The sequence below is a fragment of the Heloderma suspectum genome, chromosome 2, assembly GCF_057233095.1.
Source record: "Heloderma suspectum isolate Gila_16-S chromosome 2, 16-S_ref, whole genome shotgun sequence".
Classification (NCBI taxonomy): domain Eukaryota; kingdom Metazoa; phylum Chordata; class Lepidosauria; order Squamata; family Helodermatidae; genus Heloderma; species Heloderma suspectum.
The window spans coordinates 168,711,068-168,855,246 of NC_139459.1; the positions used below are offsets into that span (position 1 = coordinate 168,711,068).

The 144,179-nt window shown below is 46.9% G+C and overlaps 1 protein-coding gene across 1 annotated transcript; it reads right to left on the bottom strand.

The window, feature by feature from the left end:
• Positions 1–13,464: 13,464 nt before the first annotated feature.
• On the bottom strand, positions 13,465–111,234 carry LOC146353173 (A.superbus venom factor 1-like). Its single transcript, XM_084829703.1, is given in 35 exon segments — positions 13,465–13,606; positions 17,886–18,027; positions 21,507–21,590; positions 24,524–24,601; positions 27,292–27,381; positions 28,510–28,615; positions 29,120–29,200; positions 31,900–31,987; positions 36,139–36,181; positions 39,270–39,281; positions 40,213–40,366; positions 47,292–47,447; positions 49,426–49,595; positions 52,390–52,540; positions 55,217–55,312; positions 59,153–59,312; positions 67,980–68,203; positions 69,802–69,941; positions 70,084–70,169; positions 71,537–71,642; positions 73,261–73,461; positions 74,426–74,497; positions 74,648–74,777; positions 75,116–75,277; positions 76,965–77,159; positions 78,030–78,088; positions 87,511–87,658; positions 88,744–88,793; positions 88,796–88,889; positions 89,095–89,210; positions 96,176–96,259; positions 96,262–96,283; positions 96,424–96,526; positions 110,748–110,829; positions 111,201–111,234. Coding segments are annotated over 35 exon segments (3,861 nt in total).
• Between the last annotated feature and the right edge of the window lie 32,945 nt (positions 111,235–144,179).

Here is a 144,179-nt window from a genome sequence, read left to right on the forward strand (position 1 = left end):
CATCCACTTCCGCCACCCCGCGAAATTGCCCCGGAATGGATCCTACCTGCCACTGGCCGGGTCCGGTCCGCCCACAGCCATCCTGCGGAAGAAAATGGCGTCCGGCGTAGCAGATGCCATTTATGCCCCTTCACTTTGCCGTGATAGGCTACGTAAATATTTACGTAGCCTATCACGGCAAAGGGCAGGGACGCAAATGGCGTCCGCTATGCTTGACGCAATTTTCTGCACGACGGCAGCAAACGGACCGTAAAGATTTACGTAGCCTATCATGGCAAAGAGCAGGAACGCAAATGGCATCCGCTACACCGGATGCCATTTGCGTCCCAGCGGCTGGAAGTCCACCAGTGGCTGAAGCCGGCTGGCAGCTCCGCGGACTCGCTGTGGAGTGGAGCCAGCTGGCAAGGATTCTGGGGGGGGAGGGACGAATCACCTCCCACCTGTGGACCCCCTGCGGACACCAGGTAAGGGGCTTTTGTACATCCTTAGTCGCAGCAGGGCTACCAACTGAAGCTGGTAGAGGGCACTGTGTGCCATGGTGGCCACCGGAGCCTCCAGTGACAATGATAGATCCAGGAGTACCCCTAAGCTATGCACCTGCTCCTTTAGGGGGAGTGTGACCCCATCCAAAGCCAGTTGCGCTTCCCCCATGCAGACAGAGGAACCACCCACCAGCAGAGCTCAGTCCTGTTTGGATTGAACCTCCGTTTATTGACTTTCATCCTGTTTATTCCCGAGGCCAGGCACCAGTTCAGCACATCCACCGCCACACCTGCCTGAGATGAAAGGGTGGAGTTGCCTGTCATCAGAATATGGATGACAACGTGCTCCAAAATTCCAGATGGACCCACACAGCAGTTTCATGTAGATATTAAACAACATGGGGGTAAAAAAAGTAATAATTTGTACATAAACAAGTTGACTGAATAGTTCAACATTACTGAAAGCAGCCATAGGAGTCTGGAAAGCAGGTCATGTTCTGTATTTGGAGACAATGTTAACTGTGATGAAGCAGGAGCTCTGATACATATAAAAATGTAAAACATCAGTGTGTGTGATGCATTATTATGTAAGGGTGACCAAGTGACTGACTGGCTGAAGCATGATCAAGGGAAAATGCTTATGCATCTGGAAAAAAGTACTGAAGTCGGTCACACAGTTCTTCAGGTGAGCACTGCTGTGGGTATTGCTTTGCAAAGGGCTCAGTGGCAGAGCACATGCTTTGCAGGAAAAAGATCCCAGGCTCAATCTGTGTGTAACAGGGATGGAAAGAACGCATGCCTGAAACTCTGGACAGCTGCTGCCAGTCAGGTATATAATAATTATATACATATAATTCCTCTTTCACTAGAGTAACATTAAACTGTCACAGGAGGGCAGAAATGAACCCTTGGGAAGCATAGGATGGTCTGCTCCTGCTCTGCTCACTTTACCCCTGCAAAGATATTGCTACACTAGTGTAGATTTACCATCTTTGGGCTCCACCAGCTCTTGGAGATTTAGAAGCAATCCTATCCCTGCCCGGTGGGCATAATGTGGGGGTAGGATTGTGTGACAGCTTGCTTTGGAGCAAGCCTTGCCAAATGTTTGCCCCCAAGTAAGCATACAAACATGTTGCAACGGAATATCTTTGGGGACTGCCCAGGATCTATTTCTATCCAGATACCCTAGCCAGGAAAACAGTCCTCTTACTGGAAACCCGCTGATAACCAGCATTTCCCGATTAACTCTTTGGTGTTCAGAAGTCAATCTCATTTTTAAACTGCTACTTGACTGACATCTCTGTGCATTTTATATAGCATGTCATATTCTGGATATACTGTGTGTTACTTTTGTCTATATTCATTAAGATACATACAGAGAAGCAGCTGGACAATAATAGAACCTACTACTTTTCCTAATGTTTGAATAGGCAGCTGAATGTCTCCTATATCTTGGAACTTTAGTAGTGGAAGCCCCATGTGTTTGAAACATGAACCTGGGGGGTGTCTCCACTGTGAGGTTGCTGTGTTCAGCGGTCATTCGGGGCACATGACGTCATAGCCATCTCGCAGCCAACCTGGAGTTTCGTGCTGAAAAACCGGTTCTGAGACTACTTTTAGTCTGATAGTTTTCCTTAATTTGGCTTGTCTGTGCTTCTGTTGTGGTGTGCACCAACCTCCGCATTTACTCCAGCATGATTTCCCTGCCCAGGGGTGTGTCTTTCATCTGGCTGTGACCTCACTGACCCCAGTCAAAAGATGTTTCCCCAGTGTTTTCCCCGTCTGTGTTTCCCTGATGTTTCCACCATTTCAGGGTTGGCTGTCAGAGTTCTGAGCTACCTCATGGCACTTACTTCACCTTGCCTACCATTAAACTGCGGTGGCTATCCCCACAAAGTACAGGTGTGTTCTGGGCAGCCGCTAACATTTTTTGAAAAGTAACGCATTAAAGTGAAATAGCGCTTTTGTCAGGCAATACCTACACCCCCATCTCACTATTGCACAATTGCGGACATATTGCCCCCTACAGATTAACACTGTGTTAAGACATCATTTTCTATGTGAAGTTCAACCTGGGGGAAATTTGACAGCCGGCCTTAGTCTCGGGCTGCTTGTATGTTCCTATTCTACTCCACAGCCTGCACAGATATGTGATGAACCAAACCGGATGATACCGTATTTATTTGAAAAAAGAATCTCTCCTGACCATACAAGTTTAAATCCTCTTTAGGATTAGACTAGTTCCTCCAAAGAGCACTACACTGATATGATGGTGGCAGAGAAGCAAGTTTTCCTTGCTGCCATCACAGCCTCAGGGTAGCCACTAAAATTGACTCTAGTCCATATTCAGTCAGATTTGTCCCATTTTCATCCTTAATGAGAACCTAAGAAGTAATACACATTTTACAGTAGAAATGGGTTCATTCGTGTTAAAAAAACACAGTGCTCCTAGCTTGCAACGTTTGAAGCAGCTACCCATCTTTTGCCCCTCCATGCTAGGAGAGGGGAGCCACAATTTGCCTTGACCTCCCAGTGGACATGCACACCACTGTGTACACATGCTGATAAGCAAAACAACCAAAGAAAGAAAAGAAAAGAAAAGAAAAGAAAAGAAAAGAAAGACATGTAGCCGGTTTCAAACATTGCAGGTAGAAGCTAAAATGAAAGAGGCAGTCACATATACTACAAATACACAGTGTGGTAAAAGAAACCCAGTGTAGTGTGGAGGTTCGAGTATAAGACTAGAACAGAGGGGACCTGGGTTCAGACTCTCACTCAACCATTTTATTTATCTCTATATAAAGATAGATGATAGATAGATAGATAGATAGATAGATAGATAGATAGATCTTTAAATTTATCTTTATATGTCATGAATAGCCTTATTCCTTTGCTGGCATATGACTGCTCTTTTTTAATGTACATTTTATTAAAATCATGCAATCAATTAAATTAATTTAATTTGTTCACTTTAATAAAAAACATGTTTAAATGTATTATAATGCTCTACGTTGATTACTGTTGTTTTGCATTGTCCAGAGGGTGCCTCAAGTAGATCTCTGCTCCAGGTCCCACTACTACAACATGGGCTGCCTCCATGTTTTCTAAGCGGAGATGTATGTATGTGAAAAAAGGATGTAGTGAGACAGAAGTAAATAATTTCTAGAATACCAAACCAATGGGGCCTATTTAACTGGGAGGGGAAGGGGGGGGTGTACGCACACATGTGTGAAACTTATTTAAGCAGGATAAGGCCAAACAAGTGTCATGGCATTTAAATGGTTCAGAGGCCATTGACAGAATACCCCATTTTTAGCACCAGCCTGGGCCTTGTTCAAATAACCACTGTTGTTGTGGGGCCAAACTACATGTGACGTTATTCTCGTCCTTAGCCCTTCTGTGGTGACTGCTTAAAAAAATAAATAGCAGGGGCTCAGAAGGGGAGGGGAGACAAAGTCTATAGTGTGGGGGAGGGGTGCTTTTCCCCACCATGGTCCCGATCCAATGAGGCTATTCGGAGTGGGAGGAAAGCTGCCACTGGTGCCAAGGTGATGCCCATTCTGTCCCAGAGGGATGCTCCCTTACCTACTTCTTCAAGCAAGGGGCAACCTGGGGAGTTTCTCCACAACAACGGAAGGAGAAGCAAATGGAGGATTATCCGGATTTTCCTAGGAATCAGCTTTGGTGCGCTTTGGCCCACACAGGGCTCCACGAGCGAGTGCACCGCACCAGCATAAGTCGCTTCACAGAATGACTTACAGTATGGCACACATACTTCTGGTGGGGGGTTGGAGTGAACGTCATCTGACTGGCAGGGGCTGCTCAACCAATAAGAGAGGCTCTCCCCCGTTTCTCTTTCTATAAAATCCTGGGACGTTTCCTCCTGCGTCTCGACAAAAGCACTCTCCTCTCTCCCCTCCCACATTACTTCCTTACAGCATGAAACATTTCAGAAACAGTGCTGTAGATCCTTCTCCCTCCATTAAAGCTCCCAATGCTGCAATCGAGCGAGGCTCCCCTTTAACTACCCTCTTACCGCTGGCGAAGTGCTTCACAGCCTTTAGGAGACTTAACCCTGTGAATATGTGAAGCAGCCTGGCTCCAACCAGCCCTTTTTCTAATCCCCTTTCTCCTTTCCCCTGAAGCTCCCGATGCTGCAAAGGAGTGAAGCTGTGAATTAATTGCTTCCAAAAAGAAAGGAAGTAAACATCAAAGGCAAGCCTTATTGAACACAATGGGAGTTACTTCTGAGTAGACACTAATTGGTTTGTGCTGGAAAACACATGACAAGAAACACAGGGACAGGAAACACCCCTTGACCGGGGTCACCGTGCAAGGCACACCCCCGGGCAGGGCTAGCATAGCTGAGGTCAATGCTGGGGTTGGGGCACACAGCAACTATACCGCGGAGAACCCGACTTAAGGAAAAGAACTGGACTTAAAAGTAGTCTCAGGAAATCCATTTTCCAGGGTGGCTGCAGGATGGCCACGACCTCATGTGCCATGAACAACCTTGAAACAGCCAGCTTGCAGCAAATCGACTGTGGAGACACCCCGCAGGCCTCCACCAGCCATCCCAGGTGTTCCCTGGCTTGGCTGTGGAGCTGCCACAGAGCCCCCAGCTCTCCTCAGAGTTGCCTCCAAGCTGCTGTCCCCCTTTTCCCCTCTGAAGAGTCTTTTTCCTCAGGACTCCAACCCTCCTCAGATCATTATGGCTCCTCCTCCAGGACAAGGCGCAATTCCCTCCCTGAGGAGAACATCGCAACTCCTACTGTTGGGTGTGTGTGCACGCTGGAGTTTGGGTCGGGGGGAGGAGGATTTTAATCAGTGGGGTGGGGACTGAACGGCAGATTTGTTTGTCCTCTTGGGGCTATTTTCCCCCTGGTGTCTGACTACAATCGTTAATATTAAATAGGGCTATACCTTCCAACAGTCCATGGTACTTTTGATCTACATACAGTGCAATCCTATACATGTCTATCCAGAAGTAAGCCCCACTGAGTTCAACGGGGCTTACTTCCAGGTAACTGAGTACAGGATTGCACTTCTCTCCCAGCTTCCCTCAGGATCACAAAAAGGCAGCTATGTGGAGGCTCTGGTAATATGAAAATGTATTTACTTTTAATCTAAAGATTAATGTTTTAATTTAAACAACCATCTTCTTGGAAGGCAGATGATCAACCAGCTACCAATTCTTTAATATGCAATAGCCCTAATATTTCAATAATGATATAATCCTATTTTTTTCTACTTCCTGGACTTTTATTACTTCTGTTGCTGTACTTGTGTCCTCATTGTTGTCTTTGTTATATTATTATTCCCCCTGTATGTTTACAGTGGTGTGTTTTTTTTTAAAAACTCTGATTATTGTTACTCCTATGAAAATCAATACATTTTAATTAAACGTTGCTGCCTAGAAGGCCAGATGTGTTTACCTTGTTTTTCTAACTGAACAAAGTGAGGTTTGAGGCTTAACTAACCCATTCAGCATTTTGTTTGTTTTGTCAGGCGATAATTCTGTTGAATATTGAGACACTGGAATGACATTTGGCACACATTCAGGGCAAATTTTGCATTTCAAGTGCAAGAGACAAATACCAACTTGTCTCTTGCACCTCTTTTAAAATGGGAGGAGAGAAAAAAAAATGCAAACTATAATGTTCTTGAAGGCTGAGGTACTGGAATGAAAACTGGTGCACATATTCAGGACACCATTTTGTGTTTCATGTTCAAACCCATGAAGCTCTTGCACTCACTTGCAAGATATCCAGGAAAGATGTAAAACACATTGTAATGCTATTTGTTCCTTGAGTACTGAGAGATTATAATGAAACTTGATATTTACATTTACCACATGATTCTCTGTTTGAAGTTTGAACACCAGCTCCGATCTCACTCCGATCATATGGGGAGAGAGGAGGGGTTAGTAAAGAATACATTACAATGCAATTTCTGAACTGAGGCCTCTCGAACACTCTGCTTCATTTTATCAGTGATCCTTAAACTATGACTCTGGATGGGTATCTTACGGCTCAATCCTATCCGGATATTTGCCAGGCTCCGAAATTGAAGGCTGCCGACTATCTTATGCAGGGGGGTCCTCTCCTCCGTACCCCAGCTGCCCTGCATTTTGGCTAGATGGGTGATTTCACCCGTCTAGCCATGGCTTTGGGGAGGAGGAGGGAAGGAGCCTGGAGACCCAATAGGAAGCTGCGTAAAGCAGCTTCTGCAGTATCCTCCCTGCCCCCGGGACTGCCCCCTTTTCCCGTCTCCAAGGGGGAGGGGTGGGGAGCGTGGTTTCTGGGCTCCAAGGTTGGAGCCCTGGTTCTGACCTTGGATCCCAGCAACCGAACAATCCTGTGTCCCCCCAGACACTGTCTAGGGGCCATAGGATTGCTTTCTTAGTGCTATAGGAGGGCCTGGAAAGTGCCTTGAAATATTAAGCTATCATATGGGATGGATCTACTGCCCTTTGCCCATTGGAGGAAGAGGCAACAGGCAGCATTGATTCTGCCAGTATACTGCTCTCTGCCAGTATATGTGCGGTGTCTATGGGAAACAGGTTGTAGCCAGTCTCCTATCAGTACACCCTTAGTCACATCTCTGGTTAACATGCAGAAAATGTACAGAAATTGTAGAAGCCAGCTACCCATCCCAAACAGGTTTTCTTTCTAGCACTCTAGGCATTTGGGGATGCTTTGGTTTTTCAGAAAACAAAAGATGTCTTTAACAGTAGCATAAAGCACAGCAGAGTAATTAATTGAATGTATTTGTTCGTGGCACAAAGGCCATTACAAAATACAAAACTATATAAAATACAGCAATGCAGAATACAAAATACCAATAAAAGCAAACCAAACAGGGACACATCTTTACAAAAGGTCTGTAACAGGTCATCTCCTTTGCCATCCACTGCAGGCATCTTAAAAAAATTATGACAAATTTTCTGTGTTACTACTGCAAATGGAGCGACCTTGTTTATGATACAATTACTATAATCTGCCAAGAGGTCAAAAATAATGTCAGCTAGAGGCCATCCAGTGCTTATTTTTAAAAGATCCCCCAGAAAGTGAACCCTGGGTTCCTTTTATAGGGGACAATGTAACAAATAATGCACTACATCTTCTACTTCCCCGGTGCCACAAATACATAACCAGTGTACACAGGGGATCCCTTTATACTTCCACTCCAAGAAGTATCTACATTTGGTCCTGCTGCAGATGCAAAGAAATCGAGGAAAACAATAGAATGGGAAAGACTAGAGATCTTTTCAAGAAAATCGGAGATCTCAAGGGAACATTTTGTGCAAAGACGGGCATGATAAAGGACAAAGAAGGCAGGGACCTAACAGAAGCAGATGAGATTAAGAAGAGGTGGAAAGAATTCACAGAAGAACTATACAGGAAAGATCTGAATGTCCCTGATAGCCATGATAGTGCGCTCACTGAACTTGAGCTGGACATCCTAGAGAGTGAAGTCAAGTGGGCCTTAGGAAGCATTACTAACAACAAAGCTAGTGGAGATGACAGTATTCCAGCTGAGCTATTTAAAATCCTAAAAGACGATGCTGTTAAAGTGCTGCACTCAATACACCAACACATTTGGAACACTCAACAGTGGCCACAAGACTGGAAAAGGTCAGTTTACATTCCAATTCCAAAGAAGGCGAATGCCAAAGAGTGTTCAAACTACCGTACAATTGCGCTCATTTCACATGCCAGCAAGGTTATGCTCAAAATCCTACAAGCTAGGCTTCAGCAGTATGTGAACCGAGAACTACCAGAAGTACAAGCGGGGTTTCAAAAAGACAGAGGAACTAGAGATCAAATCGCCAACATTTGCTGGATCATGGAGAAAGCAAGAGAATTCCAGAAAAAATGTCTATTTCTGCTTCATTGACTACGCTAAAGCCTTCGATTGTGTGGATCGCAACAAACTGTGGCAAATTCTTAAAGAGATGGGAGTACCAGACCACCTTATCTGTCTCCTGAGAAACCTGTATGAGGGTCAAGAAGCAACAGTAAGAACCAGACATGGAACAACTGATTGGTTCAAAATTGGGAAAGGAGTATGACAAGGCTGTATATTGTCGCCCTGCTTATTTAACTTATATGCAGAGTACATCATGAGAAACACCAGGTTGGATGAATCACAGGTCGGAATTAAGATTGCCGGGAGAATTATCAACAACCTCAGATACGCAGACGATACCACCCTAATGGCAGAAAGTGAAGAGGATCTCAAGAGCCTCTTGTTGAGGGTGAGAGTGGAGAGTGCAAAAGCTGGTCGGAAACTCAACATTAAAAAAACTAAGATCATGGCATCTGGCCCCATCACTTCCTGGCATATAGAAGGGGAAGAAATGGAAGCAGTAACAGATTTTATTTTCTTGGGCTCCAAGATCACTGCAGACGGTGACTGTAGCCATGAAATTAAATGCTTGCTCCTTGGGAGGAAAGCTATGGCAAACCTAGACAGCATAGTAAGAAGCAGAGACATCACCTTGCTGACAAAGGTTCGTATAATCAAAGGTATGGTTTTCCCAGTAGTAATGTATGGCCGTGAGAGCTGGACTATAAGGAAGGCTGAGTGCCTAGGAATTGATGCTTTCGAATTGTGGTGCTGGAGAAGACTCTTACGAGTCCCCTGGACTGCAAGGAGGTCAGATCAGTCAATCCTAAAGGAAATCAACCCTGAGTGCTCCTTGGAAGGACAGATAATGAAGCTGAAGCTCCAATATTTTGGCCACCTAATGTGAAGAGAAAACTCCCTGGAAAAGACCCTGATGCTGGGAAAGATTGAAGGCAAAAGGAGAAGGGGACGGCAGAGGATGAGATGGCTAGATAGCATCACCAATGCAATGAATATGAACTTGAGCACACTCCGGGAGAGAGCGGAGGACAGGAAGGCCTGGTGTGCTATGGTCCATGGGGTCACGAAGAGTCGGATACAACTTAATGACTGAACAACAACAACAACAACAAATGTTCTTTTAAATTACTTACCAGCTTCTTGGAATGTAATACATGGTCAGTGAAAATGGATTTTTCACGCCCATTTGGTTGCTAAAAGACTGATATTACAATACTGGAAGGATAAAAGCCTACCACCTATAATGTGATGGACTGAAAACTTAACAACACTAGCAACATTTGAAAGAGTGGTATATAGGCGTCGCGAAGAGTCGGACACGACCTCAACAACAACAACAACAACAACAGCAACAACAACAACAACATATAGGCGTAACTTCCAGATGGACTTATATGTGGATATTTGGTCTGCTTTTACTGAAGTGTATGTGAAACCTATTTCCCCCCTTTTTCTCAAATACTGTAATGTTTGAAACTGAGGATTTTAGAATATGTTGTATTTTTTAATTTTGATCTTTTTTTTGGATTTGTTATGTTTTCGGTTTGTTTTGTTCTGTTAAAACTCACGATAAAAAAATTGGGAAAAAAAAGAAAAGAAAAAAAGAAAGCATTGTGCAACAATTCAGTCTATTTTTCCACAGGAGGGTTAAAAGTGGAAGCCCAAAAATAGTTAACCCCCCTGTAAAATTCCATGAATGAGGCTGGGTGATGTGGCAATAAAAGCCTCATATGGAAGCACCCTAAAATTACCGTTGCCCCAGAAATGTACGTTTACAAAACTAGCTTTAAAACATGACTTGAAAATCTAGCTTTAAAACATGACTTGAAAAATCAATTCCTTTACAAAAAGGAATTTTGTCTAAACTGATTGTTTGCTGCTTTTTGACATGTCAAGAATTCTTATTCTTATGAATTATTTTATACAGTGCCATCAGTGAACATGGAGCCTTGCGGCGTTTCTTAGGCAAAAAATAGACAGGTCCCTGGATATGGAAAAATTGCAATTAGTCAAGCTTTTGTTAATGAATTCGACTAACCCCTCTCCCATTAATTATTTACCATTAAAGAAGCTGTCATCACCAAAATAAGACTTTAAAATTCTGTACAAGCCACGTGAACCCCCAAATGAGCCCACATAGTTCAATCAATATGAAAAATAGGGCTGCAATTTTTAAAATGAGGGAATGGTTAGCACAACAGATTATTGCTTGTTTTTCAGATTCCAACATCACCTTTTGTTTTGATGTTTTTTTCCTAATCTCTAGAAATAATTATTTGCCAGGAATGAATTCCTACAAAAATGTTGCCCTCCCTGGAAAGGAATGTTATGGAATTTCAGGGATTGGTTTTAGGCATCAAGTATATTTCAGTCCATTTGGGTCATGTGGGGGGGGGGAGGCATTCTTCCGATTAACAGCAAACCACATCTGAACACAAGAAAACAAAACAATACATTAACACAAACTAACACAAGTAACAGAGTTTTTTGTTTGTTTCCTTATGAGGCAAATGATTATGTGTAGATTCCTGTGCATGAGTAAACGGCTTGAAGCCAGGTTGCCTGAAAGGCGTCCTAGGCCCCTTCCAACCCTATGATTCCTCCTTTATGGACCTATCCAGAGCCTGCATTATCATCCGAGGCCCTGCTACATGTCCCAGGTGAGGTTGGAGCAGGCTTGAGACAGCGCCTTTTGTGTAGCAGCACCTCAGTTGTGGAACTCCCTTCCCAGGGAGGTTTGGGTAGGGATGGCAGAGAATTCCACCACGGATCTCGGTGAGGCTGAATGCCAGTGCATTCGGCCCCCTGAAATCTGTGGTGCCACCCCCCCGCCCCCCCTGCGGATCCCCCCCGGGACGAGACTTACCTGGGGCGGATCTTCCGGGCAGCTGCGACGGCTGGTCTTCCGACTGGCTGCCGCCGCCGCCATTTGCAGTCTTGTCGGGTTTTTTTTTTTTTACAAGACATGATAGGCTACGTAAAGACTTACGTAGCCTATCACGTCTGGCTTAAAAAACAACAACAACGCGTACGCAAATGGCGGCGGCTATGGCCGCCGCCATTTGCGTTCCTTATTTTTGGCCGTCTTAGTCTATGTAAATATTTACGTAGACTAAGACGGCGAAAATAAGGGGAACGCAAATAGCGTAGCGAAGGTTAGGGAGACTACAGGGACACAAACGGTGGCGGCTACGGCTGCTGCTATTTGCGTCCCTGCTAGCCAGTGGCCGGATGTCCAGCTGCTGGCGGAGCTGGCCAGCGGCTCTGCGGAATCCCCGCGGAGCGGAGCCGGCCGGCCAGGATTCCGGGGGGGAGGCGTGGATTCCGGGGGGAGGGACAGAGCACCTCCCCCCCCAGCGGAACCCAGCGGAGCCAGGTAAGGGGAGTTTCGTACATCCCTAGGTTTGGGCAAAGTGAGGAGGCTGCCTCAGGTGGCAGAGACTGGGAGCCAGGCAGGGAGTGGCAGCAAAGTGTTGGCAGGGCAGAACAGTGTGTGCCATGCAACCTGCCCTGCATCGCTCTAAGCTAGCCTGCTGCTCCCAGGTGTGATGGAGGATGTTGTCCTATCCCCAGTGTCAAAGTATGACTCAGCTGCCAGTCTGATCAGATTTTGTTCATGGAATGGGAAGAAGATGCCATCTTGTCCCTGGCTTCAGGCAGAAAAATGTCTGGCGCTGGGCCTGGTGGCCAAATTTTATGAAAGACTGAAAGTTGTCTGGCATGATTTAACAGCCTCATTGGCTGATTAACTTTTCTGATAAAGCAATGCACCATATTTTCTGGTACCGTAAGTCCACTGCAATGTCCTTTGTATGTTTCCAGTACTTTGTTATGACCAACTTTGCTGCTATTAACATAAATATAATTAGTTCTTTATGCAGCAGGTTTTCGTTATGCTAGTTTGGGATCTATTGACACAGGCTGCTGCATTATTTTTTATATTTCTTCAAATATTTTTTCTCAGAAGCTGCTAGCTTTGGGGCATATTTAATATTTAAAGATGAAGATCTGAGAGGCACTGAGGGCCAAATCAAAGTTCCAATATGCTCTGTATGGAGCTGGATCCAATTTTGGATTCCAGTTGTTTAATCTAAGATATGTTTTCTTTCCGCAGGTATAGAAACCAATCATTATGTATAGCAGTGAAATAGCCTTTGCAGCCATAAGATTTTCAAATTGATTAGTGGCCTTGTAATACAAATAGCAATTATCGATGATTGGACTGACGATTGGATCTGAAGGGAGCATTAGAAAAATTACACACATTTATGGAGGGCAGGTCTATCAAGGGCCATTTGCCATGAGAGCAAAAACAAAAGGAAAAAGAGGCTTCCACCATCACAGGAAGTATCCATCTGAAGACCTGGCACTGGAGACAAACAATGGTGTGTGTGTGTTGCGTTCATGTCCCGCTTGCAGGCTTCCAGGAAACATTGGACTGGCTGTTGTTGGAAACAGGATGCTGGACTAGATGGATCTTTGTTCTTTTCCAGAATCTGGTATTCTAATTATTATACTGCCTATGGAAATGCACCCTGAGGGTAAAAGGTGAACTTAATCGCATGTAAGATAAATGATGCTAACATATCAGGACATCTAGCTAAAATAAGATGCCTACAATAAAATGTTAACTACAAATGAAGCTGAAATAAGACATGCGCTGACATCATTCGCAGTTAAAAAGCTTAATGGTGTCTGCAAGAGCCAACCTAAATGAAAAGGTCTTGTAGCCCTTCTAAAAGAGGCATGACCCGTGCTGGACTTGGACATCTTCACCCCTGAAGCAAAGAGTCTCAAAATGGCACTTGTCCTCTAGCCATTTTTATATCCAAGGCATATCTATCCTACAGGTTTAAGCTTGGTTGAATCATCAGTTCCTTTTCCTAGGGAACCTTAGGGATGATGGTGGTCGTGGTAGGCTGTTAGTTAATAATGTACACAAGACACCACAGAAATGAAATCAAGTCTTTGTTTATTATATAAACAATACAATGGGAAAATAGGACTAGCAACTATAGGAAGTTGAAACATTGGGAGGGAAGTTGTCTCCAGAACGATGGCTCACATCCACTTTCATGTGATTCCCTCACTGCAAATGGCACTTCCGGAGCTAGGTCTGACAGCCATCAATATCCATTGTATTGGAGAACCGAACAAGGTCATTGCAGAGGACTTGGTGTTCCTCCTCCTGGCATTCTTCCTTGTTCGGCCAGTTCTCGATCCAGGTGGTCTTGGTAATGAGGTAGTTGAGGCTGGAAACGTAAGAGGGGAGATTTAGCCCTTTAGATTCTTAGCTCCACAGGAAGCATGGTTAGCCTGGGTGCCAGGAAAAAGCCTATCGATTTCATCTGGTGTGCACACAAGTACACTGACTGTACTATCTCCCATGAGATTATGAAGCTGTAACCTGAAGGGAATAAGAGGTCCCACTAATTCAAGGTTAGGCACCTTGGCACTCCCCAGAAATTTTGGGCTACAATTCCTCCAGCCCCAGCCAGTGTGACAAAGGGCCAGGGATTATGGAAGTTGTAGTCCAAAACATCTGGCTGAGACCCACACCTGCTCTAATGGGTCTCAACCAGAGCATCTCGGGGTCAGCCAGCCAGCCACTGAGGCCAAGAGATGTTCCAGGTGTGTGATGCCTAAGGAAGCTGTTTGATCAAGCCAGCCTAACAATGTTTTAAAGTTCCCTCAAGGGATGGTGTGGTGAAGTCAAGGAACAATCTTCCCAGAAGAGGCAGGATAAGAAAGAGAAACACATTTCTTCGCTCTTCATATGGCAAAGATGTGAACATACGGTAAAGCTCACCTAGGTGGGTTAAAGCTTTATACATTCCTGGTGCTATGTGCGAGCAGCCATGGAGATGGGAACTACACCACTCTAGGTATGTTCAAAATGATCTCACCGTCATGGTTAGGCCAGCCCTGTCAATGTCCTTAGAAAATGTCTGCTGTAGTCTCACGTTTTCTATGGCATTCAAAAAATCTCTGGAGATGAAAAATGAGTGGCTCCTACTTTAGGGAGGTACATTGTTGTTCAGTCGTTAAGTCATGTCCGACTCTTCGTGACCCCATGTACCATAGCATGCCAGGCCTTCCTGTCCTGCGCTCTCTCCCAGAGTGTGCTCAAGTTCATATTCATTGCATCGGTGATGCTATCTAGCCATCTCATCCTCTGCCGTCCCCTTCTCCTTTTGCCTTCGATCTTTCCCAGCATCAGGGTCTTTTCCAGGGAGTTTTCTCTTCGCATTAGGTGGCCAAAATATTTCAGCTTCAGCTTCAGTATCTGTCCTTCCAAGGAGCACTCAGGGTTGATTTCCTTTAGGATTGACTGATTTGACCTCCTTGCAGTCCAGGGGACTCGTAAGAGTCTTCGCACCACAGTTCAAAGGCATCAATTCTTCGGCGCTCAGCCTTCCTTATTGTCCAGCTCTCACAGCCATACATTACTACAGGGAAAACCATAGCTTTGATTATATGGACCTTTGTCGGCAAGGTGATGTCTCTGCTTCTTCCTATGCTGTCTAGGTTTGCCATACCTTTCCTCCCAAGGAGCAAGCGTCTTTTAATTTCATGGCTACAGTCACCGTCTGTGGTGATCCTGGAGCCCAAGAAAGTAAAATCTGTCACTGCTTCCATTTCTTCCCATTCTATATGCCAGGAAGTGATGGGGCCAGATGCCATGATCTTAGTTTTTTTAATGTTGAGTTTCACACCAGCTTTTGCACTCTCCACTCTCACCCTCCACAAGAGGCTCTTTAGATCCTCTTTGCTTTCTGCCATTAGGGTGGTATCGTCTGCATATCTGAGGTTGTTGATAATTCTCCCAGCAATCTTAATTCCGACCTGTGATTCATCATCCAACCCAGCGTTTCTCATGATGTACTCTGCATATAAATTAAATAAGCAGGGTGACAATATGCAGCCTTGTCGTACTCCTTTCCCAATTTTGAACCAATCGGTTGTTCCATGTCCGGTTCTTACTGTGTTGCTTCTTGACCCTCATACAGGTTTCTCAGGAGACAGGTAAGGTGGTCTGGTACGCCCATCTCTTTAAGAATTTGCCACAGTTTGTTGCGATCCACACAATCGAAGGCTTTAGCGTAGTCAATGAAGCAGAAATAGACATTTTTTCTGGAATTCTCTTGCTTTCTCCATGATCCAGCAAATGTTGGCGATTTGATCTCTAGTTCCTCTGTCTTTTTGAAACCCCGCTTGTACTTCTGGTAGTTCTCGGTTCACATACTGCTGAAGCCTAGCTTGTAGGATTTTGAGCATAACCTTGCTGGCATGTGAAATGAGCGCAATTGTACGGTAGTTTGAACACTCTTTGGCATTGCCTTTCTTTGGAACTGGAATGTAAACTGACCTTTTTCAGTCTTGTGGCCACTGTTGAGTGTTCCAAATTTGTTGGCATATTGAGTGCAGCACTTTAACAGCATCATCTTTTAGGATTTTAAATAGCTCAGCTGGAATACTGTCATCTCCGCTAGCTTTGTTGTTAGTAATGCTTCCTAAGGCCCACTTGACTTCACTCTCTAGGATGTCCAGCTCAAGTTCAGTGACCACACTATCATGGCTATCAGGGACATTCAGATCTTTCCTGTATAGTTCTTCTGTGTATTCTTGCCACCTCTTCTTAATCTCATCTGCTTCTGTTAGGTCCCTGCCTTCTTTGTCCTTTATCATGCCCGTCTTTGCACAAAATGTTCCCTTGAGATCTCCGATTTTCTTGAAAAGATCTCCAGTCTTTCCCATTCTATTGTTTTCCTCCATTTCTTTGCATTGTTCATTTAAGACGGCCTTCTTGTCTCTCCTTGCTCTTCTCTGGAACTCTGCATTCAGTTGGATATATCTTCCCCTTTCTCCCTTGCTTTTCGCTTCCCTTCTTTCCTCATCTCCTTGTAAAGCCTCATCAGACAGCCACTTGGCTTTCTTGCATTTCTTTTTCTTTGGGATGGATTGAGTTGCTGCCTCCTGAACAATGTTACGGACCTCTGTCAATAGTTCCTCAGGCACTCTGTCTATCAGGTCTAATCCCTGAAATCTATTCCTCACCTCCACTGTATATTCATAAGGGATATGATTTAGGTCATACCTGAATGGTTTAGTGGTTTTCCCTATGTTCTTCAATTTAAGCCGAAATTTTGCAACAAGAAGCTCATGATCTGAGCCACATTCAGCTCCAGGTCTTGTTTTTATTGACTGTATAGAGCTTCTCCATCTTTGGCTGCAAAGGACATCATCAATCTGATTTCGATATTGACCATCTGGTGATGTCCATGTGTAGAATCGCCTCTTGTGCTGTTGGAAAAGAGTGTTTGCTATGATCAGCGTGTTCTTTTGACAAAACTCTATTAGCCTTTGTCCTGCTTCATTTTGTACACCAAGGCCATGCTTGCCTGTTATCCCGGTGATTTCTTGACTTCTTACTTTAGCATTCCAATCCCCTATGATGAAGAGGACATCTTTTTTTGGTGTTAGTTCTAGAAGGTGTTGTAGGTCTTCATAGAACCGATCAACCTCAGCTTCTTTGGCCTCAGTGGTTGGGGCATAGACTTGAATTACTGTGATGTTGAATGGTTTGCCTTGGATTCGTACTTAGATCATTCTATCATTTTTGAGATTGTACCCCAGTACTGCTTTTCCCACCCTTTTGTTGACTATGAGTGCTATTCCATTTCTTCTAAGGGATTCTTGCCCACAGTAGTAGATATGATGGTCACCTGAATTAAATTCACCCATGCTTGTCCATTTTAGTTTAGGTACATACAGTTGTACAGAATTTTAGTGGTAAGTCTGCTATAGAAGTTCACCCACTGCACTTTGGGCATATGTATCAAATAAGCCTCTGTAATGGCCCCAGGAGTGTAACCAAGTCACCTGTAGTTTTAGAGGGGCCTAGAGATCCATAATGCTTTGCTTAGGTTCATTATTAGTGCAATTCCCTTGCTAGTGGGCCTCTGAGCATGTGAGATGAGTCAAAGGTTGAAAGCGCGGCCTCAGCACATTCCATGCTAACGAAGGCTAGTCTCTTATCAGGGCCTAGGATGTGCCTGAGAAGTGAGGCTATGTTTATGCCGAGTTACAGGTGGTTGTGCTGGGAAAGTTCTGATTGTTTTCCCTCTGCACAAGTATTGTTAGCCTATGCTGGGAAAGTTGCAAATGAATGCTAATTAATGCTTGCTTCTGTCATGCTGCCTCACTGCTGACAGGTATGGTATAAAACCCGTTTTACCCCATGGCTCTGTGTTCAGAGAAGCTGTCTGATCCAACCATTGGGTACGCCTGTGTGCTGTAAGTACTCAATAAAGGCTCCTTGTAAGCAAACCTGGGTCTGGCTTATCATTATCTCGGCACCTCCAAACCTTAGCAGCTCACGGCCGGGGCCAGATCAAGCTCAGGGCAATATGTTCTTTTGGGGGCAGATACTCAGAACTGTGTTATCTGTAGTTTCATGTTTAGCCACTTTGTGGACCTTATAATGGAGAAAGTGATGTCTAAATCTAATGAATGAAATAAAATACGTACCCGCTTTTTGTGGGCCACATGTCAGTGTCAAGACCCCAGATCAGATAGTCCTTGTTCTCCTCCAGATGCAGAGATTCCCTGCATTTCACGGGACTGAAAAACACGCGGGTCTTGTTGCCTTGTGGATTTATGGAATCATCCCCTGGAGGAATCAAATAAAGTATTAAGAGATATTTGACGCAGGGCTGTGATCTTTAATTGGTTTAGGGCGCAATCCTATGCATGTTTAGAAAGAAAAAAGTACTACAACTCCCAACATGCCCCAGCCATTGTGCCCTTAACATGTAGTTACGTTGAAAAGCTTGAGGGTGTGTGTGTGGAATTTTAATCAGTGACAGTAGGATTGAAGGACAGATTTGTTTGTTTGTTCTTTTAGATGGCTTGCCCCTGGTTTCCTATTGTAATTTGGACTGTTAAAGATGGTCTTTCCTTCTAACAGTGTATACTAGCTTTGACTTATTAAACTGTCAGTTCTTAGGGTAGAAGGCAACTAAACTCCTACTTAGAGTAGACCCATTGAAATTAATAGGACCTCAGTTTATTTATTTAATTTATTTATTTATTCAATTTCTTAATCACCCATCTGGCCGGTCACCTGGCCACTCTGGGCAATGTACAATAATACAAACAGTTTAAAAACAATAAAATTACACATTAAAACATCATTTTCTAAAATTTCCCTAGCCCACCCCAAATGCCTGCCTGAACAACCAAGTTTGCAATGCATGGCGGAAGCTCATTAAAGAGGGGGCATAGCGGAGTTCCCTAGGGAGGGAGTTCCACAGAGTGGGGGCCACCACAGAGAAGGCCCTCTCCCTCATCCTCACCAGCCTAGCTGTCCTGGCTGATGGGAGAGAAAGAAGCCACGACTAACTGAAGTCCCATTCATTTCAATGGGTCTACTCTAAGTAGGACTTTAGTTGGATTCTACCCTTGGCGTTCCTTCAATATCTCAACCCCACCCCCCCAAAGCCACAATACCTATGTGGAGGTTTTGAGAGTATGCAAATGTCTTTACTTTTAATCTACTGATTCATGGATTGGAAGGCCAATGGTCAATCAACTAAGAGTGCCTGAATAATTGAATAATATAATAAATGTATTAAATAATATATTAATAAATATATTGATTAATATATTAATACATTGAAAGTTGCTGTCTAGAAAACCAAGTCCATTTATTTCTTTTACTAGCAGAGCAAAGTATGCCTTTGGCTTAACTAGCCCATTCAGCACTTACTTTGTTTGCCAATGATAACTGGATTCTGCCCACTGTATATGTATGGTCTTCTGAAAGAAGGATGTTGAATACATTCAGAGAAAATTCTGCAGACCAATTTCATATATCACCTTGATTCTTGAACTTGTTTGCAAATGGGAGGAGGGGAAATGCAAAATATATTTTAATGTGATGCTTTCCTTCAACATGGAGATATTGGATTACAAATTAATGCATACGTTCAGGACACCATTTGGTATTGCATATTCAGACCTGACTTTGATCCTTGCACCCTTTTTCAAGCAGTGATCGCCATTTTGAGGGGGGAAAATGGCAATCGTGAAATCTGCACACATCTAGAGTTCCGCAAAATGGCGCTGTGAATGGCCCATATATACAAGATTACAGGTGTAAATGGCCCATTTACACCTGTAATCTTGCATATATGAGCCATTCATGGCATCATTTTGCAGAAGTCTAGATTTGTGTATATTTTGCGATAGCCATTTTCCCCCTCAAAATGGCACTCGCAGCACTTGCGGATGGGTCCCTGGTGAGTGTGGGTGACTCGGTGAGCATAGGGCGGGGGGTTGAGTGCAGGCCCAGGGGTGCATGAGTAGGGGCAAGGGCTCAGTGGCACCCGGAGAACCTGGATAAGGGGCGCCTGTCCATCCCTATTAAAAATCCCTTGAACATGCTGGCCTGTCAGGGAGAGCAGTTGGATTCTGCCCACTGTAGATGTATGGTCTGAAAGAAGGATTGGGACTGCATGTCTTCTTGAACGTTCACATGGGTCTTGGCTGTTCATCTAATCAAGGACATGGGAGCCCTTGAGATGCCTATGGGATCAGTCAGCACTCAGCAGTACCAGATAGATGGCCCTTACCTCTGGCAAACAGAAGCTATGTGATGTTTCTTGGGAGACCACCTGCCTTGTGCTGTCTGACTGCAGTAGTGAGCTCCCTAGCCTGTAAGAGTGCATTTGTCATCACCTGGATCCAGGTTGTTTCTACTGCAACTCTAAGATAGTTCTCCCACACCTACCACTGGAGACAGGACTCACCTCCACAGGTGTGGGCAATAGTATATCTGACCCAAGAGAGGAACTAGGGCTGTTCTTGGTCACCATTAAGGTCTGGAAGCGTCTATGAAGCTACCATGAAACCTATGGACTGATTCACCCTCTATGCACCATGCATTGCTGCCAAGAGTGCATGCGAAGTCAACGCGGTGGAACCTTCCTGGCTCTGGCTCTGTCAAGCTCTCCTGCATGATCCTGGCTGATGCCTGCAGTACATCAGGTCTGGTTATACCGTTGCCAGAACCCCAGGCAGAAGAAGGCTGAGGGTAGCTGCAGAGAGCGTGGCAAGCTGCTTGCATCCCTGCCTGGGCCCTGTGGTGGGAGGTGTGGGGTTCAGTGTCTCTAAGTCAAGTCTCACCTTGACTTTAATGGTTCAGTCTGGGTGGAGAAGGAAGGGACCTGTTTAAGTCTTCCTCATCGGGTGCTGGGGATTGCCTGAGCCCAGTTGGAGTAGCAAGTTTGCTCCACCAATTGGATGTCTTTCTCAGGTATAGAGAACCTCATGCCTGCTGCCTAGATCTTGGGCAGGGGGGTTATCTCCCTCCCTCTGCAAAAAGGGTGCTGATCACTCCCCCCCCCTGATTTTTGCTCCTATCCCTAACTACGATGTGTTGGACTGGTGAGGGGAAAAATAAGTGTTTTTCCTCTACTTTTTATTGGGTGGGGGGTTAGCCAGCTGCTGAGCCCTACGGATCCCATCAAGGACCCTGTTATCAGGGATGGGCAAACATGCAATGTCTGAGCTCATTGGGGTTCTCAGTGTTCCTCCTCGAATCTCAATTTGCCTTGTTTCCATTCCCAAACTCAAATGTCTTTTTTTCTGATCGGGAAAATGCACCTTTTCAATCAGGAAAGATTCACATTTTTAAAAGTGTGCACCCAAAATGCACACTTTCCCCCCAATAGGCTTACGCATGAAACTGCAGATTTGGGAGTGGGGATGTTCATTTTTGGAAGTGTACACTTGCACAAGGGCACACCTTTAACCATGAACGCAAGCTCTGGGAATTGTGGAAAATTCCCAAGAACTACACTCGGGCTCACGTTCATGTTTGGAGTTACAAATGGGATGTGTTTGCATGACTTGCAAACACCAATGAAATTCTCGTACACCCCTACCTATTATATTGACACTAGGCAGGACCAGTCTAGGGAGGCAGGGTAGCCCCACCCCCTGGAGAGGATCAACGTGATTGGACCTTGCCTGTCATCCAGAGGGAGGGGCCAACCTGAAGATGCCAGAATGCTCTCTGGAAGATACAAGAGATCACTCCCTTCTTTTGTATTCAAGGCTTTTTTCCCCTCAGGAAGGAAACTTCACCTGCTTTTAAAACTTCCAGAACCTCCATGATGTATTTGTTGTAATTGTTTCCTTCAGCTGCTTGGATCAGTCGGGCTTTGTACACTTAAAATATAGAGAAAAGGTATTACTTAAGGTTGCATTCTTTCCCCCATAATGGTTCAACTCATTAACAAGCAGTGAGACTTAGATTGCAATCCTGTGCACACCCACCTGTGCATAAGCTCCACTGAAAAGAATGGGACCTACTTCTGGGTAGCAATAGACAGATTTGTCAGTCTAGGTCTCATCAACATTGTCCTTTTTTCTGCCTTGAGTGGCATTTTTGGGTAGAAAGGTGGAGTATAAATCAAATAAATACATAAATTTCGAGGTCAAGTTCATTCTGTTCCATTTCCACATGACCGTGCGATAATTACTTTTTAAAATTCTGCATGGAAATTCGAATGCATTTTTCGTAATGTGGCATTAATAGAAGCATTTCTTGTGCACATTTTTAAACATATGCATTTTTGGACACATCCACCCATTGACTAAAGTGTGTTTGAGCATGTTTTGGAAATGTGCGCATTTTTCAGATGTGTGCATGCGACTGAATGCATTTCGTTTTGTTTTGTTTTGCAGAATGTATCACAAGTAGGGATGTCAGAGAATTCCGCCATGGGTCTCGGTGGGGCTGAATGCCAGTGCATTCGGCCCCCCGAAATCCATGGCAGAATGGCCTGCCACCCCCCCACCCCCCGCGGATCCCCCCCCGGGATGAGACTTACCTGGGGCGGATGTTCCGGACAGCGGCGGCTCCAGCAGCGGCTTCGGCGGCGGCTGGTCTTCTGAACGGCTGCCACCGCCACCATTTGCAGCCTTGTCTTTTTTTCTTTTTTTTTTACATAGTAGTGATAGGCTACGTAAAGACTTACGTAGCCTATCACGGCTGGGTTAAAAAAAACCCCAAAAATGCATACGCAAATGGCGGCGGCTATGGCCGCCGCCATTTGCGTTCCTTATTTTTGGTTGACTTAGTCTATGTAAATATTTACGTAGACTAAGACAGTGAAAATAAAGGGGAACGCAAATAGCGCCTGCTACGCTATTTGTGTTCCCCTTTCTTTTCTTCATCTTAGTCTACGTAAATATTGATGTAGACTAAGACGGTGAAAAATAAGGAACGCAAATGGTGGCGGCCGTAGCTGCCGCCATTTTCATACGCGTTTTTTTGGGTTTTTTTACCCAGAGTCCTCCGCGGCCGGAAATCCGACTGCGGACGGCCCTGGCCTGGGCCTGGCCGGCTGCTCCGCGGAGCCGCCACGGAGCACAGCCAGCCATCGAGGATTCCGGGGGGGAGGACCGGATTGCCTCCCCCCCCGTCGAGGATTCCGGGGGGAGGGACGGAACGCCTCCCCCCCCCCATGAACAGAATCCACGAAAAGGTAAGTGACTTTCGTACATCCCTTATTACAAGTCTGGAAATGTTTAGATTTTTTTTTTACCGCAAATTGTTTTTGGGTGTAAATTGGGTAAATCTTGATGGAGCACATTTTCCATACATCTGTACTTCTGAGTAAACATGCATAGAATTGTGCTGTTAATAACGGGTGCTATTGAAGCCTCTGTCCATTACACAAGAAAAAAATCTCACTCTATCTTGGCACTCAAAAATCAAGAATCTGCTCATCGATATAGATCTAATTTTGGAATGTATGAGTTGTTGTGCAGCATCTGAAGTGCAACATATGCCAACAATCCACAGCACAGTCGCCACAGAAAAAGCCATTATGGATGAGTACGTGTAGCAACAGCTCGCCATGTGGACAGAAGTGGCCTTACCGTGAGGCAATGAAAGGCAGCCACCAAAGTGGCAGAGTTCGGATACTACGTATGAATCTGCACATAGCAGTTTTACTGTTATCATACTGCAATGATAACTATTGGTGCACATGACACCAACGGGCACCGATAGTTTTCACTGCAGTATGGTAACTAGGGATGCTGGAGAAATTTGCAATGGTTTAAAATGAGCTCGGATTTCTAAGTATCTGACCTGCGGAATCTGCTGTGGAGCAACTGCCTCAGGCCGTGCAGAGTCTGTGGACTTTTGGATGATTTTTTTACTTTCCCGAAACTTATGCAAATAAATCCGTAGAAAAATATGTACGTTTATGCTGAGGGAACATTGAATGGAATGGGGGACAATACACTAAACATTATGTACTGAGGTAAATTATGTTAATACTTACGTAAATACTTATGTAAATATTCCTGTATTTTTCCTAGGGATGGCGGAGAATTCTGCCACGGACTCCAGTGTGGCTGGATTCTTTTGAATCCGGCCCCCCAGAGTCCGTGGTGGAACGGAGCAATCCCCACCACCACCCTGCGAAGTCCCCACGGAACGGATCCTACCTGCCTCCAGTGGTCCGGATCCGGCCACTGCTGGCTGCTGCTCCGGTGTGCGGCCGTGAATGGCATCCTGTGTAGGGGATGCCATTTGCGTCGCTGCTTTAACAGTGATAGGCTACGTAAATATTTACGTAACCTATCACAGCTACAGCAGCAACGCAAATGGCGTCCCCAAGCAGGACGCCATTTGCGTCCACAGCAGCCCAGCTGCGGATCAGCCTGGCCGGCGGCTCCACAGACATGCCGCGGAGCAGAGCCAGCCGGGGAGGATTCCGGGGGGGGGGGAGGAACAGATCCCCTCCCCCCCGTCGAGGATTCCGGGGGGAGGACTGGATTGCCTCCCCTGCCCGCGGACCCCAGCGGAGCAAGGTAAATGGGGTTTCATACACCCCTAATTTTTCCGCATGACGAAAACAAAATTGTATCCGTCTGTGAGTGGATGATGGAACAAAAGGCGCCAGACCATCCGTGAAACACAGACACAGAGGATTGTACACAGTCTGTACATCCCTAAGATAACTGTATAACTGCTATGTGTAGATTCAGCCTAGGTGATGTTGATCATTAACAAGGTAAATGCCCTGGCTGGACAAACAGCTGTTTCCACATTTATAGGATTCCTCAATCTAAACTGCAGTTACCGAAATTCACTCCTGGCTTGCAGGCTGCCTCAGCTTGTTGCTGCACACTGATGGAATCCTTTTGCAAGTAGCAGTTTTCTTTAGGATAGAGAGAAAGAGAGAATGAGGACAGGGAACATCTCTCTGTGATACCTCAAAGCCCAAGGGTCTGCCATGTGGTGCAATGGGCACCTCTAATGGCATCTGCAATGGGGTCCTGAACGTGGTACCCTTGGACACCAACAAAACGTATTTTTATTTTCTCCAATTTTTAAATATATGTACATGGATTTATATATATCCATAGCAATCAATACATATGAAATGCATACAGCTATATACATAGGCTTTAACAAAAGTGGACCAAATATCCAAAGAAGTATCCATTTAAAGGTGGGGTCTATATGCCACCTGTTCATATATTGAAAGCACTGTAAGGTCCTCAATCCATTGTATTATAGGAGGTGAGTGTTTATCCTTCCAGTGTTGTAATATCAGTCCCTTAGCTGTCAAAAGGGTGCAGAGAATCCATTGACACTGCCCATTTGTTAATTTCCATGAAGCAGGTAAATAATTTAAAAGAATAATAAAAACTTTTGCAGTACAAAATTTATCTGTATAATAACCTCCTCCCCAAAAGAAGCAACTACAGTACATTGCCAAAACATATGTTTAAAAGAAGCATTAGCTGTATTGCACTGCCAGCAATTAGCAGAATTAGACCATCGCTTATTAAAGAGATGTTGCAGTGTCCAGTAGACATGAAACAAAAGTTTCGCTGAATGAGATGCGATATGTAGTCGACGTCAAAGTGGCAGTCCACTGATTAAGCATTTTGTGGTGGTGCCCACTACAAGGAGAGGGACCCCTGCCAGAGTTACTAGGGATATTGCTAACTAGATGTGCTAGACCAGGGGTATGCAACATTTTTTGGCTCATGGGCATATTTGGCAATTTGAGAAACTGAGCATCACCACAAAATGGGTGCACTGAAGATGAAATCATCAGCCTGCTGCCACTTGCCATCTTCATTTTCTAAGAATATATCTGAGCCCCATGTGTGGCCCAGAGGCATTCATGGGAAAAGACGATGGGAGTTGTTAGAGGCCCTCACTTGGCTTCGAAGCAATCCCAGCTGCCAGTAAGAAACTTGTTATTTAAAAGAAAAAGAAAAAATGGGAGGGGTAGGGCACCTTCGTGAACACCAAGAAAGGTGTCTTAGGGCACCTTGGTGCCCATGGGCACCACGTTGCCTACCCCCTGTGCTAGACTGGTCATTGGGGCAGCCAGGCTGTGACTTCAAAAACAATACTAAGACAGGCAGAGGCAGGGCAGAATCTGATGGATTAGTGCCGGAGCCTAGGGGTGTTGGAGAAATCCACAACAGAACCAAATGAGTTCAGATTTTCAGGAATCCGACCCATGGATTCCGCAGCAGACTGGTTTTTCCTGTCAGGCAAATTCCACAGACTTGTGGACTGCTTTTGAACTTTCCCGATTGGTGCACAAATTTTGTAATTGAAAAATACACAAAATTTAAAAAACCAGTTCAAAATACACATTTCCCCCATAGGCGAAAGTGTGAAAATGCACATTTTGGGCAAATTTGTGCACATGCGAATTTGCATTTGGGCAAATTCAGAAACAAAGAAATTCGATTCCACAGATGGGTGGACGATGGAACGAAAAGCACCTGAAAATCCACGAAACACAGACAGAATGGATTTTCCACAATCCGTACATGCCTACTGGAGCCTGACAGAATCTGATGTTTATTGGCTTTCATCCCTCAATAATGGTTGCCCGACAATTTTGTTGATTAGATCACTGTGGTTCCCATGAGCTGCATTAACCTGGAAGCCCCTTCCACAGAAGGTGAACAACCTGATCCACACGATGCAGATTACAGCAGGCACAGAGACCTTGAAATGCCAGCACTTTCTGACATTCTCACCAGAGCCTGGCATGACTGGGCATTCAGTTTAGATGTGGACAGATGCTGCCACTGAATTCTGTGATTCTCCTCTTCCTGCTCACCAATTTCCAAATATTTTTGTATTTCAGAAGCAGTCCTAGCAATACTTCATCAGTCTTCTCTTCATACTAATGGGTTTGCCTCAAACCATTTTTGTGTCCAAACAAGGGCAAGAGGTAGTATGTTTTAAAAATAAATAATAAAGGTAAAAACAACAAAGAGTCTTGCGGCACCTTAAAGATTAAGGGATTTATTCTGGTGTAAGTTTTCATGGATGCATCTGATGAAGGGGACAGTGCCCATGAAAGCTTATGGCAGAATAAATTAGTTAGTCTTTAAGGTGCTACAAGATTCTTTGTTGTTTTTGCTGCAACAGACTAACATTACCTCTTTGGAAATAATAATGGTAAATATTCTGTAAAAACGTAATGCATACGACTATTCTTGTGATTGTCATTCCTATTCTGGCATCAGAAATTATTGTGCAGGATAATAAGCAGGCTGGAATGACCACACAGCATCAGTGACATGTGTTCTGACCCTTTCATTTAAATGATTGCATTGAGGCCTGAACAAGCCACTTATCATCCTACTCTTGCTAGCCCCAGTGATAGAGTAAATGGCTATTCAGTTCATAATTTGCAAGGTTAAAAAGGTTCCTGCCCTAAACCACCCTACAGAGTATAGATAGCCCCCAAATTAAGCCCAAGAGAACCAGAGATCACGATTTCCACATTAATCTAAGCCCTAACTTTTCTCCAAATCTGAGTCCGGTTGAACAGAGGAAGAATCACCCTTCCCTACGCCAACTTACCTTCTGCGCACTGGCAAACATCTTCATGGCATATCTTACTGAGGAGGCCACTTCCTTTAGAAGGATGATAAAACTTGGCGCATTGTTCATCTGTAAAAAGGAATGGAAAGAGATGTCCCTGCTTCACATTGACAAGACTGTGTAGTTTACTGATTTACAGTGGATTCCAATACTTGTCTATGCAGAAGTAAAATTCCATTGTGTTCAATGATGCTTACTCTCAGATAAATGGGTTAGGACTGCAGCCTCAATTCCTTAGCAGGAAATCAGTCTGGGTTCAGGCCTGATTTGGGGACAAAATTGGCCTTGGTCAACCTAATGAATGACCTTTATTGGGAGAGGGACAGAGGAAGTGCGACTGTCACTTCTCCTCAATCTCTCAGTGGCTTTTGAAACTATCTGTCTCCTTAGATCGGCTCTGTGAAGTTGGAATAGGGGGCATTGTATTGCAGTGGTTCTTTCCTCCTTGTGGAATTGGTCCCATAGAGCAACATTGGGGGATTGTGTCTGGGGGGCTGGAAATGTATTCTGCAGCAGAAACCACCCCCTTAACAAATGGTCAGACTCTGCAATACAGAGGGCACCATCTAGAAATTAAAGGCTTCATAGTTACTGAGCACACATGCCTAGGCATAGCCAAGGCATTACATATAAAATCCAGAAGTAACATCAATGTGTTGGGTATTATTTCTTCCAGTTTGAAAACAGCTTTAATTTCCTTATAAGTAAAGCTGGGGGCAAACATTTTTAATACATTTTGATTTCAGTCTGATAGGGCTTCCAGGTACCAAGTACACTTGCTTTGGGGGCTAAATGGAATCTAGAGGCCACCAGTTGGCCCAGGATAGCCCTGCAACACTGCAATGGACCCTAGAGATGCACCTCTTGAATTAAGCAGTGCAGCTGGTTGGAGCAGCAAAATGCCTTGGGCTGGCCCACTCTGCCCACCAAAGCATGCTGCTGTTTTTCCTGTTAGCAAATCTACATTTGTAAGCTGTGCCAAAGCTGAATTAGCACAATTACCCACAATTTAATAGCATTCTGACCCACTGTCATTGCCTCTTAATGCTATCATGTTATCATTCTACAATTCTGCACTCGTAAAATGGGAAACAACCCAAAAAATCTTTGGAAACCCAGTTTGCAATATAGCAGTTTTGCAATATATTAAATAGATCTTACGCTATTTAGACTCTGCTGTACTGCGGTTGTCATTACCTAGAGCATAATAGTTGTAGACCTTGACCAATCCTGGTTGAATGAGACCAACTTCAAAATACTTGTAAGCTTTAAACTGCAGACATTCATCCTCTGTGAGAGAGACCTAGGAGAGAGAAGAAGGAGTAAGTCTCTGGGTGCCAGCCTTCCACTGGAGAAAAAAATGCTGGACTTGGTGTGAATGTTCATTCTCTTCAGTAGACGGATTTATCCAAGTGCCTCTGCTTTGTAGGCAGGTATGGAAATGGCTTCATGCTCAGTCCCTTTCAGTGGGGGGACAGCGACTTCTGCTGATTTGTTTATGGCAGGTCTTAGCTTTAAGCTTCACTATTGGATGGATAAGTTCTGTTTACTAGGCCTTGACCACCACTCATTTTATCTTAATGACAAACTCTGGGTGAAGAGAATTTTCGTCTCTGGTTTGCTGCTAATCTAAAATGGGTGCTTTGCTAGGCTGGGATTTGGTTTCCTGAGGAGATTATTCAGAAGAGGCCCAGAGCAAGCCAAAAGGAGGCTGATCCCTGACTGGTATGCTAGCCCTGGAGCTCCTTCTGCAACTTTGAACCTTGCCTTAACAAACACACCAGACCTTCTTCATCCAGGACTCTACCTTGTCCAAGTAGAGGAGGAAATTCCCTCTTTCAGAAAGGATGTTGTCCATTTCAAGGTGTATGCCAACTCCTTTAGAAAGCTAAACATAGAGAGAAAACAAAAGAAACATATTTGGTATCAGGAGCTGCAAGAAAAATCAAGCAACCCCTCAGGATCAACGTTGTCTTTGCATTTTGCCTATAGCAAAATTCACAACAAAGTTGGAGGTGCCTGCTCAGGAAAGGCATCTGAGAGAAGCAGAAAGTGTCAATAAGAATAGAGAAATTTGTCAGGGAAGGTACACACATCCCTGTATTGCAACCACGTTCTGCCAAGGTTAAACTTATTTTGCATATTGCTAGGCAGAACCAATTCTTCACAACATATGATTATGTACTTTTTCTGAGCGTATGCCATGAAAGCTTATGCCATAATAAATTTGTTAGTCTTTTAGGTGCCACAAGGCTCTTTGTTGTTGTTACTTCGCCATGTCACACAGAAGCATGATTCAGACTCAGCACCATATTTGGATCTATTTAATGACAGGACAATTCTTTAAGTTATGGGATCGTGGCTTCGCTATTCATATTTGTACAGAAAAGCTTTGTCTCTGGGCCAGTCTTCATGGAGGATTTACTGAAGAGGGGAAACACTTTGAAGTTGTTTGTGAGCGACACATAATGTTGTCACCAATCTACATCAAAGCTGTGGCTTCCCTCTTGAAAAGGTGCAGTTGCCGAAAGTCCATTTATTCATTCATTCATTCATTCATTCATTCATTCATTCATTCATTCAATTTATTAATCACCCATCTGGCTGGTCACCCAGCCACTCTGGGCGATGTACAACAACAAAACAGTTAAAACAATAACATCCTACATTTAAAACATCATAAAAAATACCCTAACCCACCACAAATGTGAACAACCACGTTCTTAATGCGCGGCGGAAGCTCATTAAAGAGGGGGCATGGCGGAGTTCCCTAGGGAGGGAGTTCAACAGAGTGGGGGCCACCACAGAGAAGGCCCTCTCCCTCGTCCTCACCAGTCTAGCTGTCCTGGCTGATGGGACAGACAGAAGGCCATCCGAGGCTGATTGTGTTAAGTGGCCTGTCTGGTGTTGCTGGAGGCGCTCCTTAAGATAGGCTGGGCCGGAACCATATAGGGTTTTAAAGGTCAAAACCAACACCTTGAATTTGGCCCAGAAAACAACTGGTAACCAGTGCAACTCCTTCAGGACTGGAGTGATACGATCTCGCCAGCGGCTGCCTGTAATCAGGCGAGCCGCCACGTTCTGTACCAGCTGCAGCTTTCCAACTGTCTTCAAGGGTAACCCCACGTAAAGCGCATTACAGTAGTCTAAATGAGAGGAGACCAGGGCATGTACTACTGCTGGGAGCAGATGGTCGGGAAGGTAGGGGCGCAGCTGCCGTATCAGGTGGAGTTGGTACAGTGCTGTCCAGCTCACAGCTGACACCTGAGCCTCCATGGACAGCTGGGAGTCTAAAATGACCCCCAGGCTGCGGACCTGGTCTTTCAAGGGTAGCCGTACCCCATTCAACACCAGGTCAACATCCCCCAGCCTCCTCTTGTCTCCCACCAAAAGTACCTCGGTCTTGTCAGGGTTCAGCTTCAGCTTATTCCTCCCCATCCAGCCACTCACCGTCTCCAGACATTTGGGCAGGGATTCTACGGCCAACCTTGGTGAAGATTTGAACGAGAGGTAGAGCTGCATGTCATCCGCATACTGATGACACCGCACCCCAAACCTCCTGATGATAGCCCCCAGCGGCTTCACATAGATGTTAAATAGCATTGGGGAGAGGATGGAGCCCTGTGGCACCCCACAAGTGAGCAGCCATGGGTCCGAAACCTCCTCTCCCAGTGCTACCCTCTGGTACCTGCTGGAGAGGAAGGACCGGAACCACCGCAATATGGTGTCTCCAATGTCCAACTCCTCCAGGTAGTGCAGGAGGATACCGTGGTCAACTGTATCAAAAGCTGCTGAGAGGTCGAGGAGAACAAGGAAGGAGCATTCGCCCCTATCCAGAGCCCTCATATCATCCACCAAGGCGACCAAGGCCGTTTCTGTCCCATGTCCAGGCCTGAAGCCCGACTGAAATGCATCTACTGCATCTTTTCCCTACAATGTGGCTCACACATGGTTTTGCCACAGTGTGCCAAGTCCCCCCTGCATTAAATCCTGGGCATGCCTCTGTGACCTGGTAGTGTCGTGGTCAAGGGGGTGGGCTGCCCCATTCCCTCTTGTTTCGCCAATGGAAGCAGTTTTTCTCATTGATAGAAAATTCCCAGGAGCGTAGCAGCGACCCCTCATGATACCGCAGTAGTGGGGACACTCATTCACTTTAGGCAGCCTGCTTTTAATCTTTAACATATCCCTCCTTCTGTGCATGTTTATTCATAAGAAAGAAAGAAATCTTGCTCCCACGCAGTGAATCTGGACCCAAAATCTGCTGCTTAAGGTGGCAGCTCATGTTTCATGAAAGGGGAGCCTTGGGACAATGGAAGATACATGATGCCAGTTTTGGTAGGGGCCACAGTGATGCAGACATCTGTCTGCAAGGAACTGGGATGCCATTCTCTGCTGCATCCAGCCCAGTAAGCAGCTGCATCGTAACAAGAGAACAGGTGGCATTCAGAAGTAGCCTGAATCCATTTTCCCTATAAGATCTAATCCCCTGATCAAAAGCTTTTCATTGGCTGCAGTGAATTTTCTAGTCCAATATCTTAAAGGAACAATTTAAGCAAATAATTCCAGCATCACACAGGGCTCACTTACCCTCTTAAGATCTTCAGTGTCAGGTGCAAAACCACTGAACATGGAGACATCAATGACTGCCATTGGAGCATCAACTTGACCAAGATATCTAGAACCAGGGATAGAAGAAAAATTGCCCTCAGAATGGATTTCACAGCTTAGAAATGGATTTGGCTTCAGTTCCAACAGCTCCTGATATGAATATTATTACACTAAGAAAATCCAATGCTGTAAATATCACTGAATATCCAGTGGAGGTGACAAATAGATTTAAGGGATTAGACCTGATAGACAGAGTGCCTGAGGAACTATGGACGGAGGTCTGTAACTTTGTTCAGGAGGCAGCAACTCAATCCATCCCAAAGAAAAAGAAATGCAAGAAAGCAAAGTGGCTAGATGAGGCTTTAAAAGTAGCTGAGGAAAGAAGGGAAGCAAAAAGCAAGGGAGAAAGGGGAAGATATATCCAACTGAATGCAGAGTTCCAGAGAAGAGCAAGGAGAGACAAGAAGGCCTTCTTAAATGAACAATGCAAAGAAATCGAGGAAAACAACAGAATGGGAAAGACTAGAGATCTTTTCAAGGAAATTGGAGATCTCAAGGGAACGTTTTGTGCAAAGACGGGCATGATAAAGGACAAAGAAGGCAGGGACCTAACAGAAGCAGATGAGATTAAGAAGAGGTGGAAAAAATACACAGAAGAACTACACAGGAAAGATCTGAATGTCCCTGATAGCCATGATAGTGTGGTCACTGAACTTGAGCCAGACATCCTCAAGAGTGAAGTCAAGTGGGCCTTAGGAAGCATTAGTAACAACAAAGCTAGCGGAGATGACAGTATTTCAGCTGAGCTATGTAAAATCCTAAAAGATGATGCTGTTAAAGTGCTGCACTCAATATGCCAACAAATTTGGAACACTCAACAGTGGCCGCAAGACTGGAAAAGGTCAGTTTACATTCCAATTCCAAAGGAGGGCAACGCCAAAGAGTGTTCAAACTACCGCACAATTGCGCTCATTTCACATGCCAGCAAGGTGATGCTCAAAATCCTACAAGCTAGGCTTCAGCAGTATGTGAACCGCGAACTACCGGAAGTACAAGCTGGGTTTCGAAGAGGCAGAGGAACTAGAGGTCAAATCGCCAACATTCGCTGGATCATGGAGAAAGCAAGAGAATTCCAGAAAAACATCTATTTCTGCTTCATTGACTACGATAAAGCCTTTGATTGTGTGGATCACAACAAACTGTGGCAAATTCTTAAAGTGATGGGAGTACCAGACCACCTTACCTGTCTCCTGAGAAACCTGTACGAGGGTCAAGAAGCAACAGTAAGAACCAGACATGGAACAACCGATTGGTTCAAAATTGGGAAAGGAGTACGACAAGGCTGCATATTGTCACCTTGCTTATTTAACTTATATGCAGAGTACATCATGAGAAACGCCGGGTTGGATGAATCACAGGTTGGAATTAAGATTGCCGGGAGAATTATCATCAACCTCTGATACGCAGACGATACCACCCTAATGGCAGAAAGCGAAGAGGATCTAAAGAGCCTCTTGTTGAGGGTGAAGGAGGAGAGTGCAAAAGCTGGTTTGAAACTCAACATTAAAAAAACTAAGATCATGGCATCTGGCCCCATCACTTCCTGGCATATAGAAGGGGAAGAAATGGAAGCTGTGACAGATTTTATTTTCTTGGGCTCCAAGATCACCGCAGATGGTGACTGTAGCCATGAAATTAAAAGACGCTTGCTCCTTGGGAGGAAAGCGATGGCAAACCTAGACAGCATAGTAAGAAGCAGAGACATCACCTTGCCGACAAAGGTCCGTCTAATCAAAGCTATGGTTTTCCCAGTAGTAATATATGGCTGTGAGAGCTGGACTATAAGGAAGGCTGAGTGCCGAAAAATTGATGCTTTCGAACTGTGGTGCTGGAGAAGACTCTTACGAGTCCCCTGGACTGCAAGGAGGTCAAATCAGTCCATCCTAAAGGAAATCAACCTTGAGTGCTCATTGGAAGGACAGATACTCAAGCTGAAGCTCCAACATCTCATGTGGCTCGCAGCCCCTGCACACCTCCCACACCAATCAGCTGGGCACCAAGGAGGGGGTGGGGGGGGCAACCGGATTGCATTACACAGGGATGGGAAGTTTAAACTTCCATTCTTCTTGCACTACAAGCCCTGATATATTGGACTTAACAGGCAGTGCTCCCATGGTAAGTGGGGAGTGAAGCAGACAGCAAAGAGATTACTCCTCTCTTCCTGAGATGGCAGGGCCAAACAGAGTTTAAGTCTCACACAGACAGGAGGGACTCCTCAGTCACAGGACTTAATTCCACTATAAAGCTTTTGTTGGAAAAACAATCTAATGTTCAGATAACATAGTACCATGATAGAACAGTGGCGGAAAGTAGAAAAGTGCTTAGAAGGAGAGGTAAAAGGAGAAATCCAACATAATCTCTGACTAATTATGACTAGGTAACTATGTGAAAACATGCAGGAGAGAGACTGCCCCCTTCAGTTTAGAGTAGGGGTGGCCCATATGTGGCCTGCGAGCGACAGGGCATCCCCCAACCTGTTTTGCAACTCCCCTGTCCTCAAAGTGTGATCACCACACAGTGTGGAGGCAACAGATGCATTTCCCCTTTAAAGCAAGATTGCAGTGGGCACATGCCTTGTTTTAATGGCGAATCGCACTGTGCCAGGTCTTCTGGGAGCGCAATTCACCTTCAGAACAAGACGCACACTTATTGCATACGTTGAGCAAATTCTCACTGCAGCAATTTTGGTAGCAGTGTGTAGGGCGGGAGTGTGGATCCCAGCTGGGTCCAGGGAGTTAGGATCGGTCCCCACTTCCTCTGAAGTTGGCCGGCCCTTACTTAGAGTAACACCATATAACATGGCCTGTTTTCTCCACTCTCCACTGATGAGAACAGCACTTCACAGTAAGTCCAACTTTCCATTCTCACTCAGTGGGAGAGTGGAGAAGATCACAAAGGGATATCCCAAGGCATTACCTCAGGATTGGGTGGGATATTACTCTCTACAAGACCTGCTGTATGACCTTTCATCCAAAGGTCTCTGTGGCCAGATACATATTTGTTGATCTAGTAATAGTAAATGAAAGTGGTGGGACTGGCCCAGGTGGGCCAATCCTTCAAGGATTTTTGCTGCTGTCCAGGGCAACTGTGTGTGCAGTGATGCCCAGAGAGAGAAGATGTCCCTGGGAACAGTAGGCTAGGGCAACATGCACTCTGCCCCATTTGCTGATGGAATGCCTGGAGATTCTCTTTCCTTGTGTGTCTGACATGTAGGACATGAACAGACCATCTGAACACCTGGACTTATGAGTCAATCTCATATAAATCCAGAGAGCCTTATGGATGTGAAGCTTGTGCCACTTCTTTTCCCAAGGAGAGTAGAAGTCTGGCAATATAGCCTGAGCTCTGGGAAAAACAGAGTTCACGTTAGGGAGAAAGCTTGGATCCAAGCAAAATACCACTCTGTCTGGATGGACCATGCCATGCTCTTACCTAAGAGGGGCTCATTTTTTCCTTCCTGGGCAAGGTTAAAATTACTAGGAAAATGAGGTTCCTAAGGAGATGGAATAAAAGTACTCAAAGGGAGGGCCTATGAGGGCTTGAAGGAGTGGGGTGAAGTTGCAGCTGGGAAACAGGAGGACAGTGGGAGGTAAAATGAAGGAAACCCCTCTTAGGAAGTGTTTAGCCTTGGGGTGACAGGAGAGAGCAAAGTCATTCTTAATCCCCAAGATGTTGCTTAGAGTTGTCACTGGCTTTTTTTTTTTGCAGATGTTGGATTCAAGGCCATACGAGTAAGGCGAGTAAATCAGGAAACTGGGCTGAAGAGGGGATGATGTGTCAGTGTTCAGACCATCTCTGGAACATGACCCAGGTAAACCTGAACATGAATTTAGTTGTCTTTTGTAATTCCTGTATTATTTCAAAACTATTTTGGGCATCAAATTTAGGCATTGGTGGAGCAGAGATTCAGGCTAAGTCGCCAACTTATCAAGGGGGTGTGACATCACTCAGCAAAGTTCTTATCAAAAAATGAACCAAACAAAATTTTCACCCATACTCTAAACTTCTGATAAGCTGTGAAATGGTAGACACTTTCTGAACATATTCATCAAACTGTTTTCTTCTAAAAAGAAGCTTGCAGCTATTTTGGACTCTTCCATTATTGCTCTGAACCTCCAGTTACAGCCCAGAGTTCTCTTTAATGCCCAGTGTTGTTACCTGGTGCAGATTTTGATCTTGACTGTTCCCACAGCTCCTGTTGCTAGAAATTGTTTGACAAAAGAAAAAAAGGATCAATCTCTTTGTATAGATTCCACATAGCATGTTTTCTAAAGCTTTTAAAAAGAGAAATAACAGGCCTGATTGTCCAGTGGCACCAAATCTCTATGAAAAAAGGACGAATCCTTTATCCGTACCCTCCATCTCTGGCCTGTCCACTAAAAGGCCCTTTCTACAAGGAAGCCACGCCAATGCACCTAATATGCATAATATGCATTCAATGGACCAGAAATGTCAATCTGAAACTGGACTGGGACTTTGAAGAAGCTGATGTGTAGACCCAACGTGGATGTGGCAATCAATCATTCCCAGCTAAGGAGAGGCGTTCAGAGGCCTCCCCAGCATGGAAGTGAGCCATCCCAGCCACCTGTTATTCTTCCCTCTTCCCCATGGAAAGCTTGCGGGGGGGGGGGGGGCTTGGGGAAGATGGGGGCAGCTGGCAATGAGGGGTGGCTAAGGGACAAGAAGCAAACCCAATTTTGAGTTGGGCCCAGTTTGAAGAGGTCTGGACCTAACTTGAGATGGGGCCAGGCTTTTCAAGCAGGAAGAGTTTGTTCTTCAAATGCCCCCACCCCACCCAGCTGAAGTTTCTTACCTTCCCAAATTGTTTGCAAAGCTTCCAAATTACTCAAAGGGATGAGAGGGAGAGTAGGAAATGCATACAGGAGTCCCCATAGCCACATTGTCCTGAGCATTGACACATTGGCACTAGGGATGGATTTGTTGTTGTTGTTGTTCAGTCGTTATGTCATGTCCGACTTTTCTGGTTTGCCTCCCTTTCATATTTGGTAACCAGTAAGTTTGTTCTCTCCCATTCTGCCCCTGCCCCCTGCAAATATACAAATATGAATTATTTTTAAAAGGTATTTAGGAGATTCTCTGAGGGCTCACTAATGTTCTTTTCTTTTTTACAGATATTGGAAGCCGCTTCTGCCACACATGTTCCAACTGAGACCACAAATGTCCCTGGGTGATGACATTGTACAGAGCATCGTAAGAAAGTTCCGCAAACATTCTGCTGGATCCAACATCTGGTTATTGGACCAGTCTGCCTGGGAGTTGAGGGTTCCTTTGTGGTGGTCTGATTGTTATATTCCATATAACCCTCTGCCCAGGAGAAGAGGGTGGTGGCTTCCAACAGAAGTGCGAGAGTGAGTGCCTCCTTGCTGGTTGATGCAAATTTTTGTGAGTGTGCTATCTGTTCTTATCAGGACATGGCAGTCCTTGACCAGGTGCTGAAAGCAGAGGAGAGCCAGCCTGAATGCTCATAATGCTAAGACGTTTTAGGCTTTTGTCTTCTCCTGTTGCAATAGGGCTCCACAGCTTCTGGGGCTGGCATAGATTGCAATAATGTCTATGGTCTCCCCTGATTCAGATGGCTGGGCATGCACTATCATTCAGATTTCTTCAGATGCTAACAGCAGAATCTCTCCCAGAGATACTACAGGAGCCACACAAAATCTCCTCCATGAAGACTTTGGGGGCTGAATAGTGGTCCCTGTAGTTGACATAGGGGAATCTTGAGCATCCATTAGTTGGTTATGGTGGAATTCCAGGCATCTGAAATCTCTTCTGGTGAAGCCCCCCAGCAAGTCAATGTTAGGTGAAAGAAGATAGTAACATGGAACTGGGTTTCTTGCCAGGGAGGTGAGAAGAGGATTTGGGCTTGACTCTGGATTTTTGAGGCTGGTGCCATCTGGGCTTGACTCTTTGGGAGAGGTTCTAAATGAAGAGGAGGGTTTTAAGAAATGAGAGGAATGACACTTCTTGTAGGGCTTGTTTTCCACCCTTTTTGTAGAATTGGAGCAAGCATTCTTTTTTCTTTCTTTTTTTAGCTTTTACAAGCACCACCTCTTGGAAGTTGCTGAACAATTTGTGGCCTGAAAAGGAATACTGACTAGGCCGGCTTTGGCATCCACCCCATAGCTGTGGAGCCAGTGGTTCCTCCTAGCCACCACATCTGAGGCTAGAGACATGGCTTTAGGGTGTGGGGTGCCCAAACAGGCATCTACTGTGAGAGCTGAGGTACAGGAAACCCCGTGAGTGTTCCTCCTGGTGTCTTTGTCCAGGTCTTCCTTGATCTTGTTGACTCATGTGAAGGTGGCTCTAACAAGAACAGAGCCTATGTACAAGACCTGAGAGCCAAAGCTGAGGTTTCAAATCCCTTATGCAGGGCAGCTTCTGCTCTGGGTTTATATTCATCAATCGGTAGTCTGTCAGCTTCTAAGGAAGAAGAAATACTTTAGATGTGAGGGCTGCCTCTAGAGTATCCACTTTAGTCACTCAGTTAGATGGTAGAAGCTGTTGCAAAAGCAATGCTGTAATTTTGCCTTAGAGGGGTTTTGCTTGGCTCTTCAGAATAACTCACTGAAACACACCAGAAATGGAATGAAGGGAGCAGAGGGAGTTGCTGCTGGGAAGAGAGAGGAGATCCCTATGGATTTGGATAGCTTCAACATGGTTTCTCACTGACTGCTCCTCGCCAGTTGGGCTGAGCTGGAGGGTTTCCACTAGGGCTGAGGTGAAGGATGCTCAAATTAGAAATTTTGTGATTTTAAGGGAGGCAGCAGGGAGAAGCAAATTCTGATCTCTGAAGGGAGAAAGGTTTTCTGCTAGGTTTATGTGGAGAAAGTTGCCTTTAGCAGTGGCAATGGATGGGTCTGTCCAAACACACACACATACACACTTAATTTGCTTGTGAAATGGCAAACCCTTCAGGCACACTTGCTAGCTAGGTCCAGGTGAGGGTGGGCTGAGATAGAGGAGGAGGAGGAGAAATCACCTCAGGAAAAAAAAGAGTGGGTATGAGGAAACGGTGGGTAGACTGCAGCCTGTCTGAGTCCCTCTCTTGCTCCCTGTGCTGGAGTTGCTCCTTCTTCCACTGTGTGTGTGAAGGTTTCTTGCATGGAGAATGGGGCCTTGCTGGATCCTCCCCTGAGCAATGAATGCAGCAAGTACTCTAGCTGACATATGGAAACTGCCTTCCTGTCATGGAGGAGGGGCCTTTCCCCAAGCTTTCTAAACTTCTTTCCTCAAGTTTGTTTGTTCACTCATTTGTTTCAGTATTCTGCCCTGGTTTAGTTCTGCACATTAAGGGTCTGGATGAAGTTGCGAAGACCTCACACCAAAAGGGGCCATAGACCGCTACCCAGCGTACACCCTCCTAAGTTATTATTCCGAAGGTGGCCTCTACTTGAGAGAAGAAAGAGTTATCTAGGTGTATAGTGGCAGCATAGTGTGGTAAAGGGAAAAGGAGTGGTCAAAGCACCTAAGGCGAGCAGATCCTTGACAGTGAGAATAACTACTCCATGGCTGAGTGATGGTGTAGTTTGTTCGTACAGTGCACAAGGTTTGTTAGGCAAAGCCACTGGCAACTGAGGTGTGGTGATAGAAGCGGGAGAGGCCTTCTCCATATTTCAGCTCGAGCACTCGCTGCCTTCATTGCTCAGGGCAGGATCCAGCAAGACCCCAGGCAAGGAACCCTCACACACACAGTGGAAGAAAGAGCGACTCAGGTGCAGAGAGCAGGAGAGGGACTTACGTTTTTGCACCAGGAGGCAGTGGTGGAGGCAGGAGGTGTCAAAGCCAGCACCGCGCAAGCAGATAGTTGCTGACTGGATGGTCACCCAGGTGTGGGTGCAGATTGCTGATGGCAGCAGCGGTGACCATCCAGTCAGCAACCCTGGGCTTTCACTGTGCAAGCTTCAGCACCTAACCCTCATTTCTGTGAGGAAGCAGACATGCATGGATATTACATAAAGATTTGTTCCAGAAACCTGTTGGCCTGGCCAACACTGAAATGAAAAGAAATGGTGACAGAAATACTGATGTGAATGCACCCGCTCCTACATGCATATACATGGTCCACCATTCACATCAAGGTTTAAGACAGCACTGCTACAAATCCTCGGGAGCTTCACTATAGTTAAATGAGTAAACTGCAAGTAAAATCCAATCCTTTCATTAGAATTGGGATTTGTAGTAAGTCTAAAATTACCACTCTATTAGACTTACTCAGCTGGACTTCTTCAACAGAAACCTGCAGATCAAAATTCCTGCACTGAGCTGCTTCCCCCTCCTGTAGCTTTGCATAATACATGGTCGTGATAGTCATAGTCACTCGCCCCTGGCCTGATGCTTTCACAGTGAAATCTTGATTCAAATGGGTCTGAAAAGCAACCACGGTATAAAAAAGTGTGAGCAAAAGACAAGAATTAACTCTACAAATAGCTAGTTTAGGAAAAGAACGCAAGACATTTGCTTCTTTTACAGCTCAGACCCAGCAACCCAAAGAGGTAGAACCCATGGTGAAAGAACCACAAAATGCCAAGCCCTGCTTGGCTTGCGCTTACAGGACAGAAGGTGTCAGGGAAAGCTGGAGGGAAAACACGTATGCTAGCTTAAGGACTGGTGTCCATGCCTCTCCCTGCATTCCGAGGCCATGTCACAGGTACAGCAGGACTTTGGATTCAGCAGATCCAAAGCTTCCCCAGATCCACTCCAGGCATGTCCCTTTCTTGCCATTAATGCTGTCGGAACACTGACAGTGGAGTGGCAAGGGCAGCAGGGCTTTCTGCAGAAGGTGTGTAAGGTTGGGTCTCCCTGTGCGCTTGGACCTCCCTCTTGCAGGCAGAGAGGGAGATCCAACACATCTTATAGGTCCCAAGGACCAAAGAATTGCAACCTAAACTGTATAAACCCTTTCAAACTAGATCATTATTCACCGAATAGAGAAAAATGAACATTTAAGAGACACAACAGATTTTGAAAAAAAATCATGATAATGTATTATCTAACCTTTGTAAATTACTTTTAAAATAGGATATGGAACTAGAACAAATAAAAGTCTTCATGATACAATGGGCATAGAATATAGGAGGAAATATTCCGATGGAGATTTAGGAGAATCAGTTCTGAGGGGAGCAGTTCGGGCGAAAAGGGCAAGCGTAAATTCTCCTTGAATTTGACAGTGAGGGGAAACTGTTACAACACTATAATGAGGCGATTATTCCAATGTTAATAGGAAAGATAATTAATAATAATATGCCTACTTGCTGGAATTGTTTAAAAAACAGATGAGTCTTTGGGGGGTTATTTTCCAGAGGGGTAGCTGTATTAGTGCATTGCAAAAAACCACCACAACAGAGTCCTAAAGCACATTAACGACACCCAATAGATGGAGGACTCTGAGATCAGAGCCTTCCATCTATCCAAAGCACGTGGAACAATGGAGGTGATTTTGCCTCCTGTTCCTCCTCCTCCTCCTCTTCAAAAAAAGGTCAGTTAGACGGGCCTCTGAGGACAGACAAAGGCTATAGGAATCCATCTTCTTTGCCAGGAGACCAGACTCGTCAGGTGCCAAGTCTGAGTGTTTGTATCTGGTGTTGGGCCAGAAAGGCAGATTAGGGATTCTGCTGGCATACCAATCACTCCACTGCTAATCAGTTTCCATGCCCGAGGTTGCTGAGGTGGTCTCAGGCATGGTGTTGGAATGACTCAACGACACCATTATCATGGACGATTTCAAAATTCAAATTGGGACCACCTTAAGGAGACCAGCTCAGAACGTCATGCCCTCAGTGACATCAGCATGTACCCAGATCTGATTGGTTGTGTAGTACTCTATTTCTTCAGTCTCACTGTTTGATCCCTGATTGGTTGGGATCATTTGGAGAAGAAGACAGAAGCTCTAATTAGGGGAGGGGGACCTATTGCTGAATCAGCAGTAGATACAAACAAATGGAAGCAAATAGGAAAGGGAAAAAAGGAAATGGGGAAAAAAGTAAAAGGGATTTAGAGTGAAATATTTCTACCTTCCTCCTTCATGGATCATTGCCTTGTTGTGGCAAAGGGGCTTGCGTAACTCAGTGAAGCCATAAACTATGCCGTGCATGGCCACCCAAGACGGACAGGTCATGGCAGAGAGTTCTGACAAAATATGATCCACTAGAGAAGGAAATGGCAACCCACTCCTGTATTCTTGCCAAGAAAACCCCATGGAACGTATCACAAGGCTAAAATATATGACACCGGAAGATGAGCCCCTCAGGTCGGAAGGTGTCCAATATACTACTGGGGAAGAGCAGAGGGAATTTCCAAGTAGCGCCAGAAAGAGTGAAGCGGCTGGGCCAAAGACGAAAGGACACTCAGCTGTGGATGTGTCTGGTGGTGAAAAGAAAGTCCGATGCTGTAAAGAACAATATTGTTTAGGAACCTGGAATGTAAGATCAATGAATCAAGGTAAGCTGCAGGTGGTCAAACATGAGATGGCAAGATTGAACATCGACATCTTGGGAATCAGCCAACTAAAATGGACAAGCATGGGCAAATTTAATTCAGGTGACCATCATATCTACTCTGTGGGCAAGAATCCCTTAGAAGAAATGGAATAGCACTCATAGTCAATAAAAGGGTGGGAAAAGCAGTACTGGGGTACAATCTCAAAAATGATAGAATGATCTCAGTACGAATCCAAGGCAAACCATTCAACATCACATTCACAGTAATTCAAGTCTATGCCCTAACCACTGAGGCCGAAGAAGCTGAGGTTGATCGATTCTATGAAGACCTACAACACCTTCTAGAACTAACACCAAAAAAAGATGTCCTTTTCATCATAGGGGATTGGAATGCCAAGGTAGGAAGTCCAGAAATCACCGGGATAACAGGCAAGCATGGCCTTGGTGTACAAAATGAAGCAGGACAAAGGCTAATAGAGTTTTGCCAAGAGAACATGCTGATCATAGCAAACACTCTTTTCCAACAGCACAAGAGGCGACTCTACACATGGACATCACCAGATGGTCAATATCGAAATCAGATTGATGATGTCCTCTGCAGCCAAAGATGGAGAAGCTCTATACAGTCATTAAAAACAAGACCTGGAGCTGACTGTGGCTCAGATCATGAGCTGCTTCTTGCAAAATTTCGGCTTAAATTGAAGAACATAGGGAAAACCACTAAACCATTCAGGTATGACCTAAATCATATCCCTTATGAATATACAGTGGAGGTGAGGAATGGATTTCAGGGATTAGGCCTGATAGACAGAGTGCACGAGGAACTATGGACGGAGGTCCGTAACTTTGTTCAGGAGGCAGCAACTAAATCCATCCCCAAGAAAAAGAAATGCAAGAAAGCAAAGTGGCTGTCTGATGAGGCTTTACAAGTAGCTGAGGAAAGAAGGGAAGCAAAAAGCAAGGGAGAAAGTGGAAGATATATCCAACTGAATGCAGAGTTCCAGAGAAGAGCAAGGAGAGACAAGAAGGCCTTCTTAAATAAACAATGCAAAGAAATCGAGGAAAACAATAGAATGGGAAAGACTAGAGATCTCTTCAAGAAAATCGGAGATCTCAAGGGAACGTTTTGTGCAAAGACGGGCATGATAAAGGACAAAGAAGGCAGGGACCTAACAGAAGCAGATGAGATTAAGAAGAGGTGGAAAGAATACACAGAAGAACTATATAGGAAAGATCTGAATGTCCCTGATAGCCATGATAGTGCAGTCACTGAACTTGAGCCGGACATCCTAGAGAGTGAAATCAAATGGGCCTTAGGAAGCATTACTAACAACAAAGCTAGCGGAGAAGACAGTATTCCAGCCGACCTATTTAAAATCCTAAAAAATTATGCTGTTAAAGTGCTGCACTCAATATGCCAACAAATTTGGAACACTCAACAGTGGCCACAAGACTGGAAAAGGTCAGTTTACATTCCAATTCCAAAGAAGGGGAATGCCATAGAGTGCTCAAACTACCGTACAATTGCGCTCATTTCACATGCCAGCAAGGTGATGCCCAAAATCCTACAAGCTAGGCTTCAGCAGTATGTGAACTGAGAACTACTGGAAGTACAAGCGGGGTTTCGAAGAGGCAGAGGAACTAGAGATCAAATTGCCAACATTCACTGGATCATGGAGAAAGCAAGAGAATTCCAGAAAAACGTCTATTTCTGCTTCATTGACTACGATAAAGCCTTCGATTGTGTGGATCACAACAAACTGGCAAATTCTTAAAGAGATGGGCGTACCAGACCACCTTACCTGTCTCCTGAGAAACCTGTACGAGGGTCAAGAAGCAACAGTAAGAACCGGACATGGAACAACCGATTGGTTCAAAATTGGGAAAGGAGTACGACAAGGCTGTATATTGTCGCCCTGCTTATTTAACTTATATGCAGAGTACATAATGAGAAACGCCGGGTTGGATGAATCACAGTTCGGAATTAAGATTGCCGGGAGAATTATCAACAACCTCAGATATGCAGACGATACTACCCTAATGGCAGAAAGTGAAGAGGATCTCAAGAGCCTCTTGTTGAGGGTGAGAGTGGAGAGTGCAAAAGCTGGTTTGAAACTCAACATTAAAAAAACTAAGATCATGGCAGTGACAGATTTTATTTTCTTGGGCTCCAAGATCACCGCAGATGGTGACTGTAGCCATGAAATTAAAAGATGCTTGCTCCTTGGGAAGAAAGCGATGGCAAACCTAGACAGCATAGGAAGAAGCAGAGACATCACCTTGCCGACAAAGGTTCTTATAATCAAAGCTATGGTTTTCCCAGTAGTAACGTATGGCTGTGAGAGCTGGACTATAAGTAGGCTGAGTGCCGAAGAATTGATGCCTTAGAACTGTGGTGCTGGAGAAGACTCTTACGAGTCCCCTGGACTGCAAGGAGGTCAAATCAGTCCATCCTAAAGGAAATCAACCCTGAGTGCTCATTGGAAGGACAGATACTCAAGCTGAAGCTCCAATATTTTGGCCACCTAATGCGAAGAGAAAACTCCCTGGAAAAGACCCTGGTGCTGGGAAAGATTGAAGGCAAAAGGAGAAGGGGACGGCAGAGGATGAGATGGCTAGATAGCATCACCGATGCAACGAATATGTACTTGAGCACACTCCGGGAGAGAGCAGAGGACAGGAAGGCCTGGCGTGCTATGGTCCATGGGATCACGAAGAGCTGGACATGACTGAACAACAACAAATTTCTACCTTCTCGAACACATTTCCAATGGTGCAGCCCTGGTTAGCATGTACTTACATTGGATTATTTTTAAATAATTGTGTGTGTGTGTAATGAAAGTGTCAGTGAACTTTCAGAGTGTTAATAAGACAATGTATTTCATGGAGGATACAGCTATCAGTGGCTCTGTAGGCCAGTTGCTGGGAACATGAGCAGGAGGATGCTGTTGTGCTGAAGTCCCACTTGTCCCAAAAGCACCTGGTTGGCCACTGTGCAAACAGAGTGCTAGACTAGATAGGCACTGGTCTGATTCAGCATGGCTCTTCCTAGATTCTCAACTTGGAGCTCATCCCACATATCCCCTCATCCCCTGTGCATGCTCTGCTGAAATGAATGGGAGCTACTGTGCTCTTGCACAATTCCCAGTGATTTAAATGGGTTATATGTATCATAATCTTGATTATGACATGTGGAATTGGTGAATTTAGCCGCTTGCAACATAAGAAACAAAATCTTTAAAAGTAGGACTCTACAGAAATGTCTGCACTGCAAATTTTAAGCCCCTCTCAACTTCCTTTTAGTGTTGTTGTCCCCAGTTAAGGAATGCTGGGAATTGTTCTGTGATTTAAGAAGAATTCTTAGCTACATTTCCAAGGCCTTTGGGGGGGAAGCCATGATGAGAGTTAACCAGTTTCAAACGGACTTTCAGTTTGTAGTGTACTTGTGTCCTAAATGTATGTCACTTGCAAGCTTGGGATGGGAAGCAATTTCTTCACTGCTTCCCATCCCAAGGTCAGCTTGTGTCCATGATCAGGGTCTCTTTTCACCAACTGCACTTGGTGCCTTTTCTTGGCAGTTTCACAGCTGGCAAGCATCCTTCAGACCTTTGTACCCTTGGGGCCAAATTCTTATAATGTCCTCTAGAGAGGTTCACTAGGTGAACCTTAGACCACTGCTCCAGCTTCTGCACTGGCTCCCTCTTGCCTTTTCGGCACAATTCACGTGCTGAACTAGACACAGCCTTATCTAAATGACTTGGGCCTTATATACTGCAGAAACCAACTTCATTCTGTCAAGATCTGCGAGTTCAACCAAGAGTTGTTTCTGACAAAGTCTGGAGCTCACAGGCTTTTATAAGCCATCCAACATGCACCTGTGTGGGAACAGACGTAGAGACTGTAACACAGGGTTGGGGAACCACCAGCTCACAGGCCAGAGTAAGCCTGCGAGGCCTCCCAATCCACCCAGCCAAAGCCCTGGTGGACGCCCCTCTGCAAGGTCCTGCCACCAAAGCCACTCCCCTCAGAGAAGGACACTGATCAGACTATGGGGGAAGAGACTGGGTCGCTTCTCCCATGGTGAGAGCGCTCTTTCTCCATGGAGAAAAGGGCTGCCCCTTCCTTCATGCAGAGAGAAAGGAGAGTGATATGGCCGTGGAGGAAGGTCTGTCCCTCTAAGGCGGGATCACTCGGGGTATGTGAATGAGGTTTGTGTACATACGGGTGTATTTGAGGGTGTTTGTGTGTCCAGGAAAACGTATCAGGCCACATGCCAACAATGGGGGTGGCCCTGCCCACGGTTGGTATGTGGGCCCTGACAGACTTGCCAGGAGTTAATTCAGCCCCTGCAGCAAAAAAAGAAGATCCCCCACCCCTGCTGTAACACTTCCTCAATGTATCTGTGAACGGAATCCTAGACTTCTGCTGGGTCCTATTTGTGGGTGCATCTCCAGAGGGATGGCTATTTCCACGTGGAAGGACTTGTGTGATTGGCTCAAAATGCCTATCTGAGCTCCAAGGAGTGCATCAGAAACTGGCGCCTTCTCAATTCAGCATTCAATGTGACAAGCCCACAGTTGAGCCCCATTCCTATCTCCTTAACAAAGACTGATCATTTTCTGGTCCGGAGGAAGACTTCTTTTAAAGCTTCTTTTTTCTAGGTGAGAATGATGAAACCATTGGGGGGGGGGGGGACTTTAAAAGGAGACTGCAAACAATAATTTTGGCTTTTGCTGTTATTTTATATCACTGGTTTCATTGAGCTTTAGTTTGTGATCCCTGCATGAACCAATAAGGTTGGTGGGAAATATAAACGAAGAATAATGCCAAAAATACCGCACAGAAATATCATACCTCTTCTGTCCTGGCAACGAGGGCATTCTCATCATTAATTTGGAAAAATATTGGATTATTTTGTGGAAATAGAATGGAAACATCCAGGCTCAGGCTGTCACGGGGTGGCATGTCGATCTCGTATTGGGCAAGAGCTTGGAACACCATGATAGTCGACTGGAGTGGTAGAAGGAAAATGGCGTAAGGAAGTACCACCATGCAGTGAGCATCTAAATTGGCTCCTTAGTATGAATGAATTGAAGGTCTGGTAACAACAGGAGACTAGGGAACTGCAGCACTTCAAAAGCTGCAGTTCCCACACTTAATGTAGCAAACATGCTTACTACATGTCTACTGGTGAAGCACTGGGGTTTCCTGCAACAGACACTTAGGGCTGGATCAAATCTGGATCCAACCCCTAAGTGGGGATGACATTCACATCTGTGTACACACATGCTTTTTTAAACATCCATGTGCACATGTCTAGGGACCTAACAAGCCAATGTCTTACACTGTGCTTTGTTCTTAGCTTAAGATACTGGCTTGTTACGAGGGGAACAAGCCAGAGATCCCAGTTCAGACGTCACGTAAACAAACCACAGAGGGAGCTTCTATGGTTTGTTTAACTTCTTCCACTGGCAGGAGGAGCCAAAAAGGAGCAATTGTGTAGTGTTTACTAGCATGCTTGCTCTTTCCGGATAATCCAGAATTCTGGGCAATTCTGGCTTACTGTGGCATCTGAACACAGCCAGTGGCTGTTACTTTAATACTTCCAATAAATCTGTCCTGGACTATAGTACATCAAAGAACAAGAAATGCCCACATGGGATGGATTAGGTCTGAATGGATTCCAACCAAACACAGACTCATAGGATCCTAGAATAGCAGGGTTGGAAAGGGCCTGTAAGACCATCGCATCCAACCCCCTGCTCAATGCAGGAATCCAAGTCAGAGCATCCCCGACAGATGGCTGTCCAGCCTCATCTTGAATGCCTCCAGTGTGGGAGAGCCCACTAGGTAATTGGTTCCATTGTCGTATTGCTCTAACAGTCAGGAAGTTTTTCCGGATGTTCAAACTGGAGCCCATTATTCTGTGTCCTGCATTCTGGGATGATCGAGAACATATCCTGGATGCATCCACATGGATTCCCTAAAGCAGGGGTGGGAACCTGTAACTCTCCAGATATTGTTGGACTCCAATTCTCATCAGCCCCAGTTAGCATGGTCAATAGTTGGGCATGATGGGATCTGTGGTCCAACAATATCTCTATGGCACTGAAATGCCAAAAGAGAAAAAGAATGAGGGAGTTGTGCTTCCAGGTTCTCCAGCCCTACCCTTAAAGATGGGCACTTTGGATCAGACGAGCATGCTTGATATGAGGTAGTTCTTCAGAAGGTTATCCAAACCCAAAGAAAAGCTCAGGCTGGAAACAGATGATAGCTTTTTACAGAGAGTTTAAGAAAATTTGACCAGACACCACAGGAGGACAAAAGAAATACAACTGCACATCCTGGGAAGTGATGGCTTTCTCAGACTACTTTTCAGCTCTGTTAAAAATTCTTGCCTGTCTCCAGCCTTGAGGTTGGCATTGCACATAATATGGAAATTCCAAAAGAAAAAAAAAAGAGTGAGGGAGTTGTGCTTCCAGGAATGCATGACTTTTCACAAGTTATCCCAGAACCAGAAATGCAAGTCACTCACGCTCTCTGTTTTGACACTTCTCAATAGTGCAAAACTGTTTTTGAAATTACTGCAGTTTATCTGCTGCAAGTGCATCCCTGCTGGTAGGATGTGTCTTGATTTGAGCTCTGTAGAGCACCTAGACATTTTAGGCACTCTCAAAATGTTAAAATAATGATAGAATAATGCTGCAAATAGGGAAAGAAAGCCCATTAATGCCAAGGGACTGATCAGCATGCCTTGGTGCAAGTGAATTGATCTGGCTGGTGTGGCCATCATCTTTCTAAAGGGACAATTCAGCCACACATCTGTGCAGGCCTCTGTCTCATGATAGAGAAGAGTTCCTCAGTGAATTTCAAACAGATCACTTCCTACAGGCTACTGTTGCGTTTTAAGCAGTTCAGCTTAGGGAACTTGCTCTTCAGAAGTCACTGCATAAAGTCTGCAGTGAAAGGTAGTAACACAGATTCTCACCTGGATATTTCTAAATGTTTCTCCATAATATTTCTGTGCTATCAGCCATCTGGCTATGACAACAACATGATCAAACTTGAACTTCTTCATTTTCAGTAAAGCCAGCAAGGCGTAGGAGGTAGCTTCAATGCTAATGGGATAGTTATTGTGATCTTCCCACCGATTTCCATCTAAATACCAGCAAAGAACCAAATGTGTCTTTATGACACATGAGCCCATTATTCCAAGAAGTCATACCTCCCATCTCACTTCTGTCAGTTTCCGGTAAGAGATTACCAAAGTGCTACAACACATAGTAAATTAAAAACTTGCTTTGTTAGTCTGGTCCTCTTTGAACCCACAGGACCTCCTGCCAGCTGAGGTGGGAGAATGTGACACCACCCTCTTGTCCCTCCCTCCTGGTGTTGGTGGTGGCTGTTGCCACCATCCTTCTCCTCCTCTCCCCCATTCCTGCCACCACTGCAGTCTAGAGCAAGGCACTGCCGTAGAGGTGGTCCTGGAGATAGACTGTGCTATGGTAGCACAGGCAGTCTCGAGGGCCACCTCAGGATGCCTCACTCTGGGAAGTGAGATACTTCTAAGTGAGATACTGGGAAGTGAAATACCTCACAGAGTAAGGTATTTGAGCCAGGCGGACTCTCTCTGGAGACCGCGCTGGCTACTCTCCTGTTGCCACATCAGGGAAGCAGCTGGTGGGGCTTCCCAGAGAGTCCAGCTGCCTGGTGGCTTGCTCGGAGAACCCCTCAGAGCAAGGCATGGTTGTGCCACTCCAGAAAGCTACACCAGTTGCTCTCTGGCTGTAGTGTTTCCTCCTCCTCCTCCTCCTCCTCCTCCCTCTCCTCAGCTTCCTCCTCCTGCAGACTTCAGTCCAAAAGAGAAACCCACCTACTTCCCAGTGACTGCTTCATGGCCAGCACTGCAGGCACACCTGGCTTTCTGCACTGGAAGGGCAGCCTCCACTGATGGCAGAGGCACAGTGGTGCTGCTCCACCAAGGCAAGCCAGCCCGGGCAGCCACTGCAGCAGGCGGGAGGGCAGTTCTGGGTGCACAGGGGCCCACAGCCATGATCTGCCGCTCCTCCCAATTTGCTGCCTAAGCACTTGGCTTCAGCCTGACTCGACGGAGGGTTGACCCTGCATGACAGAGGAATGGGTGTTTCTTTGTTTTTGCAATGTTGTACAAGGAGAAGTGACATAACCCGGACTGTGTCACTTCGAGAGGTTCTCAGAGTGAGGCATAGGATGGTTTCTTTGCATGAAATGTCAGCTGATATTAGGGAAGAAGGAGACGTGAACCTTTTTAGGCCTGAAGGCCTAACTAGGCCTCTGGGGAACCTGTCAGGCTGCATGCCAGCAGTGGACAGAGCCAAAGCCCAAAATGGGTAGGCCAGAGCCCCTGCCCCCTTTCTCACACACACCATTCATACACACATATCATTCGCAACACACACACACACACACACACACAGAATGGTAATGCAGTGGGGGGATACTGTGATGATCAGAGATGGCCAGAGGGCACCCCCCCCCCCGCCCACACACACACACACACTCACACAAACATACTGCCCAGCTCTTTCCTGGCTAGGAAATGCAGCAAGTTGGCAATCCAGAAAACCATCGCTCTTGGATCACCAATGCACTGCATTTACTCTCTGTACATGAGAAAATGGAGCCCCTTTCTCAGTGCACAGAGAGGAACCTCTGGAGCGGCTCCCTCTTTGCTGCTGCTCCTTCAGGAGCCGCCACTTCTAGAGGCAACGGGCAGGGGGAGCTTTCGGAAACTGCTGCTTCAAGGCACTCCAGGTGCCTTCAGGCAATGGCTCCCACATGAGTTGCGTTCCCTCACCCCTTGCCCTTCTCCAAAGTTTGAGGCTTCAGGAAGAAGGGGGGGGGTCTTACCTGGGGCCTCAGTGAGCCAGATAAGGAGGCTTGCTGGGCCAGATTTAGCCTGTGGCCTGGGGTTCCTCCACTGCTCTATAGACTAAGATGTCAGCTAAGACATCTCCTCCACCACGAGTCACTTTCTAGTGAAAGATAGAGGACCAGGTGTATCCTGTTCTTCCCCTCCCTCCCACCATCTCTGGCTAGGTGTCATGGACCATGAGCCCTTGTTGTGAGAGGATCCCAGTCCCTTGCCCTCTGAAGAAGAGGCTCCAGAGTTAATGATTCAGGGAGAGGATTCAGTCACGGAAAGGCATCATGAGGCTTCCACCTCCCCAGGACCCAGTTCCCCAGAAACACCCTGGAGGTCAGCTCCTCTGCATTCAGACGAGCTTGCCTTGCCGTCTTCAAACTCTAGGAAAGTAGCCTGCCACAGCCACTCCCACAGCATCGCAGCTTGAGGCTGCTAAAACATGTCCGAATCCTTTAAGAGACCAGCCTAAATGAAGCTACAGTCTTATTTAAGACTCAGTCTTGATCTGCTCCTTGCAGACAACCCTCTCCAGCTTCCAGCCCCATTCAGAGGTTTCCCTGGTGCTGCTCTATTCCCATCTGGTGTGCCTGTGAAACCTGACCAATTGAAACCCCTGCTAAGGACTTGATCCCTAGTAGAACCTTGCAACCCAAGCTACAGCAACACCCAGTGATGTGAGGCCCTCACCACTCACCATAACTGAGGCACCACAGGGCATCAGGACCCATGGCCAGAAATGGTACACTGTGCCAATTGCATACTTCCTCGTCAACAGTTGATGGGGAAAGGGGAAAGGGAGGGCATGTGTTGGGATGGGATAGGGAATATGCTCCAGAGGCCATTGCACTGTTACTGAGGACTCTAGAGTGCACTCTTACTTCCTACAGTACTGTCAACTCACTTTGCTTAGCACAAATATCTAGGCCTTGTGCTCATTACGGGTCTCTGTTCAAGCTTGCTGCTTCTCTCGTTCTGTTCTTTACATGAACTGCCTGCCTTAAAAATGTGATATATTCCTTGTATTCAATTAATTGCCGACACATTTACCTGTGGATGCTCTCAGGAGTACTCTTTCATTGTTCAGCACCCCTGCTAGGGCGAGAGCATAGGACGTGAGAGCCACGGTGTAAGGGTTTTGCAAAGATTCATACCTTCCCGATAAATAGCTACTGGCTCTGGTGACGCTGGCCTCTACATTCTGGATAATAAACGCAGAGCATATATATATGTCAGGACAGGAGCGTTTGGGGAGCAATTTACAAACATTATGCTGAAATTAATTCTAGCGTGCAATGCACAGCCAGTTAGATGGAGGAGTCTCTCATACTAACTAGAGGCAAAGGAGGGACACCAAAAGGACAAGCGTCCTCTTCTTTCTTTCACTGTATGCTGACTTGGAGACATTCCACACTCCAAATGGGAGTAAGATGGAAGGAGGGGAACCGCACAGGGAATGCTGCACTTGGGGTTTCTCTAGTAAGATTAGTGGGTGGTGAGCCAGAGATCGCCGCACCAGGCACCAGAGAAAACAAACCATACTCAAATGTGTGGCATTATCAGGACTCTAGAGGCAGAGCAGGCTCTGGCCAGGCAAGTTGTTACACCTGTGAATTGCTGAACAAGCGAGCATTCAGGCTGCTAAGGTGGGATGAAAACTATGTTCCACAGGCCGCAAGAAGAGAGCCAAATCAGCTTGCTCTATGAAGCACCGTCTTGGGTCCAGTTTCCCGGGGGTGTCTTCACGAGCAATTTGGTGCAAAGTTAGAGCAGTCTGAATTCCTTTGCGACAGACAGATGATGCCATCACCAATCTGTTGCCAACCAGCCGCTTCCCTCTTGAAAAGCCGCATTTTCTGAAACTCCTTTTACTCCTTTTTACTGAAAGTGGCTCCCTGGCGGTTTTACCACAGTGTGCCATGTCCCCCACATTACATTCTTTGTGTGTCCCTGTGACCTGGTGGTGACGTGGTCAAGGGGGTGGGATGCCCCATTCCCTCTTGTTTCCCCGTGGAAGTAGTTTTTCCCATTGAGAAAATCCCCAGGAGCGCAGCAGTGACCCCTCACATTACTGCATTAGTGGGGACACTCATTCACCTTAGGTAGCCTGCTTTTAATCTTTAACATATACTCCCCCTTCTGTGCATGTTTACTCAGAAGTAAGAAATAAATCTTGCTCCCCTGCAGTGAAAGTATTAAAGGCTAACTTTAGTAACTCCCCCTAAAGCACTCTTTCGCTTCTCTGATGCTCTCTTAAATCTTTATTGTGTTGTTGTACTTCTTTGATGTGCTGTAGTTTCTCTGATGTAAAGTTGTTTCTCTGTTATGTAAAGTCCCTTCTCTGCTTCATCACAGTAGCAATCTTTCGAGTTTATGGGAGCTTCTCATTGCGAGCAAGGAGAAAGGGAGAAAGTGGGGGCTGGAAGCAACAACTCCGGGGCACAGTGCTGGAAAGGAGCAACACTGAGGGGCTGAGCTGCTCTCAGGGGGAGGAGGGGGCTTCAGATGCTGCACTTGGGCATTGGGGATTTTGGCTTCTCAAGGCAAAAGTGCGCACATGGGGAAAAATGGGGCAGGAGCAGTAACTTTCCTGAGGTAGATTGCTGGAATGGGTCGAAAATGGGGTGGGGGGAAACTCTCAGGGGGAGCCTTCAGATGCTGCACTTGAGAACTGAGGGTTTTGGCTTCTTCAGAAAAATCTGCACACATGGGGGAAATTAGTTGCTCTCCATTCATAATAATGTAGTAGCAAGGGGGAGCCTGGACAGGGGTGGGAAACAAGCCTCTCTCATTGGTTGAGCAGTCCTTGCCAGTTTGATGACATTCAGTTCTACTCCCCCCACCCCACCTGGAAGTATGTTCTTTTCAAGCCAAGCTCTGTGTGACCCCTGAAAACCAGATTTTAAAGGCACGGTACTCTTGGCTTATCTTGCTTCGTGTGTCCCTGACGGAGCAAAGCCAACTCTGTGAAAATCTGGCTAATACTCCAACATGCTTCTCATTCTGTTGTCAGGAAGATTCCCCCCGGTCAAGCTACACCATGCCAGAATGTTGGGTACTAATTGGGTGGGTGGGTTTAAATAAATTCTTTATGTAATGCTATCAGAGTTCAGGGCAGCAGAAGCAAAAGACAGGCCTCTCCCCCAGGAAGCTTACTGTCTAGTCACTGACACTGATAAACTGAGTGGGCACAGCAGCTGGGGCTGGGTGTGTGCAGCCTTATAACAGAAATGGTAATCTCACGGACCGGCAGGGAAGAGAGCAGGGATTAGGGAAGAACTGAATGCAATCTGCATTCGCCCTCCCAAGCATCTGAACAGTGAGATTTTGGCTTTGTTTCTGACTACACCTGTGCAGTCCTGGCTGCTGGATCAGGCTGGCAATAGCTCACCGCATCCTTTCTGCATGTGATTCCCCATCCAGTTAGCTATATGCCCACAGAACCTTGCTTCCATGCACTTGTAGCCCCTGGCTGGCTTGGGTCAGGGGTGTGTGCAGAAATAAAAAAGGGGAGAAATGGCAGAGGCAAAGGCTGACACGGGAGGGATGTGAACGAATGCAGTTATGCATATTTAGGTTTCATCTTGGTCACACACTTACCTTCTGAAAACACGAGTGTAACCTAAGACTACTTATTAGGGGGAAATTAGATGTGGTGCAGGAGACCCTGTGATTTCTAAAGAGATTTATTGCAGCAGAGGGGAAGAGGCATTTTAAGGCTTTAACACTATGCTTTTCCCCTATTTAAATCAGCCCCCCAATTATCTCTTTGCTTCGGGGGGGGGGGGTTACTGATACCATATGCGTCCAACTTGCACCCCCACAGCTGCTTTTACATTGTATTATAGGAGATGTTACACCACATAGAGATACTTACCATGACTTGATTCCTGCAAATATCTCTGGTCTCCAGCAATGCAACCAGGACAAAGGCTGTTAATGACACCGTTGGCTCGCTGTACTGATAGCCTCCCTAGAAGGAAGCAAAAGGAGAGGGGACAGCCATCAGCCTCTGGATGCAGTGTCAATTCAAACACTTTTTCCCTCAAGTTTCAACAGTCATAGCTCAGATTACTGCAGAAGAGGCAGCCATATGAAAGCAGGTAAATCTCAACCTTAGAAAACTGTGGAAATTGTGGATTTTCTTAAATAGTGCTTTTAAAAATAAAATTTGAGGTCAGGTTCAGAGCTGGGTGCCAGTAAACACAAAACTGATCTTCAGTGATTGAAAGTGGTTGTGATCTGTCTGTTCAAGAGAGTCTCAGCTCCTTCCACATCCTCAGAGGACTGCCCTAAGTGAAAGAGGTTAATGCCGGTTTGGCCAATGAGTAGCAGAAATGACACCAGGAGGGGAGCTATCTGTCATTCAAAGGGAAGCACCTCTGGGAAGAGACAATGCCCCCAACTGGTGCTAAGCCTGCAGAAATAAGAAGCACTTGTTCACAGCCCGAAGCACCGCAGGGCAAAATGGATAGTTTTAGTTGGGCGTACACCAGCTACAGCTTTTGTCCAAGCATGTCACCATCCACTGGAAAGGGAAATTTCCCCAATGTTATTTTTAAGGCTAACCACAAACACCCTATTTTAATTAAGATTAATGTAAGAACAAGTTTATAAACATATCAGTTTATTGCTCTACTTAGCCCAGTATTAAATGTTGGGGGCTTCCCTGAGATCTCTGTTATAAGGCAGCCTATAAACACTGTTAATAAATACATACACACAAGTGGGATCGGCAACAAACTGTTGCAGCGCAGAGTGTTCCTGTTCAGGATGCTGGCCAGCTCTTGCTTTCCAGTCCCCCTGCCCCTAACAAACAATTGGCATTCCATGCCCATTGAACATGCTTCGTTTTCACTGAGTTGGTTTTGGTATTTTCCGTCTACCATGGAACAGCAGCACCCTGTTCTGTAAGTGGACGGGAAAACAGGCAAATAGTGTGCCCTCACTCCTAGCTGCCCTTCCCTTCCTGTGACCTTTTCTGCTGCCACCAGGTGGATTTTTTTTTTCTGGCTTAAAACCATCTGGGTCTCATTACTTTAGGTAATGTGCAGGTTGGATATTAGATATGGGGTGGGTAATCGCAAAAGAAAAGAGACCACTTTTAAACCACGAGGTTTAAAATTTTACTGAAGAAAACGTTAATAGGAAAAAGTTTTAGAATGGATACACACAACACACCACAAAACCCCATGACCTTCCCTCTTGCTGGAGCACTGGTTTGAGATGGAATATCAGAAGAGAAACGGTAAAGGACCAAGTTTACTTTGGGAATGAATGATGGCTCAGTGCAGCGAACCACCATAGCTGCATGAAAAACAGAATTGTGGGTTGTAGCTATTAAGAAATCCATTTTAGGGGTCAAGATGGAGACAGTGATCATTGGAAGTCCCCAACACAACCAGTGTCGGTCCACATGGGGAGTCTGTGAACAACTGGTTGGCTGAGTAAAGCAGTCCCTCTCAGGAATCTCCAAATATGTGGGTAATCGGACACTGATCTGAACCTGTCAACTGATGCTGCTACTTGTCTCTTCAGCATGCTTGTGCTTAATTCTTTTGACAGGATTAAGCCTGACAAAAAGGTAGGATATGCTGAATATCCCCACCCCCTTGTTTTCTACCCAATTCTCTGGCTTACTTAAAGTAAGCTCTCCATGTATTACTACCCTTCGTTAGTGGATGATGCTCTTCTGGATGAGAGAAGGATATTAAGGCCCTCCTTTCTCAGAATACCCCCGGTTGTTTCTTTCAGCCTCGAGGCTATCAGGTGGAACATCTCTGGGTGGGGGTGCACCACTGGACCCTGGTACAGCCTAGTAATCTCCAGTCATGCTGGACAGTCATGGTCACCAGGTCCAGATAACAGGGCCTTCTTGGCCAATGAGGGGCTGTTAATATGATGTTTACTTGTTATTGCTCTGTCCTGAATCCTTCTGAGGATCATGAGAAGCAGAGAGATCAGTGGAAAGGTATACAGAAGCTTAAGGCATTTGCACGTTCTGCCTCTGCTTTGATCAGCAGAAACTCTGGAGGCCATAATAAGGACTTATAGAGGGGAATTTCCTTTGCAGTGTCACCTGGGAGAGACTGCAGTGTTATACATTGGTAAGAAAGCATCCCGGCTGTGTCGCTGGGGATCTGGACCAGCCACTGGCTTCTCTGCTCCATAATGCTGATATGTACAACTCTTTTCATCATTTGCAGGCTTTTTCACCTGCATCTGTGCTACATCAGGAGCAGAGAGGAGAAAGGAGTCCAGAGATGAGGAAAGGTAAGGGGGGTTGTTGTTCTTTTAAACACCAGAAAAACAGGAGTAAAGAGACCAAATAGTAGGAGGAAATATCAAGGAGTTTGGTTGAGGTATGAAGGCGAGCTCTGTTCTGGGCAAAGACAGGGCATGAGCTGGAGGGGAGGAGCCAGAACTGCTGGACTAGGTTAAAAGCCTGGTCACATGATCCCTGCCTTGCCCTGATTGGTGGGGGGACATAACCCATAGTGGATGCCTCTGTGCTTGATCAGGGAATTTGTATTGTTAACTCTTAATGTTAGTGTTGTAAGCTAGTTTCCCCACTCTAGTGTGGTACACTACATAGTCTACCATGAGGGTAGACAATCAGTGCACCCCAGACACCTTTTTAGGCACCTGCAAGGAACCCAAGCCCTTCTACTTTTTAAAAAAGTGGAATAGATGGAGGCTGCATGTGTGCGAGAAAGAGACACACACACACAAAGGGTTTAGGGGGATTTTGGAGGGATCCTGAAAAAGAGTGAGAGTGGTTTTTCATGTGCTTATAGTGAGGAGAAGGGAGAGAAGTGTGTTTATGCATGTATGCATGTATGTGTGCTTGCTTGCTTGCATGATAGATTCACTGGATGTTCGCGTGTGTGTGTGCGCACGTGCGTGCGTGCTTATGTATGCTAATGAATGGATGGAGGATGGATGACTGGGGCGTGTGTGAAGAAGAGAGTGCATGCCTATGGGTGGTGAGCTGGTGTGTGTGTGAGAGTGTATGGGTGGTGATCCAGATTGTGGGTGTATGGGTGGTGATCCAGAGAAAAACACACGGGGGAATGAATTGGCTGGCTGAGGGTGGGGAGAGAAAGAGTTTGTCTTCTGTGAAATATTTTTCTATTGGCACTGAAAACTGTGGTTTCAAAGGAGTTGTTCAGTGTGTTGTGACTCAGACTCCACCTCTGCCTTGCATTCAAGTCTTTGGGGCAGAATACTTGTCCTTTGTGACTAGCCACACCTCTCATGGCAGCCCATGGTGGTGGCCAGGTCAGTTTCTCAAATCGCCAAATGTGCCCACGAGCCCAAAATGGTTGCCTACCCCCTGGTACTTTGTGCATACCAGAAACGGTCCTATTAGTTTGGTTTCTCCATGTACATGCATATAAATGTAAGATTATGTAGACACGTGCACGAAAACATGGGGAGCGGTCCCAGTAACATCTTATTAACTATACTGCTCTCATCTCGGTCCCTCGACTCTCATTTGTCCCTCTGGTTAATCTGGTGCAGATTGTATGTCCTCTGGGAAGCGACTGTGTCACTTACAGAGTCTGTATTCTGTGCACTACAGAAAGGTTATGCTACACAGCAATAGTACGGGTGCATATCACATCACATCCTGTTTGCAAACCTCTCTGAGCTTCAAACTGGCCATTATCACTGGACAGAAGAAGATGATTAATGGCCCACCTAGCTTCAGTACAGTCTGCTAATTAATTCCTGAGTTGTGTTCCTCTGAATTAGGAACTTGAAAATTCCTGGGCTTGTTTAAATCAATTAATAACAGAAAAAAGCATACCGTCATTGATGTGAACTGCACAGGGGCTTCTTCATAGAATGCTCCATCTGGTTTTTGCCTCTCCAGAATCAGCCATTTCACAGATCCACAGAGGACATTGGCATCGATATTTGCTAGTTCAGAAGCAATGGCAAAGACCTTTGCCGTGTATGCCGTTAGCCTGTTGAAAACATGGTGCATCAGCTGAACCGCCTCAAAGTGCTTGCTGTAGTTAGCTACCGGCCTTATTATGTGAGGCCAAGCATGGCAGGGGAATCAATAAGTAGATGCGGGAACTGTGGCTTGTCCAAAGTCTCACATATTGTGCTGACTTACAACTTAGCTTACACCCGAACAGTGCATCATGCGGGAAGCATTCTGCAGTGCACAGCAATGGTGTCCTCTCCCTTTTCCTTCCTACAATAGGCTGTTTATCTTTATAATTCCCTATAATAGTTTCTGCCTTAAAAAGGAAATAGGCCTCCAGTGCAACCCCTGCCTGATGATTCCCAGGCCCCGACCTCTTAAAGAGGGTAGAGTACAGAAACCCGGACAAACCCCCGATATATAAATTCTCCCAGATGTAAGTGCAATTTTTTAATGTGCTCATTCAGATTCATTCTCATTCTGCTGAAGCCAGTGATTGTAGCTCCCTCCCACATCCATACTTTCCCTTTCTTCATAATTAGCCATACACACATACTTTGCTAGAAAGGTACTCACGCTCAGATTTTGGACTGGCATTTACCTCCCACTTCAAGGGCTAGTTTTCATTTATGCTGTTTTTAATTCATTTCTCTTTACACACACACACACACACACACACACACATACACACACACACACTCACACCATTTTCTATGTATCCCATTGCAGCTAGCGTGACTACTCATTTTAAATGTGTGTTAACTTTCAACCTTTCCAATGTCAATTTCTTTTGGATGTATGCTTCTAATTCCTCTGATGTGTGCTTTTAATTCATTTTAAATTCTTTACTAAAACGATTAATTGCTCACAGAGAACTTATCTGTGGTCTCTGACTCCCTCAATTTTGGGGTATCAAATTTTCCTATGCACCCAGAGTTCAACACAAGAAAGATCCCTTGCATGCGTTTGCTTTACATGGATGTAATGAGCACACATCCATGTAAATTAAAGGAAACGTCTTAACACATCTTCATCCACATTGCTGATAGCATTCTCATCAAACTATAACTCCCAGGATTCTTTGGGGACACCATGAAACTAGTATAAAAGGCAATATTGGTTTGTAGTGTAAATAGGTCCTAAATCACCTTTTAAGGTATAGAGCAGGGATGGAGAACCTCCAGCTCACAGGCTGGGTCTGTCCCATGTTGAATTTCACCTGGTACACAATTTCATCTGTCCTGCTCTGCATAAGTTTCCCATGATGGGTTTTTTAAAGTGATATCTTGAGCAGAGGGAGAGAAGTGGCTGCTGCTACTTGACCTTTTCATCTCTCTGGTTATTATCCCCATTAGGGTTGCTCCCTCCGCTCGTGTTCTCCCCCCTTGGGAAAAATACTAGTTTATTTAGATTCTCCACTAGGGTGGAGAATCAGAGGCGCTGACCAACAGGGTTGTGAGGGAGGTAGGAACGCTCTAGAGCTTCCATGCCCCATTTCCCCCATGCATGTTCCCTGTGTTGAGTGGAGTTCTGAGAGCATGGCAGCAGGGTCTCTTTCCCATCCCCTCTCAAGCGTCTTTTAAGTGATGCTCCAGTAGCAGTACACATCGCTGACCTGCCTGCAAGCCCAGCAACGTCCCTCTTCCCTGATTCAGAAGCCGCTGGGTGAGGATGGAGCCCAGGCGGGCAACTGACTGGTGAGCAGACCTCCCCTTCTGTGCCACTCCAAGCCCTGTCAGTGCTGTGCCTGCTCCATTCCTCTCCTTGGTCTTCTCTGCTCTTATTTCAAGAAGATCTGGGAAACCGCTTTAGCTTGCCCACTGACACTTCCCTTCCTTCATCCTCTCACCTCCCACCAATTCCTTACTGCAAAAATGCATGTGTGTGTGCGTGCGCGTGCACACACATGTGTGTATGTAGGGATGTGGAACACTGGGAAGTCCATTCCATTAAGCTCGATGGGATTTTTCAGTGTTTCCGTTCTAGTAAGCAGTGGACTCTAGAAGATTTTTTTTTCTGATGCAAGAAATGTTCTCTTTTTTTGTGCACATTAAATAGACTCATTTTTCCTGTTCCTGTGATTTGTGCAAATGGGATCATATTTGGTTGTTTTTTAATAGTATTATTCAGGACTTTAAGTTTGGGGAAATGGGAACATGCTTTTGAAAAAAATATTTTTGGTTCTTTAAAATTTGCGCAAATGGAGTTGTGTTTTTTAATATTATTTTTCGGTTCCTTAAATTTGCGCAGATGGGATTGTGTGTTTTTTAATATGCATTTTCAGGTCTTTAAATATGCGCAAATGGGATCATGGTGTTTTTATATGCTTTTCCAGATCCTTAATGGGATTGTAATGTGATTGTAATTGTTTTTAAGTGTAAGATCGTAAATGATACATTGTTTTTATCATTTTTTTAAATCAGTGATCTTTCACAAGTCCACCTGTCCGCTATGTATTCCCATTGTAAATATGCTTGTCAGTTTAATCCTCTCAACATACTACTTTCTTTAGCCCAGCAGAGCCATATCCTGTACTTGTCAAAGACCTTGTCAATTTCATCCTGCTGGGGGTGTACGAACCCCACTTACCATTCTGCTCCGGGGTCCACTGGGGGGAGGAAGAGATCCGTCCCTCCTCCTGGAATCCTCCCTGGCTGGGGCCGCCCACAGCCAGACTTCCATCCGCTGCCGGGCTGCGGCCGCAAATGTAGGGATGTACGAAAGTCACTTACCTGTTCGCGGATTATGCTGATGCTGGGGGGGAGGCGCTCCGTCCCTCCCCCCTGAAATCCTGGCCGGCCGGCTCCGCTCCACAGGGATTCTGCGGAGCCGCCAGCTGGCTCCGCCAGCGGCCGGACATCTGGCTGCTGGCTAGCAGGGACGCAAATGGCGGCGGCCACAGCCGCCGCCATTTGCGTCCCTGCAGTCAGCTGTGATAGGTTACGTAAATGTTTACGTAGTCTATCACGGCTGATTTGAAAGGGAAAAAAAACGCGCTTATGCAAATGGCGGCGCCCATGGGCGCCGCCATTTGTGTTCCTTATTTTGGCACGTCTTAGTCTACGTAAACATTTACGTAGACTAAGACAGCAAAATAAGGGGAACACAAATAGCATAGACGTAGCATTTTTTACATTTTCCCATTGATTTGCATTGGGCCGTAACGTTTTTAGTTTGTATGATAAATATATGAACTTTGGAGCTTGGTAGCCCCCTGTGGAACTGATCAAACCTGCCAAATTTCAGGCAGTTAGGTCCAGTGGCTTTTTTGCTAGTCACAGGTAAAATTTGCTATTTTCAAGAAAATCTGTCAAAGCAAAGAGCTATATCTGTTGTGTGCTTCCACATACATGCATGGAATTTGGGAATCTGGCAGCCCCCATAGAGCTGACTGAGCCTGCCAAATTTCAGACAGTTAGGCTTAGTGGCTTTTGTTCTGGCCACAGGTAAAATTTCCTTTTTTCAAGAAAATGTGTCAAAGCAAAGAGCTATAATTTCTTTGTACTTCCACATAAGTGTATGGAATTTGGAAACTTGACAGCCCCCATGGAGCTGATGGAACCTTCCCAATTTCAGGCAGTTATGTCCAGTGACTTTTGTGCTAGTCATAGGTAAAGTTTGCTATTTTCAAGAAAATCTGTCAAAGCAAAGAGCTATATATTTTTTGTGCTTCCACATATGTGCATGGAATTTGGGGACCTGGCAGCCCCTATAAAGATGACTGAGCCTGCCAAATTTCAGACAGTTAGGTCCAGTGGCTTTTGCGCTAGCCATGCGTAAATTTTCCTTTTCTCAAAGTCTAAAACAAAAAGTAAAAACTGTCAAGTTACCCAGGGTATTAGAGATCCTAATCAGGTGTTTAAGGCGACCATTAGGAGGTCACTATCCCTCATCTCTGGTGTAGGGTTTTTTTGAGGTGCAAAAAAACTCTCTCCCCCTACTTTTCTTTTCTGCTCTTACATGCCCACTATTGGGAGCTTGCCTGCAATGAAACGTTGAAGAGGGAGAAGGAAGGAAAGAAAGAGCTCCGTGTAACATACTGGTATTTCACATAGCATCTGATTTTACTGCCCCAAACTGGAACCTTTGGATTCTGCAGAAGTTTAGTAGCTTCAGTACAGTAAAGGATCCAATCAGTCTCCACAAACGTCTTTCTCCCCCTCCACTTTAATTTCTCCTAAATAGCTGTAGGACTCAAATAATCCCAAAGGGAGGGTTAGGACTATGTGGCGTCATGATCGAGAAACTGCTGGGGCTTTTAAATAGGTTCTACAGTTTTAAAAAAGCTAGAAAAGGCCCTCAGCCACCTCACCTCATAAAGTTCTTTTAAGTACGTGCAATCCTTACAAACCCTCCACAGCCTCCTAAATTCCTCGGAAGTACTACCACTCTGAAAGGAGCCACTTGGCTTAGGGAATTCTCTCTATCCCCGACCCCCTCTCACATTTCCAATCACCATTCTTCTTTTCCCTTCCCTTCCCTTCCCTTCCCTTCCCTTCCCTTCCCTCCCCTCCCCTCCCCTCCCCTATCCTGTTCGTTCTTTCTTTCTTTCTTTCTTTCTTTCTTTCTTTCTTTCTTTCTCTTTATTCCACCCCGAACATATCTTAGGGAATTCTTAAAGAGAATTCTCTTTGGTGGGCAAGAGAAGGTCTTAACTGTATTTGACTTTATACAAACAGACAAGAGGCCTTGTTTTTCTCCTTCTCACTCAAGCCTTTGAGAAAAGTGGGTTCACGTGATTGCAGAGAAACAAATCTGGGGCTGTCTTGTTTGTCAGTCACCATTATCCAGCAACAGGAAAGGCTGCAGCTCAGTGGCAGAGCACATGCTTGGCATGCAGAAGGTCCCAGGTTCAATCCCCAGCATCTCCAGGCAGGGCTAGGAGAGAATCCTGCCCGAAACCCTGGAGAGCCGCTGCTGCCAGTCAGTGTCAATAATACTGCACTAGATGGACCCAGGTCTGACTCAGTACAAGGCAGCTTCCTATGTTCCTCTAAACAGAAAGCTTTAATAAAAATAGAAGTTTTTGGTTTGTTTCTTAAGTGGAGGGGAGATAAATATTGCTAATTTATGCAATCCTATGTATCCCTATTGAGAAGTCCCATTATGTTTAATTAGGCTTACCCTCAGGAAAGTGTGCATAGGATTCCAGCACAAGTTACTTTTGCAGGGAAGTTTGCACCTTGATGTTCTGGATGTTTACTCAGAAATAAGTCCTGAGGTGTGAGCATGGTACTGCAGGCTTAACACAGTGCCTACCCAATTCTGTCTAATGAATTGACTACCCTTTCAGCTCAGTCCTATGATGTTTTGTCATTTGTGTTTTTTTTTTTTCATTTTGCATGAACTCTAGTTTCAGTGGTGAGGGAAAGGCCCTAGTTTTGAAAACACACTCATTGGCTGAATCCTGGCGAAGGCTTGGCACAAATGAAGTTATGGGGAGGAAGATACAATGAGAGCTTGTGCATAACAAGGAGGAGTTAGAGAGGAGTTGCACAAAACAAGACATCTGTTTTTATGAAGAGTTGCTGGAGGATGGGTGGATGAGGAGGGATGGCTGCATGGAGGGGAATAGAATTGGTAGGGGGAGAATGCTCAGTGGTGAAAGAAAAGCATTCTGCACGTGCTCAGAGGCACCCTCTATTTAAGAACATAAGAAGAGCTGTGCTGCATCAGACCAAGGTCCATCTAGTCCAGCATTCTGTTCACACAGTGGCCAACCAGATGCCCATTGGAAACCCACAAGCAGGACATGAGTGTGATAGCACCTTCCCACCCATGTTCTCCTGCTGCTAACATTGGTGAAATGTAAATAAATTCTAGTAATTCTAAATTAGAATGCATGTATATCCTTCAGAAACTTTGCAGGTTTCTTGCCTGGGGGACACCTCTAATGACCTGTGCATATTCTTACAGATTTACCCAAAAACTATTGGGGAAGGGGAATGGAAGGGAAAGCAAATCACTCCCTCCCCCAAACTGGAGAACTCCCTTTCCACATGAACTGCTGCACCTATCCTTCTGAAACTTTGGTGGTTTCTTACTTAGGGACAACTCTAGTCCGTCTGTAATTTTCAGAACAATGGCCCACAAGGAACATAGGGACGTAAGTATGTCTTCTTTTGGAGACCTCAAAATGTCAAGGCCACCCTTACACAAAAACCCTTGTGGCCAGCATTCTGAAATTTGGCAGACATGATCTCCTCTGATGGGGCAATGAATCCTGAAATTTTTATCTAATTCTTCCAAGGAATAAATTTTTTTATTGGCAGTTCCCTTTAAAATAGGGGTGGACGAAAGTCGCTTACCTGTCGTCGAAGGCCGTTCGCGGTGGGGGGAGGCGCTTCGCTGCTCCCCGCGCAATGTTCAGGCCGGGGGGGGGGAGGCTTCCCGCCTCGCCCGGCCGAAATTCAGGCAGGGGGGGAGGCTTCCTGCCTCGCCCGGCCGAAATTCAGGCCGGGGAGGAGGCACCTCGCCTCGCCCGGCTGCGAACGCGAAAGTAAAAAAAAAAAAAAAACGCCCCCTGATAGGCTACGTGACGATTCACGTAGCCTATCACGGCTAGATCTGCAAAGTCAGCCATGATAGGCTACATGAATCGTCACGTAGCCTATCAGGGGGCGTTTTTTTTCTTTCTTTCATTGCAATGGCGGCGGCGGCAGCCGGTCGAAAGACCGGCTGCCGCTCCCGCCTCGCTCGAACACCCGCCGAACCGCAGGGACATTCGGTGGGACATTCGGTGGGACAGGAGGGACATTCGGTGAAGGTAAGTCCCGTCCCGGGGGGGGGTGCGGGGTGCGGGGGGGTGCGGAGGATTTCTCCCCGAAACTTGTTCGGGGGGCCGAACACGTTGGCGCTCGGCCCCCCGAAGTCTCGGGGAGAAATTCTCCGCCATCCCTACTTTAAAAGAAAATATAAACCCTGCTCCTATTTTTCTGACATTGGGCATCACCGATACAATGAATATGAACTTGAGTACACTCCGGGAGAGAGCGGAGGACAGGAAGGCCTGGCGTGCTATGGTCCATGGGGTCACAAAGAGTCAGACACGACTTAACGACTGAACAACAAAATCCCCTTCTAGGGGGCTACTATGCCTGAAATTATCCAGTTCTGACCAAGAGAAAAAAGTTACAGTTTTTTTTTTCTAATTTCCCATGGTAGTCAACAGGAAGCATAAAGACTCATTTTTTCCAAACCTTGACTCAGGTTTGGTGCTGAGCTGAAGTGGTCCGACTACAAATTGGCCAGACCAGAAGTGAGATGTTTTTAAAAATGCTGAATCAGGGTCTGAGTTGAAGTGGGTTGGGGGGGGTCAGTGCACACGTCTTATGTATGTATGTATGTATGTAATCTATACTCACACACAAGCACACTGCACACACACACCAGACACACACACACAAATATATATATATATATTAGACATGCGCTTAGACTCGTACATATAGGAGTATGTGTGTGTGTGTGTGTGTAGGTGCAAATTTGTGTTATGGGCCTGTGCCCCGGATCTTTTAAGACCCCATCAACGCCCCTGGTTACAGTGCTCTCAAGCTAAGCTGGAGAGGTAGCACAGCAGCAGCAGTGGAAGGGATGAGGCAACATGAGAGAGGCAGACACAGACCAATGCACACCAATAAAAACAGGATCCCTCGTATCACCATGTTCAGGCATCCCCCCTCCTTCCAAATTTTCTTTTAGAAATGTGCACCTCTGGTTTTTTACTTAATTACCTACTCTTCACCCAAGTTTTTGATATGTAACAGCCCTGGGACCTTGCTGCTTTAAAATAGTGTGTGATGTGGTATGTTTTTAGTTTAGTTTTTTATGGTTGATGATTTTAATTATGTATAGCGGATGTATTCTTATTAGGCTGTGTTAACCCAGAGTTAATTTACCATTTGCTGTTGGGTTAACTCTGGGTTGTTTAACCCCTAAACAACCCAGAGTGTCTGGATTCGGACATCATAATAAGAACCTACAAACAGAACAATTGTAGGTTGTTAATTACACTTGGAAGTCAGGAGCATGCCAGAGGCAATGCACTCACTCGCTCTCACTTATCCCCTGCAAATCTTGGGTTAATTAACCCATGATATCGCATTACATCCGAACTGGGTCAGTATCTTGTTGTAGTTCTGCAATAAGGGGATGATAACAATATCCACCTATCCTATAGACATTTTGAGGGTCATCAGAGTAGCTCTGTATTCTCAGGATCGGTACAACTCTGCATCAAATGATTTCTGAAAATGGAAGAACTCTTGGAGATTTTAAACCACAAGTCAGAGACCAATCCAAGCTGGCTTGTGGGCTACGCTGTTTTTAACCACAAGGGTACGTAACATAGTTTGTGTTATCACATTAATTATAGCTGCACCCTGCCTTTTGTTCAAGGAGCTCAAGGTGTAGTTCAGCCCTGATTTATCCTTACAACATAAGGATAAATGTGACTGATCCAAAGTCCTCCAGTGAGTTTCAGGGCAGAGGAGCAAATGGAACCTGGGTTTCCCCAGGCCTGATTGGAGACTCTAACCACTGGCTCTCAGTTAAAGTAGTGTCTCAATAACGTGTTCCATTTTACACAGTGACTACATAAAAAAATACATGAATAATGGGAAGTGGCATGCAGGGAGAGGCAGAGTGAATGAATCCCGATGTCTCTAGCTTCTCTTCCCCAAAGAGTCATTGGAGGACCAACTCATTACATACCACTACTTTCAGCTTCTTCTTCACACCATCAGCCAGATACTCGCCCCAGATGGCTGCTTTAACCTCTATGTCGTGTAATCCTAGCTCCAGCGGGATGATCACAAACGGCACCACCCTGGAAGACTGGGCTTTAATGGAGACTGGCTGCCGGTATTTCCCCTTGGCAGTGGAAGCGCTGCAGAGAGCTGGGTAGTGTGTCAGCTCCACACGTACCTAAGAAGAAATTAAGAGGTGATCCCTAAGGCTGTATATTTCGAACAAGGAGGAAGGGAGTGCCCTCGCCTGGAACAATTCTACAACCCCTCTCCTTTTTTCCTCACTTAAGCCACGTTGTCTTCATCCTATCAACACAGCAATTGTTTCAGTTGCCACAATGGATTCTTCACCTGCAGTATGAACACAACTTCACAACTATTGATACAATGGATGACTATGACATGTCCTCAGGTACACGTGTGCACACGTGCACATGCACGCACGTGCACACACACATATTTTACATAAACATGCAGCTGAATGACCTGTGTCATGTTCTTTAGCCACGAGCGATGGCGCCCTACGGCAAGAACTCTGGCCCCCAGAGATCGGCACAGCACTAACTGTTTTATTATATCGTTAAGGTCTGTTAAGGAAGGATTTGTGCTGTTCTATTGTTAGCAGCTTTGAGTACTAGGGTTACTTGAGTGCCGTGGCCACCGGTCATTGTGTGCCAGTTTCCCTTCTCCCTGCCGGGGCCCCAGCAGGAAGCAGGGAGACTTCTGCACAACGACAGGTGCTGGGCTTGCCCTCCACCTGTCCTCGCTGTTGTTGTTGCTGCCACCGCTGCTATCGCCCGCGCTGGTGAACAACTCTCTTGAAGGAGAGAGCTGTGCAGAGCAGCCGGTGATGAGCCAGTGGCGGCGGCAACAGCAGTGGCAGGCAGCAGACAAGCCCAGCACCTGTCGCTGTGCAGAAGTCTCCCTTGTCCTTGCCGGCACTCCTGCGGGGGGAAGGGGGACTTGCACGCAATGGCAGGAGAGTCTGGGAATTCCATCGGGAGCCCGCAGTTCCCTCGCACGTGCATGCCGAGCCAGGGGCTCCTGGGGAATCCGTCAAGCCTCAAGAGGGCCGGATTTCCCAGCACCAGGTGTCCCCAGGTAGGGCTCTGAAGGCTCACGCTTAAACGCCTTCGGTTCCAGACAGCAGGTGCTGAAGCGGCGTTTTGCGTACCAGCTCCATGACTACTGCTGCTCCCTGCTAACACAGCTCTTCTCTGGACCTCGCCGTGTTTGATGTTGGACTGCCTACTGCCCTTGCTTTTGGAGCTGGCCTGGCCCTGACTCGATCCCTGGAGCACCACTGCAAGCAGGACACCTAGAGAGGTTCACACACTCATATCACAGCTGGCAGGACAGAGGGTGAGGGAACTGTGGCCTCCCTAAGGCCCGCTTTCTAAATTCCAGGGACTTACCAGCTCCACTGCTCTGAAGGCTGTGAGGTGCAGTAATTTCACTGTTATCCCCCGGAGAAAGAATATACAGGGAAACTAAGCCATGTGCCCCAAGTTACAGCTGTGAGCAACCCCCCACCTCACCCCATTGCCAAGGTTCCAAGCATCTGTCCAAGCCATGTTGCTGCTCTGCGTGGCTGCTCTGCGGGATCGAATCCCTTGCAATAGCCCAGACACTGCTGTGGTACACAACATTTGGAATATATGCAGCTATGCAGTATCCAAGGGCTGTACCCCAGCATCCAATAGAGTCCCTAGAATGACAAGTGGTACACACATCTGCACTTCGTAATGCGCACCCTGCCAAAATCCCAAAGCTTACCCTGATGTCCCGCTCTGCGTAATTGTAGAGAATAGCCCGAATCTCCACCTGCTCATTCCTCGCTACCGAGTAAGGCAACCGTACATCGATGAAGAACTCCCTCACTACTCTTATCTCATAAGGTTCAGCCACACATATTCCTGCAAGGGGGGTCAACGGGAAAGGAAGCAGGTTGAGAATCCAGAGCAGCTGTGCATCCACGCTCCTTTTAGGATGTTTCCCAAGGCAGGCAGCGGCCCAACTCCATCTCCCCTCTCCTGCTTGCTGTCCTGAATCCTTTACCTTTTGTGTCTGAAATGCTCACAGCCAGCACCTCCCAGGTCGTGATGGAATCCTTCAGGTAAAAAGACAACGTCTTGGATGAGATTCTAGAGAAGGAGAAAGGTGCCATGTCATACCTGGTTGCAGCTGTTACGGGGTGCAGTCTCAGATGAGAACCAGAGGTGAAAGTATGCGTGCGGCTGCTTTCAAAACTGGGAACCAGATACATAATTGCCCTCTTCCCATTCTGTAACATCAAGCCAACTGATCTGTGTCCTGCTGTCACAACGTTGTATTTCTGTGCCCGCTGCCAGCAGAAGCCAATGATATGGGGAGGAAAACACACGACACCATGAGATCAGGTCATGGGTAAAATGTCCTTCAGAGAAAGAAGGGAGATCTAGATGCATGTTTTCGATAGCAGCTGCATGTCTATCGTAATGTCCAGTTGTGGGCTAAATCCAGCTGTTTAAGAAAGAAGCTTGTGTGAATTGTCACTGGAGTTGAATCACCTTTATGGATGAACTGTGTTCATTCCATAATAGGAAGCCATTTGAACAGAAGTGAAGGCTTCTTTTTAACCTGCATATAGAAGTCCTCTCTTCCCCGCAAAGCCTGGTGCCCAGTCCAGCAAGTGAGAACTCAGGGGAAGCATTCCCCCTCCTTTCTCCCTCACCTCTGCCATTCAGTGAAGTAGGCAGATTTATTTATTTAGTGGCGGGTCTCAGAAATCCCCCATCACTTTAGAGTATGGGTGGGCAACACGTGGCCCCCCCTGGCCATTTTTGTGACCCCACTGCTCCCTGACTGCTGGTGCCAAACCATTGAATTTGCCACCAAAATTTGACAGCAAAAGAGCACAGCAATTTTCCTTTAAAACAAGGTGAGTAGGGAGTCCTCCCAGGACACTTCCAGGAGCATGATTTTGCTTGAAAGCAAAGTGGGGGCCACAAAAATGGCCAGGGGGCCACCTGCAGCCATGTTTTCCTCACCCCTGCTCTAAGGTGATGGGAGATATCTGCAGCTTGCCATGTATGGCCATGGGACCTGGGAGGCAGAGTCGAGGTTCCCTTTCAGGCTAACCCGCTTCACCTCTCTGGAGCTGTAGGACGGTGATGCAGAAGGCTTCCCCCAAAGCCTAAAAAGCTTGGGCTGCTGGGAGGGATGAAGTGAATGACTATCTCCAATGCAGATGCCGGGTTAGTATGCTCTGTCTGCAAACAAGAATCATTAGGCGGCTCTAGAGTTGGTTGACAGACCGCCACATGTGTTTTGTTGAAGATCTTATTGTAAGTTAATACACTGTGGCCCTGGGTACCCATGTGGCCATAGTTACTGTGCCCTGTCTCTTTCTTCTGGAGTGCACGTGCATCTACCATTCCAGGGTTCTCTGAGGAGAGAGAATAACTGTTAAACCTGTTTATGGCTGTAGCATAGGTATACTACGGACAATGTAGTGGTAGAAACCTTATACCCTTGACTGTTAGGAGGCAGCTCTTCCATTCGCCACAGCCAGCTCTCTGGAAATTCAGTTCTGGAGATTATCTCATCCTCTGAAATGAATTCATCCTCAAAGTCACCTGGGAAATCAAGAGGCAAATTCTTTAGCCCTGATGGCCTTGTTAGTATAATGTCTCTTCAAGAGGAGGAGAAAACTGACCCAAAGCTTGACATCTGGAAACCTCCCCTTTGAGGAGAGAATGCACTTGCAGCCTAGAATCAAAAACCATCAGGCCACCATCTCACCGTGCTTGGCCGGCTCCTGCCTGTGACTTGGTTGCGCCTGTGCTGTCCAATGTGGAAGGACTCTGAAGGAAGGGCCAAGGGTCATGCCACATTTTCTCAATCAAGAGGGAGATACTGCAGGATGACCAGGCACTGCCACAGCTCCTTGCCACCATGGAGATGCCAGCACAGTGATCTCACCTCTCCCCAGTGCACATTCTTTAAATGTTTGCATTAATTACACAATGCTTGCTCATGGAACACCTGCTCAACTGAGGACTTTTAGAATTTAAAAAGCCAGGCTTCTCTGTATCCTAGTCTCTAAGTCCAAATGTACACACAGCCAGCCTTAGTAGCAGTGCAGATGGTGGCTTCAGTTGTCAACCCTAATTCCTGCCCCATTGCCACTTATCCCTCCCTTAGCGAAGTTTGAGAGTTTTGTTTTTCTCGCAAAACAACATGAGCATGGATGCCACGTCCGACACCCCGAATGCAAGCCCGAGCACATGCCTGCCACAAATATTCGCATAGCGTTGAACGCGCGCACGCATTCGTCTTGTTCCCAATTCCCAGTCCTAATTTGTGCAGATTTCCTCAGTAGACTGAAGCAGCCCCGCTTTAGTCTATGGAGGAAATGTTTGCAAATTTGGGTAGATTTGTGCAAACCTCCCGTTTGATTGCTGCTTGATTTGTGCATGTTTCCCATTTACACAGAGCGAGCAGCAAACGCAAACAGCTGTCGGGCCCCAGACGAGCAGCGAGATGATGCTTGGAGAATCCTGCGCTCCCAAACATGGCTTGTTCACCTATCTCTGCCCTTCTTTTCTTGCCTAAATACCTACTCAGCTTCCCATATGTGATACTTACAAGATGAAATTCACCAAGGACAAGGTCATTAGTTTTGGGAGACAGACACAGGAAGTCTAGAAAAAGAAATGATCCCTTTGCCTTGTCTGCTACTCACAGATACAACCATAAATCAATAAATCAGATATTAAATTCTAACCTTTTGACTCCCTCTCTGCCCCCTCTGCCTGGAACGCCCTCCCAGAACACCTGTATGATGCCATCTCTCTCCAGTCTCCACCGCTTCCAAATCCCTCTTGAAAACCCAATTTTGCCATGAAGCTTGGACTTACCCCCACAGTCCCCCTGCTCCCCAAAAAGGTCTATGGACATGCAACTGCATTTGTACATATTCATCCCTTTTCCTCCCCTTCTGTCTCTTCTTTCCTCTCATCTCGCTGCCTTCCTCTCTGTCAAAACAGAGATTGTAATCTCCGTGGAGCTTTTGCTTATATAAAGTGCTTCTTACTCTGTTGGTGCTATATAAATCATAAACGGCCATGCATTTCCAAGGGTTGTAGCATTTCCTGTTGCCCTGAGATATATTAGTCAAGTCTTCTATCTACCTCCAGTATTTCCTCTCCCCAATCTTGCTCCTTTGAGCGATCTCAGAAAACCTCTACTTGCTTCTCGCTAGCCTCAGCTGTTTGTCTCCTTGCTTCTCATCCCGGATGCCTTTGATGACACGACAGCACTCAAGGAAGGCATCTTTGCAAGCATTCTGATCCTGGAAGTATTCTGCATGCGTTTCACAGCTGTGCCGTATGGGGTTCTCATGCATACCATCTTCACAGCACTTCCGTAGCACCTGATCCTGATCCTGGGCCACTGAAACATACAGTGCTCATGAAACGTCAAGGACTGCTCCTTGTACCATTTTCGCCTACCTCCCAATCAAAAGAGAAAAAAAGGAGCTACTTGGATAAATTCTACAAATGAACTAGTGTAGCACCCTGTCCTTCTTGCTTTGAAGCTCACTAGTTTTACAGATTATTTTAAGAGATTGTTACTGTTATATTGTATGTGAGTTTTTTTCAATTGCTAAATGCTTTGGAAGCCTTGGCTAAGAGGTGGGTTATGAATCTGAGAATAAAAAAAACAAATACAGATTTAAGCTATTGGCTCATCTAGCCCAGTAGTGACTGCTCTGATTGGCAGGACCTCCCCAGGGCATCAGGCAGAGGTCTTCCAGATTTTAAAATCTACTAGTACCATTTTTTATTACCACTGCTGCTGCATAATCTGCCCTTTTACTTTGTCATTTATGATATTGTATTTTCTTGTTATGCTTCCAGTCAGTGTAAACTGCCCTGGAAATGTTTATACAGCACCCCTTATTCCTCATTTTAAATGAATGAATGAATGTCCCAGTATCTGCTACCTGGGATCTTTCTTTAGAACACAGGTGTCAGGGAATGAATTTGAGGCTTTATGCATGCAAAGCATGTGCTGTACCAACAAACTATAGGCCCTTTCCTGGGATTTCTACAGGAGATGCTTGCCCTTTCCTACTGTGCATGATGGATTTCTAAAAGAGATTTTTAAAAACCTTAGCTGACACTGTCTTTTTCCTGGAGAGAGCAGCAACTGGTAGCCACCGCACAGGAAGAGGGAAATTCCTCAACAAAGGAAGCCACACAAAAGATCAGTTTCCAATATTTACACTCAACAGCAAAGCAAAGCAAGCAGACAGAGTTTTCTTCCAATCCTTTGTGCATTTCAGGATATTACTGACCAAGGCCCGCTCAAAAGATGTTGACCTCTTGGGGTATACAGGGTCCTTGTCACATACCTTTGCTTGCCTTCGACTCAATGAGCTCTATGGAGCGGCGCCTGCGTCTTGCAGGCTGAGGGCACTTTGGATCTGGAGGAAAAAGGCAGGAATGGGGAAAAAAAACTCCTTGACATCAAACAGGACGACTCTACTGAATCCCACCTCTTGTGCATCCTGACACTTTGCATGTCTACTCAGACGTAGGTCCCTCTAGAGCACAAACATAGACACAAATAATACCTGATCTTACGCGTGTGGAAATATTTTTGTTGGTCACAAGGGCCCGTCCAGCATCTGCAAACACAGCCAGGTTGTTCCTCCCACTACCAGCCGTACATCCAATGTCGCTCTTCTCCAAGGTGTCCCAAATCTGGCATGGAATGGGCAAGCAACAGTGATAGAAAAAACAGTGCAAATACCCATATCTTTTCCCATCTGGCAGAGAAACAGTGTGCAGGGTTACATTTTAGTGGAAAGCCCACTACAGGGCAAAGGGTTAAAAAGCCCTACCACCTGCATGAGTCTTCTACCACCTATTGTAGCCTCCACAGCTGCATTTTGTTCATTTAAAATTAAAAGGGGGGGAGAGAGAAAGAGAGAGAGAGATTATATGCAGCTGAGCATCACATGTTTCTTGGCCCTGAGCACGTTCCACACTGAAAATATGTAATGCTTGGGGTTCTTACTCTAAGCAATTTCCCAACTCACCTGAGTTTTGATAAACCTGTGCTTCTGGTTTAGGGTGTAAGTTCCTTTGTCCACAACCACAAGAGTGACCAAAGCATTCGTGTCCCCTCCCAATTTGATTTTCATCTGCTCTCCTGGCTGGTGAATTCGATTGTCTGCCTCAGTTGCTCCTTTTACAACCAACTGTTTCAACAAAGACAATGAAGATCAGCCTTGAAAGACGGAAAATGCCTGGCTGACTGGCCTTTATTTCCTTGTGTAGATCTTTTAAGTAGCTGAAGATGATTTAAAAATCTCCCATTCGTTTCCTTTTCTCAAAAAAATGGGAGAATTTATATTTAGAATGGGAGGAAAACCCCCACAGATGCCAATGGGAGCTTCCCTCCCTTTACGAATAGCAGGTTTGGGTCCCCCCAATTTGGACTGGGACCATGGAGGGGGGCAAATGATTAAAGCTCCCTGTGGCATTCCTGCCTTCTCCTACTGAGAATTCCCCTTCTCTAAGGCCTTTCTCACCCCCAGCAGGAACCATCTTCGCTCACACACACTGGGTTTCGCTGCCACCAGGACCTTTAAAGCTTAGGTCAAACCTTTTACTCAGTCCTCTATCTGTGAGGACACACAGACTTTACTTATAACCTTGTATTGTTCACTTTATTACTTCCCTCTCACATAGCCAAGAGCAGAAGGCATAGGATTTGGTTAAACAAATAAACTTGATTAACTAATAATAAGTTGTTGAATAATAAACAGGAAACTCTTAATGGCTTTATCAATATGTGTTCTCTCATAAACCGTTCTCTAGATCACACTCTCAAACAATCACTTCACAAATCCCCACAAACCTCTCTCTCTCTCTCTCTCTCCCTCCCTCCCTCCTTCCCTCCCTCCCTCTCTCTCTCTCTCCCTCCCTCCCTCTCTCCCTCTCTCCCTCCCTCTCTCTCTCCCTCCCTCTCTCAGTTCTCAGTCCTAAACTCCTGCCTCTCACAAATCCTAGCTCTGATCTAAATCATCTCACATCAGATCCCTAGCTCTATCCTATCTCTGATCTTATCCCTCACTATCTGACTTTCTCAGCACAGAACAGTTTTATATAGCACACATGCTTCACCCCTTCACTCTCTCAGCCAATCAGCTCACATACACAAATCCACCATTCTTCCTGCCAATCATTTCTCTCTCACCATAGACATACTCCCCATAAAATACAGAGATATAACAGGAATACATAACCATAAACATAGACTTATAGCAGGAACATATTACTGTAGCTATAGAGTCCATAAATACAGACACGTAATGTCACACTCCCCTCCACCCTATGCCACAGTCTCAGTTCAGTTTACCACTCCATGAACCTGATACTTATTTTTTTAAGACTTGGTCACCCAAGGGCTAAAAATGTGAATAACACTGCATCTAATTTAGCCCTTGGATAATGCCTAGAGACCTTTGAGGGGTCTGAAATCTACCACAATCTTAAAAGCATCTCCAACATCTCTGCAAAAGGCAAACCAGAGGCAAAGTAGAGACCGTGTTTTACCAGGGGCCAGTGCAAGAAAGTGAAGACCACCCCTGGTAAACAGGAAAACAGGAGCATGTGCTCTGAATGTCCACATACTCCCACAAAGCCTATCTGTATTTGGGGTGCCAGCCTGCCTGGTCAGGAATGGAAATACAGGCTAATACATCTAGATGTGATTTGCAAGGTTCTTCTGACAAGAGGTGAAATTAGTTTGTCGAAGAGAAATCGCAGCAAATTATCTGAAAATCTGCCAGATGTTGAATGTGCAACAATTGCTTTAATTGTAGGAAAGGGGTGCCTTGCATGGATACTGTTGTAGCAAAGTCAGTGGGACAAGCGACCTACCGTTCCTATGCAGGAATCCTTCACATCCACCCAGACAGAGTCAGCCACAATCTCAGTGTTCTCTATTTGGCAGTAAACCACAATCCGGAAGGAAGGGATGACCTCTGGGGTGATGCGCAGAGACATGATCACCATATTCTGTCCAGCTGCCCTGGGCTGCCTCCCAGCCTTAACTATCTTCCCTTTATTCAAGATCTGATGGAGAACAAGAAACATTGATTGTTTAAACAACGTCTGGATTAGTTTGAACAAAGTTTGCAAAACACTAGTAAGAAAAGATGGGACATACAAAAAAAGTTGTAGTATGAAGTGCTCCTATTCAGTGTGCCAGCCAGGCCTTTTTTCAAGGTACTCCATTCCATGCCCCTCCCACCAGTTTTCCATTCCCGCACCCCAAAGGCTTCTGTCAACATTTCATGCCCACTGAACATGCTCAGTCCTCATTGGGCTGTTCTGTTTTTTTCTCACCTTTAGTTAGTTTGTTATTTTGTACTTCTGCAAACCTTGGAATTCCCTCAAGCCTACTGATACCTCCTTCTTGTGCATGATGGTGCATCAGGACGGGCACTTGGAGAATTGGGTTTGCTATTACCATATATAAGGGTGTGGCACCACAATAAAATGTTGCAATGCATCCCAGGCATGCATGTGCTACCTGAGCCAGTGGTAAAGAGATTAAAAAAAAGTTAGCATCAGAGACAGGAGTCGGTGCTGTAAGCTGGATTTTACTTCATGTACATTTTTATTTCGCCTTTGAACATTTTAAAGTGTAACCAGTCTGCATGTAAGATAGTGGAACATAGGCCCGACTTCAGGAGTTGACATAGCTGGGCAGGTCCCAAAGGCCCATGGGCTCAGAATAACCCATCCCTGCCCTTGCTGACCTCGCATGTCAGCGTGGTGCTCCACAATGTGCCTGCCCCCCTCCACGCACCAGGCACCGCGTCTGTGGTAACCTAAGGTAGTTGGCCGCAGTTACATGGTGGAGCCGAGCATGACTTGGCTCTCATTATAAAAGTGCCATTACCCACGATAGCAGCCACTCGCCCTCCCCACCACCCTTACCAAGGTCTCTGCCAGGTGGTGGCGGTACTCCTGAATAGGAGCCGAGTTAGTACTCAGCTCTGTGCCAGCCACCCAACATGTTAGATTGCCCCAAATGCAATGCCAGATGTCCCAGATTCAGCTGAATCTTCCACCAGTAATCGGAGTCTGGTACTTCTGGACAACACTGCAGGGTTCTTGTAAACTACTCATAGTGTGATCTGCAGTATTCAGTGTGTATATAAGTATGTAAAGTCACTTTCGCCCAGGCACAGCCAGTTCCAAGCTGCAATATGGGGACAATGAACTGCATTTGTTTTGGATTTTGCATTAACAGTTGTTGGTTTTGAATTCACCCAAAATAAGAACTGAGTTAGGAAAAGCAGGAACTTTTCTCTTTGCTGCCACCTTTGGAGATTGGTGGTGGTGGTAAGATTGGAGTAGGACATACCTGTGCCCAATCCCAGTACCATTTTAGTCTTGGATTTCGCCATTGATTTCTATGAGCAACTCTCACTTCTGTCCCTGGAGACATTTAAAAGTAGCTTCTCAGCGTGGACCCAGGAAATGATCTCTCCGGATAATGAGAGGGTTCTTTTGACCCTTTTTATACCTATGTGTCCATTCCTCTGGCTTCCTTTTACAGCCATTCCATTCTATTCCATCCCCTACATTCAGTCAGCATTCCGAACCCACTGAACATGGTCAGATCTCATTGAGGGGGGGCTGTTTGTGGGGGGAGCGGGGTGGTCCTCACCCTTATTATTGTTTTCCTAAAGATTTTTTATACTTCTGTAAACCTCGGGATTCCCAACAAGTCTACCACTACATCCCTCTTGAACGTGGGTGCTGCTGTTTCAGTACATAAGCATACGTAGTCTCCCTGGAGACCAGAAATAGAATATAAGGTGGCTAGGAACATTCCACAGAAATGGTAAAAATTTCATGCTCAAGTGCTCTGCTCTACCCTGCTTACCTCTGTGACTACGATACTTAAGTCAGAAGTGCAAGTACCTTTGCTTCAAAAGGACTTTTTCAGGTTGATATCATTGGGGGCGTTGAGATCATCAGCAGGGGAAATAACACAGTGTCAATTGTTTTCCCCGCCCCTGCCTGTGCTGGTCGTGCAACCAGGATTACCCTAATTAGCCTCGCCATGCCATGGGTTGCTGTGTCATGAACCTGGCTCGCATTGCAGGCGTAGTGACTTTTCACTCACTCTACAATCCCTACTGCAAGCCATGGGATATAGGGTGGGAGAAAAGTCACTAAACCTGCACCATGCACTGGGTTTGGGCAACACGGCAACCTGTGAAGCAGTGCGGGTAATTCAGGCAACCCTGGTCACACAACTGGCACACACGGGGGCAGGGAAACAACCGACACTGCGTTGTTTCCCCCACTGATTGTCCAAACCTGGTCAATTGATGGCAAGTTATTGCAAAGTATGAAAATACACTGTTTCTTTAATCCTGAATAGCTCCACAAACAGGTCTTTAAACTTTGCTGAGAATCTCCCTGACCTCAGAAACCTGAGGTGGTGCCCCGGCTATAGAACTTCCCCAGACATGTAGGTAGAGCATGCTAGAACAATGCCTAGGGATGTACGAAAATCACTTACCTGTTCGCGGATTATGTTTATAGTGGGGGGGAGATGTTCCATCCCTTCCCCCGGAATCCTGGACGGGGGGGGGGAAGCGCTCCGTTCCTCCCCCCCGGAATCCTCCTTGGCCAGCTGTGCTCTGCGGTGGCTCCACGGAGCAGCCGGCCAGGCCCAGCCAGGCCAAAGCCATCCGCAGCCAGATTTCCAGCCGCGGAGGGCTCTGGGGGGGGGAATCGTGTACGCAAATGGCGGCGGCTACGGCCGCCACCATTTGCGTTCCTTATTTTTGACGTCTTAATCTACATAAATATTTACGTAGACTGAAATGGCGAAAATAAGGGGAATGCAAATAGCATAGCGGACGCTATTTGCGTCACCCTTATTTTCGCTGTCCTAGTCTACATAATTATTTACGTAGACTAAGACGGCCCAAAATAAGGAACGCAAATGGCGGTGACCGTAGCCACCGCCATTTGCGTAGGCCTTCCCCCCCCCCCCAGTCGTTTTAGGCTACGTAACTTTTTACGTAGCCTAAAACGTCTGGGTTAAAAAAAAAAGGCGTACGCAAATGGCGGCGGCCGTAGCCGCTGCCATTTGCGTACGCCTTTTTTTTTTTTTTTTACCCAGACGTTTTAGGCTATGTAAAAACTTAAGTAGCCTATCAAGTCAGTGTAAAAACAAACAAACAAAAAACCTGCAAATGGTGGCGGTGGCAGCCGGTTGGAAGACCAGCCACTGCCGCCGCCGCTGCCGCCACTGCCCGGAAGATCTGCCCCAGGTAAGTCTCCCTGCCCTCAGAAACCTGAGGTGGTGTCCCAGCTACAGAACTTCCCCAGACATGTAAGTAGAGCATGCTAGAACAATTCCCTTTATTGCAGATGGAGAGCTGAGGCTGAGAGAACAGTAGCTTGCCTACGGCTACCTAGTGAGTCAACAGCAGAAGTTCACTGGTCCCTTAGTACAGCAGACTGCTCTAACTTTGCACCAAAGTTGCTGTTGCAGACTCCTCTAACTTTGCACCAAATCACTAGGGATGTACGAATCCCTTACCTGGCTCCACACAGGGGCATCCGTGGTGAGGGGGAGGTGCTCCATCCCTCCCCCCAGAATCCTCGACGAGGGGGAGGTGCTCCGTCCCTCACCCCGGAATCCTGCCCAGCCGGCTCCGCTCTGCAGCCAAGCTGCGGAGCCGCCAGCCAGCTCCGGCTGCCCGCAGCCGGATATCCGGCCATTGGGCAGCCCTGCAGGGACGCAAATGGCGGCTGTCGTAACCGCCGCCATTTGCGTCCCTGTATTGAGCCGTGATAGGCTACGTAAATATTTACGTAGCCTATCACGGCAGGGGGAAAAAAAACCCAGCGTACGCAAATGGCGGTAGCCGCTGCCATTTGCGTATGCTGGGGTTCCCCCCCCCCCGCCCTGATAGGCTACGTAAATACTTACGTAGCCTATAACGGCATCTGCAGGGACGCAAATGGCATCCCTGAGTTAGCTGTGACGGGCTACGTAAGTATTTACGTAGCCTATCATGGCTAGGAAGAGGAGGAAGCGAATGGTGGCCAGGACGGCTGCCATTCGCAAAGCAGTGCAGACGGGAGCAGGTAAGTGCTCCGTTTCGCGCGCCTTTTGTGGGGTGGGGGCAGCGGGGGCTTCGTTCCAAGATGGATTTCAGGGGGCGGAATGCACTGGCATTCAGCCTCACCGAGATCCGTCGCGGAATTCTCTGACATCCCTACAAATCACTCGTGAAGACAGCCCCAAGGTTCCTCTGTGATGTGGCCTGCATCACTGCTTGACGCCAGTGCGTCCACTTTGCACTAATGCATACATTGATAAGCATGGTGGAACCTTCTCTACCACCTCTGGATAAAAATAAAACAATGGGTCTCCTCAGTCCTTTTGTGTCAGGAGCGCCGTAGTGGCCTCTTTCAGTATACTCCAATAGCCAACTCAAGACACAGACGAAAGGATTCTTTTCAAGGCTTTAATCCTTTTACAACTTCATGACTCTTTCAGATGCTATCACCGGCAACTAAGCAATGAACAGCGGAGTAGTCTATGCTCCGGGTAGGCAGTTGGTCCCCATTTGAAGGAGAATCACTTGAAGACCCTGAACTTATGGGCTAGGGAGAGATCCTCCCTCTTTCCCTTGGGTCCACGGGACGCGGCCGTTGCTTGCGCGCCAAATGGGCGCTACGCCTCCTTTCCGCACCCCCCATCGCTCGTCATTCCCTGCGTCTGCATCGAGCATCTAGCAAGCCCCCCTCCCACACTGTTTCACTGCCCGGGTCACTATCTATCTCAGGAATGCCGGCAGGAGGAATCTCTGCCAGCTGCTGTGCCTGTGAGGGATGAGCTGGCTCCTCTCCCATGGATTGCTGATCCTCCTCAGAATCAGAACTGCTCTGGGGTTCTATCGGCTCAGTTTCCACCCTGATGTTTTGTCAGGGTTGGCTGAAGCTTCATAATGTGGACTAATTTAAGCACAAGCCAGTTCAACTCTCATGCATGAAAACAGTCTAAATAGCTTGTGAATAGCAGCCTGTAATGTAACTCTGGTTGAGCAGCATGCACAGACAGGGCACAACAGTGTATAGAGTGTAGATGGTAAAATGGAGCCGGTAAATTGCCCACCCAGAAGAAATCTGGAATACTGTGTTATCGAATGTGGTCTCCAGACTCATGTACAAACTTGTGCACATTCTTGAGATACACATCCATTAAGGGACCTTTTAACCTTGGCAATATCATATCTTGGCAGGAAGGACCCAATAACACATGTGCTCATGCATGTGCACACGCACACCAACACACAGGTTTCTTCAAAACAAGGGAATTGTATTTCACACAAAATAATATAAAGTGTACAATCATTACTTTGGGGAAATCTGCGGATAAAGTATTTGTTACAGAAATCCCAAAATATCAATGACTAATTCATAGGTTATAAACAAAACATGCAGAATAAACCACTTAATACACTTAAGAAATGGATAGTGTGAAGATTCATGAACTGGGTTCAGATGGTGGGGGAATTATCTTTGGAATCCTCTTGGCTGTTAGATCAAGGGCTGCAGTGTGTGGACTAGGCTGTGGACATGGGTGTAGTGTCTTGGGTTGCGTTTATGGTTCTAAGAGATGCTGAGGAGGTCAAGTATAGGCAAACTGGGGACCTCATGCTACTGGGAAAGAAATAGAAGGTACAACAGAAAGCAGAGAGTAGGAATAAATGGTAAATACTCCCAATGGAGGAAGTCAATGGTGGGGTCCCACAGGGATCTGTATTGGGACCAATGCTTTTCAACTTGTTCATAAATGATCTGGAATTAGGAGTGAGCAGTGAAGTGGCCAAGTTTGCCAATGACACCAAATTATTTAGGGTGGTGAAAACAAAAAGGGTTTGTGAGGAGCTTCAAAAGGATCTCTCCAAACCGGGAGAATGGGCATCCACATGGCAAATGCGGTTCAATGTAAGCAAGTGTAAAGTGATGCATGTTGGAGCAAAAAATCCCAACTTCAAGTATAACCTTGTGGGATCTCAGCTAGCGGTGACCAACCAAGAATGAGATCTTGGATGTGTGGTGGACAGCTCAAAGAAAATGTTGACCCAGTGTGCAGCTGCTGTAAAAAAAAGGCAAACTCCATGTTAGGCATAATTAGAAAAGGAATTGAGAATAAAACTGCCAATATCATACTGCCTAAATCTATGGGGCGACCACACTTAGGATACTGTGTACAGTTGTGGTCACTACACCTAAAAAAGTGTAGAGCTGGAAACAATGCAGAAAGGGGCAACTTTCCCCATGAAGCTGATCGGTGGGAGATAAAAGGAAGTACTTCTTCACACAGCGCATAGTCAAACTATGGAATTCACTACCACAAGATATAGTGATGGCCACCAATTTGAATGGCTTTAAAAGGGGGTTAGACAAAATCCAGGAGAAGAAGGCTATTAATGGCTAGTAGTAGTCTGATGGTTATAAGCTACCTCTGGTGTCAGGGGCAGCATGCCTATGTACACCAGTTGCTGGGGAACATGGGCGGGAGGGTGCTGTTGCACTCATGTCCTGCTTGTGGGTTTCCCATCAACAGCTGGTTGGTCACTGTGTGAACAGAATGCTGGACTAGATGGGCCCTTGGTCTCATTCAGCATGGTTCTTTTTATGTACATGGATGTACATAAAACAGGCTGCAAGAATTACAGGCTGCAAGAATGGGGAGGAGAAAAGGGGTTTCACAGAGGCTTGTTCTAACAGTGGGCGGTGCAAGCAGGCTGGTGCACAGTCATGATGACAAAAAAGAAAGGCAGGCTGGGATAACCTGTAGCTACACACAAACTCATTCCAACCCTCATTCCATGACATGATCCTGGATGAGGGTGCAGACCTGGCATGTATTACGGAGACCTGGCTGGCCGAGGCTGCTGCTCCAACCCTTGCAGCCATGTGTCCAGCTGGATTTTTGTATGCACAGCAGCCGAGGGCTGGGGATTGGGGATGGGGAGTGGCTGTTATCTACCGAGAGTCCTTGGTCTTCACCAGACCCCCTCTCCGGGAGACCAAGGTTGTTGAGTGCATGTACTGGAGGTTGGGCCCGAAGGGCAGTCTGGGGATTCTGCTCGTGTACCGTCCACCCCGCTGCACAACTGACTCCCTGGCCGAGGTGCTTGAGGTGGTCTCTGATGTGCGTGTACAGTCCCCTAACTTACTGGTGTTGGGGGACTTCAACGTACATTCGGAGGCCATCCTCACAGGAGCACCTTGGGACTTCATGGAGACCATGGCCTCCTGGGAGCTGCACCATATTCTAATTGGGCCCACCCATGTAGCCGGTCATGCACTAGACCTTGTGTTTGTTTCTGGAGAAGCGGGGAGTGATCTGGAAGTCGGGGGTATATCCACCACCCCCTTGTCATGGTCAGATCACTATCTGGTGATGTTGGACTTCTCGGTTCCACAACCCCTCTGCAGGGGTGGAGGACCCATTGAAATGGTCCGCCCCAGGCGTCTTATGGATCCAAATGGATTCCTGAACGCGCTTGGGGATTCTCTGGGGCATGCCAACGGCCACTCGGTCGAGACCCTGGTGGGTGGCTGGAATGCCGCAATTACTGGGGCATTAGATTGGGTGGCTCCGAAACGCCCTCTCCCCCTGAACAGGGCTCGGACTGCACCATGGTTCAATCCGCGGTTACGAGCTCTGAAACAGGAGGTGAGACGGCTAGAGCGCCGGTGGCGGAAGTCTCGCTCCAAAGACGATCAGACACGGGCTAGAGCTATATCTTCAGCCTATCACGTGGCAGTGAAGGCAGCAAAAAAGGAATATTATGCTGCCTCCATCGCGTCTGCAGAGTGCTGCCCCAGGAGGCTGTCCCAAGTGGTCCGGAGCCTGGTCGGTCCTGTGGCTCCGGAACCACTGGAGCATTCTAAGGCCTCCTGTGAGGCTTTGGCAAGGTACTTTGCAGATAAAATTGATCAGATTAGGTGTGTTACTCTGCACACTGTGGATACAGTTAGTGAGCAAGAGGCGGCCTGTGGCAAACCGGTTTTGTGGGATCGGTTCCAGCTTCTTCCTCCTGATGAAGTGGACAAGGTGCTTTCATCTGTAAGGCCGACCACCTGCTTACTTGATCCTTGCCCATCTTGGCTCATTATGAGCTGCAGAGAGAGACTGGGTGAGGGGATCAAGGCGGTGGTGAACGCCTCCCTTGAGGAGGGAGTGATGCCATCAGCCCTCAAGGAGGCAGTGATAAGACCGCTCTTAAAGAAGCCCTCCTTGGATCCTCAAGTTCTGAACAACTTTCGCCCAGTCTCAAATCTGCCATTTTTGGGCAAGGTGATTGAGCGGGTGGTGGCGGTGCAGTTGAAGGCACACTTGGAAGAAACTGATTATCTAGACCCATTTCAGTCGGGCTTCAGGCCTGGGCATGGGACAGAAACGGCCTTGGTCGCCTTGGTGGATGATATGAGGAGGGCTCTGGATAGGGGTGAATGCTCCTTCCTTGTTCTCCTCGACCTCTCAGCGGCTTTTCATACCGTTGACCACGGTATCCTCCTGGACCGCCTGGAGGGGTTGGGCATTGGAGACACTGTGTTGCGGTGGTTCCGGTCCTTCCTCTCTGGCAGGTACCAGAGGGTAGCACTGGGAGAGGAGGTTTCGGACCCGTGGCCACTTACTTGTGGGGTGCCACAGGGTTCCATCCTCTCCCCGATGCTATTTAACATCTATGTGAAGCCACTGGGGGCTATCATCAGGAGGTTTGGGGTGCAGTGTCATCAATATGCGGATGACACGCAGCTCTACCTCTCATTCAAATCTTCACCAAGGTTGGCCGTAGAATCCCTGCCCAAATGTCTGGAGACGGTGAGTGGCTGGATGGGGAGGAATAAGCTGAAGCTGAACCCTGACAAGACCGAGGTACTTTTGGTGGGAGACAAGAGGAGGCTGGGGGATGTTGACCTGGTGTTGAATGGGGTATGGCTACCCTTGAAAGACCAGGTCCGCAGCCTGGGGGTCATTTTGGACTCCCAGCTGTCCATGGAGGCTCAGGTGTCAGCTGTGAGCCGGACAGCGCTGTATCAACTCCATCTGATACGGCGGCTGCGCCCCTTCCTTCCCGACCATCTGCTCCCATCGGTAGTACATGCCCTGGTCTCCTCTCGTTTAGACTACTGTAATGCGCTCTACATGGGGTTACCCTTGAAGACGGTTCGGAAACTGCAGCTGGTACAGAACGCGGCGGCTCGCCTGATTAAAGGCAGCCGCTGGCGAGATCACATCACTCCAGTGCTGAAGGAGTTGCACTGGTTACCAGTTGTTTTCCGGGCCAAATTCAAGGTGTTGGCTTTGACCTTTAAAACCCTATATGGTTCCGGCCCAGCCTATCTTAAGGAGCGCCTCCAGCAACACCAGACAGGACGCTTAACAAGATCAGCCTCGGACGGCCTTCTCTCTGTCCCATCAGCCAGGACAGCTAGACTGGTGGGGACGAGGGAGAGGGCCTTCTCTGTGGTGGCCCCCACTCTGTGGAACTCCCTCCCTAGGGAACTCCGTCATGCCCCCTCTTTAATGAGCTTCCGTCGTGCATTAAAAACGTGGTTGTTCAGGCAGGCATTTGGGGTGGGTTAGGGTATTAAAAAAAAAAAATTATGGTAAAATTTTATTGTTTTAAATTGTTTTATGGTGGGTTGTACATCGCCCAGAGTGGCTGGGTGACCAGTCAGATGGGCGATTAATAAATTTAATAAATAAATAAATAAATAAATAAATAAAACTTCCAGGACCTTGTGTGCAGTTCCTCCTGTCCTCTTCCACACCGTTTTGGTGATGCCCGGTTGATTCAATTTTACACCGAGCATCAAGGCAATTTTGCCAGGGAGATTGGCTTTACCGCAAGAGGAGTGAAGAAGGGACACGGAGGGCCCTCAGATTAGGGGGCATAGCCACAATTCTTCCCACTAGTCGACCAGGGGAAGGTGGCATGGAAGCTCCCACCCAAATACTTTTAAAGGTTAGACTAAATTGTAACACACTTAGACAACGTGCAAGAGAAAGGAGGGTACAGAGTAGTAGATGGAGGTCCTCCAGAGTGTAGAATAGGGCTGTGAATGATACCTTTTGATGGGTTTCAATAACACTGGTCCTGAAGCTGAAGACTGGGATGCACTGAAACTCCTAAGGCATCAGCGAGGTAAAATACGCTGATTTAAAAAGGAAATGCAATGGGTCTTTGCCTTGGCAAGGCACAAATCTAGGTGGCCAGACTCAAGAGAATCTGGGCAAACAAGGGGTAGAACAGCGGGGTGGTGGAAAGGTGTCCTGGGCGCAATGGGTTGCCGAGGGGCCAACAGAGGTAAGCGGGTCTCATTGGGCTTGTCCACAACCAACGGGTGGAGATACCTGGCCCTGAGTGGCCAAGGAAGTTTGCCATGCTCGGGGGAGCAAGTTGGAATCCTGCCAGGAGTGGGTCAGCCAGGACCCTAGTGATCTCAGAAGGCTTGGATGGGTGTGAGTTCTTGGAACCAAGTAAGGCAGCAAGTGGAACCAACTGGAAATATCGGGAGCAAGTGATTTCAGCAGTGTGGAACCTGCCCTGGGATGGCTGGGAACCACAATGAGTGATTTCAGCAGCTTGGTACCAGTTGGATTCACCAGAACACTGAGGGCTTGAAGCTCTGAGTTCTTGTACCATTTTAACTAAGGCTTCTAAGGGACTATACATGTGAGGCTGGGCATGACAATAACACAGAGGGGCAAGGGAAACCTCTGTAGACAGAATCAATAGCAGTTTGGACTGCTCCCAAAAGGTGAGGATGACTCATTACAAGAGCCATCATGAATGTCAAAAGGAAGAGCTAGGAGGGGGGAAACCGACCAAGGCAATGCTGTGTCCAAAGTTAATCAAAATCAGGACTTTTCAGAAAAGTTGGGAAATTCCCAGTCTGCAAAGAGACTGGTGACTAGATCATATCTCTAGGAAAAAATCATTTCAGGGCTGAAGCATGCCTTGGGATATTGAATGATCCAGTTATCATCTTCCCAAGCTGGGGCTCTTGATTATGCACAGATCTGATCTGAATGGTATTGCTAGACTTAGCCTTGCACATAAGAACTTTAGAAGGGTGGAGCTTTGGCCAAGATCCTTTGTGCAGTCAGTTTTCCTGCCTTTGCTTGGCTTTCTTAAAGTGCCCAGGCCAAAGGTTGCCAACCTCCATGGGAGCGTGCAATGGCTGCTCTACCACCAAGCAGCCTGCTAACAAGTGCTTATTGGTAGCTGAGGTTACAATGCTGTACAGTGGCAAGAGTGCTGGACTGGGAGTCGGGAGATCCGGGTTCTAGTCCCCACTCGGCCATGGAAGCTCACTGGGTGACTTTGGGCCAGTCACAGACTCTCAGCCCAACCCACCTCACAGGGTTGTTGTCGTGAGGATAAAATGGAGAGGAGGAGGAGGATTATGTACGCCGCCTTGGGTTCCTTGCAAGAGGAAAAAAGGCGGGGTATAAATGCAATAAATAAATAAAGTGCTAGTTAATCCCCCAGTAAACATTGGCTTTGTGCATGTGCATAGAGGGTAACTGGCATCAACCACAGTACATCGGAACAGAACTTAACACAGTCTCAGGGGCACTCACAGTGATCCTGAGCCCTTGCATGTCTGCTGGTGTGTTCAGGATCAGCTTTGCGTCCCGTCATTCTGAGTAATTGATTCAGCCTGAATGGGCTCTGACACCACAGGGCCCCGGGCAGCTGGAGTGCCACCTGGGTTGGCGACGTACACCTGAAGCAAGTCAGAAGAGATAACAGAGCATGGCACCTAGACGTCTCTGCTGAGTCTAAACCACTATTGGCAGACTATGTGCAAACGTCAGAGGACTCAAGGGATTTCCACCACTATTTATGTGTGTTGCTCTGGATCTATAAATAGCACAAGCGAGCCTTGGAGTGGGTCATGACAAGTAAAGAGACTCCGATTAATATATTACCGTTATTTCATAGGGCATCCCTGGCTTGAAGTGCCTGGAGGCCTTTGTGAAGTGGATCTCATAGGGAGTTGTCACAATCCTGATGCCAGTTTGCTCAGTCACCACCTTGTCGCTGCCTGCAGAAAGAAGAAAGGGGCTGTGGGTAAAAAAGAATTTAAAATAAAGGTGGGGGGATGGTTTTAAAGCCAGGCAGTTTCATTTGCTCCAGGTCCAACAGTTCCATTTTTCAAACTTCCTGATAGGCAGGGAATCAGTTTAGCTAGTTCTACATCAGTTTAGCTACTGAAGAATCCCTGGGCATTGGTTAGGCCATGGAATCCCTGCACATTACATGGTCATACTAAGACATGGCCTAATGTGCATACAGCCAGACCTGTTGGGCCCACGAATACTGTCTGGGCAACACAGAATGTATCTTATGACGGATAAACAGTAGATATGCTTTCTTTCTAGTAATTTGTCCACCTCTGAGGAACCCTCAGATTTCCTAGGAACATAGTTTTGCCACTGCAGTAGCTGCATGGGGCCCTGAGGCATGTGTGCACAGATGCCCCCTTTTATTCTGTGAATTGTGTAACGTTACAAGTGTGCAGTTAGGCTTCCCCGTTATGTACAAGATGGAGCATTCCCTGACGTACTAAAAGGAAAACAAAAACGAAAAACAGGTCAGCCCCTCTAGGCACAGAAGTGTTCATTGGAGCCCAGTGGAGCCTTGGATCATGCCTGTAGTTTTAAGGAAGGCTTGGCTCATGATGAATAGTCCTGTGGAGTGGCACCCCCAGAAGCAATACGTGGGAGAAATATGAGGTCCCTGAACTGGAAACTGTGGTGTGTCCCACAGGTTTTACTCAGAACCCTCTGAATTTCAGACATCTTTTTAAGAAGAAGGATGTTTTTAGCCAATGGGTTGGACTTAGAATTGGACTTCGAGTAGACCCACTGAAATCAATGGGACAAGTAAGTCATGACTAGGGATGGCGGAGAATTTCTCCCCGAATCTTCGGGAGGCCGAGCGCCGACGCATTCAGCCCCCCGAAGTTGGTTGGGAAATTCTCCACCGCCCCCTCCCAGGATGGGACTTACCTTCGGCGAATGTCCCTCTCGGCAGCGGGTCCCAGCGGCGGTTCATCGCGGGAGGGGGCGGCGGCCGGTCTCCCGACCAGCTGCCACCGCCGCCATTGCAAAAAAAAAAACAACTAAAGTAAAAAAAAACAACAACACCCGTGATACGCTACATAACGATTTACGTAGCCTATCACGGCTAGATTTCCAAAGTCAGCCGTGATAGACTACGTAAATCGTCACGTAGCCTATCACGGGTGACTTTGGGGGGGAAAAAAAAAATTTGCATTCCTTATTTTGACATGTCTAGTCTACATAAAGATTTACGTAGACTACGGCGAAAATAAGGGCACGCTATTTGCGTACGCGCTTTTTCCCCCCAAAATCACCCGTGATAGGCTACGTGACAATTTACGTAGGGATGGCGGAGAATTTCTCCCCAAAACTTCGGGGGGCCGAGCACCAACATGTTCGGCCCCCCGAACAAGTTTCGGGGAGAAATTCTCCCCCCCCCGCCCCCCGCACCCCCCCCAGGACGGGACTTACCTTTGCCGAATGTCCCTCCCGGCGGCGGGTCCGGTCGGCGGTTTGGCGGGTGTTCGTGTGGGGCGGGAGCGGCAGCCGGTCTTTTGACCGGCTGCTGCCGCCGCCATTCCAATCAAAGAAAAAAAAACAAAAACGCCCCCGTGATAGGCTACATGACGATTAACGTAGCCTATCATAGCTAGATCTGCAAAGTCAGCCGTGATAGGCTACGTAAATCGTGACGTAGCCTATCACGGGTGACTTGGGGGGGGGGGGAAGCGCGTACGGATAATGGCGGCCCCCATAGGGAGCCGCCATTCCCATTCCTTATTTGGTCGCTGTAGTCTAAGTAAATGTTTACGTAGACTACGGCGAAAATAAGGGCAACGCTATTTGCGTTGCCCTTATTTTCGCCGTAGTCTACGTAAAGATTTACGTAGACTACAGCGGCCAAATACGGAACGCGAATGGCGGCTCCCTATGGGGGCCACCATTAGCGTACGCGCTTTTTTTTTTTAAAGTCACCCGTGATAGGCTACGTGACTTTGCAGATCTAGCCGTGATAGGCTACGTTAATCGTCACGTAGCCTATCACGGGGCGTTGTTTTTTTTTTTTTAAACTTTGGAGTTCGCGGCCGGGTGAGGCGGGAAGCCTCCCCCCCGGCCTGAATTTCGGCCGGGCGAGGCGGGAAGCCTCCCCCCTGGCCTGAATTTCGGCCGGGCGAGGCGGGAAGCCTCCCCCCCCGGCCTGAACTTCGCGGGGGGAGCAACGAAGCGCCTCCCCCCCACCGCGAAGAAGCTTCGACGACAGGTAAGTGACTTTCGTCCACCCCTAGATTTACGTAGCCTATCATGGCTGTCTTTGGAAATCTAGCCGTGATAGGCTACGTAAATCGTCACGTAGCCTATCACGGGGTCTTTTTTTTTTTTTTTTACTTTTTGTTTCGCAGCCGGGGAGACGGGGCACTTCTCCCCGGCCTGAATTTCGGGCGGGCGAGGTGGGGCGCCTCCCCCCCCGGCCTGAATTTCGGCCGGGCGAGGCAGGACGCCTCCCCCCCCTCGCCTGAACTTCGGGGGGAGAAGCAAAGTGCTTCCCCCCCACCGCGAAGCCAAGCTGCAAAAAGGTAAGTGACTTTCGTACATCCCTAGTCATGACTATCAACTCCAACTGATTTCAATAGATCTACTCTAAGCATGAGGAAGTCTGGATCGAACCCCTCATTTCTGCAGATAAAGTTTTGCAAATGTATGAGGGGGAAAGGTAGGAAAAAAGTTCAAAGAACCCCAAATTGATTGTGCTTATGAGCTTTGCTGATTCCTAAAGCCATATATCAGGAGCTGATTCATTTTTCACATTAAAAAATAATTGTTTCTGCCTCAAAATATTGTAGAATAAACTTTAGTTTCCATTAAGTTGGGAGTTGCGCTGGTACAAATAATGACTCTCTCTGTCCAGGAAACTCTTATGAAAAGTATTTACGACCCAGGGGAGAGCAATCCCATAGCCCCTAGGCAGCATCTGTGGGGGCCATAGGATTTTTCAGATTCCTGAATCCAAGGCCAGAGACAGCGCTCCAACCTCAGACTCAGGGGTCTGAGCTCCCCACCCATGCCCATGCACTCCCTTGCAGCTGGTTCAGAGAACTATGCTGGCTGCCTCTACGAGCTCACAAATGCTGCTGAATGCAGGCGTGGACTAGAGGACAGAAAGGGGATGTGCTGGTGGGCGGGAAGGGGAAGGAAGTGGGGAATTTTGATACAAGCTATCCCCAGCCTTCCCCAGCCTCTGTCCCTCCCCCTCACCAAAACCCCTGCTAGAGGGAGGAAAAAATGCACCTCCTGCTCTGCACTGGATAGTTGCAAGCCTTTGAGGGTGCAACCCTATGCACATTTAGACAGAAAAAAGCCCTACAACTCCCAGCATTCCCCAGCCAGCATGAATTTGAGTTTCATCTTTTGTCTTTGGTTTGGGATTCTACCTCATGCTATCTGAAAGTGTAATTTTGAGTGACATTGAATGACCTGTGCACACTTACCTGGGAGTAAGCTCAATTAATTTCAATGGGACTTACCTCTGCGTAGACAGGCATGACAGATACTACTGTCTAATTTAAAGCTGTTATCAGCAATTACTTCTGCAGGAGGGCCATTTCAAGAAGCAAGCAAAACGTGGTGGGCCTCAACCCCCATCCCCTAGAGTGCCCTGCATGAACACAGTTGCCACATATGTTTCTCCACACATTTTCTGCCTCCAGGTTGGCAAAGAGAGGGGCAGATGTGCTCTGTTGTACCAGACTGCCCTCTTGTTTAAGCCTATGTCCCCTTAAATCATTCCTGTTGGGTAGAAATCTGGGATTGTGGATTTCCTAGTGCCTGTTCAGTTTTTTTTTTAATTGTTGGCTCAGTGGTGGCAAGGTCAGGCTCAGCTGAGGGAACATCTTTGTTATGTATCGGGCGGGGGGGGTACTATGGCTTAGTTCTGGATGAGGCAGGAGCAGTAAGAGATCTTATTATGGCAAATGTCTAAACGCTTAAGAGCACAGCTCGCTTTTGTTCAGCATTGGCTACCTTATTTGCTTCAAGATAAAATGAAAGCTGTTCTGCATAAGAATCCCAGGAAGCAGGTTGACTAACATCACACTCTTTGATATGTCCAAGAGCAGCCATTTTAATTCTGGTTTTTTTTCCCCACAGGAGTTGCTCAAGTTGTTAAGTGGGCCTAGCTGACTGCTTACCAGTTAGCTGTGTGAATGGATTCACAGTCCCTGCTGCCTGTATAGCACTCAGGACCTCACCTTCGTCGCCACAAATTGTTGTACAGGTAGAGGGAAAGACTGGAAGACTCAGCAGGCCTCAAACCCAATTGTTATTTATCACACGCAGAAGTGAGGGCTTAGCAGAAGCTCCACCCACTGTCCAAAACTAAGATAAACTAAGCCACGGTACCCCCCACCGCCCGAAACGTAACCATCTTAGTTATTGGTTGCAGCCGCTGCACCTCTGCATGCCATTGAGGCTGGAGGGGGAGGCTGAACGAGGGCAAGCAAGCTGCAGGCATCGCTCTGCACAGCAAAAAGAGCACGTTGGGGGCACAGTCACAGCGAGCTGCCGCTGCTTTAACTTCTTGGGTGCACACAGCAGCAGCCCTTCTCCTTGTTCACTTCCTGAGCTTAAAAAACAAAAAATGCAGACCCAACAACAACACTCTGATAAGGCAGGTATGGTTTGTTTAAACACGAGTGTGCTCTGATTATTTGCAGGGGGCAGAGGTCGAGGCGGGATTGGGGTCAGGAAGCCAAGAGCATGGAGGGCAGCCATAGCACCTGTTCTCCCCCAGGGAGGGCATCAAGGATAATGCCCTTACTTGCTGAATACTGAATTGCTCTAAGTCTGCAGTCCTATACTCACGCAGCCGGGAGTGAGTCCTGTTAAACTCGGCGGGGCTTACATAGGCATGTATAGGATTGCTTAGACTCTTGGGTGTCTGGTCTGCATGTGCCTGCTTGTGAGACACACACAGAGAACTTCAACCAAGCGGAAGACAGTGCCTCTCACACACAACTTTTCCAGACTCATTTCTCAAGGGAAAAAAAGATGAGGGAACAAGTCAAAATTTGGGAAAGAGGGGCATGGGTAGAAAAAGCAGCCCCTCTGCCTGCCTGCACCTCACGACTTCCCACGCACCTCACCAGTTTTTGCTATATGTTTTCGCTTTGGTCCTTTTTTAGCGGAAAGCCCTATACCTGAAAAAAGAATAGAATTGACGCCTCCGAGTCATTCAACCCCACAAGAAAATCTGGGAATGCTGAAATAGGAAAGGTGTATCTGAAGCACACACAAACACTTTCCCCACTTCCAGCTCTCCCCTGCCAGTGCCTGATATTTAGTGTGCAATAAATCTGTGCGTCTTTAAGATGGTACAAGACTGTTTTTTTTTGCCCCAGACATTCTTGTTGAAACCTGGACTAAGTCCCCAGTGAGCCATTTTTGTTTGTTTAAATGGTGTTTTGAATTACATATGCAAAAAATGTTTTGATACAGTGTAGCCTTTAGTATATATTATATATGCTGACTGCTGAGTATTTAAAAATGTATGTTTCATCCCACAAAAATGTTCCTCGTCATTCAGACAAGCTGGCTGTGGAGTCTAGATTCCTGAAGAGCCCCAAGATACCCTGCTAAGGCTGTTGGGGGTGATATAACCAGGCAGAGCAGGGCCCTTGAGAAGTTGCCCACCAGCTGCACGCGGACAACAGACTGAGCAGAAACACGGGTCACTGCGTCAAACTCCTCACCACTCTGGTATGTTGTATTGTATGTCTGTTTACATTCTAGTAATTATGCATAAATTTGCATCTATACATCTAGATTAGCATATGCAGATTAGTGTCCTATTTTGTCCTTTTAAATTTTTCTGATGATGCGAATCCTTTTTTGGGGGATGCATAAGTGGCCAGCCTTTTAGCAATGGGAAAGAAGCAGCAAGCATTACCTTCAGGTGACCATATTTGACCTAGGGACCTCCATTTGCTGATCGCTAGTCTAGAGGAGGAACTAAGCAGCTCAAGGGAAAATCTGAACTTATTGCAGAGTAATGGTCAAGGATACACTTACCATGATTTCTTCCACTGTGTCCTCCGGCCCCTCTTCTTCCCCCACCCATATTTTTTTTCTTTTGTATTATGACTATTAGATTGCAAACAATTATTATAGGCTGTAAACTAGGGCTGTGCAGGCACCCCCGGATCTGACGTGGAAGCCGCTTCATGGCTTTGGAGGCGGGCCTGATTCGGGCCCAAGATTCAGATGTCGAACCCTGCTTTGGGTCCCCCCCGACGGTCCTGCGCAAACCCCCTTACCTTGCTGCTGCTTCTACCTCCTCTGCCATCCTCGCCGCCGCTGCCCTTGCCACCACCTCCACCACTGCCTCTGTCACCACCGCCGCCACCTTCACCTTCCTCGCCGCCACCATCCTCGCCGCCACCGCCATCCTCGCTGCTGCTGTTGTCCTTGCCACTGCGGCGAGGATGGCGGCGGTGGCGAGGACGGCAGTGGCGATGGTGGCAGTGGTGGCGGAAGAGGCAGCAGCGGCTCAAGGAAGGACCTGGTGCAGCTGGGCTGGGGGTGCTGAAGCTCCGAAGCACACCAAGCCCCTGACCTACTCCGAGTCGCTTCGTGGCCCCTCCGCTTCAACTCGAAGGGGCTCCAAGTGACCCAAAGCAGCCCACTTCGACTCGGGGTTCAGGCCTCGGGCCAAAGCGGTGCACAGCCCCACCATTTTGAGTGGACTGGCAAAAAGGCAGTATATAAATGTAGTACAATTAATGAACTAGTTGATGAAATGCAATTCCTTCCTGCATTTCCTAGCAGGCCAAAAATCGAAATCAGAAGGAGCTGACTAATCCCAAACTGATGCTATGAACAAGTAAGTCATATTCCATCTTTCATGCATGAAGCACTTGCTATTTCCTCTGGAGTTAAAACCACTGCTCACCAGATTCCGTCATCACTGTTACAGAGACGTAGAGAGAGTGCCCAACGAGCTCGCTCAGGTTGCGAAAGCGGGACTGTAGCGTGGCTCTTCCCCAGCCCCATCGCTAATCTGAAAAGAAAAGAAGAAAGTGGGAAAAGAATGGCGCCACCGTCTCACCCATACTGGGCCTTGAGGAAATCTGAGAGGGATACTTGCATGCACGCACACGCAGACAGAACGGAGGCATATACACGCATGGCTCATCATACCTGAATTCTCTGGAGTGAGTCTGGCATACTTCTTTTTTCATCATCTATTTTCACTCCAAAAATGACAAAGGCCACACCATCTAGTTTCAGCCCATAGAGGAACCTGGAAGGAGAAACGAGATACAAAAAGGCAAGTCTTAAGAGAGCCAATGACCAGAATGAGCATGAGAGGGGAAAAAAGATCATCAGAAATCTGGGTAGAAGAGTGATGACAGGAGAACAAATGGGCTATTTACTCCAGTCAAGAAAGAGTGAATGACTTTCAGAGTATCTATCAATCTCCTGCAAGAGCAGGGTTCCTATGTTTCATAGGATTAGGGGTGTATGAAACCCCGCTTACCTGGCTCCGCTGGGTTCCGCAGGTGGGGGGAGGTGATCCGTTCCTCCCCCTGGAATCCTCGATGGGGGGGGGGAAGTGATCTGTTCCTCTCCCCCGGAATCCTGCTCGGCCGGCTCAACTCCGTGGCCAGGCCGCGGAGCCGCCGGCCAGGCCAACCCGCAGGGGGGCCTCTAGCCGCTGCCGGGCTGCTGCGGATGCAAATGGCGTCCTGCGTAGGGGACACCATTTGTGTCCCTATGCAAGCCCGTGATAGGCTACGTAAATATTTACATAGCCGATCACGGCTAAAGCAGGGGCACAAATGGCGTAGGGGACGCCATTTGCGTCCCTGCTTTAGCCGTGATACGCTATGTAAATATATACATAGCCTATCACAGGCCGGCATAGGGACGCAAATGGCGGCCGCTACGACGGCCGCCATTTGCAGCCGCAGCAGCCTGGTAGCGGCCAGAGCTGCCAGAGCCGCCGCCAGGTAGGCTCCGTTTCACAGGGCTTTCGCGGGGTGGTGGGGCGAGCGGCTCCGTTCCACCATGGATTCCGGGGGGCCAAACTCACTGGAATTCGGCCCCCCTGGGATCCGTGGCAGAATTCTCTAACATCCCTACATAGGAGGTGCTCAGTTAAAATGGCAGCTGTGCTGTTGAAGCAGAACAACCAAAGGTTGTAGATTAGGATCCAGACTGGCTTTTGTAGGCCCTGCTTCTGTATGATGATAATCACATAGATTGTATCACAACTGAATCATGTTATGCATCATCAAATGTGTATTTAATAAATGTAAAATGTGAAGACAGTTGCGACCAAGCCTGTATTCTGTTACCTGGAAAAAGAAAATGCATGCACACACACACACACACACACACACACACCTTTTAAATAAAATAATCCAGTTCTAAAGATGTCTATTTGACTTAATCCATTAATCTTAATTGATTAACCATATGAGTTTTAGTCAATTAGGATGCAATCCTACGCTCCCTGGGGGAGAGAAAGACAGATCCATGGATGGAGAAGGAGGTCTACCCTCAGAGAGGGTGGGGGGCTCATTTCAGCTTGGGGGCCAAACTGGCTCCAGAAAAACATGTTGGGGGTTGCCATGTACCTTGGATTTGAGGCTCTGCATTACCCGGAGGACTCAGATTCGCCCCACTTCAAGGGGAGCCCTCAACAACTCCTTGGCCCCATCTACATGGCATGCTTTGACCCCCCCACCTCGTCGCAACTGCGCAGCAATGCTGCTTCGAATCCGCATGCCCTGCGATACACTCGCGATATACTGTGTGCTTCCCTAACAGACTTGCCGTGCACTCTTTTTTTGCTATCATACTGAAATGCACAGCTGTGCAATTCCCTGAGTGTGGGGGTGAAACACTTCAGTGGCTGTTTTGTATTTGAGGGGCTCTGCTGTGTCTTTCTGTCCCTTTTTAGGTAAAAAGTGGGTGCTTTGTAGGGATGTTGGAGAATTCCTCCACTCCAGTGAGGCCGGATTCTTTAGAAGTCCGTGGCGGAACGGACTACCCCCCCCCATAATCCCCCCTGCAACGGACCTACCTGGCGGCAGTGGCGGTTCCGGCGACGGCTCTGGGGCATCTTCTGGCTGCTGCCGGGCTGCTGCCGCAAATGGCAGCCGCTATGCTGGCCGTCATTTGCATCCCTGCCAAGCCGTGAGAGGCTACGTAAGTATCTACATAGCCTATCACAGCAAAAGGCAGGGACGTAGGATACTTACGTAGCCTATTACGGCAAAGAGCAGGGACGCAAATGGCGTAGCGGCCGCCATTTGCGTCCCTGCCTTTTGCCATGATAGGCTACGTAGATACTTACATAGCCTATCACGGCTTGGCAGGGATGCAAATGGCGACCAGCATAGTTGCTGCTATTTGTGGCCGCAGCCTGGCAGCGGCTGGAAGTCCAGCTGCAGCCGGCCCCAGCCGGAGGCTCCACGGCCTTGCCACAGAGTGGAGCCAGCCAGGGAGGATCCCAGTGGGGAGGGACGGATCGCCTCCCCCCCCACCGCGGACTGCCGGCCGGAATGGGTAAGTGTTTTGCACACCCCTAGTGTTTTGTGCTCCTTCATTTCCGCACCATCAGTTTGTCAGTTCCCGAGCCTGAGACTCTCGCTATGGTTCGCACTCACAAGCGTGCGCGGTACGTGCCTACCCATCACTCGAAATGGTGGCCGGAGCACTGTTGGTCCTCCCCCAAGACCCCCCCCCCAGCCCTTGGGTACTGAGTCCACAACCGTTGCGAAGCTACAAAACTGCAAAAATGTGCAAAAGTGTGATTGAATAGATGAAAACGCCCCTCTGTAACTGCACAGCTGCAAAGGGATGGGGGAAGTAAACAGGCATCACAGAGTGACGCAAGCACTACGCACGCCTGCAACACACCCACTGCAAAATGCAAAGTCAGTTTGGGGAAGGTACAGGCGTCTCACAAGCGTGGGGAAACCCATAGCAAACGATAAACATTGCAGCAAAATTACTCCTTGGAACTCCACATTTTCTGGGCGAAAAACCACAGGTGGCTGTGAAGTTGTGATTGTGTGATCTATCACTAGGGACCTCGACTCGCACCCACTCCAGAGTAAAAGCCCAGTGTAGATGGGCCTCTTGTAAGCCTTTTCAGCCTGAGGACGTGTCTCTCCTATCATCTGACTCTGAGAATGGCTCCCCTGCAGCTTCTTATGTCTCTCAACCACACAGGAGCAGGACACTGCAGGAACAGGCACCAGCCCTTTGAGAACCCCAGTCAGCATCTAGCAGGGGTGGAACTACTTACTGAAAGACCAGCCTCTGTCAGTCTTCTTAAAGTCTCAGGTGACTGCAATGTTTGCTGGGAACAGCTCCTAATGGGAGAATGTTCCCCTAGTGCTTCCCACAGTGATGCAGAACAGACAATAGTGCTGAGTTGCAGTCCTCTTCTCCTGGGCCTCACAACTACTCAGTACAGTGGCTGCATGCCATTATTGGCGGGGGGCTACAGACCTAAACGGGCAGGGCCACTACCACTGCCCCTTACATGCTTCTCCCCCCGCCCCCCGTTGGCTTCATCCGTTGCTTGCCTTCCCTAATTGACTATGGATCCTCCTTGGGGGTGGCTGCTGAATGCGCAGGCCCGTCTTGTGGGCCCTTGTTGTCATCTTAGCAAACCTCTGGGTAGAAATCAGTGAACCTCAATGTGGACTCTTATACCAGAAGACTGGGTCTTCTGAAAGGCTGCCATGCAGTCAAGGTAGAAGGTGAGTGTGCGACACACATCCAGTGAGTGACCTGAAGTGGTGATGTTGGATCTGGGAAGAACATCAGCAAAACGATGTCCTGGTTCAAGTGCAAAGAAGACCCTGTCTTGGGTAGGAAAGCCAAGTCTGGTCATAGGACCACTGCGTCTCTATGACAGATAAGGTAAGGCCTTTCAACCCTAGGGGTTCAGAGCTCACTAGCTGGACATGCTGACAAGACCGTGACGAGGCGTGCTACCTTAATAGTGAGGACACAAAGAGGGCAAGTTGCCAAGGGCTTGAAGAGCTTAGCAGTGACTTTGTTTAAGACCACAGACAAGGTCCAAGCCAGAGAAGGAGCAGACAATGGCAGATATAAGTTGCCTAAGCCCTTGAAGAATTGTCTTACAGTACAGTGGGAAAAAAACTGTGGAATCATGAACTAGGACATAAAAAGTGGAAATAGCTGCTAGGTAAACTTTAACCCCCCTTCATGGATCACTGCCTTGTTGTGGCAAAGGGGCTTGTGTAACTCAGTGAAGCCATAAGCTATGCCGTGCAGGGCCACCCAAGACGGACAGGTCATGGCAGAGAGTTCTGACAAAATGTGGTCCACTGGAGAAGGAAATGGCAACCCACTCCAGTATTCTTGCCAAGAAAACCCCATGAAACGTATCACAAGGCTAAAAGATATGACGCCGGAAGATGAGCCCCTCAGGTCGGAAGGTGTCCAATATACTACTGGGGAAGAGCAGAGGGTATTTCCAAGTAGCGCCAGAAAGAGTGAAGCGGCTGGGCCAAAGCCGAAAGGACACTCAGCTGTGGATGTGTCTGGTGGTGAAAAGAAAATCCGATGCTGTAAAGAACAATATCGTTTAGGAACCTGGAATGTCAGATCAATGAATCAAGGTAAGCTGGAGGTGGTCAAACATGAGATGGCAAGATTGAACATCGACATCTTGGGAATCAGCGAACTCAAATGGACAGGCATGGGCGAATTTAATTCAGGTGACCATCATATCTACTATTGTGGGCAAGAATCCCTTAGAAGAAATGGAGTAGCACTCATAGTCAACAAAAGGGTGGGAAAAGCAGTACTGGGGTACAATCTCAAAAACGATAGAATGATCTCAGTACGAATCCAAGACAAATCATTCAACATCACAGTAATTCAAGTCTATGCCCCAACCACTGAGGCCGAAGAAGCTGAGGTTGATCGGTTCTATGAAGACCTACAACTCCTTCTAGAATTAACACCAAAAAAAGATGTCCTCTTCATCATAGGGTATTGGAATGCTAAAGTAGGAAGTCAAGAAATCACTGGGATAACAAGCAAGCATGGCCTTGGTGTACAAAATGAAGCAGGACAAAAGCTAATAGAGTTTTGCCAAGAGAACACGCTGATCATAGCAAACACTCTTTTCCAACAGCACAAGAGACGACTCTACACATGGACATCACCAGATGGTCAATATCGAAATCAGATTGATGATGTCCTTTGCAGCCAAAGATGGAGAAGCTCTATACAGTCAGTCAAAACAAGACCTGGAGCTGACTGTGGCTCAGATCATGAGCTTCTTGTTGCAAAATTTCGGCTTAAATTGAAGAATGTAGGGAAAACCACTAAACCATTCAGGTATGACCTAAATCATATCCCTGATGAATACACAGTGGAGGTGAGGAATAGATTTCAGGGATTAGACCTGATAGGCAGAATGCCTGAGGAACAGTGGACGGAGGTCCGTAACACTGTTCAGGAGGCAGCAATGAAATTCATCCCAAAGAAAAAGAAATGCAAGAAAGCCAAGTGGCTGTCTGATGAGGCTTTACAAGTAGCTGAGGAAAGAAGGGAAGTGAAAAGCAAGGGAGAAAGGGGAAGATATATCCAACTGAATGCAGAGTTCCAGAGAATAGCAAGGAGAGACAAGAAGGCCTTCTTAAATAAACAATGCAAAGAAATCGAGGAAAACAATAGAATGGGAAAGACTAGAGATCTCTTCAAGAAAATCGGAGATCTCAAGGGAACGTTTTGTGCAAAGACGGGCATGATAAAGGACAAAGAAGGCAGGGACCTAACAGAAGCAGATGAGATTAAGAAGAGGTGGAAAGAATACACAGAAGAACTATACAGGAAAGATCTGAATGTCCCTGATAGCCATGATAGTGCGGTCACTGAACTTGAGCCGGACATCCTAGAGAGTGAAGTCAAGTGGGCCTTAGGAAGCATTACTAACAACAAAGCTGGCGGAGATGACAGTATTCCAGCTGAGCTATTTAAAATCCTAAAAAATTATGCTGTTAAAGTGCTGCATTCAATATGCCAATAAATTTGGAACACTCAACAATGGCCGCAAGACTGGAAAAGGTCAGTTTACATTCCAATTCCAAAGAAGGGCAACGCCAAAGAGTGTTCAAACTACCGCACAATTGCGTTCATTTCACATGCCAGCAAAGTGATGCTCAAAATCCTACAAGCTAGGCTTCAGCAGTATGCGAACCGAGAACTACCGGAAGTACAAACTGGGTTTCGAAGAGGCAGAGGAACTAGAGATCAAATCGCCAACATTCACTGCATCATGGAGAAAGCAAGAGAATTCCAGAAAAACGTCTATTTCTGCTTCATTGACTACGCTAAAGCCTTTGATTGTGTGGATCACAACAAACTGTGGCAAATTCTTAAAGTGATGGGAGTACCAGACCACCTTACCTGTCTCCTGAGAAACCTGTACGAGGGTCAAGAAGCAACAGTAAGAACCAGACATGGAACAACCGATTGGTTCAAAATTGGGAAAGGAGTACGACAAGGCTGCATATTGTCACCCTGCTTATTTAACTTATATGCAGAGTACATCATGAGAAATGCCGGGTTGGATGAATCAGAGGTCGGAATTAAGATTGCTGGGAGAATGATTTATTTATTTATTTGTTTCATTTCTATACCGCCCAATAGCCGAAGCTCTCTGAATTATCAACAACCTCCGATATGCAGACGATACCACCCTAATGGCAGAAAGCGAAGTGGATCTCAAGAGCCTCTTGTTGAGGGTGAAAGAGGAGAGTGCAAAAGCTGGTTTGAAACTCAACATTAAAAAAACTAAGATCATGGCATCTGGCCCCATCACTTCCTGGCATATAGAAGGGGAAGAAATGGAAGCTGTGACAGATTTTACTTTCTTGGGCTCCAAGATCACCGCAGACGGTGACTGTAGCCATGAAATTAAAAGACGCTTGCTCCTTGGGAGGAAAGCTATGGCCAACCTAGACAGCATAGTAAGAAGAAGAGACATCACCTTGCCGACAGAGGTCCGTCTAATCAAAGCTATGGTTTTCCCAGTAGTAATGTATGGCTGTGAGAGCTGGACTATAAGGAAGGCTGAGTGCCAAAGAATTGATGCTTTTGAACTGTGGTGCTGGAGAAGACTCCTACGAGTCCCCTGGACTGCAAGGACGTCAAATCAGTCCATCCTAAAGGAAATCAACCCTGACTGCTCATTGGAAGGACAGATACTGAAGCTGAAGCTCACATATTTTGGCCACGTAATGCGAAGAGAAAACTCTCTGGAAAAGACCCTGATGCTGGGAAAGACTGAAGGCAAAAGGAGAAGGGGACGGCAGAGGATGAGATGGCTAGATAGCATCACCGATGCAATGAATATGAACTTGAGCACACTCCGGGAGAGAGCGGAGGACAGGAAGGCCTGGCATGCTATGGTCCATGGGGTCACGAAGAGTCGGACACGACTGAACGACTGAACAACAACAACAAACTTTAACCGATGCCAAGGCAAGGCCAGACTGCTAGAAGGAAAGGAGGAACTGTACAACAATATCAACCAAACAAGTCTGTTTACATCAACCTGCGAGTAATCATGAACCAGGAGAAATGTGAATTGCTGGCCAGCAGGAGGCTTCCAGGACTCATAACGTTTCTGGGATTAGTGAGACAAACCCCTCCCTTATCAGATAGGCCAGAACCTTAAAGCTACCACTACCAAGCGAAACCTCAGACAGTTAGGGATGGCAGAGAATTCTGCCACAGATCTCGGGGAGGCCGAATGCCAGTGCATTTGGCCCCCCAAACTCCGTGGCAGAATGGCCTGCCTCCTCCCTGCGGATCCCCCCCGGGACGAGACTTACCAGGGGCGGATCTCCTGGGCGGTGGCGGCTCCGGCGGCGGCTGCGGTGGCTGGTCTTCCGACCGGCTGCCGCCGCCACCATTTGCAGTTTTTTTTTTACACCGACATGTAAAAACTTATGTAGCCTAAGACGACTGGGTAAAAAAAAAAAAAGGCGTACACAAATGGCGGCGGCTACGGCCGCTGCCATTTGCGTTCCTTATTTTGGGCCGTCTTAGTCTACGTAAATAATTACGTAGACTACGACGGCGAAAATAAGGGGAACGCAAATAGCGTCCACTACGCTATTTGAGTTCCCCTTATTTTCGCTGTCTTAGTCTATGTAAATATTTAATTTACGTAGATTAAGACGTCAAAAATAAGGAACGCAAATGGCGGCGGCCGTAGCCGCTGCCATTTGTGTACGTGGTTTGTTTGTTTTTTCCCAGAGCCCTCTGCGGCCAGAAATCCGGCTGTGGATGGCTCTGGCCTGGCTGGGCCTGGCTGGCTGCTCTGCGGAGCCACCACGGAGCACAGCCAGCCAAGGAGGATTCCAGGGGGGGAGGAACGGAGCGCCTCCCCACCGGTCCAGGATTCTGGGGGAAGGGACGGAGCACCTTCCCCCCCGTCCAGGATTCAGGGGGGAGGGACGGAGCGCCCCCCCCACCATCAGCATAATCCGCGAACAGGTAAGTGATTTTCGTACATCCCTACAGACAGTCCCGCTGTGTGGTTTATTTTTGGTGGCAGTGACACATGCAGGGGAATCTGGTGAGCCACTAGAAATGGCTTGGCAGGCGCAGGCCACATGTGGCTCACAGGCCATACTTTTTTCACCCTGGTATAGATGAAGACCTGAACGTGGAGGATGGAAAGGAGTGCTTAGAGCTGAGATGGATGGCCTGAGCATGAAGCAAGACAGCCAGCCGGATGTGCATCAGCTTAGAAGCCCCCTCTTCCATGCACAGGATCGGCCATTTGCTGGCGGCTGAGTGCTCAGGCCCATCTTGTGGGCCCTAGTCGTCTTTTTCTTTTTACACGGTCTGGCATGTTGGTCTTAGAGTTGAACAAGCCCTCCCTGTCAAACAGCATGTCTCTTTTATTAAAGATGTAGCCTCTTGAGACAAACTCGCAGAATGGAGCCAGGCAGGCTTACGATGAGCAATAGACCTGCCCTGGTCCTGTGTGCACATTGCCCTCTGTGATGTGAAGCACTTCTCTGCTGCTTTGACAGCTTTGATGCCTCCATGAGGAATCCCAAGCACAGCAACCACAGTCTGATTCCCTAGAGTAGTAGGATGCAGGCGATACATCCCAGGTGAATGTCTTGTAGAAGATCAGTGGAGAAGCAACCTGCTACCTGCACAGAGAGGTGCTGCAGATGGGGCCTTGGCTCTGGCAAATGATCGTGAATCTCTCCCTCAGAAAAGGAGCCAATGACCTCCGCCTGATCAGGCAGTGGCTGTTTGAATAACTGCTGCATTTTATCAAGTACCAGGTTAGGCCAATTCAGCCACAGGGGAGGGGAAGATAAATGCTTTTGAGGCCATAAGGCAGAAGAGGAAGTACCCAAAAGCACAGACTGCCCAAAAGGAAATGCTAACTGAAATAGGGATGTCAGAGAATTCTGCCACGGACTGAAATGGGATTGAATTCCCTTCAGTCTGTGCCACGGAATCCTCTGCAGAACGGCACCATGAGGTCCTGCGGAGCCAGCAGTCATGCGGCTTTTTTTTTGTCATCCGCACAGAGTCGCGAAATTTTCTCAAATAAAAACGCAAGGTAGGATATTCTGATAATAAATACATAAGTTTAAAAAAAAAAAAATGAATTGTGCTCACCACCTTGTTCGTGGGTGTTCTTCTTTTTCAATTGAAATCCTCCATTTCCCTTTACTTTCAGCCAAAACACTTCCTCCTCCTCCTTGAGGCTTCCCAAAACAAGGCTGCCCCAGGTGTGCCTGAGCGATGCACTCTTTGCTTAAAGCAACGCTGTTTGAAAGAAAGGAAGAAAAAACCTTTTAAAATGACCGTGCTGGTCTGGAGCCCTGCACGAGTGTTATTCCCCCTGCTAGGCTTTCTATTTCCACATCCAGCCTTGTTGGTGACGTTGTGAGGCTAAAATGGAGAGAAGAACCAACTCTGTGCATGTCTACTCAGAAGTAAGTCTTACTGAGTTCAATGCAACTTACTCCTACACATGTCAGCACCCCACTTGCCCCCAGCTCAGCTTTGTATTTCCACATCCAGCTCATTAGCAAACCTCCTGTTAGTTATCTCACTGGGTGACTTTGGGACGGACCACTACATCGTACTTCTGTTATGAAACTCATGAAGAAAAAGAGACAGTATAATGGAAAGTTCTTTCTGAAGCAGTCACACTTCATTTGTACAAATGCAGCATGAAGGGAAAGATCAGCAACCTTCTCTTTGTTTGAATAAAAAGCACACTCTGCACATGCTCAAGGAATGGACAAAATGAGGAATAAACATACCAGGGAATATGAAGAACTATATTCTTCCAGTGTGTGTGTGTGTGTGTGTGTGTGTGTGATCTCCCTCAATCCAGCTGTTCCCTGGAAATCCCCCTCCCCATTCAACCAAGGGTCTTCTGAGATAACTAACAGGAGGTCTGATAATGAACTGGATGTGGAAATACAAAGCTGAGCGAAGAGGAGAACCAACTCTGTGCATGTCTACTCAGAAGTAAGTCTTACTGAGTTCAATGCAACTTATTCCTACACATGTCAGCACCCCACTTGCCCCCAGCTCAGCTTTGTAAGACTTACTTCTGAGTAGACATGCACAGAGGTGGTTCTCTTATCTGCTCAGCTTTGTATTTCCACATACAGTTCATTATCAGACCTCCTGTTATCTCAGAAGACCCTTGGTTGAATGGGGGGGGTTTTTTCCAGGGAACAGTTGGATGTTCCACACACACCCCAGAAGAATATAGTTCTTCATATTCCCTGGTATGTTTATTCCTCATTTTGTCCATTCCCTGAGCATGTGCAGAGTGTGCTTTTTATTCAAACAAAGAGAAGGTTGCTGATCTTTCCCTTCATGCTGCATTTGTACAAGTGTGACTGCTTCAGAAAGAACTTTCCATTATACTGTCTCTTTTTCTTCAGGAGTTTCATATAACAGAAGTATGATGTAGCGGTTAGAGTCCAGCCCAAAGTCATCCAGTGAGATAACTAACAGGTTTGCTAATGAGCTGGATGTGGAAATACAAAGCTGAGCTGGGGGCAAGTGGGGTGCTGACATGTGTAGGAGTAAGTCGCATTGAACTCAATAAGACTTACTTCTGAGTAGACATGCACAGAGTTGGTTCTTCTCTCCATTTTAGCCTCACAACGTCACCAACAAGGCTGGATGTGGAAATAGAAAGCCTAGCAGGGGGAATAACACTCGTGCAGGGCTCCAGACCGGCACGGTCATTTTAAAAGATTTTTCTTTCTTTCTTTCAAACAGCGTTGCTTTAAGCAAAGAGTGCATCGCTCAGGCACACCTGGGGCAGCCTTGTTTTGGGAAGCCTCAAGGAGGAGGAGGAAGTGTTTTGGCTGAAAGTAATCACTGCAGTTTCAGGGCAGGGGAAAAATATGTAAATATCTACGAAAAATAGCCTTTCTTACAGAAGTTATGCAGAATTACGGCTGTCGGTACGGATTTATCTTCGTGATTCTTGGAGCGGAAAAAAAAGAGGAGAATTCCGGGGGCTTGCGAACGACGGTACGGAGCACTGGCCGCAAACTGCGGAAGTCAAGCGGCATGGAAGGTGCACAATTAGTACATCCCTAAACTGAAAGGAGAAACATAAAGACGTAAAGGAAGAATGAAAACTAAAAGAAACTGAAGAAACTCAGCTCATGCTTTGACAAGAGAAAGACTCTCTGGTCAGAGAATGCTGCTAAATGTGCTGCTTCTGTGGTGACTGAAGAGGAACTGAGTGAAAACAGCAGGATCTGCGGCCTTTAACATGCATGATGGGGGGTTGGGGGGCTTCCTGCCAAAAAGCTCAGTTATAGAATGTTCTTGATGGGGCTTTGTGCGGGTGCAGAACCCACATATATGAGTCTCAGAGACCACAAAGAAGCGCGTGGACACATTCTTCACTACTCCCTCAATACACTTCAGCAAAGTGGCCCATCACGCTGTAAAGAACCAGTGTGGTGAAGTGGATAGAGCAGGGATGGTCAACTTCCATTTTTGCCCCCGGTATGCCCCCGTAGGCCACACACCCCTGTGGGTGCCAAAAACGGGGGGGGGGGAGATAAAAATACTACAAACAAAATGGCATCTGGGCTACAGAGTGCCATATATATATATATATATATATATATATTCACATTTCAGGGGGTGGCAGGGGCTACTTCAGAGAACTGTGGGGGCCACATGCTGCCCACCGCTGGGATCAAGTATTGGCTTTAGCCGATGGGGGGGGGGCTTCAAATCCCACTTTAGTCATGAAGCACACTAAATGGCCTTGGGCTAGTACAGGACTGAGCCCAGACTCCTTCCAGAGACCATGGATGAGGACTTAGAATCAGGGACGGACAGGGTGAGGCGGTGGGGGAGGAACACGAACCTCCAGGAGCTGGAGGAGACAGAGACAGGGAAGAATCTTCCCAAGGGCAGGCTGATCAGTTAGATTCAAGCCCACCCATAACTTCTTATGTGGGAACCCAGCAACTCATCGAGGGGGAGGGGGGTAAGCGTGACAGATTCACAGATCAGACGTGCAGTCAAGAGGGAGGTGCAGTGTAAAGAAGTAAAGCATTCTGCCAAGTTGGCCCATCACAGGAGGTCTCTAGGGAGACTCTCCCTGAGGGCGAGATTCTGAAAGCCTATCAGGTTCTGTGCGGTAGACTAGCATCAGAATTGCAACAACTTTCTCTTCTACTGTTGTGCATCCCTAAAACAGATCTTTAGGTAAGCTAGTTAGTGTTGCGCCATCTTAGTCAAGGATCTTAGTGTTAGGCTGTCAGAAGCTGATCAAGCAAGACTGTAATCTGAACTGCTGATAGACTGATTCCTTCACATAATAAAGCCTGTTTACTTGGAGAGCAACTTCTTTGCTTGACTACCTATACACAGGACCTGACAGCTGGGTTTCTCAGCTTCGTCCAATTGTAGTGCAGACAAAATGGAATGAACTAACCTGAAGCTTGGGATACAAATGTCGGAAATACATGGAGTGTGTGTGTCTGTAATATGGGAAGTAAGCAAGCAACCCCTCCCCCAGTAAAATTATGTTTTCCAGGGTTTTGAAGGGAAAGTTTTAATCCTGGGTATGGCACAGGTGGCAGGATTGCCCAACACTGCCTTCTCTCTGGGGTAGGACCTGGAAATGGTGTTCAATAGGCATGGCGGAGAATTCCGCCATGGATCTTGGTGAGGCCAAATGCCAGTGCATTCGGCCCCCCGAAATCCATGGCAGAATGAAGCCCCCCTGCCCCCCTACCCCGCGAAATGGGCCCAGAACGGAGCACCTACTGCTGCCATCTGCGCTGCATTGGGAATGGCAGCCGCAGCTGCGGCCGCCATTCGCTTCTTCCATATAGCTGTGATAGGCTACGTAAATACTTACGTAGCCTATCACGGCTAATGCAGGGAATGCAAAAAAAAAAAGTATTTACGTAGCCTATCACGGCAAAACTAAGGGAACGCAAATGGCAGCTACGGCGGCTGCCATTATATTCTTTTTTTTCCGCCGTGACAGGCTACGTAAATATTTACATAGCCCATCACGGCAAAACAGAGGGGCACAAATGGCGTAGTGGCTGCCATTTGCACCCCTCTGTTTTGCCGTAATAGGCTACGTAAATATTTATGTAGCCTATCACAGCAGGAAAAAAGGGAACACAAATGGCGGCCGCTGTAGCCGCCGCCATTTGCGTTCGCTGTTGTTGTTGTTTTTCCGTGATAGGCTATGTAAATATTTATGTAGCCTATCACAGCTAAAGCGGGAATGCAAATGGCGTGGGGGACGCCATTTGCATCCCTGCTTTAGCTGTGATAGGCTACGTAAATATTGACGTAGCCTATCACGGGCTGGCGTAGGGACGCAAATGGTGTCCCTTACACAGGACGCCATTTGCGTCCGCACCAGCCCAGCAGAGGCTGGAGGCCCCGCTGCGGGTTGGCCTGGCCAGCGGCTCCATGGCCTGGCCGTGGAGCGGAGCCAGCCGGGCAGGATTCCAGGGGGAGGAATGGATCGCCTCCCCCCACTTGCAGAACCCGGCGGAGCCAGGTAAGCGGGGTTTTGTACACCCCTAGTGTTCAATGATTTATGGAAAATGCATGTGTAAAATGTCATTACAGAGCCTTGTGAAGCTTTCATGGACCACCAACAGTTGCTGATTATTCAGGTGGCTACACCCACCAGTGAGAATTTTCCAATCTCCTTTCCCACTTAAATCTTTCTTTAATATAGATGATTGTAAAGGAAGTTCACATCCATTTAGAAACCCATTAGGAAAGAAGAACCATCCTCTAACAACTTCCTGATTGGCTGCCTTGACTACTTACATCAGAGATGGAGCTCATCTTGTCCTTGGTTGGATCTACACTTCATCTCAGTTAGGGATGGACGAGCCCATCTCCGTCCAGGATTGGGGAGCTTGACAAACTGCCCCCTCACAGCTCACGCAGCCCGGGCCTGCTTGCTGGACTTCCCTGTTGCCCTGCCTGCCTGCGAGCTGTGCGAACTGCCCCTCTTATGCGAGCAGGCTGTCAAAGGCCAGCATGGGGAAGGAGGCCCTCGGCGCAGCCACCCACAGCCTCTCGCCCTGGCCTCCAGCAGGTTGGGGGGGGGAGAAGAGGATAGGTGCCTCCTTCTTCCCTCCATCCCCACCTGCTACAGCAGGGACAAGCTGGTTGTTTTCTGTAAGGCCAGGAAAACTTATGGAAAATGACCAGCCTCTCCCGCGCCACTGCCGCTGTAGCAAGGATGAGGGAAGGAGGAGAGGCGCTGCCTTCTTCCCCTCTCCTTGCTGAGGGAGCAGGTGCCCGAGCTCTTGCCCGACTTAGCACGCCACAAGTCAGGCAAGAGCTGAGGTCTGCAAGCTGGCGTCCGGGGGGCCGAACTGGCAGCTTCTCACCAGGCTTCTTGTCCCAATCTGACACTCGCGACATCCCTAGTCTCAATCAGGAGGCTGTCTTCCACTGGTCTAAAATGCCCACAAATAGGTGAAGTACAGACCCAGTGAGCTCAGACCCTCTTTTCTGAAAGGCCCTCTGCACGTGGGCTGAAGTTCAAGATTGCTGCCACCTACTGGCTCAGAGATTTCAGTACACTCTCAATTTGGGGGAAGGGTTACTGGAGACTGTTGCTGCCACCTACCGGTTCTGAGACCGAAACATGTCCCTTAGACATTCAGGCCAGCCATGAGTTATGATTCAAGGGTTACATGCAGGCTCTCTCTTGCTTGGTCATATCCCAGGCATGTGTGTGTCAGGCGGGAAGGATGTGACAGTCACCTAGATGTCCAAATTAGGGTCCCCGGTTCTCTTAGATGGGGGCTCGAGCCAGAACCAAGTATAAAAGAAGAAATATAAACCCTAGACGCTCAACCCAGCCCAGGTGTATGACCCAAGGCACTCCCATCGTAGCTCTCACCTCAAGGCTGGCAGTCACACGTTTCACCATAGGCTCTAAGTTGTGACCCACAGGAAATACACGATAGCGTACTGAAAAAGAAAAGAGAGAACATCATACGTCTGCAAAGGAAGTGTGAGTCAAGTGAAAAGTGTGGCATCTTGGAAGAGCACTGAGATAAGCTCTCCACCTGTTGTTTTGTGGCTGACACCTGAAGACTGGGGGCAAACTAGATGTTACATGCAAACATGTGAAACCACCTGATGTTTGAAAACCAAGAGCAGCTTTGGAAGAGGCCAACTGGGAGTGGGGGAGGAGCTTGACAGCAGTAGCGCCCCTCCATTGCCGCTCCCCCCATGGAGCTTGAAAATGGTGTTTGCCCACATTTATTTATTTATATAATATTTATTTAGGCTGCCCAATAACAATGTTCTCCAGGCAATTCACAAAATATAAATTGCAGCGACAAATCCAACAGCAGAGAAAAAATAAAAACAATGACACAGCATCCCTAAAATATAAAACAGATGGGTTAAAATGGGTTAATGGGTTGTGGGTTAAATATCCACAACCTTAAAGTTATAGCTTTAAAAGGCTTGGGAAAATAAAAGGGCTTTCATCCAGTGCCAAAATGACCATAAAGAAGGTTCCAGGTGAAGCCCTCTGGTGAAAGCATTCCACAATTGGGGTGCCACCAATGAAAAGGCCCTCTCCCTATTAGGCCCCCAGCTCACTTTGCTTGGGGAGGACCCCTGGAGCAGGGACTCTGAAGAGGATCTCAAGGTTTGGCTAGGTACATATGGATGCAGAGACTCCTTCAGGTAACCTGCCCCCAAGCTGTAAAGGGCTTTATAGGTCAAAACCAGCACTTTGAATTGGGCCTGGAATGGACTGAAAACCAGCACAGAGGACGGAGCACTGGCATAATATGATCAAATTATCCAGTCCAGTTAACAATCTTGCAGTCTTGTTTCAAACTAACTGACACTTCCAGGCAGTTTTCAAAGGCAGCCCCACATACAACACATTGCAGTAGTCCAAATGGGAGGTTAGCCTAGTGGGGGTAACTGAGGCAAGACTATCCATCAAGGTAGAATTGCAGTTGGCATTTTAGCTGAAGCCTCTAGTGACAGTGCAAGATAGATAAGCACTCCCAAATACAAACTAAAACCTTCAGGGATTAAATTTCAGTTTATTAGCTTTCCTTCAGTCCATTACCGTACCCGGGCATTTATTCAGGATACCCACAGGCTCAATTCAATTTGATGAAAATGAGAGATACAGCTGGGTGTTATCGACATATGTGTAGTAGTCTTTATGTTTCTTAGGGATGTTGGAGAATTCCGCCATGGACTCCAGTGAGGCCAGATTCTTTAGAATCCAGCCCCCCGGAGTCTGTGGCGGAACGGGGCAATCCCCCCCCCCGCCACCCCACGGAATTCCCCCGGGACGGAGCCTACCTGGCAGCGGCGGCTCCAGCAGCAGCTCCGGCTCCGGGTGGTCTTCTGGCCGCTGCCGGGCTGCGGCCACAAATGGCGGCCGCTATGCCGGCTGCCATGTGCATCCCTGTCAAGCCGTGATAGGCTACGTAAGTATCTACGTAGCCTATCACGGCTAACGCAGGGACGCAAATGGCTGCTGGTACGGCGGCCGCCATTTGCGGCCGCAGCCCAGCAGCGGACGGAGGTCCGGCTGCAAGCGGCCCCAGCCGGCGGCTCCACGGAGTCACTGGGGAGTGGAGCCGGCTGGGGAGGATTCCGGGGGGGCGGAGCGCCTCCCCCACCACCACGGATGGCCCCAGAGGAACCAGGTACGTGTTTCGTACACCCCTAATGTTTCTATTGTACATTTCTGCAATTGCTCATTGAGTGGAGGGACAATCCAAAAATATTCTAAATAAATACATACTGGTGGCAGCTCAGATCAAGTATCCAGATGACCATTCCTGGTGGTTTCATATAGATGCTGAACAGCATGGAGGAAAGAACAGAACCCTGCAGGCCTCCAAGACATAACTGCCAAGGGGTCAGGCAGTGGGTTCCTCAGCACCACCCTCTAAAAACAGACACCTCGGATGCCCAATTCAGAGGCGTGCTATGGTTGATAGTATTGACAGCTTCTGAGAGGTCCAAGAGAATCAACAGGGTATGTACACACCCCAACTTTCTCTCAACAAAGATAAGAGATTCAGAGGATGGAGTCAGTCATCAATTTCATCCAAGATAAGTTACATCCAAACCAGGGCCAGCACCAAGGGTAGGCACAGCTGGGCTCCTGCAGAGGGCTCACATCCCAGCCGCGCGCTAGACTTGCTCCTCTTCTTCACCACTGCAACCTGCTTGTTCAGCTGGCTCTCATTTTGGCCCAGACAAAAGTGATGGTGAGAAGGGTAAGCAGCGAGTGCCGCTGCCATCTTGCTTGCTGCCTCTCTGTAGGTGGTAGCGAAGAGGAGGAAGAGCAACAGAGCTGGTGCCAATGATGGTGCAGAGGTAGACTCAGTGAGGCAGGGGGCCCACTGAGGGTACCTTGCCCAAGGGCCCTCCAAAACGTGAAGCTGGCTCTGATCCAAGAGTGCCTGGAGTTGGCCGATCACCACTCAGGCGTATACTGAGGAGCCGCATGGGCTCTGCTCAGCAGAAGAAAGTGCTTGGTTATGATTGTGTCAACTGGCTGTTCAGGGGACATTTGGGTGGGTTAGGGTTTTTTAGAGCAATCTTGTTTTGTTCAGTTGATTAAGTAAATTTGTGGTATTTTTTGTTGTTGTTTGTATTGTCTGCTGCCTAGAGTGACCAGGTAGCCAGCCAGATGGGTGGCTAATAAAGCAAACAAACAAACAAACAAACAAATAAATTGCCCAAGTAATCTCTGCATTCCAGAGAATGCCTGGGGTTTGGGCAGGAGCTCAAGCCATATTAGCAGAAAATCCTCTGCAGATTAAATGTAGCTGTGTGTGTGTGTGTGTGTGTGTGTGTGTGTGATTTGAAGTGGAACAACAGCTAATAAGGATCAATACACACCTCTTCCTCCATGTCATTCCTCCACTTCCTTCCTACTACCACCCCTTCCGGAAAGTGTTTTCAGTCAGTATCTTTAAAAAAGCATATCAGAGGAATGTTACAGGCATCTGCATGCATGTAATGCCTAGCTGTTTGGCTCTCAAAGGCAAACAATCAGAACTTGGCATTAGGCAAGCTCAGATTTTTTAAAATTCTTGTATCCTGTTAATCTTTGATAATGGCAAGCCCTAAACACTTCAGAGAAAGGGAGAGTCTCTCAAGAGTGGAAAGTAAGCTCATGTTCCTGGGCAAGGGGAACAGAACAGGATAGATTGAGAAAGCAGGAGGCAGCAGAGGTGGATGGCTGGGTTTAAAAACAACAACACTGTAAAACATCAGCATTCCCAGTCTAGACTGGGGGCTCCTTCACACAGAGCTTCTATCGTGCATTGAGACTGCTCCTTCATGGAAGTTTGCAGGCTCTTTACATGATGCCATGACCCTGCCATGACCCTGCTGTGACCCTCCATGGCGTCTCCTGCACTAAATGCCCTTTGTCCCTTTTTAAAATAGATAGTAGATAATGAGCTATCAAAGTACCTCGTTGTGTTCCGCTTGAGTTCCCTCTGTGAAAAGAGGAAAAGTGGCAAGAAGGGGAGCAAGATCAATGAAAGATAATGAAAGACTCAGATACAGGGAGAAGGAGGGGGAAAGGGGAGGGGGAAAGGAAGCACGTGAGAAAGGGAGTCGTGGTGATCCTGCATTTAAAATGGAAGCAGAAAGCCCCATTTTAAATGCACGATTTTAGGCTGGGTTGAAACTGCCCTGGGTTGAAACTTGGGTATCATGGCTTCCTCTGGCACTTTTTGGAACCACACAGAACAGAATTACAGTAGGTAGAGTTACTGGACTGCCAGCCATTAAACTGGTTTTCATAAGCAAACAGTTTTTGCTTATGGAACTTTCCAGGCAATTACTTATGCATGCAAAAATGTGCGGTTGTTTTAGGATATCTCAAAATCTTTCCCCCAGCTAGCTGGCCTGTTGCAGGGTAATTGCTTATTCCCAGCACTTGGTGTGAAATGTTTTCTGGCTGGGAAAATGCTTTTGTAAAATTTCCTTTGAGTTGAATAATTGTCAGGTACTTCAGATGGATTTTGCAGGCTTTTGAAACAATAAAAACATGCAAAAACCATTTACCAGAGGCAAAGGTGGGATGAGTGATCCCTCTTTCAAGCAGCTTTCAACACAAGAATTGTTGCAAGGGAGGCATCTAACAAGAGTTGAGGCCTGGCAGAGAGGGCAAGCACAGATCTCAAGGAGGATATCTACTCCAGACCCACTGTGGTCCCAGATACTTGTACAGATGGAGGAACAAAAGAGTTTACCTGTAGATTCAGGTGTGTAGATGATTTTATCTGTCTGGATGAAGATATAGCCTCTCTGGTAGAAGACCAGAACCACCTTCTCCAGTGTGAATTGAGAACAGCTGGCCCAGATAGTCACATACTGGTGTTTCTTTGAATTCATTTTCATTTCTTTGGCAGGAACCTGTATGGGAATATCAGAGGTTAGAGAATTAAAGTTTCCTGACATTTACCAGCATGGCAAATGCTATTATAGAAATTGTATACAGGGTATTGCAGGATGGGAGCCTCCCCACAGCATTTTCAGAATACTCCACACACCTTCTTCCTTTGGCAGGAGGATAATGATGGAGCTGGGTTTTTTTTTAATCCTAGGGGTTGCAGCTCAGATGTATTTCTCCCTAACTACATCTTTATCACTCAGCTGAGCAGCTGGACTTGGGCAAACTTCCATCTGTTTCCCCATTGGCCACATCCCTTCTTTCTAATGGCTCCAAGGAGGGGGTGGGAACAATATGTGATGGTCTTTCACGCAGGAGATCAGGAGCCTGCAACCTGAGGAACAAGCAGAACATGTCTCCTCCCCACTGGGGACAATGGAATGGGGTTGGGAAATATTAAGTTTTCAGATCAAGGAAATGAGAGCCAGTGTGGTGTAGTGGCAAGAGTGTTGGACTAGGAGCTGGGAGATCCGGGTTCTAGTCCCCACTCGGCCATGGAAGCTCACTGGGTGACTTTGGGCCAGTCACAGACTCTCAGCCCAACCCAGGGTTGTTGTTGTGAGGATAAAATGGAGAGGAGGAGGATCATGTAAGCCGCCTTGGGTTCTTGCGAGAGGAAAAAAGGCAGGGTATAAATGCAATAAATAAATAAATAAATAAAATTCATAAACCCAATGTATAGTGATGTAAGTCAGCAAAAGGAAACATGTAGATGCCCTCCCCTAATTCTGGATAAAAATGTCACTGAATTGGATCATCTATAAATATTCTGACCACAATCTGGTGGCTGCTTATCTGCCTGGATTACTTTAGCTCCTATTCTCATGTCACAGTCAGCAAGGATTTGACCTGAGGACCTCCTTGGACTGGCCTCCTAGTTGGTGCCCCTTGTAGCAAGCCGCTGTAGGCTTCAGAGTAATGGGGAAGGGAGGCATTAGTGGTGGCCTGTCCAAGAGTCGCTCCCAACATTATCCTGTGAACTTTCAAGGGATCCAGGAGCACATCTCGAGGGTCACGCATGTGCCTGAGGAAGTAAAACATCTCAGCCAAAGCTTGCAAGCATAGGAAATGAACCAGAAGTTCTCCAAATTGCCAGGATTGATAGAGCTGTGCCGTGACTGTGCGTACTTACCTCACTAACAACCTTTTCCCGCAAAATGAACAGGCTGGCTTGCATAGACTGAGATATGTTTTATTAACCTCTGGACTTGGCCTGGCCTGGAACTTTTATCGATCAGTGTTTATCTGAGATCCAGGCATAATTGAAAAGCATAATTCTGCTTCAGCTTCTTTGTTTTTGCTTGACTTCAGTTGCATTTTGTCCTTTCATCCCCTTCACCTTTCTCTCTCTTTTTGTTTTTAGATTACTTAGATCAAATTACTGACATTTTTGCATATCCTTTGGGGTGCCATTGCCAGCACCGCAGATCCACCTTTATGACAGGAGTCACCATCATGCCATTTTCTTGGTTCAGGGTATCTTGCACCTGGTACAAATGTTTTTCTTTTGTGGGAAGTCATGGACAGTGACTGTGACCTCTGTTGGGGAGCTGATTCCATGAGCCTCCACCACAACCTTCTCCTGGCTCTCTACCCTCAGAACATTAGGCACGATGAGGGAGTAGCTCTGAAGGACAAAGATTTCATGCGCTGAAATGTATGACATATTTTAAGGAGCTCAAGGAAGGGTGTAGGACCTTAGTAACTCATTTAAGCGAGGCCACGTTCTGAGCTGAGCAAAGGCTAAGGGCATTTCTACACCAGTGTAAACTCCTGCATTTAAAACAGGGCTTTCTGCTTCCATTTTAAATGCAGGATCACAACAACTCCCTTTACACGCGCTCCCCCCCCATCTCTTCTCCCCATATCTGAGTCTTATCTGTCATTGACCTCGCTTCTCTTCTTGCCGCTTTAACTCTTTGCATGGAGGAAACTGAAGTGGAACAGAACGGGGTAATTTGATAGCTCATTATCTGCGATCTATTTAAAAATGGAACAAGTGGCGTTTGGCGCAGGAGACACCCTGGAGGGTCCTGGTGTCATGTAAAGAGCCCACAAACCTCCATGAAGGAGCAATCTCAGTTGCAGGATAAAAACTCTTGTGTGATGAAGCCTGCCAGAGAGGCAGTGGGGGTTAATAATACTTATTTATTGTCTTCTTCTTTTTCTGCTCCCAAAGCGTATATTAGGTCTTGCAGTTAAAAAGTTCATTCTCTGAATACTGAGTGTAATACAGAGATGGCTGCAGGTAACTGGGATGCACTTTGGCCCAAAGAGAAGATTGAGTGTGAGACCTCCCACCCTTAGTCTGGAGAGCAGAAGGCTCTCTCAGGAGGATATACAGGTGAGCAGCCAGGGGCAGGAGCAGGACAACAGTGCCTTGAAAGCCGACAGTGCCTTGCCCACCGAGGCATCTGACTCTTGAAGGGCAACTTGATTCCAGAAAGCGGACAGTGCCTAGCCCAGCGGGGAATATTCTACATGGAAGGCCAGCCTGGGGCCCGGGCAGGTGGATGCAGAAACAAACCAAAGCCAAGGCCATCAAGAGGGCACTTACATAGGGGAACACCCTGAGGGGTGACTGGGCATCTACTGCCCTGGGGCAAACACCCAGAGAAAATGAAAGTCAGATACAGAAAGAAAACTCCCTACATGCCAGAGGGAAGAGGCAAGAGAGCAACAGTGCATTACTCATAAGGACATGAAACTGGAGAATGAGCTGCCTTGTGCAGCTGAAGTAATACAGCAATCTACTGCTTTTGGGGGGAAAACACCCCTGCAAGGTGGGCACCTTGAAATTGAAAATGCCGCAGACGGTTGGTTGCCCTGATGCTCTGTAACTGAGGCAGGAACACAGCCAGCCCGCAAGGAGGGCGCATCCACATAGCAGACACATACCATGTCCGTGGCGTTGGAGGAAGACATAGAGATGCTACAGCATCCCCTTACAATCAGAGCTACAGTCCTGCACTGAGCGCACAGACTGACATAATTAAGTATGGAGGAGGAGGACTGTATCAGAGTGTATGCTCTGACTGGAGGACCCATATGCTGACATGCTAGGCGCAGCCCCTTGGGTTCAACCAGAGTTGAGTCAGTGTACTGAAGCACAGCGAAATAATAATAAGGAAATAGCAAGAATAAATCCCAATTAATGATCATCACAATAATAAATAAATAATAATGATCATCACAATAATAAATGAAATACCATGCCCGACTCAAATAAAGGGAGAAGAAGGCTGCCAAAAGAAAGGGCAGCAGCAGGGTGACTGAGTGCGCTGCTCAGTTGCCTGAGGGACTGAGGGTGGGGTAGCCCAGCAGGGCCAGGTTACCTTTGAGGAAGACCAGCTGCTTCACTGACTCAGCATCCAAGCAGGAGCGGTGGGGTCCACGTCGCCAGCCATGGAGAACACCCTCTTGCTTGAGATGCTGGTGAGTGGGCAGCTGAGTCTTTCGCTGGCCACACGAGCCAGGTCCGACCAAACCTGGCTGCGGGATGACCAGTAGGCCATGGGGTCCCTGGACCAGTCCTGCATAGGCTCTGCCAGGTAACACTGAACAGCTGTGGCAGCGTCATCCTGTCGGGTGGGTTGGGTGCCTCTTCCTGCAACTGCTGACTGCACTGCCTTGGCCCACAACCCCTTGCCTGTGGTCCTGCTGGGAGTGATGCTGCTGGAAGGGATGGGGAACGGTCTCCCCACCTCCTCCTCCTCCTCCAGCACCTGCCCCAGCCTCTTTGCCCATTCCCCCCTCACTTGCCCCACCAGTTTTTCCAGCCATACCACCTGGGAGTTCTCCCCCAAAAGGCCATCTTTCAGGTGTAGATCGCACATCGTGGCCAACAGGTATGTCCTCTCCCGATATAGGGGCTCTACCCACCGTACTAGGCCATCCCTCAGCCTTGTCACCACTTCCCGCACGTCAAGCAGGAAGCGCCTGCCTGTGACAGGATCCCTGCTCTTCAGGTACTCGCCCATCTGCTTCTGAAGATGCCTGGCCACAGGTAGGGATGTACAAAACACCTACCTGGCTCCATACCACGGCATCCGTTTTGGGGGGAGGCGCTCCGTCCCTCCCCCTGGACTGCTCGCCGGCAGGCTGCACTCCGCCGTGGCTGCCTGCAGCTGGACCTCCATCCACTGCCAGGCTGCGGCCGCAAATAGCGGCTGCCATAGCAGCCACCGTTTGTGTCCCTGCGTTGCTATCATAGGTTACATATATATTTATGTAGCCCATCACAGCTAACGCAGGGACACAAATGGCAGCTGCTAAGCCATTTGCATCCCTGCTCTTTTCGTGATAGGCTACGTAAATATATACATAACCTATCGTGGTAACTAGGGGTGGACGAAAGGCACTTACCTTTCGTCGAAGCTTGTTCGCGGTGGGGGGGAGGCGCTTCGCGGCTCCCCCCGTGAAGTTCAGGCCGGGGGGGGAGGCTTCCTGCCTCGCCCCGGCCAAAATTCAGGCCGGGGGGAGGCTTCCCGCCTCGCTCGGCCGCGAACTCCATTGTTTTTTGTTTGTTTTTTAAAAACCGCCCCCATGACAGGCTACGTGACGATTAACGTAGCCTATCACGGCTAGATCTGCAAAGTCAGCCGTGATAGGCTACGTTAATCGTCACATAGCCTATCACGGGTGACTTTAAAAAAAAAAAGCGCATACGCTAATGGCGGCCCCCATAGGGAGCCACCATTCGCGTTCCTTATTTAGTCGCTGTAGTCTACGTAAATGTTTACGTAGACTACAGCAACTAAATAAGGAACGGGAATGGCGGCTCCCTATGGGGGCCGCCATTATCCGTACGCGCTTTTTTTTTTTTTTTAAGTCACCCGTGATAGGCTACGTGACGATTTACGTAGCCTATCACGGCTGACTTTGCAAATCTAGCCGTGATAGGCTACGTTAATCGTCACATAGCCTATCACGGGGGCGTTTTTTTTTTTTCTTTTGTTGGAATGGCGGCGGCGGCAGCCGGTCGAAAGACCGGCTGCCGCTCCCTCCCCGCTCGAACACCCGCCGAACTGCCGGCCGGACCCGCCGCCGGGAGGGACATTCGGCGAAGGTAAGTCCCGTCCTGGGGTGTGTGTGCGGGGGGCGGGGGGGTCCGGAGGATTTCTCCCCAAAACTTGTTCAGGGGGCCGGACACGTTGGCGCTCGGTCCCCCGAAGTTTCGGGGAGAAATTCTCCGCCATCCCTAGTGGTAACGCAGGGACACAAATGGTGTAGCAGCCGCCATTTGCATCCCTGTGTTAGCTGTGATAGGCTACGTAAATACTTATGTAGCCTATCACAGCTAACGTAGCGAGGGAAATGGTGGCCACAGACCAGGGCCACCATTCGCACCCGCAGACGAGGGCAGCAGACGGCCAACAAAAGGTAGGGTCTGTCCCAGGGAGGTTTCACAGGGTGGTGGTGGGGATTGCTCTGTTCTGCCACGGACTCCGGGGGGCCGGATTCTAAAGAATCTTCACTGGAGTCCATGGCGGAATTCTCTAACATCCCTACCTCCACCCCATCTCGTCCTTGGTGGCGTGCCTAAGCCTCTTGGGGGTGAGAGACAGAGAGCTTGCAGGAGTTCTGGAGCCACTACCAGCCTTCTGCTTACCCCTGCTGCTGTCCTGCTGGGACGTGGGGGCCTCTTCCCCGAGCAAGACCGACTGGTGCTGCCTCCTTAAGTGCAGGAGCAGGCTGCTGGCACTGTAGTGCCCTGGCTGTTTTCCCCTGCTCAGAGACGCCTTGCAGTGGTGGCAGATGGCAGCGGTGGGATCCACTCCCACCTCAAAATGATCCCACACGATGCTGCCCTGACGTTTCCATGGAGGAGACACAGATTGCCGCCTTGAGTCTGGGGGGGCAACACATGAGCAGGGGGAACAATGGAAGGGTGGTGCTGGAGCCTCTGCCTGCTGCTCCCCCTCCAACACACCCTAGAGGATCCCCTCCTCTTTGCCCTCCACCACACTGAGGACGTCATACACCTCTGACCTGACGTCCATGAGTGGGCTCCCCTCTTCCACTACAGGAGATGCTGCTGCACCTTGGGCAAGAGTGCAACTACTGCCTCCACCAGCCTCCTCCAACAGGGACCTCTGGGCACTGCAACTGGCCTCTGCACTCTGCTACCCTACTGTACCAGGATGCACTATCCGGACTGGGGGAGATCCAGCTCGCCCAATGGCACTGGTAGTGACAGCAGCACTTTGCCCACCTCTACCCCGCCAAGATCCTCAAGAAGATGCCTCATTGGTCTGGCTTGTTTTGCCACACAGTGGAGTATTACTGGAATAACCAGTTAATTGATATAAAATAGTATGTCTGTGGTGCTTTGCCCACTGTATTGAATTGTGGATGTATTGCTTGCTTGACCACAGCACAAGCACATACACACACACGAGCAAAAGAAAAGCAAATACAGAACTGCCAAGCAAATAAAAGGGATTTTTATTTGTTATTTTATATTTAATTTTCTTTTAAGGAAAACATGTAAAGTTCAAGAAATACAGAATAGCGGAGGAGGAGAGACGGGAAGAGCCAAGATCAAGCAAAGCATAGGGGAAAAAAAACACTTTCTTTATGTTTTTGGAGGATCAAGCCAGAAAAGACACAGACAGTTCACTTCTGAACTGGGGGAGGGGGAGGGGGAGTAAAAAAAAAAAAAAGGCAAGGCACAGGCAGGCTGCTATATTTCCTTATTGTAGAATTTAGAAAGAAAGGAAAAACTAATTGGTTGAATAATAATTAATGGGGGGGGGCGAGGAACAGCAGAGAGGGAAAGGGGTTTTTTTGTACGTTTTGCCCTGACTGCAGCTTGTTCTATTATCCCTTCCTCCTTTCCTCTTTCTTTCCTAGGTGTTTTAAACACAGTCCTATGTTTGTTTTAAAAATAAACACAGCCCTCTCCAGAGTCCCCAGCCGACACCAATGGAATGGGGGGTGGAGGGATGGAGCAAAGGAATGAGGAAAAAAACAAGCAAGCTAATAATAAATACTAACTGTTTTTAACAATCAAGGAATGACAGAGTTAGACAGAGACAGAGACAGAACGAACGAGTTGGAATAGAACAAGGCAGCTGCAGCAACTGCCAAACTTAGAACACAAATCAATGCATGCAGCCCTCTCCTGAGTCTGAACCAACCAACACAAGCAATGGAATGGCGGGGGGCGGGGGGCAGGGAGCAAAGAACAAGCAAGCTAACTAACCACTACTAACTGTTCGTTTCTGATAATGAAGGAAAGACAGAGCTCAATGGAGAAGAAAGAAGCAGCTGCAATGACTGCACATGCACACACCCCAGATCTAACCAGACAAGCACAGTCCTCTCCCAACCAACCACTGTGCGCAATAAACAAATGCAGTCTTTTGCCAATATACAATACAATATACAATATACACACACACCCTTCAGCACTGTCTCTGATTAGAGACTGCTGGCTTAGACTCAGAGTTCAGCTTCGCCAAAGCACGCTCCCTCTTCCTTCTCCACTTGCCTCCCCCTCCCCCCTCCTCATCCTGCCCATCCGCATGGTCTTTACAAAGTTGATTTTGGAGACAGCCTGTCTCAGCTGCTCAGAAGGCATAAGAAGAGCTATGAATCTCAGAGGTGGATGAGGCGGCTCGTGGAGGGGTGGCTCTCCTTTGTGGTGCCTTGGTTTTGGGCTGCTCTGCTTCGTATCACGCCGAGGAACCTTCGAAACAGCCCGCTTCACTTCATTATCGGGCTTCGTACCAAAGCGGTGCACAGCCCTGCATTATAATCTGCTCTAGAATCTTCCAAAGTATTGATGTAGGACTGACTATTCTATAATTCCCCCGATCTTCCTTTTTGCCCTCCTCCAGTACTTCATCCATTCTCCAGGATCTCTCAAATCTTTTAACAGAGGTTCTGAGAAGCCATCCGCTCTAAAGGTCTCCAGTGTGGAAGCAATCTGATTCAGCAGAAAGTTCTTCATATATTCCAGTTTGGAATGTTTTAATAAAGGATGGAATGAGCAGACAGAAAATGCTTTGCTGAGTGGAGGACAGGACTCCTGCTCAAGATCCCTGTGCACAAATTTTCTTATACTTACAGCTGGCTGTGAGTAGCTGGGAAACACACCACCAAGGCAGCCACTAAATAGACAGCAGTGTCTTCCATAGTGATCCAAAGAACAAGAAGATCAGGTTGTGAGGCAGGTATTTATTCTGTGAACCCCCCCTCCCCTTTAAGCCATGCCCTTGTGCAAACAGACCAGTCAGCAAATCAGCAAATGGGGAGGAGAATTAGGGAGACTACTATAGGCAACTTTGTAGGATTCCATGGCTATTTGACTGGAACAAAGGACTGACAGCAGTTTTGATACCTTAGAAGGATGGGGAATAAATTGTGCTAGGTGAAAATATTTTTGACCAAGTGAAAAAATCAAGACAGCTTAGGGATGGCAGAGAAATCCACCACAGACTCCAACGAGGCTGGACTGCCTCCCCCCTGCCACCCTGCGAACTAAGGTCGAGACGGACCCTACCTGGCACCGGCCGGTCCGGATCTGTCCTCTTCATTCTGCAGCCAGCTGTAAATATTTACATAGCCAATCGCGGCAAAGGGCAGGGACGCAAATGGCATCCCCTACGCTGGACGACATTTGCGGCCTCAGCCTGGCAGTGGATGGAAGTCCGGCTGCAGGCTGCCCTGGCTGGTGGCTCCATGGACTTCCCACGGAGCAGAACTGGCTGGGGAGGATTCCAGGGGGAGGGACGGATCGCCTCCCCTCCCCAGCAGACCCCAGAGCGGACTGGTAAGTGGGGTTCGTACACCCCTAAGACAGCTACCAGCAAACTGTAATTTAGCATACTTTCATAGAATCATAGAATATTAGGGGTGGAAGGGGCTTACAAGGCCACTGAGTCCAACCCCCTGCTCAATGCAGGAATCCCCGACCGATAGCTGTCCAGCCTCATCTTGGATGCTTCCAGTGTGGGACAGCCCACTACTTCCCTAGGGAATTGGTTCCATTGTCGTATTGCTCTAACAGTCAGGAGGTTTTTCCTGATGTTCAGCCAGAATCTGGCTTCCTGTAACTTGAGCCCATTATTCCGTGTCCTGCACTCTGGGATGATCGAGAAGAGATCCTGGCCTTCCTCTCTGTGACAACTTTTCAAGTCCTTGAAGAGCACTATTATATCTCCCCTCAGTCTTCTCTTCTCAAGGCTAAACATGCCCAGTTCTTTCAGTCTCTCTTCATAGGGCTTTGTTTCCAGTCCCCTGATGATCTTTGTTGCCCTCCTCTGAACCCTCTCCAGCTTGTCTGCATCCTTCTTAAAGTGCAGTGCCTAGAACCGGACACAATACTCCAGATAAGGCCTAACCAGTGCTGAGTAGAGGAGAACTAGTACTTCCCGGATTTGGAAGCTATGCTTCTATTAATGCAGCCCAAAAGAGCATTGGCCTTTTTTGCAGCCACATCACATTGTTGGCTCATATTCAGCTTGTGACCCACAACAATTCCAAGATCCTTCTCGCTTGTAGTGTTGTTGAGCCACATACCCCCCATCTTGTAATTGTGCATTTGGTTTCTTTTTCCTAGGTGCAGAACTTGGCATTTATCTAGGGATGTCAGAGAATTCTGCCACGGATCTCGGTGAGGCCGAATACCAGTGCATTCGGCCCCCCGAAATCCATGGCGGAATGAAGCCCCCCCACCCCCACCCCACGAAATGGGCCTAGAATGGAGCACCTACCTGCTGCAGTCCGCGCTGACTTGCAAATGACGGCTGCGTCTGTGGCCGTGATTCGCTTCTTCCATGTAGCTGTGATAGGCTACGTAAATACTTACATAGCCTATCACAGCTAATGCAGGGAGGCCATTTGCGTCCCTGAGGAAGCTGTGTTAGGTTACGTAAGTATTTACGTAACCTATCACGGTAAAACTAAGGGAATGCAAATGGCAGCGGCTATGGTGGCCGCCATTTGCATTCCCCCTTTTTTTTTTTGCCATTTTAGCCTACGTAAATATTTACGTAGGCTATTACGGCAAAAAAAAAAAAAAAAGGAACACAAATGGCATAGTGGCCACCATTTGCGTTCCTTTTTTTTTATTTTTTGGCCGTAATAGCCTACGTAAATATTTACGAAGGCTAAAACGGCCAAAAAAAGGGAACGCAAATGGCGGCCGCTGTAGCCGCCGTCATTTGCGTTCACTGTTTTTTTGTGGTTTTTTTTGCCGTTTTAGGCTACGTATTTATTTAATTTATTTATTTAATAAATTTATTTACGTAAATATTTACGTAGCCTATCATGGCAAAATACAGGGACGCAAATGGCGGCGGCTACAGCAGGCTGCATCCCTGCAGGCTGCCCAGCGGCTGGATGACATCCCTGGCCGGCGGCTCTGTGGAATCTCCGCGAAGCCAGCCAGAGAGAATTTCGGGGGGAGGGACGGAGTGCCTCCCCCCCCATGAGTGTCACCCTTCCAAAAGGTAAGTGACTTTCGTACATCCCTACATTTATCCCTGTTTAATTTCATTCTGTTATTTTCTGCCCAGCGCTCCAGCCTATCAAGATCACTTTGAATTTTGTTTCTGTCTTCCAAAGTATTAGCTATCCCACCCAATTTTGTGTCATCTGCAAATTTGATCAGCATTTCCTGCACCTCCTCCTCCTCCAAGTCATTAATACAAATGTTGAAGAGCACTGGGCCCAGGACTGAGCCCTGCGGTACCCCACTCGTTACCTCTCCCCAGTTTGAGAAGGTCCCATTGATGAGCACTCTTTGAGTCCGATTCTGTAGCCAACTGTGGATCCACCGGATCGTTGTTTCATCCAGGCCACTTTGAGCTAGTTTGCTCATCAGGAGATCATGGCGCACTTTGTCGAAAGCTTTGCTGAAGTCAATGTATATTATTATGTCCACAGCATTCCCACAGTCCTAGGGATGGGGGAGAATTTCTCCCCGAAACTTCGGGGGGCCAAGTGCCAACGCATTTGGCCCCCCGAAATCGGCGATGAAATTCTCCGCCCCCCCCCCCCGGGATGGGACTTACCTTTGCCGAATGTCCCTCCCAGCGGCAGGTCCCGGCGGCGGTTCGTCGGGTCTTCGTCAGGGGCGGGGGCGGCAGCCGGTCTTTCGCCACCATTACCAGGAAAGTTAAAAAAAAAAAATGCCCCTGTGATAGGCTACGTAACGATTAACGTAGCCTATCACGGCTAGATCTCCAAAGTCAGCCGTGATAGGCTACGTTAATCGTCACGTAGCCTATCACGGGTGACTTTGGGGGGGGGGAAAAAGCGCGTACGCAAATGGCGGCCCCCATAGGGCGCCGCCATTTGCGTTCCTTATTTGGTCCCTGTAGTCTACGTAAAGATTTACGTAGATTTACGTAGACTACGGCGAAAATAAGGGCAACGCTATTTGCGTTCCCCTTATTTTTGCCATAGTCTACGTAAATCTTTACATAGACTACAGGGACCAAATAAGGAACGCAAATGGCGGCGCCCTATGGGGGCCGCCATATGCGTACGCGCTTTTTTTTTTCAAAGTCACCCGTGATAGGCTACGTGACGATTAACGTAGCCTATCACAGCTGACTTTGCAAATCTAGCCGTGATAGGCTACGTAAATTGTTACGTAGCCTATCACGGGGGTGTTTTTTTGTTTGTTTGTTTTTCTTTCGCGGCCAGGTAGACGGGGTGCTTCTGCCCAGCCTGAATTTTGCCGGCGAGGGATGGGGCGCCTCCCCCCCGGCCTGAATTTTGGCCGGGCGAGGCGGGGCGCCTCCCCCCCCTCACATGAACTTCGGGGGGAGAAGCGAAGCGCCTCCCCCCCACCACAAACAAGCTTCGAGGACAGGTAAGGGACTTTTGTCCATCCCTACACAGTCCACAAGGGAGGTTACTTGATCAAAAAATGAGATCAGATTCGTCCGGCAGGACTTGTTCTTGACAAATCCATGTTGGCTTCGAGTAATCACTGCATTGTTTTCAAGGTGCTTACAGATGGATTGCTTTATCATCTGCTCCAGAATTTTCCCTGGGATTGATGTCAGACTGACCGGTCTGTAGTTCCCAGGTTCCTCCTTTTTGCCCTTTTTGAAGATAGGGACAACATTAGCCCTCCTCCAGTCATCTGGTACTTCACCCGTCCTCCATGATTCTCAAAGAGAATAGACAGCGGTTCTGAGAGTTCTTCTGCCAGTTCCTTTATTACTCTAGGATGCAGTTCATCTGGCCCTGGAGATTTGAACTCATTCAAAGTACTTAGGTGTTCCTTGACGATGTGCCTATCGATCTCAAGCTGCAATCCTGCCCCTTCAGCCTGTACTTCGCCTTTGCCAGGGGGCTCATAGACCCTCTTTTGGGAGAAGACTGAGCCAAAGTAGGAATTGAGCGCTTCTGCCTTTGTCATCTATTATCATTTTGCCATCTTTATTTAATAACTGAACTACGATTTCTTTCCTCTGTCTTTTACTTTGCATGTAGCTGAAGAAAGCTTTTTTGTTGCTTTTAGCCTTCCTTGCTAACCTCAGCTCGTTTTCAGCTTTAGCCTTCCTGACGCCATCCCTGCAATTCTGTGCTACCTGCCTGTATCTTTCCTTTGTTGCTTGGCCTTCCTTCCACTTCCTATATTTGTCCTTTTTTGTTTTCAGGTCATCTCTAAGCTTTTTGTGAAGCCACATTGGCTTCTTCTGTTGTCTTCCACCTTTTATTCTTGTTGGAATTGTTTGTAACTGTGCCTTGAGATTTTCCTTTTTTAAAAACTCCCACTCATCTTGGGCTCCTTTTCTCGTTAGAGTTGCTTGCTGTAGGACCTTACTTATCTTTGTTCTGAATTTATTAAAATCAGCTTTCCTAAAATCCAGGGTATGCGTTTGACTACACTCAGCTTTTGCTTCCTTTAGAACCATGGACTCAAGTATAACATGGTCGCTTTCCCCCGGAGTTCCTGTAACTTCTACTTTACCCACTAAGTCATCTCTGTTGGTTAGGATCAAGTCAAGGACAGCCAATCCTCTAGTTCCTACCTCTACTTTCTGTAGGAGGAAGTTATCCACCACACAAGTCAGGAATTTCCTGGAGGGGCCATGTTTTGCAGAATTTGTCTCCCAACAAATATTGTGGAAATTGCAGTCCCCCATTACTACTACATCATGCTTCCTTGAAACATTGGCTATTTGCTTTTCAAAAATTTCATCCTCGTCATCTCCTTGATTGGGTGGCCAGTAGTAGACTCTGACCACTATGTTCCTTTTATTCTTTGCTCCATTTATTTTAACCCAGATGCTTTCAATGGGGCTACCAAGCCCATCGTCCTGTATTTCTGTGCAGAGATATGTATTTTTCACATATAGTGCAACCCCACCTCCCTTTCTGTTCCTCCTGGGTTTTTTTTTGAACAAGTTATATCCTTCAATTGCTGTATTCCTGTCATGAGAGTCATCCCACCAAGTCTGAGTTATACCTATCAAGTCATAATTTTCCTCCTGTATTAAGAGTTCAAGTTCGTTCTGTTTGTTTCCCATACTCTGGCCATTAGTATATAGACATCGAAGACCATGTGCTTCATGGTCTGGCTTTCTTCCTACATGTTTGTGAAGACTATTATTGGGCGCTATGAGAGCTGTTCCCTCTGTTGCGGTGCATGAGCCTTCATCCATTGTTACCCCCAACTTTATGTCTCCCTTCTCTGTAGGATTCAGTTTAAAGCCCTGCTGATGACGTTCTTCATGCTGTGGCCAAACACATTTTTCCCAACCTTTGTGAGGTGCAACCCGTCCCTTGCCAACAGTCCCTTTCTATCCTTCTAACTGCTGGAAGGATGGATGAGAAAACTATCTGGGCCCCAAAGTTCTTGAGTTTCCTTCCCAAAACTTCAAAGTCTTATGTGATTTCTTTGTAGCTCCACTTGGCAGTATCATTTGTTACCACATGAATGAGAAGAAAGGGATACCTGTCAGTGGGCTTTATGAGTGCAAGCAATAGGGATGGCGGAGAATTCCGCCACGGATTTCAGTGAGGCTGAATGCACTGGCATTCGGCCCCCCGAGACCCGTGGTGGAACGGCCTCCAACCCCCCGCGGAATCCCCCCTGGGACAAAGCTTACCTGGGGCAGATGTTCCAGCGGCGGCGGCTCTGGCGGCGGCAGCAGCGGCGGCAGCTGGTCTCTTGGCCAGCTGCTGCGGACTCAAATGGCAGCCACCATGCCATTTGCGTAGCTGCCTTTGCCGTGATAGGCTATGTAAATACTTACGTAGCCTATCACGGCAAGCAAAAATAAATAAATAACCGCGTACGTGAATGGCGGCGCCTACGGCGGCCACCATTTGTATTCCCATTTTTTCGCTGTTTTAGCCTACATAAATATTTACATAAGCTATTACAGCAAAAAAAAGGGGAACGCAAATAGCGTAGTGGGCGCTATTTGCGTTCCTTCCCCCCCCCTGTAATAGCTTACATAAATATTTACATAGGCTAAAACGACGAGGGGGAAAAGGAACACAAATAGCACCCACTGCGCTATTTGTGGTCCCCTTTCTTTTCGCCGTAATAGCCTACGTAAATATTTACATAGGCTAAAACGGCGAAAAATAGGTAACGCAAATGGCGGCCGCTGTAGCCGCCGCTATTCGTGTACACCGTGGGTTTTTTTGGTTGGCTTGCTGTGATAGGCTACGTAAATACTTACATTGCCTATCACAGCAAAGACCATGATGCAAATGGTGGCTGCGGCAGCCAGTCCAAAGACCAGCCGCCGCCACTGGCGGAGCCGCTGCCATCCAGAACATCCGCCCCAGGTAAGCTTTTCCCTGGGGGGAATCAGCGGGGGGTGGCAGGCCATTCCGCCACGGATTTCGGGGGGCCGTATGCCAGTACATTCGGCCTCACTGAAATCCGTGGCGGAATTCTCCGCCATCCCTACTCTTCGTGTTCTCTTATTCCCTGGAGGGTCGACACTCTCCACTCCAGTCCTCTTACCTTTTCTTCCAGCAGTGTGATCAACTTGCACTTGTTGCAGGTGTAGGCCATGTTGTTCTCAGGCAAGAAAACAAACATGGCACACACCTTGCAGGTCACCACCGCTGGAGAATCTTGTCCTTCCATAGTCTCTTTTCCCTTTTTGTGTCTAGCTTTCTGGTTGTTCTAGAGTAGCCTGTGCCTGGTCCTCTACTCACTCTTTGCCTTTGTCTCCTTTGTCTCCTTTGTCTCCTTTGTCTCCTTTGTCTCTTCTGCCACTGCAAATCCCCTGGCCAACTCCTGTTTGCTCCCCCTGTTCTCTCTCTCTGATTGCTCGCTCTCTAGGAGCTTGCTTGCTTCTATAGTCCCAAGACCAGCTGGAGCAGCTTCCTCTGCTCTGCTCTGCTCTGCTTAGCTGGGAGGCGGGAAACAGAAGTCTGAGGGATATATTTTTGGTGGCTAAATAGGGGCATTTGCCATATAAAACAGATATTGGAACTTCTGAACCTCTAAATTGCTTGATTTGAAGCTTTCCAGGTAATTGTATTTATTTTTTCATAGAATTGCCAGTGTGACCCTGGATAAATTGCTCAAGAAATTATTCTAGTGTCATTTTATTCATAAAATGTTTCTTTCAACAAAAATTTCAAATAGACTTCCAGCTGGAGCCAATGTCACCCTGGCAGCATTCCGTGGAGCCTCCACGGGACGCTATCTCAAACAGCTTTTTAAAAGATTGAAAACCCTTTTTATCTCTCCCTGGAATTAAAAGGGGAGGCAAAGAGCGCATCTGGATGAAGTCTTGGAAGATTAGTCCTCTCTGTGAAGGAGCAGGGAGGCTGGATTCCGAGACCAGCCTGCCAGAGCTTAATCATCGCTCAAAGTTGTTTTGAAACACCTACCTAATTAGGAGAAATCAGGGCTGATGTGCTCCATTGTAGTTTATGGATTAAGAAATAACAACAATATCTGAGGAATGGTTTAAGAAATACTAACAATATTTGAGGACCTGCAAGATCTGTTTGAAGAGAAGGATGGCTACATCAAGGAGAAAAAAAAGTAACTAGATCTCCACCTACCCCCCCCCCCATACCTCCTCTGGCAAAGGCTCTGAAAACTGAAAATATAGGGGAGTTACTTGCTCTGATAAAAACTTTGTCTTCGCAATTTGCTGAACAGGCTAAGAGGTTGGATACAATTCAAAATTCCATCACCGCCCTGCAAGGGGCTGTGGATTTAAACAACACTTCTTGGCAAAAAATGGAGGCGAAGGTTAACGAGCTGGAAGATCGAGTTGCAATGAATGAAACTGCATCACAAGCTTTTTTCAACAATTTCTCTGTCACAATTTCTCAACTGGAGGCTTTTACGTGCAGGGCAAATGTACATATCATTGGTATTAAAGATCTACCTAGTGATGTAAATTTGTCTACTTTTGTAGATAAGCTTTTGCATGAGATACTCCCTGTGCCATCTGATTATTTACTTGATACTGAGCAGGCATTCTGTGTGCCAAAGGGACTGGTTATATGGTTATAGTCCAATTGGCAAGCATCTCCACAAAAAAATATATCCTGAGTTTGGCAAGAGGGGGCGGAAATAGGGGTGGACGAAAGTCCCTTACCTGTCGTCAAAGGACGTTCGCGGTGGGGGGGAAGCACTTCGCTGCTCCCCCCGTGAAGTTCAGGCCGGGGGGGGAGGCTTCCCGCCTCGCCCCGGCCGAAATTCAGGCTGGGGAGGAGGCTTCCCGCCTCGCCCGGCCGCGAACGCAGAAGTTTTTAAAAAAACAAACGCCCCCTGATAGGCTACGTGATGATTAACGTAGCCTATCACGGCTAGATCTGCAAAGTCAGCCATGATAGGCTACGTCAATCGTCACATAGCCTATCATGGGTGACTTTAAAAAAAAAAAAAAAAAGCGCGTACGCTAATGGCGGCCCCCATAGGGAGCCGCCATTCGCGTTCCTTATTTAGTCGCTGTAGTCTACGTAAATCTGTACGTAGACTACGGCGAAAATAAGGACAACACAAATAGCGTTGCCCTTATTTTCGCCGTAGTCTACCTAAATCTTTACGTAGACTACAGCGACCAAATAAGGAACGGGAATGGCGGCTCCCTATGGGGGCCGCCATTTGCGTACGCGCTTGTTGTTGTTTTTTTTTTAAAGTCACCCGTGATAGGCTACGTGACGATTTATATAGCCTATCATGGCTGACTTTGCAGATCGAGCCGTGATAGGCTACGTTAATCGTCACGTAGCCTATCAGGGGGCATTTTTTTTCTTTTATTGCAATGGCGGCGGCGGCAGCCAGTCGAAAGACAGGCTGCTGCTCCCACCCCGCTCGAACACCCGCCAAACCGCCGGCCGGACCCGCCGCCGGGAGAGACATTCGGCAACGGTAAGTCCCGTCCCGGTGGGGGGGTGCGGGGGGCGGGGGGGTTCGGAGAATTTCTCCCCGAAAGTTGTTCGGGGGGCCGAACACGTTGGCGCTCGGCCCCCCGAAGTTTCGGGGAGAAATTCTCCGCCATCCCTAGGCGGAAATCGTTTTTGGAAACAAGATAAAGTTATGTTATTTCCGGATTACACCAAATAAGTTGCTGATAAAAGAAAGCAATTTATCAAGGCGAAAAATCTGGCAAAACAAATTAACTTACAATATCACTTAAAATATCCTGCTACATTTTGCATTTTTTCTGAAGGTCAGATGAAGAAGTTTCTAAATCACGAAATGGCGGAGGCATGGCTAAATGGAAAAATGTATGAGATTTCTGTCCCAGCCACATGAACTGGAATCTACAAACGTGTTTTGTTAACTGGCCCTGTTTAGTTTGTAAGATTTAGGCTAGGCCAGAGATAATTGCTCGTATGTAGATTCATCTTTTTTCTCTTATTTTTTTCCTTTTTAAAAAAAAAATCCTTTTTCTTTAAAATGGATATGATATATTGTACTTAAATCTACTGTTTGAGGGTGTATAGAAATGTGCACACTCATTTATATATCTAGTACAAAATATATTAGTGATTGTTGCAAGGTTGTTTTTATCATATAATATTATAAAATTTAGTAGTGATTTGTTATTATTATTTATCCTTTTTAATTTCCTTCCACCATCATCATCATTATTATGAGACTGGTTAGTAAGATTTTTTGGCAGGTTAAATTGTTAAGCTTTATAATTATATGTTAACTGAAGGGCAATATATGGTTACTGGAAATGAATTGTAGGCCTGCTTCCAAGATTGATGATAGAATATTGAAATGTAAGGCTGATTATTTATGCTGTATTGAATTGTAATATTGCCGATGTTATAGGTATAATTTTTAAGTAGAATGGGATTTGAAGTTGGTGTGTAATGGATCTTTTTTCTTTCTTTCTTTTCCTTCTTCTGTTTCCTTCTTTCTTTTTCTCCTTTTTGTTATTGCTGTGTCCTCCTAAGAATACTGTATTGTTGGGAAACTGTAGTTATTGATTAGGTTGTTGGTACTGTTTATTTCATTTAAAAAGATAAAAATAGAATAAAAAGAAACCACTTAAAAAAATTCAAATACAAACTCCTGGAATATAACTCAAAGCAAAATAGACCTTCTGGTGAACTTTCTGACAGAATCTAAACTAGCAAAAAAAGGAAAAACTGGGGGTATCGTATGGATGAACAAAAAACAATAACGAACAATTAAAAACTTTACTTCAAGGGAAATCCTAGGGCCAAACTAGATGTTCAATATGTACTCACATGCTCCCACAAGAGTAACCATCTGATTTTCCTCTTCTCCTTTCCTCCTCATGCATGGTCTACCTTCTTCCATGTTTTGTCTTGCCATTTGATCAAACAATTGCACATGTATAGTTTTTACTCTGCCGTGTAAGCTTGCAGTCCAACAGATCCCACAATCTATACCTGTGTTTTAAATTGCTGACACTTCTTATCTAGTCTTTAAAAAAATGTTGCCATCTTATATAGTTCTCACCATGTATATTCTCTGTACAAAATTTCATAACATTGGGACAAATTGTATAGCTTTATAATTATTAGAATGTTCAGGCATTATCATCTACAACAATGATTGACTTAGGAAACTCAGCAGCCTGAACTATTTTCACATCAGCATCACCTAGAGGCTAGAGCTTGAATGACAGTGAATATTCTCTCATGAAGGTGTGTGTAGTTAGAGCATTCAAAAATCATGTTGTTTTACCCTTATTAGACAGAAATTCTGCATCTCCTAAATGGCAGTCATGATTGAGAGCATCTTTTACAAGTTCTGGACAGAAATTAAATAAATAAATAATACTTTAGCTGTGCGCTTTCCTTGGAAGCAAGGACCAACCCATTGCCATTCATGCTGCTGGTGTCCTCCAGATTAGATGGCGACATTGTGCTTAAATGGGGGTGCCTCTGAAAAGTATTCAGCACTGACTACTGGTGCAGAATGCAGTGGATCTGTGGTTCCCAGCCTTGGGTCCCCAGATCTTAGACTACAACTCTCATCATCATTCACCATTGGCCATGCTGCAGGGCATGATGGGAGTTGTAGTCCAGCAAGGTTGGAATCCCTGCTGCAGAGTGAGTGGTACTGGACACTCACTACAGGGAACACATCTCCCCTGTACTGAAGCAGCTTCACTGGCTTCCAATTAGTTTGTTCTGTCCTGATCATGATCAGGAGCCCATGGGGATGATGGATGCCTGAGGGTGGCTCAGACCACCTGCCTCTCTTCATGTCTATCTGGGTGCTTAGGTCATTACTGAGGCCCTAACTCGGGGTGCCTCTGCCTTCTAAAGTAAGTTGTGTTACAAAGTACCCCAAAATTCTGCTGGTCTGGGAAAATGTGGCCTGTATCTGGATGGGGGCTAAGGTTTTCTGGTCTGGGAGAAGGGCAGAAAAACAGTTCCCATAGGCTGTTAAGGCCTTGCACAACCCAAGAGGAGATGCAGACTTCTTGCATAAACTTTCTGGCCAGCCACTGTGCTCTGATTGCCTTAATTCCTCAGTTAACACTTGCAAATTTCAGATCTTGCCTCAGGACAACAACTACAGAAGCCCCCACCATGAAAGTATTTTCTGCTGATTTCTAACCTTCCTGTTTAAGCCAAATAGAAAGAAAACTAAAGAATTCAATGCTTTTTAAAGCTGTAAGAAACCCAATATTGTGTAAGCAAGCATGCCTACATGATTCTTTTGTCACCTTTTCTTAAGACCATCACCAAAATCCCCCTGGCTGTCTTGCTCACCTGGACCTGTGAAAGCCAGAAATATGCACCCATCAGCTCCCATCAGGAAAGAAAGAGAATCCCATTGTCTTCTTTCTTCCCTTAATGTATGACACTCCCTGCCTGCCTGCCTGAGCCACCCTCAGGCATCCATCATCCCCATGGGCTCCTGATCATGATCAGGACAGAACAAACTAATTGGAAGCCAGTGAAGCTGCTTCAGTACAGGGGAGATGTGTTCCCTGTAGTGAGTGTCCAGTACCACTCACTCTGCAGCAGGGATTCCAACCTTGCTGGACTACAACTCCCATCATGCCCTGCAGCATGGCCAATGGTGAATGATGATGAGAGTTGTAGTCTAAGATCTGGGGACCCAAGGCTGGGAACCACAGATCCACTGCATTCTGCACCAGTAGTCAGTGCTGAATACTTTTCAGAGGCACCCCCATTTAAGCACAATGTCGCCATCTAATCTGGAGGACACCAGCAGCATGAATGGCAATGGGTTGGTCCTTGCTTCCAAGGAAAGCGCACAGCTAAAGTATTATTTATTTATTTATTTATTTAATTTCTGTCCAGAACTTGTAAAAGATGCTCTCAATCATGACTGCCATTTAGGAGATGCAGAATTTCTGTCTAATAAGGGTAAAACAACATGATTTTTGAATGCTCTAACTACACACACCTTCATGAGAGAATATTCACTGTCATTCAAGCTCTAGCCTCTAGGTGATGCTGATGTGAAAATAGTTCAGGCTGCTGAGTTTCCTAAGTCAATCATTGTTGTAGATGATAATGCCTGAACATTCTAATAATTATAAAGCTATACAATTTGTCCCAATGTTATGAAATTTTGTACAGAGAATATACATGGTGAGAACTATATAAGATGGCAACATTTTTTTAAAGACTAGATAAGAAGTGTCAGCAATTTAAAACACAGGTATAGATTGTGGGATCTGTTGGACTGCAAGCTTACACGGCAGAGTAAAAACTATACATGTGCAATTGTTTGATCAAATGGCAAGACAAAACATGGAAGAAGGTAGACCATGCATGAGGAGGAAAGGAGAAGAGGAAAATCAGATGGTTACTCTTGTGGGAGCATGTGAGTACATATTGAACATCTAGTTTGGCCCTAGGATTTCCCTTGAAGTAAAGTTTTTAATTGTTCGTTATTGTTTTTTGTTCATCCATACGATACCCCCAGTTTTTCCTTTTTTTGCTAGTTTAGATTCTGTCAGAAAGTTCACCAGAAGGTCTATTTTGCTTTGAGTTATATTCCAGGAGTTTGTATTTGAATTTTTTTAAGTGGTTTCTTTTTATTCTATTTTTATCTTTTTAAATGAAATAAACAGTACCAACAACCTAATCAATAACTACAGTTTCCCAACAATACAGTATTCTTAGGAGGACACAGCAATAACAAAAAGGAGAAAAAGAAAGAAGGAAACAGAAGAAGGAAAAGAAAGAAAGAAAAAAGATCCATTACACACCAACTTCAAATCCCATTCTACTTAAAAATTATACCTATAACATCGGCAATATTACAATTCAATACAGCATAAATAATCAGCCTTACATTTCAATATTCTATCATCAATCTTGGAAGCAGGCCTACAATTCATTTCCAGTAACCATATATTGCCCTTCAGTTAACATATAATTATAAAGCTTAACAATTTAACCTGCCAAAAAATCTTACTAACCAGTCTCATAATAATGATGATGATGGTGGAAGGAAATTAAAAAGGATAAATAATAATAACAAATCACTACTAAATTTTATAATATTATATGATAAAAACAACCTTGCAACAATCACTAATATATTTTGTACTAGATATATAAATGAGTGTGCACATTTCTATACACCCTCAAACAGTAGATTTAAGTACAATATATCATATCCATTTTAAAGAAAAAGGATTTTTTTTTTAAAAAGGAAAAAAATAAGAGAAAAAAGATGAATCTACATACGAGCAATTATCTCTGGCCTAGCCTAAATCTTACAAACTAAACAGGGCCAGTTAACAAAACACGTTTGTAGATTCCAGTTCATGTGGCTGGGACAGAAATCTCATACATTTTTCCATTTAGCCATGCCTCCGCCATTTCGTGATTTAGAAACTTCTTCATCTGACCTTCAGAAAAAATGCAAAATGTAGCAGGATATTTTAAGTGATATTGTAAGTTAATTTGTTTTGCCAGATTTTTCGCCTTGATAAATTGCTTTCTTTTATCAGCAACTTATTTGGTGTAATCCGGAAATAACATAACTTTATCTTGTTTCCAAAAAAGATTTCCGCCTAGGGATGGCGGAGAATTTCTCCCCGAAACTTCGGGGGGCCGAGCGCCAACGTGTTCAGCCCCCCGAACAACTTTCGGGGAGAAATTCTCCGAACCCCCCCGCACCCCCCCACCGGGACGGGACTTACCGTTGCCGAATGTCCCTCCCGGCGGCGGGTCCGGCCGGCGGTTTGGCGGGTGTTCGAGCGGGGTGGGAGCAGCAGCCTGTCTTTCGACTGGCTGCCGCCGCCGCCATTGCAATAAAAGAAAAAAAATGCCCCCTGATAGGCTACGTGACGATTAACGTAGCCTATCACGGCTCGATCTGCAAAGTCAGCCGTGATAGGCTACATAAATCGTCACGTAGCCTATCACGGGTGACTTTAAAAAAAAAACAACAACAAGCGCGTACGCAAATGGCGGCCCCCATAGGGAGCCGCCATTCCCGTTCCTTATTTGGTCGCTGTAGTCTACGTAAAGATTTAGGTAGACTACGGCGAAAATAAGGGCAACGCTATTTGCGTTGTCCTTATTTTCGCCGTAGTCTACGTACAGATTTACGTAGACTACAGTGACTAAATAAGGAACGCGAATGGCGGCTCCCTATGGGGGCCGCCATTAGCGTACGCGCTTTTTTTTTTTTTTAAAGTCACCCATGATAGGCTACGTGACGATTGACGTAGCCTATCATGGCTGACTTTGCAGATCTAGCCGTGATAGGCTACGTTAATCGTCACGTAGCCTATCAGGGGGCGTTTGTTTTTTTTAAAACTTCTGCGTTCGCGGCCGGGCGAGGCGGGAAGCCTCCTCCCCAGCCTGAATTTCGGCTGGGGCGAGGCGGGAAGCCTCCCCCCCAGCCTGAATTTCGGCCGGGGCGAGGCGGGAAGCCTCCCCCCCCGGCCTGAACTTCACGGGGGGAGCAGCGAAGTGCTTCCCCCCCACCGCGAACGTCCTTTGACGACAGGTAAGGGACTTTCGTCCACCCCTATTTCCGCCCCCTCTTGCCAAACTCAGGATATATTTTTTTGTGGAGATGCTTGCCAATTGGACTATAACCATATAACCAGTCCCTTTGGCACACAGAATGCCTGCTCAGTATCAAGTAAATAATCAGATGGCACAGGGAGTATCTCATGCAAAAGCTTATCTACAAAAGTAGACAAATTTACATCACTAGGTAGATCTTTAATACCAATGATATGTACATTTGCCCTGCACGTAAAAGCCTCCAGTTGAGAAATTGTGACAGAGAAATTGTTGAAAAAAGCTTGTGATGCAGTTTCATTCATTGCAACTCGATCTTCCAGCTCGTTAACCTTCGCCTCCATTTTTTGCCAAGAAGTGTTGTTTAAATCCACAGCCCCTTGCAGGGCGGTGATGGAATTTTGAATTGTATCCAACCTCTTAGCCTGTTCAGCAAATTGCGAAGACAAAGTTTTTATCAGAGCAAGTAACTCCCCTATATTTTCAGTTTTCAGAGCCTTTGCCAGAGGAGGTATGGGGGGGAGGGGTAGGTGGAGATCTAGTTACTTTTTTTTCTCCTTGATGTAGCCATCCTTCTCTTCAAACAGATCTTGCAGGTCCTCAAATATTGTTAGTATTTCTTAAACCATTCCTCAGATATTGTTGTTATTTCTTAATCCATAAACTACAATGGAGCACATCAGCCCTGATTTCTCCTAATTAGGTAGGTGTTTCAAAACAACTTTGAGTGATGATTAAGCTCTGGCAGGCTGGTCTCGGAATCCAGCCTCCCTGCTCCTTCACAGAGAGGACTAATCTTACATTAAGTACCCCAAAATTCTGCTGGTCTGGGAAAATGTGGCCTGTATCTGGATGGGGGCTAAGGTTTTCTGGTCTGGGAGAAGGGCAGAAAAACAGGTCCCATAGGCTGTTAAGGCCTTGCACAACCCAAGAGGAGATGCAGACTTCTTGCATAAACTTTCTGGCCAGCCACTGTGCTCTGATTGCCTTAATTCCTCAGTTAACACTTGCAAATTTCAGATCTTGCCTCAGGACAACAACTACAGAAGCCCCCACCATGAAAGTATTTTCTGCTGATTTCTAACCTTCCTGTTTAAGCCAAATAGAAAGAAAACTAAAAAATTCAATGCTTTTTAAAGCTGTAAGAAACCCAATATTGTGTAAGCAAGCATGCCTACATGATTCTTTTGTCACCTTTTCTTAAGACCATCACCAAAATCCCCCTGGCTGTCTTGCTCACCTGGACCTGTGAAAGCCAGAAATATGCACCCATCAGCTCCCATCAGGAAAGAAAGAGAATCCCATTGTCTTCTTTCTTCCCTTAATGTATGACACCTAAAAATCCATTTTTCAACATCCTTGAATAATCTTGAAAGAAAGACTTGTTTGGTTTTATTCTGATTATTACATCCTGAGAGAAAAAGGATAAAAACAGCAACCCAAATTCATAGAACAGCAGAGAGGGAAAGAAGGAAAGAAGACTCCTTCCATCCTTTCTGCTCAGAAGAGCAACCCCCCCTTTCCTCCCTTCTTTCTCCCCTTCTTTCCCAGAGAAGAAACTCAACAGAGCTTCCCATCACTTCACCAGCCAGCAGATAAGGAGAGGTAAATCCTTGCATCATCTTTTCTTCCCCTCCTCTCTTTTCTTCCCTTTTCCTAACATTCCACCCAATACCAAACTCCAAAACTCCTAGGCTTTGGTTCTTTCGCCCTCCACTTTCTCCCCAAACCCTGCATTTCCTCTAAAATTCTCTCTCTCACCACCCCCAAACAGTCTGTTACTCCCCCATTCAAATCAGCCCAAGCTGAAAGTTCCTTCGCCGCCTTTCTGCACACACACACCCACACACACACACACACACACAATTTCCTATGCATCCCAGTATACTTCACTATTGACTTTAAATGCTTGTCTTTTAACCTTTTGAGTGTTAATGTATGATTCTAATTCCCCAAATGTATGCATAGTTCTAATTCCCCTGATGTGTGATTTTAATTCATTTTAAATTCTTCTTTAATAAATCAAAGATTTGCTTTCAAAGTCTTTGTTGTGGTCTCTGACTCTCTCAAGTTTGGGGAGGGGAGGGTATCAGGTTTTCCTAAGAACCCAGAGTTCATTGCCAAAAAATCCCTCAGGTATGTGTTTGGTTTACATGTATGTGATATGCATGTCCATGTAAATTAAAGCATACTTCATAACAGTTGGGTGGATATTAAGGTCAGGTCCTTCTCACCAATGGAAATTATGGAATTCCTCCACTCCCTGAGGAAGTTTGGATGGCCAAAAGTTCTCATGCCATCTGTCAGACCGACTGATTCTGGCAGAGCAGGCCTTTGGACAGACCTTGTCACAGAGCGAACATTGACAAGAACCATTAAAACCTGGACACAGAGGAGAGGTATGATGGAAATTGCAATTTATCTGGGTGCAGAATATGATTATGCATGGCAGTATCCAATAGAACAGTAAGTAGGGATGTACGAAAGTCACTTACCTTTTCGCAGCTTTGCTTCGCGGTGGGGGGGGCGCTTCGGTTCTCCCTCCGAAGTTCAGGCGAGGAGGGGGGAGGCGCCTCGCCTCGCCTGGCCGAAATTCAGGCCAGGGGGGAGGCGCCCCATCCCTCGCCGGCGAAATTCAGGCCGGGTAGAAGCACCCCGTCTACCCGGCCGCGAAAACACACACACACACACCCGTGATAGGCTACGTAACGATTAACGTAGCCTATCACGGCTAGATTGCCAAAGTCAGCCGTGATAGGCTACGTAAATCATCACGTAGACTATCATGGGTGACTTTGAAAAAAAAAGCGTACGCAAATGGCGGTGGCCCATGGGCACCGCCATTTGTGTTCCTTATTTTGACACGTCTAGTCTACGTAAAGATTTATGTAGACTACGGCGAAAATAAGGGCAACGCAAATAGCGTTCCCTTATTTTCGCCGTAGTCTATGTAAATCTTTACGTAGACTAGACGTGCGAAAATAAGGAATGCAAATGGTGGCGCCCATGGGCTGCCGCCATTTGCGTATGCGCTTTTTTTTTCTTTTCAAAGTCACCCGTGATAGGCTACATGATGATTTACGTAGCCTATCACGGCTGACTTTGGAAATCTAGCCATGATATGCTACGTTAATCGTTACGTAGCCTATCACGGGGGTGTTTTTTTTTTACTTTACTTTTTTTTTTTTTGCAATGGTGGTGGCGGCAGCCAGTCGGGAGACGGTCCGCCGCCCCCGCCGAACCGCTGCCGAACCGCCGCAAAAAAAAACTTTGGAGTTCGCGGCCGGGCGAGGAGGGAAGCCTCCCCCCCGGCCTGAATTTCGGCCGGGCGAGGCGGGAAGCCTCCCCCCCCCCGGCCTGAACTTCACAGGGGAGCAGCGAAGTGCCTCCCCCCCACCGCGAACAAGCTTCGATGACAGATAAGTGACTTTCGTCCACCCCTAGGCCGAATGCGTTGGCACTCGGCCCCCCAAAGTTTCGGGGAGAAATTCTCCCCCATCCCTAACAGTGAGCACCCTTACTGGAAAGCATCACGTGTCTACTGAACGGCTCATTGAAATATGAACTTCTAGGAAGAAATGTGATCATCTGGACCTAAATGTGCAGACCAAACAGTTAAACATTACTGAAAGCAGCCAAAGGAGTCCAACAATCAGGTCACATGCTTGTTCTAGATGTTGTAGGAAACAGCTGGTTTTGCTTTATTGGACTTGCTGGGAAGACTATTGAAAAAATGCTAATCCATCTCTCTTAAAACAATATAAGATGTCTTATTATGAAATGCAGATGTTTAATGATATATCATTAAGAATTTGAAAAAAGTAAAAAGTAGTAATTGTATTAAAGAGAAGATACAGGTTCACAAACAGGTTTACAATGAATTATGGGTAACTGGCATAAGAAAATAATGGTCAAATTCACCTGGATGGTAGCTAAAGAGAAAATGCTGAGTTAAACCCCTACTATTTGGGCCAAAAAGTTATCTGAGTAATGAACAGGTGTGAGACTGTATTATTCTAGGTCAAAAGTGTACTTAAAGTTTTCACTTATCATTTAATGAGCAAAAATATTGTGTAAGTTATACACATAAAAAAGCTTGATATAAAGATGTCTAGAAAAATTTATAGACTTAGGTTTAATTGGCAAATTTTGAGTAAGGAGTTATCTTCTCAAAAGGTATAATTCAGAATTGATTGTATCTAGCTCATATAAAGATTACGTAGACTACGGCGAAAATAAGGGCAACGCTATTTGCGTTGCCCTTATTTTCGCCGTAGTCTAAGTAAAGATTTACGTAGACTACAGCGACCAAATAAGGAACGCGAATGGCGGCTCCCTATGGGGGCCGCCATTTGCGTACGCGCTTGTTGTTGTTTTTTTTTTAAAGTCACCCGTGATAGGCTACGTGACGATTAATGTAGCCTATCATGGCTGACTTTGCAGATCTAGCCGTGATAGGCTACGTGAATCGTCACGT